This window comes from Salmo trutta, chromosome 31, assembly GCF_901001165.1.
Source record: "Salmo trutta chromosome 31, fSalTru1.1, whole genome shotgun sequence".
NCBI classification, from domain to species: Eukaryota; Metazoa; Chordata; class Actinopteri; order Salmoniformes; family Salmonidae; genus Salmo; species Salmo trutta.
In genome coordinates this window covers 1,629,621-1,750,043 of record NC_042987.1, presented here as the reverse complement: position 1 = coordinate 1,750,043, position 120,423 = coordinate 1,629,621, and the positions used below count along the sequence as shown (strand labels likewise).

The following is a 120,423-nucleotide window of genomic DNA, read 5'->3' as shown; positions in this document are numbered from 1 at the left end:
GTTCCTCTGTCCAGTGTCTGTGTTCTTTTGCCCATCTTAATCTTTTCTTTTTATTGGCCAGTCTGAGATATGGCTTTTTCTTTGCAACTCTGCCTAGAAGGCCAGCATCCCGGAGTCGCCTCTTCACTGTTGACATTGAGACTGGTGTTTTGTGGGTACTATTTAATGAAGCTTCCAGTTGAGGACTTGTGGGGCGTCTGTTTCTCAAACTAGACAGTTTCAGTCAGTTTGAACGGTAGTGTAGATTTATGATTGGACTGTTTCTCAAACTAGACACTCTAATGTACTTGTCCTCTTGCTCAGTTGTGCACCGGGGCCTTCCACTCCTCTTTCTATTCTGGTTAGAGACAGTTTGCGCTGTTCTGTGAAGTGAGTAGTAAACAGCGTTGTTCGAGATCTTCAGTTTCTTGGCAATTTCTCGCATGGAATAGCCTTAATTTCTCAGAACAAAAATAAACTGATGAGTTTCAGAAGAAAGTTCTTTGTTTCTGGCCATTTTGAACCTGTAATCGAACCCACAAATGTTGATGCTCCAGATACTCAACTAGTCTAAAGGCGGCCAGTTTTATTGCTTCTTTGATCAGAACAACAGTTTTCAGCTGTGCCAACATAATTGCAAAAGGGTTTTCTAATGATCAATTAGACTTTTAAAATTATAAACTTGGATTAGCTAACACCACGTGCAATTGGAACACAGGAGTGATGGTTGCTGATAATGGGCCTCTGTACACCTATATAGATATTTCATTAAAATAAAATCAGCCGTTTCCAGCTACAATAGTAATTTACAACACATACAATGTCTACACAGTATTTCTGATAATGTTACGTTATTTTAAATGGACAAAAAATTAGCCTTTCTTTGAAATATAAGGACATTTCTAAGTGACCCCAAACTTTTGAACGGTAGTGTATCTAGAAGTAAAGGAGCCGATAGAAATAGAGCTGCCATTTTGGTTTTTGCTACAAATAGTTGCGGTAGAGCCGTGTGGTACATCTAGGTGATAGACAGTTTAGGACCCGGGAAAGGCTAACATTAGAAACTATCATCACATAAGTACCATATAATATGGAGATCATCGTTGTGTCCCAAATGGCCCCCTATATCAGTGTTTCCCAATCCTGGTCCTCCAGTACCTCCAACAGTACACATTTTTTTGTAACCCTGGACAAGCACACCTGATTCAACTAGTGAACTAATCATCAAGCCCTCAAAGAGCTGAACGAGGTGTGTTTATCCAGGGCTACAACAAAAATGTGTACTGTCAGGGGTACTCAAGGACCAGGGTTGAGAAAAAATGCTCAATATAGTGCACTACTTTGACCAGAGCCCTACGGACCATGGGGTCAAATCCTTCTCAAATGAGTGCTCGCTGTTACAAATGGGGAGAAATGTACCATGCAAAATAAAGTACACTCCAGTTCCCCAATTCATGGGGAAACTACCAAAGAACTAACTTGTACTATGAAGACATTACAAAAAGACAAGGGGTTTTATTCCTTGATGTGGTAAATACTTTTGAGGACACCCTCTGTCTGGTACTGTATACATGGAAGTATAACACAGTAATATATGTAATGTATTCAGTGAAAACAAACATGAATTCATCCGTTTCCCCAGAAGAGATGCATTTGCACTCATAACTGGCACAACTAAAACAAAGCAAAGGGAGTGACAGCAACAATCACCCAAAATCTCAGATTCAAACAGACTTTCCTTACTTCATTCCACGAACAGAAGCATACATTTCCATTGCTCTTATAACTTTGGCCTGGCAGGGTTTACACACAATGGCCTCTCATTATGAAATGTAAGTAGTGCCTGTGAATGGCAAATATGGGGTTGTGGAGCACACAGGGGAAAAATACTAGAAACCAGACTACTGGCACTTGGGCTTTATGTTTTTATTGGAATTGGGCTGAGAGCTCTTTTTGTGGCATCATCTCAAGAGCAGAAAGACTAAATATCATTCATAGGTACATTATAAGTCCTCACTTGTGTGATACTTCCACTACCCTAAAAGAGGTAGAATTGCAGACCCAGAGTTAGGCCTACTGTAGGTGAGATTGACTTTATTACTGCAATATGGTTTACCAAATAAGCTTTTTTGTGGGTTTCATGAGTCTGTGCTCAAGGCTTAATGAGACAGTGACTGAGGATCCAAAATGGCACCCTTTTCCCTTTATAGTGCACTGCTTTTTACAAAAGGCCCATAGAGTGCCATTTTGGATGCATACAGTATGTATAAGGAGTTTAAAGCTGTATGAAGACACATGGCCCTGGTATTCTTGTGTTAGTTCAGTTTCCTTTCAAAGCTCCACAAAAGGACAATCTCCACGGACAGAGTGCTTAGTTGTTCTGTATGTTACTTACTGACCATAACTACACAACTCTACTGCTGCCGACTACCCTGACCCTCTTATCCCTTTCAAGCTCCAACTAAGGATACATTCTAAATGGCACCCTATTTCCTAGAGCCATAGGGTTCTGTTCAACAGTGGTGCACAATACAGGGATTACGCTTGCCATTTTGGACACACTCAAACTTAGTGAAACCCACTTCCTCAGATCCTAATACTGTAATAGTTTATTAAATAATGACAGCAGGGTTTGCATGCCAGCTATAATAATACATTTTATTTGGCGGATGGCTTTCAGGGTACTCAAGGACATTTAAGAGGCTCAAAGTAATTTGTTAAACAGTATATGATAATTATATTAGTCTTTACAACACAGCTGCATTGATCCCACTGGGATGAGAATGTAAACACTTGTTAAATGTATCCCTGTTGCCCCTCGATACTAACTCTATTCATGGTAATGATAGGGAAAGGACTGAACTGTTTGTGTAGTTCACTAAACTGTTTTAAAATCAAGATTCAAAGAAATGAATGCATGCATGAACTAGGTTTCATTGATGTTGATCTCTCAGTTAAAGGGAGAAATCTTACATAAAAAGGAGGGTCTGAGGCATAAATATGATGTACATAAAATCAGATAGATACTAAAGATTACTATTATATCAAAATGTGCATGTGCATACTGGGAATTCTGCAGACCCCTCTGACCATCTAGTCATCAGAATTCATTGATCCTCTCCTCTGCCATATTCTGTCCTCTCCCTGGCCATGACCCCTGTTGCCTAGGAAACAGCAGGGACCTCACCATGCAAGGCAACAGGCCTGAGCTCTTTAGTGCCATCTTGTGGACAAGATGGATTTCATCCTAGGGACTGGTAAAGTGGCAACTAATGGAATACAGTATGATCCCTATTTGTATCTCTTGTGACAACACCCATAGGGGGAAATAGAATTCACTCAAGCAAATGTATCTGACCTCACTTTTTCCAGAAATTAAAATGCTACAATACGCATGCATTGTCCTATTCAGGACATTGTGGAATTGGTAAATAACTTGTCTTAGAAGACATTACTTTAGTTATAAAAGCAACCATAGCAATTAGGTACTGTTATAACACCTTTATTAATTTGAGCTTAAGAATATACACAAATTTAAATACAACTCCAAAAAGAAAAGAAATAAACAACCCCAATCCCTCAATGCTCAGAGTACCACGATTTTTTCGTTCAAGGCGATCTGTGCTTGAGTCAGATTCGATAGATAGGTCACCATCAACAGGTCCTGCAAACAGTAAAAGGTATACACTTACACAAACATCATGAGGACAAGGGACAAATACAGTATGTACAAGAGCTGTTCAACTGAATCAATTCTACAGCTCAGGGGCTGTACGTACCGAGTGTCTCAGAGTCGGAGTGCTGATTTAAGAACAGCTCCACACAGTCCATGTAATCGTATTCATTCATTGTGATCTAAAAGCCTAAACTGATGCTAAATCAGCACTCCTACTCAGAGACACTTGATAAATACAGGCCCAAATCCAAAGGAGGCATACTCACGTTGATGTTGGAGTTGAGCATGGTCTCAAAGTCCTCTGCTGTGATTTTAGGAACCTTGTTGACTAGATCCATCAGGTAACGTCCAACACTGTTATCTGCAGTCTGTTTACCAGACTGAAACAGCCACAGAGAGAAAAGTATTTAAGAAAACTAAGCTATGTAATCGTCGCTGTAAACACTACCCAGAGCTGTCTATAAAATATCATGCAGCTGGCATCTACACACAGATCACTCCAATAGCAATGCAAACAGAGACTACTGACAGAACCCAAGCACTACGGCCCTAGTCAAAAGTAATGCACTACATAGGGAATAGGGTGCCATGTGGCATCCCCATTTATAGGCTCTGTGTATGTTCTCACCAACACGTCCTCTATGTAGGTCAGTACCGTGGCCAGCATGTCCTGAACCCGGCCAGCAGCCCCGCCAACCTGGCAAAGGTCAGAGGTCAGCCCATTGGTGGTGTTCGGAGCATCTCTCGTCCTCTCGAGAAGGTCAACTGGAATATAAAGAAGACCATTATTTACCATTTATCAAGGAGTGTTACATTTTCCCCCAATGTAACATATGACATAACAAATAAACAATGTCCAAGAAAAGGCACAAATTGGGACATAGAACAGTTAAATGGATAGAAAACATGGCAAAGAGAGAATATTCTTACTGCCTATCCTCTCGGTGTCGTAATACTTGTATTTCACACTCAGAGGGGTGAACATCACACCGACTGTCTTTCCCAGCACACCCATCTGGGCACTGTCAGAGGAAACAACGTAACGGAATAATAATGATTAATTTAATGTATAAAGCAGGGATTCTCTAACTTTTTGGGGCCAGGGACCCCCTTTGTGAAAGCAAATTCATCAGGAACCCCCTCAATCAGAACAACTCAAGTGATGTAAAAAATATCACAAAGGAGTTTTACTAAGACTTTGTGCACTGCATTTTCTTCAAACTAATTTCCTGCAATTCTACACATTTTGGCATGGGCAGAGATGTTTTGTTGTTGCAGCTTTAAAATTAATATTCAGCAATTTTACACATTTTGCCATGAGGACAAGAGAAAACATTGCCGTTTTAAAGCTTAAATGGGGGAATCTATTTTCACCTCAATAATTAATATATAATTAGTGGAGTACTGTGGATACCAATATCCTAGTGAGCCTCCCAGGCCCATGTTGCCCAGGGTTAAGAGCATAAAGTATTACATACAGTATGTTAAGAACTTATTGTATTTCATTACACCCTCTACATTTATTCCAGAGATCCTTGGCCAAAATGTGTTATATATGTCGTGGACCTCGTGCGGACCCATGAGAACTCCTGTTATAGAATACTTTTAATCGCGTAAAGAATCTCAAAGCGATAAAAAAGTAAACTAATGAAACAGCAAATGCAAACGTAGCAAACAAAAAACAAAGAGGGCAGGACAGAGTTTAAAACATTCTTTGCGTCAACAATAGCTTTTCATTGGACAAACAAGTAATGAGACTGAAGTGTGACTGGCTGAAGTGAAAGGTTGTGAGGGAAGTCACTGACCTGAGGTAGGCGCGGATGTTCATCTTGCCACTCTGCAGGGCGGTGTCCATGGTCAGGTGAATGGGGTTTGTGGCCTCTCGGCTGTAATACTCATGGATCAGCACAGAGTGTTCCGTAATCTCAAAGCCAGTGGCATACCTGATGAAGGAGAATGGTTTCACTTTAGGGCAGAGTTCTAACTCCAGCATAGGCTTTTGGACACAACACCACATTTTCTTTTAGGGAATGTACCTATTCCATTTGATTGAATACATTACATTGGGTGATTAATTGTTAGTACTGGAATGAGACAAAAGCTTTACTGGATGGGAGTAGGAAAACATCGGCCTACTCACCATCCGACGATGACCTCGCTGGGTGACACCCTCTTATGAAGCTCATACATGTTCTTGGCAAACTCCATGTCAACAGCAACCTGTCACCATCACAAAGACTACAGTGGCACTTCTAGTTTCACATATACCAACTTTACTCATTTCTCCGTTACAGAGATCGATAGATAGCATCAGTTTCTACTCACCTCATCTTCAGACTCATTGTGGGGGACAGAGAAACAGTTGGTGACCTCAACAGAGTGCTTGTCAATGGTACCTTAGGAACACAAGAATGCAACACGTTATCACACTATTGTGTTTATGGGGACAAATAAGTTCAACTACCTCATGTAACCTATATTACTAACTAGCTAGCAACGTTTCAACTAAAAACCATTCGTAGCCTAGAGAAGCTAAAACGTTAGAATACTTGGTAAAAATCAGAGCTTTGGTAGCTAGTTAAGTAGCTATGATTGTCAAGATGTGAGATTGACAGGCACCCAACGAAGTGACGCTAGCTAGCAACTAGCTAGCGAGACATACCGCTGTAGCTAGCAATTAGCTAGCAATTAGCTAGCGAGACATACCGCTGTAGCTAGCAATTAGCTAGCGAGACATACCGCTGTAGCTAGCAATTAGCTAGCGAGACATACCGCTGTAGCTAGCAACTAGCTAGCGAGACATACCGCTGTAGCTAGCAATTAGCTAGCGAGACATACCGCTGTAGCTAGCAATTAGCTAGCGAGACATACCGCTGTAGCTAGCAACTAGCTAGCGAGACATACCGCTGTAGCTAGCAACTAGCTAGCGAGACATACCGCTGTAGCTAGCAATTAGCTAGCGAGACATACCGCTGTAGCTAGCAACTAGTTAGCGAGACATACCGCTGTAGCTAGCAACTAGTTAGCGAGACATACCGCTGTAGCTAGCAATTAGCTAGCGAGACATACCGCTGTAGCTAGCAATTAGCTAGCGAGACATGCCGGATTCACTGCGCTTCGAATACATTTTCTGTACAGCTACGTTTCGGAGTAAATTTAAAGTACCAAGCAAGGTTCCGATCACACGACTCGCTCCCTCATTTCTCCGTTCGTATGAGTCACCGATGGAGGCGAGAACAACAGGGTGAATTTTCACCACTGGTCCGTACACAGACATCTTGAGAAATAAAATAAAATATTACGCTTACGGTAGTTTTATATGCAAGTATTGAAAGGCGCGTCACCTGCTGCATTGGAGTTCGCATTGCACACAGAGGCGACGCTATATTAAAAAACACTTATAATAAAAGTAGTAGACTATAATACATGTGATTAAGAATTAAATGCATCGGAAGACCAATTAATGTAGACAAATATTATCGATTCGTTTATTTTATATGATGTTAGGCAATGTGGCTCTCCAGGAGAAAAACATAGTTTGTTTCACATTAAATTGATATCAATTCATTCATTTCCAAAACGTCACCCTCCACTACTGCAAGCCTATTGAAGAATAGTGGCGGTGATGACGACGGCATCCCCCTCGACCGTCACGTCCATGATCTAACACCTGCACAGCTTTAAGTGATTCATACAACTCTATCGGACGCGGATCGGTGGTGCTGCTTGCACTGTCTGTACCCAATGATCTGTACAGACGAACTGCCACCATCTTAAACTCTTTGAAAACAAAGTAGGAAAATACAATAATATGCTATTTGTCAATACTAAAGGGCTTTTTCTATAATTAGCCCGCTTCCCATTGAGGATAACATCTAAAAAAAAAAACAGTCGTTTGGTTGGGGTTGCCTTTGTTTCCTGGTGAGAGAGGAGAGACTGAACTGATGCTTCGTCGAACACCCACCCGATCATCAGAGCTGATGGTAAACATAAAAAATGGGTAGGATTGAACCTAAACGGACGATCTCCGAGGCTCACTATTGGACCATCGACTCATCTATCTGTAAGGTCCTTATAAATAAAGCGATGGGATAAAATATATTAGGATAACCTTGAAAGTAGCGCTTTAGGCATCCATTTTAACATGAAACACGATGATTATTCATATTAGAATGAAATTTGCCTGATTGCTGTTTTGTGTTCTTATAGCTATGTATTACATAATACATTAAAAGTGGCATTGTACATTTTCTGAGTAAGAATAGCCTTATTCCGTGAAAATATTTCTGTAATTCATTGTGTCCCATAACAGACAGACAGACAGACATCTATGACACACACACACACACACACACACGCACACTCCCCTCCCCCATTATATTATTACCTATTCCATAAATATAGATGATTAGACTAAAAGTAATGGGATGGGTTGAGTAGATAACGTTCAGTCAAGGACAGACATCCCAGTATGCAAAATGACGTTGAAAATACGTATTTTCCAGACATTGAAGTTAGCTCATTTTAGGTTCTAAACGGAAGGTGAAAATACGCATTTTCCGGATGTTGAAAATACGTATTTTCTGGATGTTGAAATCAGGTTCATTTTTGGTTCAGAAGGAAAGTTGAAAAGACGTAATTTACAGACATTGAAAATACTTATTTTTTGGTTATTGATTCTATGGCCAAATTTCAACTGCACACACATTCTCAATGAAGTGAACATTATAGCCCAATAAGAATGTTTAAATCCATGACGAAAGAGGAGCCAATTGAAGATTGTAACATAAAATATGAGTTATTGCTCCCATTTGTTACATGCACTCACATGCACTTATGTTAGCTTATTCAAAAACTTTAAAACTTGCCACGATTGTGTTCAAAGGAGTCTGACCTAATGAATAAACCAACAGACCACGGACTAACAACATTCTGAGTAACGGTTAACACAAAAATATTGCTATGACTGTGATATGTTGTTAGTTCAATGCACTGACTGTAAGTCGCTCTGGAGTGTCTGCTGAATGACCAAAATGTCAACGTGAAAACAGAAAAAAATCTGTCCTAATCATAAACATCTAGTGTTTCACAAGTTTGAACAGCACAGTACAGTACGGCACAGTTCAGTACAGTAGAGCAAAGTGTGGTACAGGAAAGTAGAGTTTTATCCAGTGTAGTTGAGTACAGTACAGCAGTACAGTAGAGTTTAATTCAGTACAGTACAGTAGAGTTTAATTCAGTACAGTATAGTACAGTACAGTTTAGTTCAGTAGAATACATTCGACTAAAGTAGTGTACAATACAGCACATTATACCGTACTATACTCTACTATGTTCTACTGTATTGAGCACAGTAGAGTAGACGTCTATGATTGGTTTATATTTTGTCCGGTCCGGATCAAAAAATCCACGTCCATGGACTTTGAACCGCACAAAAAATAAATCATTTTTAAAAAGACGGACGGTCTAACAGGATCAAAAAAAGATGCCCAAAAGACATCGGCATTGGTCGGCATGGGTTGGATATTGAGGACAATTTAGTGAGGGACATATTCTGCTCCCCAAATGGCACCCTAGTTACTATAGTGTGCACTACTTTTTACCCTGGCTCATAGGGAATAGGGTGCCATTTGGGATACAGTTAATCAGTACAGTGAAGGACAACCGTTCTGCTCAACACTCGCCCTACAGTCCCTTTAGAAAATATTTGTTGAAGGCAGAGCACTTTAAATAACCCACTCTTCTATGATCTCACAATAATGATTTGAATCAATTTCCCCATCCTTGTTTTGTTTCCCAGGACCTTGATGGACAGAACCCGATTAAACAGTCAATAACCATCGGACAGAGTCTGCCATAGGAATAAATCGAGGGCCCAGGAACACGAACACACACACACACCATCATTCCTGATGGCGCTTGAGAACTCTGTTTTCACATTGAGGCCAGAGTCCCTCTCTCTTCCCGTGGTGGAGAAAGGGAAGGTGCTGGTGGAAGAGGCTACCGAGGTGATGGTGTCCACCGGAGTGTTTCATGTGTCCGAGGAACTGGGCCATGAGGTTACGACAGATACCGCCCAGCCCTCCGCTAACAGATCGTGGAAGTCCAAGCTGGCAGAGAGGCAGGCAAATGCAGCATCTGATGAGTATGTTAAGAAGCTGCCCCGGGTGATGGAGAAGGAGAGGGGCAGATTTGGCTGGGGTGAGTAGTAGTGCTGTTAACTTTAATTGTGTTCCAAATGGCACCCTATTGGCATCCCATAGGGCTCTGGTCATAAGTAGTACACTGTATAGGGAGTAAGGTGCCATTTGGTACACACACTTTCTCTACCAGGACTGTTCTTATTTTCTGGCCTGAGAGATTGTTGGTGCCACGAGAGTGAATCTAAAAGGAGAGGTTACTAAGCAACCGTCTGACAGTGTTCTGTGACCAATGTAAGAGATAAAAGGTTTTGAATGATTTACACTGACAGACAGTCTGTGTCCCAAATGGCACCCTATTCTCTACATAGTGCCCTGGTCAAAAGTAGTGCACTATATAGGGAATACGGTGCCACAGTAGTCTGCAGATAGGGGGTTATTGACTATGCACTCTACTATTTTCTCTCCCTCCCCCCTCCACACTCACGCATTGCATATTGGCCAAACATGTGTACTTTCTCCCTCCCTCTTCTCCTTCCACAGTTTCACCTCCTCCTCCAGCATCTCTTCCTCCTACTCCTGTGCAAAATGGCTGTTCCTTTGGTTTCTCCCTCAGTGATTTGGATATTCTCACAACAACCCCTCTGTCTTCCAATTACTAAGTCCCTTTAGTTCTACTGTCGATATGTCAATGTAGTCTCTCTCTCTCTCTCTCTCTCTCTCTCTCTCTCTCTCTCTCTCTCTCTCTCTCTCTCTCTCTCTCTTTCTCTCTCTAGCTAAGAGACGTAAGAGGCAGCGCTATGTGGAGAAGAATGGCAGATGTAATGTGTCGCATGGCAACATGAGGGAGACATACCGTTATTTGACAGATATCTTCACCACCCTGGTGGACCTCAACTGGCGCTGCTCTCTCTTTGTCTTCGTTATGGCCTACGCCATCACTTGGCTCTTCTTTGGAGCCATCTGGTACCTGATAGCTTACCTCAGGTGAGAGAGACAGAAAGCAGGCCAGGACAGCACTCACACAGAGCATGCCAGGGGACACTTGGGATGCATCCCAAATGACACCCCTATTCCCTATTATCCGCTCAGTCCCATGCACTTTTTGGGATGGGTCCCAAATGGCACCCTATTCTCTATGCACCCTATTCCCCTATGGGTCCTGGTCAAAAGTAGTGCACTAGGGAGGAGGGTGCCATTTCAGACACATCCATGATATCACTGTCTGAGAGAATCACTCTACATCAGGGGTCCCCAATTACATTCAGCTGTGGGCTGATTTGTCTTTGAGCGGATGGTCTGGAGCCCGGAACATAGTTATAAATCATTTGTACACTGCAAATTGACCGCAAGAATCCCAAACAGATATAGTATTTGACAAAAACAGTATAATTTCAAAACTTGATTACATTGGGATATAATCACATACTGTATGCATTTAGGCGTACAGTTTTTATGTCCAACAATGAAAATTATGAAAAATAATAAATACATTTTGCTCTGAAAACTTGGGGGCCAAATAAAATCACTGCCTATTGGGGAACCCTGCTCTAGATGATGCAATTTATTCTCTGTAAAGCAAGTGGAAGTATATTAGTCAATGGATAGTTTTTTCACATCCTACATTTTTATCGCCTCTTTGCTTCTCTCCCTCTCTCCCCTTCACTCTCCCTCCTGCCTCCCACCCAGAGGGGATCTAGATCATCTGGAGGATGAGACATGGACACCGTGCGTCAACAATGTGAACGGATTCATCTCGGCCTTCCTCTTCTCCATCGAGACAGAGACCACCATCGGTTACGGCTACCGTGTCATCACTGACCAGTGTCCAGTGGGAACCATGCTGCTCCTGCTCCAGGCCATACTGGGATCTATGGTCAACGCCTTCATGGTGAGACTCATGGACTGCATCTCAGATGGCACCCTATTCCCAATATAGTGCTCTACGTTTGACCAGAGCCCTATATAGTACAATTATTTTGACTAGAGCCCTATGTAGTGCACTACTTTTGACCAGATCCCTGTATAGCAGTGGTTATTCATGGATGTCAAGGGAAGCCAGGCTTCCCCTCAAAACATTTGAAGAAAAAAAGAAACAATTATTTATGTATCGTTTCTCTTTGTTTCATGATTTTCCTTCAATTCACAAGAGGCTAAAGCATTTGAGCGAGCGAAACAGCGCCCCTCTGTCTCTGTATTTGTAGCCCATCTATTTGAAGCTGTCTGGTCAAAAAGAGTAGAACATTGTTGCTGCCCATTTTTTAATTTCACCTTTATTTAACCAGGAAGGCCAGTTGAGAACAACTTCTCATTTACAACTGCCACCTGGCCAAGATAAAGCAAAGCAGTGCGACAAAAACAACAACACAGAGTTACACATAAACAAACGTACAGTCAATAACACAATAGAAAAATCTATGTACAGTGTGTGCAAATGTAGAAGAATAGGGAGGTAAAGCAATAAATAGGCCATAGAGGCGAAATAATTACAATTTAGCATTAACACTGGAGTGATAGATGTGCAGATAAGGATGTGCAAGTAGGCTTTACCTAGCATAGACTTATAGATGACCTGGAGCCAGTGGGTTTGGCGACGAATATGTAGTGAGGACCAGCCAACGAGAGCATACAGGTCGCAGTGGTGGGTAGTATATGGGGCTTTGATGACAAAACGGATGGCACTGTGATAGACTACATCCAGTTTGCTGAGTAGAGTGTTGGAGGCTATTTTGTAAATTACATCGCCGACGTCAAGGATTGGTAGGATAGTCAGTTTTACGAGGGTATGTTTGGCAGCATGAGTGAAGGAGGCTTTGTTGCAAAATAGGAAGCCGATGCTAGATTTAATTTTGGATTGGAGATGGTTAATGTGAGTCTGGAAGGAGAGTTTACAGTCTAACCAGACACCTAGGTATTTGTAGTTGTCCACATATTCTAAGTCAGAACCGTCCAGAGTAGTGATGCTAGTCGAGCGGGAGGGTGCGGGCAGCAATCGGTTGAAAAGCATGCACTTTGTTCTGCTTGCATTTAAAAGCTGTTGGAGGCCTCGGAAGGAGTGTTGTATGGCATTGAAGCTCGTTTGGAGGTTTGTTAGCACAGTGTCCAAAGAGGGGCCAGATGTATACAGAATGATGTCGTCTGCGTAGAGGTGGATCAGAGAATCACCAGCAGCAAGAGCAACATCATTGATATATACAGAGAAAAGAGTCGGCCCGAGAATTTAACCCTGTGGCACCCCCATAGAGACTGCTAGAGGTCCGTACAACAGGCCCTCCAATTTGATACACTGAACTCTATCTGAGAAGTAGTTGGTGAACCAGGCGAGGCAGTCATTTGAGAAGCCAAGGCTATTGAGTCAGCCGATTAGAATGCGGTGATTGACAGAGTCGAAAGCCTTGGCCAGGTAGATGAAGACGGCTGCACAGTACTGTCTTTTATCGATGGCGGTTATGATATCGTTTAGGACCTTGAGCGTGGCTGAGGTGCACCCATGACCAGCTCGGAAACCAGATTGCATAGTGTAGAAGGTATGGTGGGATTCGAAATGGTCGGTTAAAAAAAATTAAATAATAGCCAATCAGAGTTGAGCTAAACTGAGTGAGCTCAACTGTGAATTGTCCTGGCACAAAAAAAGTGTCAAGGGAAGCCAGTTTGGATTTGGCTTCACACCAGTCACATCAAAAGCAAAATGTCATTGACAGAAACACTTGAATTGTTGCATCTCGTTGTGTTGCTGTCCTCTGGTGGCTAGCTAGCTAGCTAACATTGTCCCTTTACTAAATTAGCCATGTATGGAGATAGGGATTTGGACTTGTGGCGTTTTACTTAATTCTCTGTAACGACTGTCGTCGCAATGAAACCAAGGTGCAGCGGAGGATGTGTATTCATATTCAAGATTTTAATAAACCGAAAATAGAACACTATACAAATAAACAAAAAAACGACAGCCGACAGTTCTGTCAGGTACTCACAACAAAACAGAAAGCAATCACCCACAAACCCCAAAAGAAAAACATGCTGCCTATGTATGACTCCCAATCAGCAACAACTAACTACAGCTGTTCCTGATTGAGAGCCACACACGGCCAAACCAAAGAAACAAACCAACATAGAAAAATAAACATAGAATGCCCACCCATGTAACACCCTGGCCTAACCAAAATAGAGAACTAAAAACCCCTCTCTACAGTACCCCCCCCCCCCCCAAAGGTGCGGACTCCGGCCGCAAAACCTGACACTAAAGGGGAGGGTCCGGGTGGGCCTTCCTACGGAGGCGGCTCTGGTGCGGGCTGTGGACCCCGCTCCACCCTCGGCTTAGCCCACTTAGGTGGTGCCCCTGGCTGCGACGGAGGACTGGCGGGCGACTCTGGCTGCGCCCGGCTGGCGGGCGACCCTGGCTGCGCCCGGCTGGCGGGCGACCCTGGCTGCGCCCGGCTGGCGGGCGACCCTGGCTGCGCCCGGATGGCGGGCGACCCTGGCTGCGCCCGGATGGCGGGCGACCCTGGCTGCGCCCGGATGGCGGGCGACTCTGGCGGCTCCGGACTGGCGGGCGGCTCTGGCCCAGGATTCACCGGGCTGGGGAGACATGCAGGATGCCTGGCTCTGGGCGCAGGCACAGGACTCACCAGGCTGGGGAGACCCACAGGAGGCCTGGTCCGAGGAGGAGGCACAGGATGTACCAGGATGGGGAGACCCACTGGAGGCCTGGTCCTGGGAGGAGGCACAGGATAGACCAGGTTGGAGAGACCCCCTGGAGGCCTGGTCCTGGCAGGAGGCACAGGATAGACCAGGCTGGAGAGACCCACTGGAGGCCTGGTCCGAGGAGGAGGCATAGGATAAACCGGGCTGTGGGGGAGCACTGGAGTTCTGGTACCAAGGCTTGCCACCCATACTCCAGGCAGAATGCCCACTTTTGCCCGGCACGGGCGGAGCGCAGGCATAGGCCGAACTGAGCCATCCCAGCGCCCCAGAGACACAGTGCGCAGCGCCGGATAGCCTGGACCGAGACAGCGCACCGGAGACCTGGCTCGATGCCCACTCTCGCATGGCACTTGCGGGGGGCTGGCATGTAGCGCTCCGGGCTATCAACGCGTACTGGGGACACCGTGCGCTTTACCGCATAACACGGTGCCTGACCAGTACTGCGCTGCCTCCTGTAAGCACGGGGAGTTGGCCCAGAATTAGATCCTGGCACTGCCACACTCCCCGTGTGCCCCCCCCCCAAAAAAAAATTGGGGGGGCTGCCTCTCGTGTCTGTTGCGCTCCCTTGCCTCATACCAGCGCCTCTCCGCTCTCGCTGCCTCGATCTCCCACTGCGGGCGGCGATACTCCCCAGCTTGAGCCCATGGTCCTTTACCGTCCAGTATCTCCTCCCATGTCCACGAGTCCATACTGCCCCTCTCCTGGTGCTTCTCCTTCCTCCGCTGCTTGGTCCGTTTTTTGGTGGGTGATTCTGTAACGACTGTCGTCGCAATGAGACCAAGGTGCAGCGGAGGATGTGTATTCATATTCAAGATTTTAATAAACCGAAAATAGAACACTATACAAATAAACAAAAAAACGACAGCCGACAGTTCTGTCAGGTACTCGCAACGAAACAAAAAGCAATCACCCACAAACCCCAAACGAAAAACAGGCTGCCTATGTATGACTCCCAATCAGCAACAACGAACTAGAGCTGTTCCTGATTGAGAGCCACACACGGCCAAACCAAAGAAACAAACCAACATAGAAAAATAAACATAGAACGCCCACCCATGTAACACCCTGGCCTAACCAAAATAGAGAACTAAAAAACCCTCTCTATGGCCAGGGCGTTTCATTCTCCGTACTGGCCAATGATTATAACGTTGATTCTGATCCAACCATAAATTCATACATTCTACCCCTGGCCTGAGAGGATGGAAATTCAGTATGTAGCTAGACGTAGAAGGCTAATGTTAGCTAGCTGGCTCATCGTTGCCCATGAAAGGAATCTAGGCTAGCGAGCAAGCATGTAGCCTAGGACAACTAAAACTAAAACCGTGTACTGTATGACAGAGTCATAGACCGTTTCATCAACATGAAAGAGAGGAGGAGGGCATTGGCATTTCTCTACAAGTAGAGTGAGTCAACGTGTTTTTCTACTTGCACGAACACACACACACACACAGAAATCAGAAACATGGACAGCCACATCATATTTAGCTTACGTTAATTAGAGTAAATTGTTTTTGGTATCTTTTAGTTGTCAATGTATTAGACTAAGTAAAGGTGATTTGATGATGTTGACATGTTGAAGTTGAAATGGTGCTGGAATAATGGATGCAGCTCCTGTTTTTTTTGCGACTTGTGGGAATTCTCTATGGTTCTAAATCAATAGTTGTTTAGCAGTCCAAAAATGTCAGAAACATTAACTTGCTTGACCATGCTGTAGGTCATGTAACTGTCTGTTACTGTACATGCAATATGCTTTGTGGACTTCACCTTACAGAGGTTGCTATCCGGTTTTGTGATGAAACAAAGGTGTGGTTGAATTTATTCTGCCACTGTGTCTTCTTATTGTCTTAGCCTTAGGCCTATATATCACAGTTGTAAGGCATATGAACTAACAGGTTATAGAGCAAACAATGCAATTATCACAACACGTAGGTTGTGTGTTGAGGGGCGTGTACTAAACTAACATATGGAACTGTTTTAAGATGGTTATCCCATGGATCATTTAGCTATTTGATGTTATATTTTATCAAAATGATTTCATAAAATATTGAACTTTGCCTTTACTACTATAGCCCATAGATACGCATTGAATAACACATTCATAAATGGCCAAAAAGACAGTCAAAGTATAATAAGGAATAAGGTTTTGAAATGTCTGTCTGATATCTAGGAGATATTAGCAAGCTCAGGAAATATTTAAGCTTTTTTGGACACATATTTAATACTTAACCACATTTTCAGGATATCTCATTGTCTGACAAACACCGCTGTAGCTAGGCCACCTTCCACTGCAGATGCAGAAGGCTGACATAGGCAGATGCTGTGGATTGAGACGCAGCCCATGCAAAAAACCTGATACAGTATCTCTAGCTTATATTGACGGATTTTGAAGCATTTTTCTGTTATGTTACTTAGATTGACTCACATGTGCATTAATAGACTCTTAAGGTTGAATTTCAAATCATTTCTGGGTAACAATTAAGTACCTTACTGTGATTGTTTTAAATCAAAATGCTCAAAAAGAAACTAAAATAGCTTCTTAGCAAAGATACATTTCTCAAGCAAGAATGTTGCTAGCACTGTCTGGGAGTGGTCTTATTGGGGAGGGAAAAAATGAAAACTAGCTGTTCTTTTTTATTGGTCTATTAACTAATTTACCGCCTGGTGATGTCACCAGGCAGACCAAAACTCCATCCCACCAAAACAGGCTGACATTTCAGTCTGTCTTTTCAAACACCTGTTTTACAGAAAGAGCATTATCATAATGTTTACAATTTCATAGTATTATTCCAAACTCATAGTCAGTGGTGTAGTGGAGGGTATACGCAGGTATATACCGTAGATCCACTTTTTTGTGGGCATTACGTATACTAATTTCTTAATCCCCACAATGCATATCCAAGTAGTGGTAGTGGAGGTATATGCGGCATCAACGAATAAGGCTGATGGAACAGATCACAATGTTTTGCTTAAAATGTTGATAAATGATTATTTCTTCACATTTTAAGCACAGCAATGTGCACACGGAGGTAGGCCTTTGCGCAAATGTTCCAAAATGCAATCTGCAGGAAAATGCGCGCTTTCATGGACAGAGATGGGAATATCATTAAAAATGTAGAAAGAGCGGAGATCTAAAGATGCAACAACTATCATGGGCTGCTAATCTGACAAGGATAATGCCTTTGGATGCTAGACAAGGAAAGAAAGTTGATTTGAAAACCAATAGAACAAGAGCACATATGAGGAAATATTTATAAAATAATTGCTTCCACGTTTCTATGGTTGAATTTTGGCTATACGCTACTTTGTAACAAGAAGTAAGACATGCCTCATAATATGAGGTAAAACACCCAGGTTTCAAACAATTAAGGAACAGGAGAAATATAGCAATGCTAATGATAAGCCTAACCATCTTCTGGTAAATGGAAAGGCTTTTCCAAAAACCTCAATTAAATGTTAAAGGGAAACTTGAAATGTTAACTTCTTATGTGAAAATGGCGCATTTCTATGTTTTGTAGTAAAAAAAGATAGAGGACAATAAGTGTTTTCAATGAGATCATCAACCAATTAGTAGATAATTAGGAGGCAATTAGTAGGCAATGCCTACTCATAATTGGTTAAAATCACACGACTCACACCGATGATGTCATTGGAAACACATCTTTATCTTTTTTATTACAAAACATAGAAACGCGCAATTTTCACATACAGTACATTATGTTGATGTTGGGGTGGTGCTGGCAGAATCATATTGTGATTATTTGCAGCAAACTCCATCTCATGTGCGCTACAGAAACACAGCAAACCAAACAACAGTGCTACGTGCCTGCACAGTTGAATTAAATGGTAGGCCTAACTACAATCAAAAATGTACATTTCTTAGATTTTTCCCAGACATCAAAAGTGTGATGATGTGATTTAAGCATTGTTGTGGACAAAGTACATCCAATTTAGCTGTTTTTCTATTTTAAAAAAGTGTGACTTTGAGAGCGAAAACCTTAAAAAATTTGAAAACCTGTGAATATCTGACTCAGTTGACAGCCTTTATTTCAATAGTAGGCCGTTATTGGCCTACAAAACTGGTGGAGGCTGTTGAGGGGAGGATGGCTCATAATAGTGGCTGGAACGGAGCAAATGGAATGGCATCAAACACATGGAAACCATGTGTTTGACGTATTTGATACCATTCCACTTATTCTGCTCCAGCCATTCCTCCCCAATTAAGGTGCCACCAACCTCCTGTTGCCTACTTGCACAGTATTGCCTGGGTTGGCCTGACTGTGAAAGACCAATATGGGATTTATCATTTTAGATAATTCAGAGTGTATGTCACTATTTGTCATTTTTTTTATTTTTCACACAGGGCACCTTTCCTTCACTGGGCTGGCCGTTTGGGGTTTTTGGGGCACAATTTGAGAAGAATACCCACTTCTCCAGGCACCACTGCACCACTGCTCATAGTGTGGAAATATACACTGAGTGAACAGAACAGTAGAAACACCTTCCTAATATTGAGTTGCACACCCTTTTGCCCTCAGAACAGCCTCAATTCGTTGAGGCATGGACTACAAGCGGTCGAAGGCGTTCCACAGGGATGCTGGCCCATTTTGACTCCAATGCTTCCCACAGTTGTGTTAAGTTGGCTGGATGTCTTTTGGGTGGTGGATCATTCTTGATACACACGGGAAACTGTTGAGCATGAAAAACACAGCAGCATTGCAGTTCTTTACGAACTCAAACCGGTGCACCTGGCACCTACAGCCATACCCCGTTCAAAAGCACTTAAATATTTTGTCTTGCCCATTCACCTTCTGAATGGCACACTATACAATCCATGTCTCAGTTGTCTCGAGGCTTAAAAATCCTTCTTTAACCTGTCTCCTCCCCTTCATCTACACTGATTGAAGAGGATTTAACCAGTGACATCAATAAGGGATCATAGCTTTCACCTGGTCCGTCTATATCATGGAAAGAGCAGGTGCTCCTAATGTTTTGTACACTCAGTGTATATAAAACACAGGAAATCACTTTTTGACTGCACTGGGCTTTTAAGTAATCTTTTTCTTCATCTTTTGATCAGGTGGGCTGTATGTTTGTGAAGATCTCTCAGCCCAATAAGCGTGCGGAGACCCTGGTTTTTTCTAAGAATGCTGTGATCTCTCTGAGAGATGACAAACTGTGTCTGATGTTCCGGGTGGGGGACCTGCGCAGCTCCCACATTGTAGGGGCCAACATGAGGGCCAAACTCATCAAGTCTAAACAGACTCAGGAAGGTGAGGCTAACATACCATCCATCGCCATACAAGGTTTGCATCCCAAATGGCACCCTATTCCTTATATAGTGCACTACTTTTGGTCAAAAGTAGTGCACTGTATGGAGAATAGGGTACCATTTGGGATGCAATTATAACTTTTCACATAATCTATTTCTGTATATTATGGAAGCATTCAGAATGTATTCAGACCCCTTTACTTTTTCCATTTTGATACGTTACAGCCTTATTCTAAAATTGATTAAATGATATATTTTTCTCATCATTCTACACACAATACCCCATAATGACAAAGCAAAAACAGTTTTTTAGAAATATGAACATTTATTGAAATGAAAAAAAATTAAATACCTTATTTAAGTAAGTATTCAAACCCTTTGCTATAAGACTCAAAATTGAGCTCAGGTGCATCCTGTTTCCTTTGATCATCCTTGAGATGTTTCTACGATTTGATTGGAGTCCACCTGTGGTCAATTCAGTTGATTGGACATGATTTGGAAAGGCACACACCTGTCTATATAAGGTCCCACAGTTGACAATGCATATCAGCGCAAAAACCAAGGCATGAGGTCAAAGGAATTGTCCGTAGAGCTCCGAGACAGGATTGTGTCGAGGCACAGATCTGGGGAAGGGTACGAAAACATTTCTGCAGCATTGAAGGTCCCCAAGAACACAGTGGCCTCCATCATTCTTAAATGGAAGAAGTTTGGAACCACAAAGACTCTTCCTAGAGCTGGCTGCCCGGCCAAACTGAGCAATCTGGGGTGAAGGGCCTTTGTCAAGGATGTGACCAAGAACCAGATGGTCACTCTGACAGAGCTCCAGAGTTCCTCTGTGGAGATGGGAGAACCTTCCAGAAGGACAACCATCACTGCAGCACTCCACCAATCAGGCCTTTATGGTAGAGTGGCCAGGCGGAAGCCACTCCTCATTACAAGTCACATGACAGCCCGCCTGGAGTTTCCCAAAAGGCACCTAAAGGACTCACAGACCATGAGAAACAAGATTATCTGGTCTGATGAAACCAAGATTTAACTCTTTGCCAAGCGTCACATCTGCCAAGCGTCACATCTGGAGGAAACCTGGCACCATGAAGCATGGTGGTGGCAGCATCATTCTGTGGGGATGTTTTTCAGCGGCAGGGACTTGGAAACTGGTCAGGATCGAGGGAAAGATGATCAGAGAAAAGTAAAGAGAGATCCTTGATGAAAATCTGTTCCAGAGCGCTCAGGACCTCAGACTGGGGCGAAGGTTAACCTTCCAACAGGACATCGACCCTAAGCACACAGCCAAGACAACGCAGGAGTGGCTTCGGGATAAGACAGAGGAAATCTGCAGAGAAGAATGGGAGAAACTCCCCAAATACAGGTGTGCCAAGCTTGTAGCGTCATACTCAAGAATGCTCGAGGCTGTAATCGCTGCCAAAGGTGCTTCAACAAATGATTGAGTAAAGGGTTTGAATACTTATGTGAATGTGATATTTACATAAGTATTAGCAAAATTAGCAAAATGTTATGAAGTTTTTACAATCCTGTCTCGGCGCTCCACTGGGAATTCCTTCGACCTCATGACTTGGTTTTTGCTTTGACATGCACTGTCAACTTTGGGACCTTATGTAGTGTTTTCTTTGTTTTCAACCTCGTGTTGCGTTTCGGGGTCACGACTAGTCGTAAACCTTGGCTGCAGCATGTTTTATACCCCAGCGTAGGAAGGGCATCTTTATGACACACTCTCTGGGTTACCTGGGGCGTAGCTAGTTACGATGCAAGGTATTATACATTGCTATGATCTCGTTTTGACAACTAAAATCACAGTCTTATCGTCACCAAAACATTCTCTTTCATCTGGATATTTTCTACATATCATAAAGTATGTAAACATCACATACACATTATGAAAACTCTTCAAGTTAGCGTGTTTTCATTATAAGGTTTTCATTTAACTTTTAATAACATAACAACATCAACTTTCATTTTCATATTCCATCTATCATTGTTACCACCATTTTGGCTGATGAAATATAATGTCCCAAACTCCATTTATTGCATGTTACAGTTCTGAGGTAGATTCTCCATAAGGCCCAAACAGACATTCCAGTCCCAAACACTAAAGGACAAAGGATTCGTCTGCTGCCTTAAGATTTACAATGGGCGTGGGGTATCATAAACCCCCCACCCCCCATCAATCCCTCTATACCTCTCAGAGATATCTCTGTAGAACCGTGATCCACTGTAACCTGATCCTCACAGGCCAGTCATGACAGTCCCCCTCTGGTGGGTTGAACTTGGAAGGATCCTGCATTTTGCAACCCACCATAAGAATGACCATTGGATGTCCTGGTTTGTGGATCATTGTAGCAGTCCCCCCCTGGTGGTTTAACCTGGTAGGATTTCTGCAAGCTGCAGACCACCACCAGAATGGACAGGGGAGGTCCGGCTGTGGCTCTGCATTCCGCCCTGTCGCCCGGTTGTCCCGGCTAGTGGATCTAGGCAGTAACTTAGGCAGACGTTAATAACGCACAACACTCAGGCAATACATCATTACATCTCTGACCCAAATGTGGGCGTTGGGGCACTAACTGGTGGTTGTATGGGGAACTTGTTTATGGCTCTATCACTTCCTAAGTGTCAAAGGAAATGAAACAAAAATGAATAAAAACATAAACAAAAGATATACAAAAGACATACAAAATATAGCTACCACACCTTAACCATCTAATTTGGACTAAAGGTCTAAAGGACTAAAGGTCTTGGCTAAATGACTATCATGGCATTGTCTCTAATGTCATATCTAGGGGGATCCTACTTGAAGGTAGGTAGTTAAGGCACTTGGAAAAAATGGCACCCTGAATGACAAATCTTACATTGGGGACATTACGGTGCTGTCCTAGCAAATTCGGGAGAGGAGGCTGGGGATGCTGTGGATGGACGCCCTGATGGGGTTTCAGGATCTATTGCCAACTTTCGAAAATCGGGATCGCTTCCGTCCCACGGGTGATCCTAGTATAAGACCTCATTAGGTCTTCCATTGCACATGTGCACCTGTTGACGTAGTAGGTGCACACACCAAGGGAAATAAGACCAAGGATCATGGTAACAGTCAGGATACTGTCCGGCACCGTCCAAGAGCGGGTGACAGACCAATCATTTGGCTTGTAGTCAGTCGGATCAACTAATAGTGCCTCATCCGGTATGCTAAGACCAACAGTCATTGGTCCCTCATACTGGATTTGGTTTTGAATGGCTCGTGGTAACTCAAGGGAACACTTAGCAAAAGCATCAGGCATTTCAATATCTGTGTCTATCCTGTCGTCGGGAAGTTGGTATGGAGCAAGGTCGGCTATGTGGATAATCGCCCCCTCTGGTACCTTAACAAAAACAGTCTGGTTGGGGAGGTTCAGTTGGGTGGTTGAGTCATGGCATTTGTAAGTCATAGTGGCGGACGCGAACAGGGTGTTAACCAACCATCGATTCCCTACAACCTCTACTTGTGTGGTAGTGACCCCATCCCTTGCTGCTAGTTTGGCTCTACAGCATTCTTCGCTCTGTGTTATCCCTGACGAACGGTTTGCTAGGACAGAGGTAGTGGACGTCTTTGGTTAGAGTACACATTAACAGGTTAGGGGTGAGATAGAGATGGCAATTTTCACATGGGTACTGTTGCGCCAAAATCCTACATTTAGAACCGTTTTCAATCTATAGATATTCTCCAGTTCAACATCCGGCAGCGTCAGTAAAAATCCCACATCATTACGATCAACATCAATGTGTATTGGGATCGCCGACCCCAGATTATAGGCCAAATGTCACTGTAATGGCCTTATCGTGGTTGTGGTAGCTGAGGTCAATATGTCGTGCACTATTGAGAGGGGCAGTAGATATGAGGGGATTCTATTCATGGCCAAATGGTCCATAGAAGAGCTAACTTCATGGAGAAAATCCTCCAATAAGAATCAAACCAATTTAACATGGGCATAGTCGTGGTTCATGACCTCTACTAGCTTCCCTACCGACAGCAGGGTTTTGTTCAGGAGAGTGGTGTGTGTGTTTACCACCAGAATAGTGTCCTGGAGAGACTTCCCCACATGTTGCAATGCTTTCATCTGTTGCTGGATAAGTAGCATCTCCCTAACATTTCTCTTGACTGTTGCTAGACTGACTGTGTTGACGGCAGTGGTACCTAGAGCAAATAGTGACCCTACTGCTGCACCTATCATGAGTCGTGCCCAGACAAATTGCCTGGGCTCTGCTAGTTCTGACTGGGTGACTGAACTTTTGGAGTTGGGCCAACATATGGGCAGTGTCTAGCTGGGCATGCTTATCTGCCTGGGTGGTCCAGTCAGCCCAGGGCCAACTCAAATACGCTGCAGGTGGAATGTGTTGGCGGTACACGTTCTTCGCATCTAGGTGGACGTGTGTGTACTCTGCAGTTGGTTATAAAAAGTCCTGGATCATCACGGAGAACGATTCTTGTAGGGGGTCCGCTCCTGATTACATCTGCTGGGTTGGTTTTGACCAGGGCGCAGAGCGTCAGGATCAGTCAAAGGAACTCCATCCTACAGAGACGCAAAATCAGAGATATTGTTTGATTATTTCAGTTATTTGCTTTTGTAAACAAATGTTTTCACACAACAAATTTAGCTGATTTTACTATTTTGAACAGCACAGCGCAGGACAATATCAACAGTGACAACGAACGTATATCTTGTAGCTGGGAAGAGAAGAAAATATGTTAGGTGCAACATACTGATCTCCAGGACGGGATCAGCTTAGGATACTTAAGAATTTTCTTAGTATCTCTGACTTGCTAGGTATCTGTCTATTCAGTGCGGTCTATTCGGTGTTTTGATGTTGCTGACTGCTTGGATTCTGTTAGACTGTGGCAGGATGCCCTCAGCACCCACCAGAAGCCCAACGTAGTTTACCTTGGTCCTGCACCATTGTCCTTTCATGATGGCCAACTTAGCCCCTGCCATCCCGAGTTGGGTAAGAACATGGTCCATCTCGTTGAGGTGATGTGACCAAGTCCCACTTCTCATGAGAACGTTGTCCACATAGATTATCATCCCCCTGGAGGCTGCGTCTGGCATAGCCTTGTGCAGGAAGATGTTACACTCTGAGGGGGAGTTCGCATATGGGCAACGGGCAACGATTGAATGTGAAGAGCTTGTTCGAGAAAGACAAAGCGAGGGTCGACTGTCATGGTCCAGAAACCATTCGCCACATAGACGGTGGAGTACTTGGCGTTTGCCACCTTTGCAACTCTTGGTCGAGCTGTATCATTGGCCAACAAGACAATGGAACCAGCTTGTTGAGTTGTCTGTAGTCAATGGTAAGACGCCATATACTTGTTGGTTTCAAAATGGGCCACACGGGAGCGCTGTTGCATTCCTTGATTATCCATTTAGCTAATAGGGAGTCGATAATCTCTTGTACCGCTGCGTACGCTGCAAGCAGAATTTTGTATTGTTTAACAAACGTAGGAGCTGCTCCGGGCGGCGTAGAAATAAGCACCACATGAATAGCCGTAACACCGCAGTCCAGTGAGTCAGTCGACCAGATCTCATTGTGTTTGTTAAACAATTCCCTCAACTGATGTCGTTCAGTGTCATTGATAAGTGCGTTAGCATCCGACAGTAGCTGTAGTACCTGTGCACGGAAACCAGGATATGGTTTGGCGACCTCGTACAGGTCTCTATCAGGGGTGGTGACGGCATGTAAATGGTGAGGGAATCATCGGCTGTTACCTCACATGCAGGTGGAGATGCGGTATCGTCCTCCGTGATGATGGAGTATATCAACACCTCTTTGTCAGAATCGACATCGAGCCTAAACGTCGATGTGTCGTCAAGTGGCAATATGGAAGTTATTGCGATTGCTTTTGCCAGACAAGTAAAAAGCGTTCCTCCCTCGCCACATAGGTCAAGGGAGGACAGAAGAGGCCCAATCACGGGAACAAGTTCAAAATCACGGAAGGAGTACTCAATCTATGTTCCTAGCTGATTGTGCTGAGGAATGGAAATATCCGCTTGAGTTAGATTCTGTACCAAGAGGTAAGTGGATCTAGTGTTTCGTTCTAAACAGCGGGTTACCATTGATAGTTAGCCCCAATTCGAATAGGGTTGGAAGAACACAGTGGTGCCTTCCATCCGGTAGCCGGGCGCCAGGTTCAGTCTTACAGAAACCTCTGTGGTTCTTGCAGGAATCACCAATGGCGGACTCAGTTATCACCTTGCAAGCTTCAGGAATAGTCGGCCCGGATGCCATTCACACCGGGTCGAAAGACAAAGACCAAATAACTTGGTGTATGGCATCGAGTTTAACACCCAATCTTACCAAAATGTCCATTCCCACATAGACTGTATGTGGGAGGTTCGCAAAAACCAGTAGGTAGTGAGATACTTCCTTGGTTCCAATGCAGAGTGAAAGCGCACACACTCCTATAGAGGTAAGTGTCAACCAGGTTGTCAGTATGGCATCCTCAGCCATAGTGCCGTTTGGCACACGCCACCAATCAGAGGAGGGCGGTATGTGTCGGCTGGTGAATCACCCAAGCCACACAGGAAAACCTCATGTTCGGCTAATTTCCGAGTTGAACTTGTCACCTTGTCATTTGCAACCAATGGCGGACTCATGACCAGGTTCACCGGGGTTACGGCAGCTGATGACGTCGAACTCACGTCGTTGCACAATGTATGGCATGTAGCCTTTGAAGAATGCGGTTTAGTCAACGGAGTTGGCATAGTTATTTGTGACCAGACTTGGTTGGTTTTCCAATCCATCAATTAAATCTATCCCAATCAGCATCCGTTTGGTGTCAATGCTAGTCACGTACACAGGGTGGATCAGTGACACACTGTTGAAGTTCAGTTTAAGTAGGAGACGATTGGTTAGAGGCGAGGTAGCTTGAGTGAAACCTCAGTTTCGTGTCGCAACGTTCCGTTTTCAACCAACATTTTTCTGGGTCCACAGCCCTTTTGAGTTCATCCAGAAAAGTTTCAGATATGAGAGACATAGTCGAACCCAATTTTTATCAGAGCATCACAGGTCAAACAGTTCTCTAAGACTGCTTTAAGGTATGGCCTGTTCGAGTTGGTTTTTCTCATCATATCCCCAACAAAGTGGAGTGGGTTAGAAGAACAGGGCAGTTGGTTATCTGTGTCGCTTTTCAAGACAGATAACCAACCTTTGTGACCCAGTGGGTCCTCTATCGGAATGGGAGAGGAATCATCTATTTGCAACGCTGCTAACCTTGTGCGTCTCCACATCTGTATCAAAGTCTGTAGACAAAACCTGCCGGCTTGTGTTTAGATTGAGCGGTCCCTGGACAGGGATTTGAGTGAAGGCGGGGGTAATGGGAATGTTAACGTCCTCGTGAATGGTGTGAATTTCGGCGGACTCGTTCTCCAGCAATTTTACGCCTAGTCATGGTGACTTATCTTTGTCCTCTTTCTCAAATTTCTTCCGCTGTAGTACATCTCTTATCAGAGCTTCTATAATGTTTCGGTTAACGTTTAGATCGTTGTTGAACACTTTGTTGCCCTTGTTATGCTTGTTACCCTTGTGTCCTGACCCTTGTGAGGGCCAGGTCGATCTCTACGGGCCTGTTTGGTTTGGGACGTTCTTCATAGCTATTGTTACTGCGGTGGTTATCGGTGTGGTGGTTACTTGGTAGCCACCCCCCTTGTGTGTCATCTTTTAACGCACCTGTCCCTAATGCCGCGCTTTCCAATTGGAGTGATTGTTCCCACCCAAGCTCGAAAACCGAGCTGTCCGAGCTCTTAGCCCAGTTTGCTTTCGAAGACTTCAAAAGCTGTGCTCGCAAGCTCTCGAAGTGCCGAGATTGGCAAACCAACGTGGGCAGTAGGGCCCAAGTAGTTAAGGAAGTTGGGATACATGTTCGACAGAAACATTTGTTTGAATGGCAATAGCTCTTCCATTCCTGTTTCAGTGAGCATGCCAAAGTAAGCTGAACGAAGCCTATGATATTAGGCTTGTGGGTGTTCATTCTAAGCTTGTTTGGCATTGTTAGCCAATGAGCTGTCGTGTTTGCGAGTCGCAGAACCAGTGAATTATAATTTCAAAGCCGTGGCAAGTTTAACGTAGTCTTTTTGAACGTGTTGTTGTTGTAGACTGATGAACCTTGTTACGTGTCTGTTGGACGTTCACTTCAACAGTTAAAGCCTGTCGGTATTTGTAGCATTAGGGTAGCCATCCAAGGCGTCCTCTATGTCTTCTAAGAACGTCAGTGTCGGCTTTCCTGGAAAGATGCAGAACTTTCTGATGATTTTGTCAAGGTGATCCCCGCCAAGTGCGCAGGGAGCATCTGCACCCTCCTGTGGGGAATTGTGGGCCGAAAGGCCAAGAGGAAAAGCCAAGCTTTGGTTTTGTAGGCAAGGACGCGCCATGTTACTCTGGGCCGAATGGCCAAGAGGAAAAGACTGAGGGACCTCCTGTCGTCTACATTCCTTTGTTCCCTGAGATCTGGAGGTGAGCTAGGTTGATCGGTTGGGTAGACCTGCGATAGCGCGTGACTGTTCTAGAGTTCTTCCAGATGGTACCTAAGTGTGTTATTCTGCTGCACCGCAGAGTCCACCTGGGAGCCTAGGGTATTTATTTTAGACACGTGAGTGTCGCACTTGCTCAAGGACGGCCTCATACTTACAGTTGAAGTCGAAAGTTTACATACACCTTAGCCAAATATATTTAAACTCAGTTTCTCACAATTCCTGACATTTAATCCTAGTACAAATTCCCTGTCTTAGGTCAGTTAGGATCCCCACTTTATTTTAAGAATGTGAAGTGTCAGAATAATAGTAGAGAGAATGATTTATTTCAGCTTTTATTTCTTTCATCACCTTCCCAGTGGGTCAGAAGTTTACATACACTCAAATATTATTTGATAGCATTTCTTTTAAATTGTTTAACTTGGGTCAAACGTTTTGGGTAGCTTCCACAAGCTTCCCACAATAAGTTGGGTGAATTTTGGCCCGTTCCTCCTGACAGAGCTGGTGTATCTGAGTCAGGTTTGTAGGCCTCAATTTCTCTAGCTTTTCCGCTTATGGCATCGAAATCTAACATTTTCAGCCCCTCGGTATAGTTAGGATTTGTATCGCTGCTGAGGTCAGCGATCAATCTTTCCATGGCTGAGGGTTCGCTTATTAGCGGGAGAATGGAGGGCAACCCATCTGATAGCTTGCTCATTGTTATGATTATCAGTTATTTCAATTTATGTAAAGTTTGGGTTTTGAGTTGGAAGCTGCAAACACGATTTAAATCAGTTTATAAACGTTCATCAATACTGGATCAGTAATGTGAGAGTTGGGCTAATAATGAACTTGCAAAAGCAAATTTGATTGATTAATCAATTTGAATGATAAATCAAACTTGTCTAGGCTATTTGGGAATTCAACTTTAATTAACCTGAAAGCGTTGCTTTATCTAAGTTAATGTAGAAAGTGTAAAATGATATCATACAGTGTAACCTGAATTATTTAAACAATTACTGGCGATTCTTCACCACCAGAGGTCTTTTATAGCACAAACTGAATTGTAATGCATGTATTTATGTGTTGAAGGTCTCCGTTGGGTGTATCTGATGGTCTGGTCTTTCGTCTTCAGGTGTAAGTCTCTGATTGTCCACAAGATGTCACAATGTCCTTTCTCTTATTTGTCTGTTTCCTTGCACTCGTTCTGTGAGAGTGGGCTTCTTAGGATGCTAATCAGCTGTGCCGACGCTCCCAGCTTGGGTAGGAGGGCCTTGTAGACAACCGATGATGTGAAGAGAATAACTGGTTGATCCTTCTTGAAATCATCTTCTTAGATACAGTAGCTACTCCACCATAAATTTGATTGTTCAGATATTTTTTTTGTCTTGAACCTTGTGTTGCGTTTCGGGGTCACGACTAGTCGTAAACCTCAGCAGCATCACGTGGTAAACTTAGCCTGATATGTAAATTCTTAACTCACATGTTTTATACCCCAGGGTAGGAAGGGCGTTCCCGTCTTTATGACACGCTCTCTGGGTTCCCTGGGGCGTAGCTAGTTACGAGTCAAGGTATTATAAATTGCTATGATCTCATTTAGACAACTAAAATTACAGTCTTATCGTAACCAAAACATTATCTTTCATCTGGATATTTTCTACACAACAAACTATGTAAACATCACATACACATTATGAAAACTCTTCAAGTTAGAATGTTTTCATTAAAATGTCTTGATTTAACTTTTAATAACATAACAAAATCGACATTCATTTTCATATTCCATCTATCATTGTTACCACCATTTTGGCTGATGAAATATAACGTCCCAAAGTCCATTTATTGCATGTTACATTTCTGAGGTAGATTCTCCATAAGGCCCAAACAGACATTCCAGTCCCAAACACTAAAGGACAAAGGATTCGTCTGCTGCTTTAAGATTTACAATAGGTGTGGGGTATCATAACCCCCCCATCAATCCCTCTATACCTCTCCCCTCTGCAGGAGGGAGAGATATCTCTGTAGAACCGTGATCCACTTTGTCATTATGGGGTATTTTATGTAGATTGCTGAGGATTTTTTTAAATGTAATCCATTTTAGAATAAGGCTGTAACGTAACAAAATGTGAAAAAAGTCAAGGGGTATGAATACGTTCTGAAGGCACTGATATATACTACCGCATTTATGAACTTTAAATCCTTATTAATCATTAGTTGTAATAGAGAAATGAGGGGTGCTAAAACCATTAACCTCTGGTGTAGCCCCTCAGCTATCTGTAGGAGGAAAGTATATGGTGGGGGCAATTAAGCTTGGAATGTACTGAGTGTAGGGAAAGCGATCACATGTGGCAGGCATTGATAAGGGGAGTGAGCCATGGATTAGTGAGATTAGGTCAATTCACGTTAAGGGAGAAATAACAGTTTATGGCCCGTATCACTTAGTGTCCTGCCCTGCAGTAAAGATAAAATGTTTGTTCAGATGTGTAGGAGGAGACAGCCTAGGAGAAAGGGTTAAATATCACTGCTTGTGTGAAAAGGTTTTTGTCTATTGCAGCTGTATTGATCCTCTGGGAAGAATAAACTTGGTTTAAGCTTTCATAGTGTCCGTCGAGTTTTTACTCTGAGAATTAGAATCTAACAGTGAAGACATCAAAACTATGAAATAGCACAGATGGAATCATATAGTAACCAAAAAAGTGTTAAATCAAAAAACATTTTGAGATTCTTCAAATAGTCACCCTTTGCCTTGATGACAGCTTTGCAAACTCTTGGCATTCTCTCAACCAGCTTCATGAGGAATGCGTTTTCAACAGTCTTGAAGGAGTTCCCACATACGCTGAGCACTTGTTGGCTGCTTTTCCTTCACTCTGCGGTCCAACACATCCCAAACTATCTCAATTTGGTGATTGTGGAGGCCAGGTCATCTGATGCAGCACTCCATCACTTTCCTTCTTGGTAAAAGCCTGGAGGTGTGTTTTGGGTCATTGTCATGTTGAAAAACAAATTACAGTCCCACTAAGCGCAAACCAGATGGGATGGTGTATCGCTGCAGAATTCTGTGGTAGCTATGCTGTTTAAGTGTGCCTTGAAATTCTAAATAAATCACCAGCAAAGCACACCCACACCATCACATCTCTTCCTCTTTGCATCACGATGGGAAGCATGCATGCGAAGATAATTCGTTCACCTACTCTGCGTCTCACAAAAACATGGTGGTTGGAACCAAAAATCTCAAATTTGGACTCATCAGACCAAAGGACAGACTTCCACCGGTCTAATGTCCTTTGCTCGTGTTTCCTGGTCCAAGCAAGTCTCTTCTTCTTATTGGTGTCCTTTAGTAGTGGTAACTTTGCAGAAAATTTACCATGAAGGCCTGATTCACGCAGTCTCCTCTGAACAGTTGATGTTGAGATGTGTCTGTTACTTGGGCTGCAATCTGAGGTGCAGTTAACTCTAATGAACTTATCCTCTGCAGCAGAAGTAACTCTTGGTCTTCCTTTCCTGTGGCGGTCCTCATGAGAGCCAGTTTCATCATAGCGGTTGATGGTTTTTGCAACTGCACTTGAAGAAACTTTAAATGTTCTTGACATTTTCCGCATTGACTGACCTCCATGTCTTAAGGTAATGATGGTCTGTAATTTCTCTTTGCTTATTTGAGCTGTTCTTGCCATAATATGGACTTGGTATTTTACCAAATAGGGCTATCTTCTGTATACCACCCCTTCCTTGTCACAACACAACTGATTGGCTCAAATGCATCAAGAAGGAAAGAAATTCCACAAATTAACTTTTAACAAGGCACACCTGTTAACTGAAATGCATTCCAGGTGACTACCTCATGATTGAGCTGGTTGAGAGAATGCCAAGAGTGTGCAAAGCTATCATCAAGGCAAAGGGTGGCTACTTTGAAGAATCTAATATATATTTTGATTTGTTTAACACTTTTTTGCTTTGTACATGATTCCATTTGTGTTATTTCATAGTTTTGATGTCTTCACTATTTTTCTACAATGTAGAAAATAGTCCAATTTAATAAAAACCCTTGAATGAGTAGTTGTGTCCAAACTTTTTACTGGTACACTATACGCTCACTAAGGGCATATTTCCTGTCCACAGATTAATCCTAGTCCTGGACTGAAAACCTAGCCCTGAAGGTCTTATAAATCACTTCTCACCTGCTCTCTCGTGCTCTCCCTCTCCTCATCTCGCCCTGCCTCTCCATCGCTCTCCCTCCCCTTCACCCCCTCTCCATCTCACCCCCTTTCGCCCTCTTCCTCCTCTCCAGGTGAGTTTATCCCTCTGGACCAGACAGACATCAGTGTCGGTTTTGAGACAGGGGACGACCGCCTGTTCCTGGTGTCTCCACTGGTCATCTCCCACGAGATTGACCACCGCTCGCCCTTCTGGGACATGTCTCAAGGCCAGCTGGAGAAGGACGACTTCGAAATGGTCGTCATCCTGGAGGGAATGGTGGAGGCCACAGGTTAGTCCATGGCTGCGTCTCAAATGTCACCCTATTCAATATATAGTGCACAACTTTTGACCAGGGCCCAAAGGCAATAGGGCCATCATACTGGAAAGAATGGTGGAGGCCATTGGTTAGTCAATATCCTGAATCCCAAATGGCAAACTATTAAAAAACAAGTGTAAAAACCGCACACTAGAAAAGACAGGCAACCGACTTTACTTCATTTATTTTTCATTTGCAGTGAAGCAACGGACAACACATTTCGTGTACAGTTTCTTCAAGTTCACATACGCACAACTTATTTATTAACAGTTTGTATACTATTTGAACTATGCCTCTGCCTGTTCTCATGATCTGTTATGAGACTGTTGTATAGTGTGGTGCGCACACAGAGATCCTGCACACACACACATACACACACACAGTGAATTATATGATACCTATGGGTGCACCATGCTTTGAAAGTTGAAGTGACTTCACCGCTCACTGACAAAATATTTGCTTAGTCATCATGGTAGCTGAAGGTGAGCTGCCAGGGAAGGTTAATACAGTATGTGTTCTCACTATGGGTGTGTGTGTGTGTGTGTGTGTGTGTGTGTGTGTGTGTGTGTGTTGGCACCCCCAGGTATGACGTGCCAGGCGCGGAGCTCTTACCTGGCAGATGAGGTCCAATGGGGTCACAGGTTCAGCCCTATGATGTCACTGGCCGAAGGGTTCTTTGACATCGACTATGGCTCCTTCCATCAAACCTTTGAGGTAAGAACACACAAACACGCAACACTCCAGAAAGAGGAAAGGCTGAAAGCAGCAAGGGCCGCGGTGTGTTGGGGCTCCCGAGTGGTGCAGCGGTCTAAAGCACTGCATCTCAGTGCACGAGGCGTCACTACAGTCCCAGATTCGTATCCAGGCTGAATCACATCTGGACGTGATTGGGAGTCCCATAGGGCGGTGCACAATTGGCCCAGCGTCGTCCGAGTTTGGCCGGGATAGGCCATCATTGTTAATAAGAATTTGTTCTTAACTGACTTGCCTAGTTAAATAAAGGTTAAATAAATGAATTTAAAAAAGTGTTAGCAATCACATGCTGGATGTCGCCGAGCGGTGGCGATTCAACATGTAGAAATAAACAGCTGCTTTTAATCATGTACCTGGCTATGTGCATCACTACCACTAGAACAAAACAACACAGTTTAACCGTTTGCCCCTCTGGTGTGTTTCCTCATTTTTACTCTTGTCATGTCACAAATGATTTTACCCTGATTTTGAAAGTCTTCTTTCAAGTTGTGTCTGATAACTGCAGCTAATACCTATTTTTCCCTTAGGTGGACACTCCCTCCTGCTCAGCGCACGAACTCTCATTGGCTGCGGCCCGATTGGAGGCTCATCTGTATTGGTCGATCTCCAGTAAACTGGATGAAGAGAAATGGGAGGGATCTTCTCTGACCAACCAATCAGGAAAGCAGCTAGACAATGGGAAAGGAGGGGTCGTTGGTCCCACATTTATTGTCGGAGAGATCACTAGAATACAAGAGCAGTCAGGACCAGGAGAGTTGAATGGTTGTGTCACCACCGACCAGTCAGAATCAGAGGCCTAAAGTAGATCTGGTAGAGTTCCAAAATGGCACCCTATCCCCTATACAGTGCACTACTTTTGACCAAAGCCCTGTACTATATAGGGAATAGGCTGCCATTTGGGACATACTTTCAATCAATGTCATGACAGGAGGACCCACAACTACAGTACTATAAATTACTTTTAGCTATTGTATAGTATACAGCCATAGAACATTTGTTCCCAAGGGAGAGATGGGTGGTTTAAAAAGGCTCATTGCTACTTCATTGCTTTGTTTAATAACACTGACTAGAAATGACAAATTATATCAATTACATTTTGTCTTTATGATATTTAATTCTTACCATGAGTGTCTGTGCTATACTAGAATTATATTCTATCTTCTATTGTTATTGCTCTAATCACTTCTGCCAACATACATGATATTAATTAATACACTGTTATTTCAAAGAATGAAGTATTGACAATTCTTAGTCATGAAAGAGGATGTTCAGCCAGGTAAGATACTGAAATGTTCAGAGACATAGAAAGAGCAGCTTGTTTTGGAACATTCTGGAACGTTCAGAGACAGAAAGAGAAGCATGTCATGTGTTGGCTGAATGGGAGAGTCAATGTTTAAAAAGGAAAGATGTATTACAGATAATGGGATAGAGTGTGATCGAAGAGGATATAAAGGAATAGATTGAAATGGTATCTCTAAATCTGTATCTAAAAAACAAAACAAGGATTGTTTTAAAATATATATAGAACTGTACATTAAGAATGGATGACATTAAAACAACCTCCATTTTGTGACTCATTTAGAAATAAAATCATTTCTGTGTTCACATCACAAGTACTGTAGCTTATCACTGACCCCATCCCAATAGGGTGAGTAATGGAAGTATTCATCCGACAAGCTTTGAGATAAAACCAAGCATTTGCTCTCTTGGGAATGTTTCAGTGCACTTTCACATAGAATGTAAGTAGTACAATAAAATATCTTCTTTCGATAGCCTCATAGGATTTAAGCACAACAATGTCCTGCTCAGCTCAGCCCAACCTCCTGCTTCTGCTGCTGTGTACATATGTGAGCGTTTTTAATATTGACAAATTCATTCTATAAGAATTAATAAACTATATTCCACACCAACTTTCTTCATCTTTGCCCCTCACTTTTATCAATGTGGTCTTTATTGTACTTTTTCACTGTTAATCCTTTGGGGTATACTGGTTCACTGAACAATTTGACTTCTGTCAATCCATTTGTCCAACAATTTGTTTTGTGTGAGACAATCTGGGTTAGAGTCTATTGGCAATACTTGACAAATCAGAAGTTGCCAGTTCACTCAATGTGGCACAGCATCTGTGAGAAGAGACTAGTGTACCAGTTCACCAATCCCTAGGATGAAATCCCTATCTTGTCCTCACGATGGAACTGAAGAGCTCAGGCCTGTTTGCTGGTACAGTGAGGGGTCCCGCTGTTTCCTAGGCAACAGGGTCATGCTCAGGGAGATGGTCATCACTAGTTACCACAGCCACAAAGTCAGAATTATGGCAAAACACCACCTATTTGTACAATTTATATTCTTAAAATATGATTTCAAAACTAACTTTAACCACACTGCTAACCTTATGACTAACCTTAAATTAAGTCCAAAAAGTTCATTTTTGTTTTAATACATTTTTATGATATAGCCAATTTTGACATTGTGGCTGTAGTAGCAAGTGACAACCCAGTGAGAGAGAAGAACATGGGAGAGGATGAATTCTGAGGACCAGAGAGTCAAATTAATTCTGAGGACCAGAGAGTCAAAGAGAGGAGAGGTGTGCTGAATTCCCAAGAATTCTTAAGCACTCCTGTATATCTGAAAATAAGTTTAACAAATATGGTATTTGCTTCACCTCGCGGATTTCACCTATCCTGTCATTTCAGATCTAAGTATGAGTGCCAGTTTGACATGGTCTGTTGTTGTTTTACTCAAATAATTAGAACGTAATAGTATCGTTCTATGGTTCTCGCCACTCCCACTAGTCTAAAAGGAGATGACGTCGTCACGGTCTCCATGGCATCGAAAAAAGCTGAGCAACCGTCTCCCAGGAAACAGCAGTACGACCAACACATTCCCCGTTTTTGGGACTGGCACATAATTTTTATTTATTTCACCTTTATTTAACCAGGTAGGCAAGTTGAGAACAAGCTCTCATTTACAACTGTGACCTGGCCAAGATAAAGCAAAGCAGTTCGACACATATAACAACACAGAGTTACACATGGAGTAAAACAAACATACAGTCAATAATACAGTAGAAAAAGAAGTATATATACAATGTGAGCAAATGAGGTGAGATAAGGGAGGTAAAGGCAATACATAGGCCATGGTGGCGAAGTAAATTCAATATAGCAATTAAAACACTGGAATGGTAGATTTGACAGTAGATGAGTGTGCAAAGTAGAAATACTGGGGTGAAAAGGAGCAAAATAAATAAATACAGTAGGGGAGAGGTAGTTGTTTGGGCTATTTATAGATGGGCTATGTACAGGTGCAGTGATCTGTGAGCTGCTCTGACAGCTGGTGCTTAAAGCTAGTGAGGGAGATAAGTGTTTCCAGTTTCAGAGATTTTTGTAGTTCGTTCCAGTCATTGGCAGCAGAGAACTGGAAGGAGAGGCGGCCAAAGGAGGAATTGGCTTTTGGGTTGACAAGTGAGATATACCTGCTGGAAAGCGTGCTACGGGTGGGTGCAGCTATGGTGACCAGCGAGCAGAGATAAGGCGGGACTTTACCTAGCAGGGTCTTGTAGATGACCTGGAGCCAGTGGGTTTGGCGATGAGTATGAAGCGAGGGCCAGCCAACGAGAGCATACAGGTCACAGTGGTAGGTAGTATATGGGGCTTTGGTGAAAAAACGAATGGCACTGTAATAGACTGCATCCAATTTGTTGAGTAGGGTGTTGAAGGCTATTTTGTAAATGACATCGCCAAAGTCGAGGATCGGTAAGATGGTCAGTTTTACGAGGGTATGTTTGGCAGCATGAGTGAAGGATGCTTTGTTGCGAAATAGGAAACCAATTCTAGATTTAACTTTGGATTGGAGATGTTTTATGTGAGTCTGGAAGGAGAGTTTACAGTCTAACCAGACACCTAGGTATTTATAGTTGTCCATATATTTAAGGTCAGAACCGTCCAGAGTAGTGATGCTGGATGGGCGGGCAGGTGCAGGCAGCGATTGATTGAAGAGCATGCATTTAGTTTTACTTGTATTTAAGAGCAGTTGGAGGCCACGGAAGGAGACTTGTATGGCACTGAAGCTCATCTGGAGGGTTGTTAACACGGTGTCCAAAGAGGGGCCAGAAGTATACAGAATGGTGTCGTCTGCATAGAGGTGGATCAGAGACTCACCAGCAGCAAGAGCGACATCATTGATATATACAGAGAAGAGAGTCGGCCCAAGAATTTAACCCTGTGGCACCGCCATAGAGACTGCCAGAGGCCTGGGCAACAGGCCCTCAGATTTGACACACTGAACTCTGTCGGAGAAGTAGTTGGTGAACCAGTCGAGGCAATCATTTGAGAAACCAAGGCTGTTGAGTCTGCCGATGAGGATGTGGTGATTGACAGAGTCGAAAGCCTTGGCCAGGTACTGTTTCTTATTGATGGCGGTTAAGATATCGTTTAGGACCTTGAGCGTGGCTGAGGTGCACCCATGACCAGCTCTGAAACCAGATTGCATAGCGGAGAAGGTACGATGGGATTCGAAATGGTCGGTGTTCTGTTTGCTAACTTGGCTTTCGAAGACCTTAGAAAGGCAATAGATATAGGTCTGTAGCAGTAGATATAGGTCTGTAGCAGTTTGGGTCAAGAGTGTCCCCCCTTTTGAAGAGGGGGATGACCGCAGCTGCTTTCCAATCTTTGGGAATCTCAGACGACACGAAAAAGAGGTTGAACAGGTAAGTAATAGGGGTTGCAACAATTTCGGCAGATAATTTTAGAAAGGGTCCAGATTGTCTAGCCAGGCTGATTTGTGGGGGTCCAGATTTTGCAGCTCTTTCAGAACATCAGCTGACTGGATTTGGGAGAAGGAGAAATTGGGAAGGCTTGTGCGAGTTGCTGTGGGGGGTGCAGTGCTGTTGACCGGGGTAGGGGTGGCCAGGTGGAAAGCATGGCCAGCCGTAGTAAAATGCTTATTGAAATTCTCAATTATAGGGGGTTTATCGGTGGTGACAGAGTTTCCTATCCTCAGTGCAGTGGGCAGCTGGGAGGAGGTGCTCTTATTCTCCATGGATTTTACAATGTCCCAGAACTTTTTTGAGTTTGTGTTGCAGGAAGCAAATTTCTGCTTGAAAAAGCTAGCCTTGGGCTTTTCTAACTGCCTGTGTATATTGGTTTCTAACTTCCCTAAAAAGTTGCATTTCACGGGGGCTGTTCAATGCTAATGCAGAACGCCACAGGATGTTTTTGTGTTGGTTAAGGGCAGTCAGGTCTGGAGAGAACCAAGGGCTATATCTGTTCCTGGTTCTAAATTTCTTGAATGGGGCATGCTTATTTAAGATGGTGAGGAAGGCATTTAAAAAAAATAACCAGGCATCCTCTACTGACGGGATGAGGTCGATATCCTTCCAGGATACCCGGGCCAGGTCAATTAGAAAGGCCTGCTCGCTGAAGTGTTTCAGGGAGCGTTTGATAGTGATGAGTGGAGGTCGTTTGACCGCAGACCCATTACGGATGCAGGCAATGAGGCAGTGATTGCTGAGATCTTGGTTGAAAACAGCAAAGGTGTATTTTGAGGGCAAGTTGGTTAGGATGATATCTATGAGGGTGCCCCTGTTTACGGCATTGGGGTTGTACCTGGTAGGTTCATTGATAATTTGTGTGAGATTGAGGGCATCAAGCTTAGATTGTAGGATGGCCGGGGTGTTAAGTATGTCACAGTTTAGGTCACCTAGCAGCACGAGCTCTGAAGATAGATGGGGGGCAATCAGTTCACATATGGTATCCAGAGCACAGCTGGGGGCAGAAGGTGGTCTATAGCAGGCGGCAATGGTGAGAGACTTGTTTTTAGAGAGGTGGATTTTTAAAAGTAGAAGTTCAAATTGTTTGGGTGCAGACCTAGATAGTAGGACAGAACTCTGCAGGCTATCTCTGCAGTAGATTGCAACACCGCCCCCTTTGGCTGTTCTATCTTGTCTGAAAATGTTGTAGTTAGGGATGGAGATTTCAGAGTTATTGGTGGTCTTCCTAAGCCAGGATTCAGACACGGCTAAGACATCCGGGTTGCCAGAGTGTGCTAAAGCAGTGAATAAAACAAACTTAGGGAGGAGGCTTCTAATGTTAACATGCATGAAACCAAGGCTTTTACGATTACAGAAGTCATCAAAACAAAGAGCCTGGGGAATAGGAGTGGAGCTAGGCACTGTAGGGCCTGGATTCACCTCTACATCGCCAGAGGAACAGAGGAGGAGTAGGATAAGGGTAGGGCTAAAATCCATGAGAATTGGACGTAAAAGGAGCAGGTTTCTGGGGGCGATAAAATAGATTCAAGGTAAAGTGTACAGAAAAAGGTATGGTAGGATGTGAATACAATGGAGGTAAACCTAGGCATTGAGTGATGATGAAAGAGATATTGTCTCTAGAAACATAATTGAAACCAGGTGATGTCATCGCATGTGTGGGTGGTGGAACTGAAGGGTTGGATAAGGTATAATGAGCAGGGCTAGAGGCTCTACAGTGAAATAAGCCAATAAACACTAACCAGAACAGCAATGGACAAGGCATATTGACATTAACGAGAGGCATGCTTAGCCGAGTGATCGTAAGGGTCCAGTGAGTAGTGAGGTTGGTTGGGATCACGGCGATTCAGACAGCTAGCCGAGCCATGGGTAGCAAGCTAGCAGAAGATGGAGGTCTGTTTTTAGCCACCCCGTGCGTTTCCGTCGGTAGATTAGTGGGTTCCGTGTGGTAGAGGGGACCAATCCAATTGTCAAAATAGTTATAGTTATAGTGGCCCAAGAAGATTGTTCGATAGACCTGTTCAGATAGCAGCCGATATGCTCAAGACAGCTAACAATTAGCGGGCCGCAGTTAGCAGATGGGCGTTCAGGTTACGTCGCGATTGAGGGGCCAGTTGAATAACTCCCTCGGGCAGATAACGTCGGAATTCCAGTCGTGAAGGCCCGGTGGGTCTCCGCATCGGCAGTAAAACGGGTCCGGATAGGTGATTGTAACCCAGGAGTGGCTGATGGAACTCTTCAGCTGGCTAGCTCAGGGATAATTGGTGTTTGCTCCGGAATCGACGTTAGCCAATAGTCACTCGGATAGCAGCTAGTTATCTGCAAGATCCAGGTGTAAATGTCCAGAGCTTGCGGTAGAAATTCGGGGATATGGAGAGAAAATAGGTCTGGTATGCTCTGGTCTGAGTCGCGTTGTACAAAACTGGCGATAGCTTTACGAGGTGAATAATACTTTTGAAATAAATAAAAAAATATATACATAACAGATCAGCACCACATTTGGTGAGGCGGGTTGCAGGAGAGTGTTTTGAAGTTGAGTATCTAGAAAAAATATACAAAAAGATATGCGAAGAAAAAGAAAAAAGACAAAATACATACACACGGGACAAGACGAGGACAAAGGACGTCTGACTGCGACGCCATCTTGGAAACCTTGAAGAAGCTATAGAAATAGAATATAAACGCAATAGAATCATTGTTTCAAATCAATTTATAACATTTTTGACATGCGTTTTCTGGATTTTTTTGTTGTTATTCTGTCTCTCATTGTTCAAATAAACCTACCATTAAAAGTGTAGACAGATAATTTCTTTGTCAGTGGGCAAACGTACAAAATCAGCAGGGGATCAAATACTTTTTTCCCTCACTGTACATGTGATATTAGTAATGTACTAGAGAGGTTAACCTCTCTAGGGGAGGTGGGACAAAATCGTCCCACACTATTCAACAGCCAGTGAAAAATCAGAGCGCCAAATTTAAAACCACAAAATGTCATAATTCAAAGTTTTCAAACATAGGACTATTTTACACCATTTTATAGATACACTTCTCCTGAATCGAACCACGTTGTCCGATTTCCGAAAGGCTTTACAGCGAAAGCAAAACATTAGATTATGTTAGGAGAGTACATAGACACAAATAATCACACAGCCATTTTCCAAGCAAGCATACATGTCACATAAACCCAACCCACAGCTAAATGCAGCACTAACCTTTGATGATCTTCATCAGATGACACTCCTAGGACATTATGTTATACAATACATGAATGTTTTGTTCAATCAAGTTCATATTTATATCAAAAAACAGCTTTTTACATTAGCATGTGATGTTCAGAACCAGCATACCCACCGCAAACTTCCGGTGAATTTACTAAATTACTCATGATAAACGTTGACAAAATACATAACAATTATTTTAAGAATTATAGATACAGAACTCCTTTATGCAATCGCTGTGTCAGATTTTAAAATAGCTTTTCGGCGAAAGCACATTTTGCAATATTCTGAGTACATAGCTCGGCCATCACGGCTAGCTATTTTGACATCCGCCAACTTCGGGGTCACCTAAACTCAGAATTACTATTAGAAAAATTGGATTACCTTTGCTGTTCTTCGTCAGAATGCACTCCCAGGACTTCTACTTCAACAACAAATGTTGTTTTGGTTCCAAATAATCCATAGTTATATACAAATACCTCCGTTTTGTTCGTGCGTTCAGGTCACTATCCGAAGGGTAACGCGCGAGCGCATTTCGTGACAAAAAAAATTAAAATATTCCATTACCGTACTTAGAAGCATGTCAAACGCTGTTTAAAATCAATTTTTATGCTATTTTTCTCGTAAAATAGAGATAATATTCCAACCAGGCAACGTTGTATTCATTCAAAGACTGAAAAGAAAAAATGGAGAAGTCTCGTGAACGCGCATCTCCAGTCTCACTGTCCCCAAGCTGACCACTTACAAACTCTGCTCCTATACTTTGCCCAGAGACAGCAGACACCCCATTCCACTTTCTGGCGGCTTTAGAGAGCCATTGGAAGCCTTAGAAAGTGTCACGTTACAGCACAGATGCTGTAATTTCGATAGAGATGCAACAGAAGGACAACAAATTGTCAGACAGGGCACTTCCTGCATGGAATCTTCTCAGGTTTTGGCCTGCCATATGAGTTCTGTTATACTCACAGACACCATTCAAACAGTTTTAGAAACTTTAGAGTGTTTCCTATCCAAATCTACTAATTATATGCATATTCTAGTTTCTGGGCAGGAGTAGTAACCACATTAAATCGGGAACGTTTTTTATCCGGCCGTGAAAATACTGCCCCCATCCCAAAGAAGTTAAAGTGGAATTATTTAGAGTGCATCGTATAAGCGACTAGTGATCCATTTATTAAAGTGACCAGTGATTGGGTCTCAATGTAGGCAGCAGCCTCTCTGAGTTAGTGGTTGCTGTTTAGCAGTCTGATGGCCTATCACTGATTTCAGCCAGTGTATGACTGGATTGACGGCATTGTTTGAATGAAATGTTGGCATATTGGCAGTTAATTTGAAACATTTATGGAATGGCTGGCCTATGGGCCCTGGTCAAATGTAGTGCACTGTATAGAGAATAAGGTGCCATTTGAGACAGAGACAAGTTTGCAGTCATCAACAAAAATAAAACAACATTCAAGACAAGACAGTTACTCCCACGTCTCACTGATCATTGTGTTTGTTGTTGGCTTGCTTGTGTACACTTTCTGTGTGTGTGTGGCAAAGGGTGGCTACTTTGAAAAATCTGAAATATATTTTGATTTGTTTAACACTTTTTTGGTTACTACATGTGTTATTTCATAGTTTTGATGTCTTTAGTGCAGGGAAACTTACATCCATTTTACCTCATTTCTACCAGCATGTTAAATGTGCAACCAGTGGGGAAAAAACTCTAGACCACCTTTATTCCACACACAGAGATGCGTACAAAGCTCTCCCTCGCCCTCCATTTGGCAAATCTGACCATAATTCTATCCTCATGATTCCTGCTTACAAGCAAAACTAAAGCAGGAAGCACCAGTGACTTGGTCAATAAAAAAAGTGTTCAGATGAAGAAGATGCTAAGCTACAGGACTGTTTTGCTTGCACAGACTGGAATATGTTCCGGGATTCTTTGGATGGCATTGAGGAGTACACCACATCAGTTACTGGCTTCATCAATAAGAGCATCGTTGACGTCGTCCCCACAGTGACCGTGCGTACAGTTGAAGTCGGAAGTTTACATACACTTAAGTTGGAGTCATTAAATCTAGTTTTTCAACCACTCCATACATTTCTTGTTAACAAACTATAGTTTTGGCTAGTCGGTTAGGACATCTACTTTGTGCATGTGTAGTAGAGTGATGTTGTTCCCCTAGATTATGCACCAAGTTGCACACAAGGACAGTTCAAGTAGGCCAGGTCAAGAGGGGATGTTAATAAGTTAATAACAATAATTCAATGTGTTTTCTTTATTTAATTACAGCTGCATAGTTCATGTTATTTTTCGGTGTACAAACATTTTTTTGATATCTATATTGTAAATACACCTAATTGTAAAGGTTTTGTATATTTTGGTTTGGTCCATCGCGGGTTATCTGTACTTACATACCCTCTCATTGTTCTCTTTTGCCTGACCTTCAACTAGCAAGGTATGTTGTCCTTGGCGCCGTAATTTGTCAATATAAAACTGTGGTAAAGTTACATAAAGTGCTGTTACGCAACTATAGGTTTTGTTACAATGTGGACAATTATAAAGATTTATCTTAACAACTTTCACCGAGCTCGCTAATTAGGGTACCTATTGTAACTCGGGAGTATTTGGGACCGTGTTTGAGTGAGTTTCTATGTGCTCCCGCAGGTGCCCGAGAGCTGTGACTGCACCGAGGGCTAACATATTGTGTGTTGTCTCTTCGTGTGCAGGTATGTCTTTTATTTTGTCAGAATTATGTTGTATATCATTTTACTTGTATTGTATAGTGTGCTGTTGGGCACTGAACATGTGCATGCAGTTCCCGCTCTCTTTTGCCTGACCTTCAACTAGCAAGGTGCCCGAGAGCTGTGACTGCACTGAGGGCTAACATATTGTGTGTTGTCTCTTCGTGTGCAGGTCGAATAAACCATCAGAATTCCAGTTGTGGCAGTGTCCTAAGTAAAAGTACACAACGCAGAACTAACCACGCTACACATGATACAAGTAATTTTTCCAACAATTGTTAACAGATAGATTATTTCACTTAATTCACAGTATCACAATTCAAGTGGGTCAGAAGTTTACATACACTAAGTTGACTGTGCCTTTAAACAGCTTGGAAAATTCCAGAAAATGATGTCATGCTTTAGAAGCTTCTGATAGGCTAATTGACATCATTTGAGTCAATTGGAGGTGTACCTGTGGGTGTATTTCAAGGCCTACCTTCAAACTCAGTGCCTCTTTGCTTGATATCATGGGAAAATCAAAAGATATCAGCCCCAAAAATTGTAGACCTCCAAAAGTCTGGTTCATCCTTGGGAGCAACTTCCAAATGCCTGAAGGTACCACGTTCATCTGTATTAACAATAGTACGCAAGTATAAACACCATGGGACCACGCAGCCGTCATACCGCTCAAGAAGGAGACGCTGTCTCCTAGAGATGAACGCACTTTGTTGCGAAAAGTGCAAATCAATACCAGAACAACAGCAAAGGACCTTGTGAAGATGCTGGAGGAAACAGGTACAAAAGTATCTACCGTAATTTCCGGACTATTAAGCCGCACCCACTGAATTTTTAGAAAATTATTATTTTGAACATAAATTAGCCGCACATGTCTATAAGCCGCAGGTGCCTACCGGTACATTGAAACAAATGAACTTTACACAGCCTTTAACGAAACACGGCTTGTAACAAAAAAATAGGCTTTAACGAAGCACGGCTTGTAACAAAAATAAATAGGCTTTAACGAAGCACGGCTTGTAACAAAAATAAATAGGCTTTAACGAAACACAGCTTGTAACAAAAATAAATAGGCTTTAACGAAACACGGCTTGTAACAAAAATAAATAGGCTTTAACGAAACACGGCTTGTAACAAAAATAAATAGGCTTTAACGAAACACGGCTTGTAACAAAAAATAAAAAATTTGCAGTAAACAGTAGCCTACCAAGAAAGTCATTGGTCACCATCTTCCTTCTCCTGTGCACTGAAACCACTGAAGTTATCTCCTTCGGAGTTGAATAGCCTCAGAATTGCTTCATCCGATATTGGATCGTTTTCATTGTCGCTCTCGTCACTTTCATCCAGAGGAAAATCCCCCGCTGAGCCCTCTTCAACATGCAGCAGTCCAGCCTTTCGAAACCCGTTGATGATAGTGGATTTTTTGACAATGCTCCACGCTGTCAGGACCCACTGGCAGACTTGACCATAAGTTGCTCTTCGCATGCGGCCCGTTTTAGTGAAGGATTTCTCCCCACTTGTCATCCAAGCCTCCCGCTGAACACGGAGCGCCACCTTAAATGCACGATTTACACTGATGTCGAGTGGCTGCAAATACTTTGTTGTAACCCCAGGAATCAGGGTGACAAAATGACTACCGTAATCAGAATGATGGGAAGTTTGAGAGCGCTCAATTTAATCTAAACAGTAAACAAAAAAGATGTTTGACCTTAACCCGTTCGGCAACTTCATTGGTCTAATGAAAGCTTCATGCCGCCAACAAACTGAGCACGTCACAGAATGTGTTTTTTTTGGAGAAAAAAAATTGAAAGTGGGAAAAATCCATATATTAGCCGCGTCATTGTTTAAGCCGCGACGTTCAAAGCATGGGAAAAAAGTTGCGGCTTATAGTCCGGAAATTACGGTATATCCACAGCAAAACGAGTCTGATATGGACATAACCTGAAAGGCCGCTCAGCAAGGAAGAAGCCACTGCTCCAAAACCGCCATAAAAAAAGCCAGACTACGGTTTGCAACTGCACATGGGGACAAATATCGTACTTTTGGGGAAATGTCCTCTGGTCTGATGAAACAAAAAGAGAACTGTTTGGCCATAATAATCATCATTATGTTTGGAGGAAAAAGGGGGAGGCTTGCAAGCCGAAGAACACCATCCCAACCGTTAAGCACGGGGTGGCAGCATCATGTTGTGGGGTGCTTTGCTGCAGGAGGGACTGGTGCGCTTCAAAAAATAGATGGCATCATGAGGACGGAAAATTATGTGGATATATTGAAGCAATATCTCAAGACATCAGTCAGGAAGTTAAAGCTTGGTTGCAAATGGGTCTTCATAATGGACAATGACCCCAAGCATACTTCCAAAATTGTGTCAAAATGGCTTAAGGACAACAAAGTCAAGGTATTGGAGTGGCCATCACAAAGCCCTGACCTCAATCCTATCAAAAATTTGTGGGCAGAACAGAAAAAGCGTGTGTGAGCAAGGAGGCCTACAAACCTGACTAGAGTTACACCAGCTCTGTCAGGAGGAATGGAGGACTAAGATTGAATCGTACTATACCGGCTCCGATGCTTGTTGGATGTGGCAGGGCTTGCAAACTATTACAGACTATAAAGGGAAGCACAGCCGCGAGCTGCCCAGTGACACGAGCCTACCAGATGAGCTAAATGACTTCAATGCTCACTTCGAGGAAAGTAACACTGAAACATGCATGAAAGCATCAGCTGTTACGGACGACTGTGTGATCACGCTCTCTGTAGCCGACGTGAGTAAGACCTTTAAACAGGTCAACATTCTCAAGGCTGCAGGGCCAGATGGATTACCAGGACATGTACTCCGAGCATGCGCTGACCAACTGGCAAGTGTCTACACTGGCATTTCAACCTATCCCTGACTGAGTCTGTAATACCAACATGTTTGCTTGCCTACGGAGCTGTGAGGGGAACGGCACCTCCGTACCTTCAGGCTCTGATCAGGCCCTACACCCAAACAAGGGCACTGCGTTCATCCACCTCTGGCCTGCTCGCCTCCCTACCTCTGAGGAAGCACAGTTCCCGCTCAGCCCAGTCAAAACTGTTCGCTGCTCTGGCACCCCAATGGTGGAACAAGCTCCCTCACGACGCCAGGACAGCGGAGTCAATCACCACCTTCCGGAGACACCTGAAACCCCACCTCTTTAAGGAATACCTGGGATAGGATAAAGTAATCCTTCTAACCCCCCCCCCAAATATTTAGATGCACTATTGTAAAGTGGTTGTTCCACTGGATATCATAAGGTGAATGCACCAATTTGTAAGTCGCTCTGGATAAGAGCGTCTGCTAAATGACTTAAATGTAAATGTTTCAAGCAGACCACCATAGTCCCTGTGCCCAGGAACACTAAGTTAACCTGCCTAAATGACTACCAACCCGTAGCACTCACGTCTGTAGCCATGAAGTGCTTTGAAAGGCTGGTCATGGCTCACATCAACACCATTATCCCAGAAACCCACTCCAATTTGCATTCTGCCCGAAAAGATCCACAGATGATGCAATCGCTATTGCACTCAACACTGCCCTTTCACACCTGAGCAAAAGGAACACCTTTGTGAGAATGCTAGTCATTGACTACAGCTCAGCGTTCAACACCATAGTGCCCTCAAAGCTCATCATTTAGCTAAGGACCCTGGGACCAAACACCTCCCTCTGCAACTGGATCCTGGACTTCCTGATGGGCCGCCCCCAGGTGGTAAGTGTAGGTAACAACACATCCGCCACACTGATCCTCAACACAGGGGCCCCTCAGGGGTGCATGCTCAGTCCCCTCCTGTACTCCCTGTTCACTCATGACTGCATGGCCAGGCATGACTCCAACACCATAATCAATTTTGCCGATGACACAACAGTGCTAGGCCTGATCACAGACAACGATGAGACAGCCTCTATGGAGGAGGTCAGAGACCTGGCCGTGTGGTGCCAGGACAACAACCTCTCCCTCAACGTGATCAAGACAAAGGAGATGATTGTAGACTCCAGGAAAAGGAGGACCGAGCACGCCCCCATTCTCATCGATGGGGCTGAAGTGGAGCAGGTTGAGAGCTTCAAGCTCCTTGATGTCCACATCACCAACAAACTATCATGGTCGAAACACACAAAGACAGTCGTGAAGAGGGCAGGACAAAACTGTTGAGCTGAACTATTCCCGCTCAGGAGACTGAAAAGATTTGGCATGGGTCCTCAGATCCTCAAGAGGTTGTACAGCTGCACCATCGAAAGCATCCTGACTCGTTGCATCACTGCCTGGTATGGCAACTGCTCGGCCTCCGACCGCAAGTTACTACAGAGGGTAGTGCGTGCAGCCCAGTACATCACTAGGGCCAAGCATCCTGCCATCCAGGACCTCTATACCAGGCGATGTCAGAGGAAGGCCCTAAATAATTTCAAAGATTCCAGCCACCCTAGTCATAGACTCTTCTCTCTGCTACCGAACGGCAAGCGGTACCGGAGTGCCAAGTCTAGGTCCAAGAGGCTTCTAAACAGCTTCTACCACCAAGCCATAAGACTCCTGAACAGCTAATCAAAGGGCTACCCAGACCCCTCTTTTATGCTTCTGTTACTTTCTGTTTATTATCAATGCATAGTCACTTTAACTCTACCTAAATGTAACTATTTCCCCAATTACTTCGACTAACCGGTGCCCCACACATTGATTCTGTACCGGTACCCCCTGTATATAGCCTCACTATTGTTATTTTACTGCTGCTGTTTAATTATTTGTCACTTTTATTTTCTATTTAACACTTATTTTTCTTAAAACTGCATTGTTGGTTAAGGGCTTGTAAGTAAGCATTTCACTGTAAGGTCCACACCTGTTGTATTCAGTGCATGTGACAAATAACATTTGATTTGATTCACTATTATTCTACAAATGTAGAAAATAGTAAAAATAAAGAAAAACCCTCGAATGAGTAGATGTGTCCAAACTTTTGACTGGTACTGTATATTCACTTTTCCCCCATCCTCAGGTGAAAATCCAACTGCCAGACACCAAAGCAACAGATATAGTCCTGGATGGATGTGTAGGAGAAAGTCCTTGGTCTGCGAACACCATACTTCTAAGTTGCTTGCCTGTCATCCTTCTGCAAAGAGTTCCAGGATATCAATCCACAGCCAGAAACCAGTTTGCCACGATTTGCTGACCTCTTCTCATGCTCCATTTTTCTTCATAAGGAGAGAAGTGTTTTATCTCTATCTAAAACATCTGTCATCTCATCCATGACTGAAAATACCCGATTTTCCTCTCCCTTTGTCCAGATGAGCATCGGTGGTCCAAGGTGCAGGCTTCAAACCTGTAGCTGCTTAGCGGCAGAGTGGTTCAATTCCACTTTTCGGGCGTAAATTCTAAGCGCTCAAATGTATAGACTTTGATCCCCTTATAATATTCATAGGAATTCACTAATAAATGTTCTACGCTAAAACAACAAAAACATTTGTAATAGTGCTCTTGGAAATAAATAGCTACTCTTGTTGAAACTACGCGTCTGCTCTTGTTGTTTCGTTTGAAAGTTTTGGTCTCCCGAGTGGCGCAGCGGTCTAAGGCACTGTATCTCAGACCCTGGTTCCAGGCGGTGTCACAACTGGCCGTTATTGGGAGTCCCATTGGACGGCGCACAATTGGCCCAGCGTGGTCCGGGTTAGGGTTTGGCGGGGTTAGCCGTCATTGTAAATAACAATTTGTTCTTTACCGACTTGCCTGGTTAAATAAAAATACGAAATGTTCTGTCTGTCTGACTGTCTGTTTGACACAAACACACAATTTCTCTGTCTCACTCTCTTTTCCCCTCCCAACTCATTAAATCCTTACTTCTCTCTTGACAGTAAACTGGGACTACACCTTCCGCACCCAGTACACAGTCAGGAGGGAAAAGCCCAGTTCTACAGTGAATGACAGGGGCTGGTTAGGGTGCAATGAATGACAGAGCAAGTTAGGGTGAAATAACCAATATTATACAAAGTGCACTACCACACTTTTTCTGCATTTCCAACAAAGGACTCTGCGCCTGTGCTTGGCCTAAATATGCAGGCTTTTGTTACCAATGCATGTTACAGGCTTGAGTTGAGAGGAGTAGGTAGGAATGTACACAGGTGAGGGCGGAGCTTCCATCTTCTGTTATGAAGCAGAAAAGATGGGTATTGTCATTACTGCCACTATGGATTAGAGTTCCATGGTTTTCATTATAAAGTCTTGACTCTGTTCATGGAATATATTTGGTCTGTTACATGGAATATTGTTTGCATTTCAAGAAATACAATTATTCAACCTGTGTTACACTCGTATTTGTGGTTTGTTCTCATTGTGCTACATTTACCAACACCCTCTTTGCTATAGCTTACCATTCTTGTTTGTTATTATTCAATATTGTTTTATTATAAGGTAGTTGTGGCCGTGGGCTGTGTTGATCAATTATTATGAGGGAGTACATGGTCCGACAGAGTCGCAGTAGCAACTCATGATCATGTGACGCATACGTTACTTTCCCGGCACAATCCCAGACGCAACGACTCCATATCATCGCTTTACACAGTCCTACCACCTCCACGCCTTGCTTTCGGTATGGCGGACGGCGAGAGGTCCCCGCTACTGGCAGATCTCGGAGATGGTGGTCTTGGGGGTGGTAACGGCGGAGTGTCACCTGGCTCGGCTCCTTATGGTTTACCAAATAAGCCACAAAGTGAGTATACATGCCATGGATGTTCTCCAACCTAGCCAAGGCAGTCGACTGGTTAGCTAGCTGACAACTCATCGGTTCCTATGATTTCCAGATAGCCAAGAGCACAAGTTGCTGTCTAGCTAGGAACATGAACAACGCGTATTTGGTAAAACATAGTAACGACGATGTTGTGTCTGCACTGATTATCTGGGGAATATATTGTGGTTGCTAGCCAGCTAGCGGTTGATGCAAGCATGCCGGTTAGTTAACTTAGTTGGCTGGAAATATTTCTCTATAACCGTAAGGCATTTTATGCATTTATCGTTTAGGCATCATAGTTAAACGGATGTAACTAACAAAACGGAAACACTATGTTGAGTTGTGTGCATGGAGCTAGCTAGCTAGTTGTCTGCTGCAAGATTTCTAACTAGCAAGCCTCGCTATAATCAATTTCTCAATACATAAGATGCAAGTTGCCATATCCTGATGATCCACGTGTTATGATATTGCAAGTTATGTTATAGTGGCCTACAGAAGAAAAAAAAAATGTTAGTGTAATATTTGTATCACCATTTGAAGATATACCGCCAGTATGTTCACGCTAACTAGCTAGTGTGCTAATCTCGTTTGAGGCGTGTACCGAAGCACCTGATTTGATTGGCACCGCTTTAGGCCATTCAATAAGCTTATAATTACTGCAAGATAATACGTCGGCCAATTACTGTTTTCTGGGGAGGGGCTGCTGTATCTACGGAAATATCAGAACAGTGGCATGAGTTGCTGTAACACAGGTGTTTGTTCACATCATAATACCTTAGATTCTTGTGTTTTTGAAATATTACAGTGGTAATTGCATATTTCCGCGATAATAGTATTACACACACACACACACACACACACACAGATAAGCCCCTGCAGTCCTTTTATAAAGCTCCTTTTTTGTTGGAACTCAATACTCAAATCTCATTCTTGTTAATCCTCATTTAAAAGGTAAAAAAACTGAATAGTACTTTCCGTGTAACCCTTTCATGGTTCAGTGCACTACTTACTCTATCTGTATTATTCTGTCAGTCAATCTGCAAATCCGTGTCGCTAAAACGCCAGATATATTGCAATAAAAACTCAATGTTATCAAAAACAAAAGGGCTGATAAAAAAAATCTATAAAAAATAACTAAATATGTATAGGAGCTCTGTGCTTAGGCTGCTACTAGGCTGCCATGGCAACTATCAGCGAAATCGGGGCTTTATTGAAGAATGTTTTACTTGCGATGACTAATATGTGGTTGTCTTTCCTACCTTAGTTGAATGAACTGATTGTAAATCACTCTGAACAAGAGTGTCTGCTAAATGACCAAAACATTAATGTTCACACCACCCCAAACCCTGTCTGCATTTCAGGCTTTCCTCCCTTCCCCAGCCCCACCCAGCCATCGGTGCTTATGGGGGAGGACCCTCCTCCGTACTCCCCCCTCACCTCCCCAGAGAGTGGCAGCGCACCAGGCATCAGCTGTAGAGTGTGTCAGAGCCTCATCAGTGTGGAGGGGAAGATCCACCAGCATGTGGTCAAGTGTGGGGTCTGCAACGAGGCTACAGTGGGTGACACATATCTATCTGTAGTGTCATCACATCTATAGTCATACAAGTTGTATACAGTGGGCAGGCTGGGTGGGTGACCTACCACATAAACCTGCACGTCAGGGTTAATTCCATTTCACTTCAGGAAGTAATCTGACATTGGAATTTCCCTCATTGCTTCTCCATGAGAACTTGGATGTGGAATTTCAGTTTACTTCCTGAATTGACCCTAGGTTTAAGATAAAAGGTTAGGCTAGTTATAATTCCATGTGGAAGCTTTTTGAAATAAACAGATTTATTTGAAATGGAATTGAACTTGTTCACCATTCTGTGTCCTTCTCCTTTTGTCTCTGTCTCCCTCTGTAGCCCATCAAGAATGCGCCAGCAGGGAAGAAGTATGTCCGCTGCCCCTGTAACTGTCTGCTCATCTGCAAAGTCACCTCCCAGAGGATCGCCTGTCCCCGGCCCTACTGGTAAGAGGGAGGGAAGAGGGTTGAGTGAGAAGGAGTGTGTGAAAGAGACTGGATGCATCCCAATTGGCACCATATTTACTATTTAGTGCACTACTTTTGACCAGATGGGCCCTGGTTATAGTGCACTATATAGAGAATTAAGTAATACACTATAGGGAAATAGGCTGCCATTTAGGATGTAGCCACATAATCAAAGAGGGAGGGAGATAGACAACAACGGTTAAATGAGAAATGATTCCCTCCCTTCATAAAACATTACATGGCAGCAACAGTATCTCAGGGCATATCTATCTATACACACACACACACACACACACACATACAGTTGAAGTCGGAAGTTTACATGAACCTTAACCAAATACATTTACTCCGTTTTTCACAATTCTTGACGTTTAATCATAGTAAATATTCCCAGTCTTAGGTCAGTTAGGATCACCACTTTATTTTAAAAATGTGAAATGTCAGAATAATAGTAGAGAATGATTTATTTCAGCTTTTATTTCTTTCATCACAATCCCAGTGGGTCAGAAGTTTACATACAGTCAATTAGTATTTGGTAGCATTGCCTTTAAATTGTTTAACTTGGGTCAAACGTTACGGGTAGCCTTACACAATAAGTTGGGTGAATTTTGGCCCATTCCTCCTGACAGAGCTGGTGTAACTGAGTCAGGTTTGTAGGCCTCCTTGCTCGCACACACTTTTTCATTTCTGCCCACAAATGTTCTATGGTATTGAGGTCAGGGCTTGCGATGGAAATTCCAATACCTTGACTTTGTTGTCCTTAAGCCATTTTGCCACAACTTTGGAAGTATGCTTGGGGTCATTGTCCATTTTGAAGACCCATTTGTGACCAAGCTTTAACTTCCTGACTGATGTCTTGAGATGTTGCTTCAATATATCCACATAATTTTCCGTCCTCATGATGCCATCTATTTTGTGAAGTGCACCAGTCCCTCCTGCAGCAAAGCACCCCCACAACATGATGCTGCCACCCCCGTGCTTCACGGTTGGGATGGTGTTCTTCGGCTTGCAAGCCTCCCCCTTTTTCCTCCAAACATAATGATGATTATTATGGCCAAACAGTTCTATTTTTGTTTCATCAGACCAGAGGACATTTCTCCAAGAAGTAGAATCTTTGTCCCCATGTGCAGTTGCAAACCATAGTCTGGCTTTTTTATGGCGGTTTTGGAGCAGTGACTTCTTCGTTACTGAGCGGCCTTTCAGGTTTTGTCGATTTATAGGACTTGTGTTACTGTGGATATAGATACTTTTGTACCTGTTTCCTCCAGCATCTTCTCAAGGTCCTTTGCTGTTTTTCTGGGATTGATTTGCACTTTTAACACCAAAGTACGTTCATCTCTAGGAGACAGAACGCCTCTCCTTCCTGATCGGTATGATGGCAGCGTGGTCCCATGGTGTTTATACTTGCGTACTATTGTTTGTACAGATGAATGTGGTACCTTCAGGCGTTTGGAAATTGCTCTCACGGATGAGCCAGACTTGTGGAGGTCTACCATTTTTTTCCCCTGACATCTTGGCTGATTTCTTTTGATTTTCCCATGATGTCAAGCAAAGAGGCACTGAGTTTGAAGGTAGGCCTTGAAATACATCCACAGGTACACCTCCAATTGACTCAAATGATATCAATTAGCCTATCAGAAGCTTCTAAAGCCATGACATCATTTTCTGGAATTTTCCAAGCTGTTTAAAAGGCACAGTCAACTTAATGTATGTAAACTTCTGACCCACTGGAATTGTGATACAGTGAATAAGTGAAATAATCTGTCTGTAAACAATTGTTGAAAGAATGACTTGTGTCATGCACAAAATAGATGTCCTAACCGTTTTAATGACTCCAACCTAAGTGTATGTAAACTTCGACTTCAACTGTACAAGTAATGATTACTGTGAACTAGGACTATGTAGGACATTAATTACAACAGGTCCCCCAATGTGTATTTCTGTGTAACTACGTTGTCAAGATATATAACTTTCAAACTACAGAAATACTACCTGTGTGATGCATTTTTTTTAATGCTACGTTTTGCGTCATATGAGGCTCGTACCGGCTGTATTTAGAATTTTTTTGGTGAATTTGATTGCTGACATGCAAAACATTTTGGGACTATATCAATAATGGACTTTTATGAAACAAATACCAAAAGATAGTTTCTGGGTGGAGTTTTCCTTTAAGGGCTGCATTAGGCTTACCCAGTGCATAGAAAAGTTAGGTGACTTGTATGGAACTTATGCTCGGTAGCATTTAAACCTAGCTAAGAATACTGACTTGTAGACTGAACAGTGAGTTATGTGGTTGCTGTTTTGCCATCCTTGCACTGATTCTGCTGATAGCAGCTATTTCGAATAAGGGTCTACTTGTGATGTGAGGTTTTCCCTTCTAAACATGAATGCACTGACTGTGACTCAGGAAAAGAGCGTCTGCGAAAATGTAAACATTTTAGTTGACAGGTATGGTTACGCTCTGTTGCATTTTAAATCTAGGAATACTGACTTGTAGACTGATCAGTGAGCTATGTGGTCGTGTTCCCCCAGTAAGAGGATAATAAACCTGGGTCCGGTCCACCCTGGTCCAGCCAGCCCTGACCCCCAGCCGGCCGGAGCTCGGGTCTCCTGTGGACACTGCAGCAACACTTTCTTGGTACGACCCTTCCCTCACCTCTCTCACAGCCATCATATACAGTAGGCTGCATCCCAAATATCACCTTATTCCCACCAAAAAGGCACCAGGGCCCAAATGTTTGATATTGTCTATAGGTAAATGAGGTGTGTGTGTGTGTGGTTAAGATCTGGAAACATTGTCCAGTGTCCAAAGGCTTATTGGGTTATTAGGTAATCAAATAAGTGTAAAATCTTTCCAGATTCCAGTTAAAATAAGAAAGGGTTGCACATATAACCCTATTAATCAACAAAACAAAAATACAAGTTCTCCAAGAATCAATCATTTAGTGTTATGCACACGAGTGCAACGTAATCTGATTAGTATTATTTACTCTTACATGAACAACAAATACACCGGCCAGTTTATTTGCCTCCAGGACAGCCTGAATTCTTCAGGCATGGATTCTACAAGTCTGAAACATTCCACAGGGATGTTGGTCCAAGCTGCCGAGATGGCATCGCGCAGTTTCTCCTGTACCTTTGACACCAGGCAGGATGGTACCATGGACTGCTGGTCTTACACCAAATCCTGACTCTGCCATCAGCATGACTCAACAGGATCCGGGATTCCTCGGACAAGGCAATGTTTTTCCACTCCTTGATTGTCCAGTGTTGGTGATCGCGTGCCAACTGGAGCCGTTTCTTGTTTTTAGCTGATAGGAGTGGAACCCAGAGTGGTCGTCTGCGGCAGTAGTCTGTCTGTGACAAAGATCAACGAGTTGTGCGGAGTTGTGCGTTCCGAGATGCCGTTCTGCACACCACTGTTGTACTGCATCATTATTTGTCTGTTTGTGGCCCGCCTGTTGGCTTACTCGATTCTTGCCGTTCTCCTTCGACCTCGTCAACGAGCTGCTTTCGCCCACAGAACTGCCGCTGACTGGATGTTTGTTTGTCTCACAATTCTCGGGAACCCATAGACACTGTCGTGAGTGAAAAGCCCAGGAGGGCGGCAGTCTCTGAGATAGTGGATTCGGCGTGCCTGGCACCCCGACGATCATATCACGCTCAAAGTTTTTCCCATTCTAACATTCAATTGGATGTCTGTCTGCCTGCTTTATATGGCAAGCCACGGCCATGTGACTCACTGTCTGTGGGAGCGATCCTTTTTCGTGAACAGGGTGGTGTACCTAATAAACTGGCTAGTGAGTGTCTGTACAATTAATTAAAACAAACTATTACCACATTTAAAACCACAGACAAGTTAATGTTATGGTTAGATTGAGTGTGTTTGAATATGCAGGTAGTGTGTGTGTGTGTGTTCTCTTCACTGACTGTTTCCTCTCACCCTGACAGCATCCAAAATGGTACCCTACTCCCTATTTAGTGCACTACTTTTGAGTAGAACCCATATGGCTCTGGTCAAAAGTAGTGCACTATTTAGGCAATAAGGTGCCATTTGGGACATGTACTCTATCATATTGACATAAGTGTCTTGTAATGTGTGTTTCAGTGGACAGAGTTTACTGACAGGACACTCGCCAGGTGCCCACACTGCAAGAAAGTGTGAGTTTCTATCTGTCCACACAGTACCCAGTCAATACAGAGGAGTCCATTTAAAAGGGATTATACAATATGCTAAAAATTAGGGTTCTCCAGTGGTGGCTGGTGGCACGTTCTATCGGAGGACATGCTCATAGTTCTGGCTGGATGACTGTAGCATTAGGCATCAGGATAAGCTCCTTACTGACTTGTGTGCAACCTCTCAAGTCTGAGCTGTTACTCTTACACAACCTTTTATTAGTATGACTTGCTTCAGCAACTAACAATTTAAACCTATGAAGTTCCTTTGGACAGCCGAAGCAAGTCGGACAATTTTTCTCCAGGAAAATTACCCTTTCTATTTAATGTTTACAGTCCATTTTTCCCTCTCTTTTGTCACACCCTTCGACATGCAGCTCCTCTATTGGTCAGAGGTACCCTCGAAGGCGGAGCTTGTGGTGTTTTCTACTATGCTTGCTTTTCAGCATCTCCACTGCTGGACTGGTGGTGAGTACACCCTCCATACTGTCCACTCTACATTACTTGACAAACCCATATCGTAGATGTATCAAACACTGCCATGTCCACCGCCTAAGCCCCTTCATGAGGCAGGAAAAACCTTGTTAAGTGTTCTCTCTCTCTCTGTTCTGTGTCTGTAGGACCCATTTCACCACTAAACACATTGCAAAAAATAATAATGTTACATGCTCTCTCCTTTTTCTTTCTCTCTCTCTCTGTAGGCTGGTACGTGGGTGAAGGCCCAGGACTATGGTGGTATCTATGCCTCGTGGGCCGTGCTGATCCTGCTGGTACTCCTTACCCTGGGCCGGGCTCTGTACTGGGCCTGCATGCGTGTTAGTGAGCCCCTACAGAACTTCACATAGCCACACACACGTGTAGGTTGAAGTTGCCCCTAGATGCTGATCTTGGGTCAGTTTTGCATTTCCCCCTCTAAATGGCTATGGTTAAGATTGGGGGACGGGAAGCTGATCTCGTAGATGTGCACCTAGGGGAAACTTCACCCCAAAGCCACACAAACAGGGGAGAGGAGATCCGCAGGAGCAGGGGGGAGCTTTTAAAATAATATTTATTTAAACTGGAAATTAAAACAAAGTTTTCCTCCTCCTTCCCTTTAGTGTGTTCAATGTGTTTCCAAACTTGATGATGAAGAACATTTACTTACTCCCGAAGGAGCAGTAGCGTGACTGCTACATTACTAGTTCAATTAGTTTTAACATGTTCAACTACGGTCCCTTCCCTGTTTTTAATCGTCACTCAGGCCGTATCATGGCATGGCTCAGTGGAAGAAAGTCTTAAATTATGACACGACCCTCGGAAAAGACGGTTACTTCGCAACACTGATTTCATGTTCTGTTTTTGGGCATTTTACATGATTTATTTGTTTTGGTAAACCCTTGAAGCATTTTAGAAAGGCAAATGAAGCTAAAATGAGGCCAGTGCAAGGTGAACGCCACGCAAGTTACCCTCCCTTGCCCGTCATGGTGCATAATCTGTGGGGCTGTCGGTCTTTGATCCAAAGTAGCTTGGAAGCCTTAAAAGCAGTTTTATTTAACTAGGCAAGTCGGTTAAGAACAAATTCTTATTTACAGTGACGGCCTACCCCGGATGACGTTGGGCCAATTGTGCGCCGCCCTATGGGACTACCAATCGCGGCCGGATGTGATACAGCCTGGATTCGAACCAAGGACTGTAGTGGTGCCTCTTGCACTGAGATGCAGTGCCTTAGACGCTGCGCCACTTGGGAGCCCAGTTAGAGGGAGAGCTTGAGATGAGGCTGTTCAATCTGACTGGACACACACAGCCCTTCTCTCTCTTACACATTCAGGTAATAGCTTAGATGTAAGCTGTCAGTGTAACCCATAGATGTACACTGTACTATAGAGCCTCAAAATGATGAAAGCCCTCAGTGGTGCTGCCCATGTTAAACAGGCTTTGGGCCTAGTGTGCCCACTACCCAGCTATGGTCGATTTACAGTACGTCTTTGCCTGGCCACCCATCTAACGTTTCTTCTCCACAATGAGTCGAGATTAGCTTTCCTCCCTGACCCTTTGAAAACGTGTCAACATTTTAACTGTTCTGATTGGTCCCAGAAACCGATGAGTTGGGCCTGATATGAATCACGTCATTTTGACATCCGCACAAATGACTAGGATGGCAGGTTCAGACTGATGTATGGAGCGATCCATAGAGCAGCGGAATTAAATTGGGGTTGAGTCGTCAGACAAAATCTACCCTCCATGATCAAAATGAGTCCTTGATGACAGAGGCAGGCTGTGGTTGTTGTAGACCCTGTGCCTCGGAGAGGCTGTCCTTCAGGTTGGGCGTGCGTCCCAAATGGCACCCTATTCCCAATATAGAGCACTCCCTTTTCTCCAGAGCCCGTATATGGCTCTGGGCAAAAGTAGTGCACTAAATAGGGAGTAGGGTACCAGTTGGGATGCTGTCAGGGTGAGAGGAAACAGTCAGTGAAGAGAATACACTACCTGCATATTCAAACAGTCAAACTAACCCCATAACACTAACTTGTCTGCTTCTGATTAAGGTAGTTTATATATTTTTTTATTACATGTTAGTTTCTGTTTTAATTAATTGTACATATGTTGTTCATGTGAGTAATTATTACTAAGCAGATATTCTGTTGAACTCGTGCATAACACTACATGACTGATTCTTGGAGAACTGTTTTGTTGATTTTAATAGGGTTATTTTTGCAACCCTTTTTAATGGAATCTGGAACGTTGTTACACTGATTTGATGACCTACTAACCCATTAAGCCTCTGGACTATGTGTCAATCTTAAATCGCACACAAACCTCATTTACATAGACAAACATTTAACCACAAACCACATCTTCCACATTTAATTGCATAATTTTACACACACACACACACACAGCTCTTTGAGATGGTTACCCTGCTTGACAGAACTGTTACAGTAGCAGTGAGTTATTTTAAAATGTTATTTATTATAATGATCATGTTTTAATCATGATATTTATGTACAATATTGATCATGTTAATGATACCAATGATCAAGAACCTGACCGATGCACTCTTCAGAGTTTGTTTACACACAATAAAGACGTATGAAAATATCAGAATGCTTTTTAGGCTGTTGTGTATTTTTGTTATTGCTTTTAAGACCGTTTTACAATAATCAAAACCAAACATAAGACAAAACAACTACTTAGTGGTGAGTAGTCCAGATACTCGGACACTTTCACAGGTTGTTAGTGTTATTTCACAAAATTAGTCACATTTACATTACATCATTTAAGTCATTTAGCAGACGCTCTTATCCAGAGCGACTTACAAGTTGGTGCATTCACCTTATGATATCCAGTGGAACAACCACTTTACAATAGTGCATCTAAATCTTTTAAAGGGGGGGGGGTTAGAAGGATTACTTTATCCTATCCCAGGTATTCCTTAAAGAGGTGGGGTTTCAGGTGTCTCCGGAAGTCCTGGCGTCGTGAGGGAGCTTGTTCCACCATTGGGGTGCCAGAGCAGCGAACAGTTTTGACTGGGCTGAGCGGGAACTGTGCTTCCTCAGAGGTAGGGAGGCGAGCAGGCCAGAGGTGGATGAACGCAGTGCCCTTGTTTGGGTGTAGGGCCTGATCAGAGCCAGAGTAGTTCATTTAAGCAATAGGGCCTGGGGGGTGTGGTATATGGTGAATATACCACGGCTAAGGGCTGTTCTTAGGCACGACACAACGCGATTACAAACTGGTTACCAACGTAATTAGAGTAAAAAAATAAATGTTCTGATATACCATGGCTGTCAGCCAATCAGAATTCAGGGCTTGAACCACCCAGTTTATAAACATGCAAAATCTATGAGCAGAATTATTGTTTTACCTCAATTAGCCACAAAATCCCTAGTTTGAAAGCAACTTTTTCTGGAAGCAGTGCTGCACCAATTCTCCTACATTTTCCCCCATGTGGGCCAGCCCCCGAGCAATTCGAGTTCAACCAATGAGCTTCAGCCCCTCGCCATATGAGTGACAGCTAGCATGACGCACACACAGCAGAGAGAGAGAGCAATGACGTGGTGCGCAATTTTCAGGGACCACTTTTGGCTCGTGAGTGCTGCTTTCAAAACTACTGGCTAAAAAGTATAAACAAGAATCAGAGAATCCCTTTAAATTAAGTGCCCTTTACAATAGACAATATTGAGAATTCAATAAATCAGATTTCTTTTGTTGCATGAAAAAGCTTGCTTGTTAAAGTGCAAAAATTCAGCATTTTGACATGTCCCTCCGTCAACCCTGTGTCACTTCTAGGAAGATTTTAACCCACTTAATCCCAAAATATCCAAGTTTCACCATCATTGTAAAGCCCTGGTTATTTTGTTGCTTTGACAAAGTGATTTCTGAAGATTAAATAAATCAATGTGATTAGTGATTTATGTCTGTAACTCTAACGTCAACCCTGTTCCGTGAACCAAACAATTTTTTTAATATGGTGAAACTATTCCTTTTAAAATATTATTTTCAAAACAAACATTGAAAATCTAATAGTAAAATCAGGTGAGCTGGTTCTACTCTTTTGGGCATTTTGTGGTGGAAAACTGAGCAGGTCGAGCATAACGTCAACCACAGGAGGTTGGTGGCACCTTAAATTGGGGAGAACGGGCTTGTGGTAATGACTGGAGTGGAATCAGTAGAATGGTATCAAATATATCAGACATGTTTTCCAGGCGTTTCATCCCATTCCATTTGCTCCGTTCCGACCATTATTATGAGCTGTTCTCCCTTCAGCAGCCTCCACTGTCGTCAACCCCGTTACCCACAGATAGGCTAGAAATGTTAAATTAAAATGTTTTGTGGAGCTTACATTTCCACTCTGTTGCACACAACCTTGGTTCCAATCACACTGTCACAACGGGATATATGGCTGATTTAAGAAGAAATGGTCAACCCTGCTACTTTATTTGGCACTTACTATAGTTATTTTTACTTTAATTATTTAATATTTAATTCGACCTCTTGAGATGTGGAAAATGTGGTTTATGAACATGAGCTCCTGAGTGGCGCAGCGGTCTAAGGCACTGCATTTCACTACACTACAGACCCTGGTTTGATTCCAGGCAGTACCACAACCGGCCGTAATTGGGAGTCCCATAGGGCGATGCACAATTGGCCCAGCTTTGTCTGGGTTTGGCCGGGGTAGGCTTTCATTGTAAATAAGAATTTGTTTTTAACTGACTTGCCTGGTTAAATAAAAAATAAAAACATGCGTTTTATGACAATGTTAAAATTAGGTGAAATTTTTTAACAAAGTTACACTTCTCAAAAGGCACCAAATTGGAGGAACGACCCAGTTACATTCTATCCAAATGAAAAGTTTTGAGCAGTTCCATTATGCCTTGTGATGTACACCAGTGAACCAAAGGTGAACACATTTTTTATGACCTCACACACAGTCACACACCTAACCTAGCTCCTTTTGGGCTCTTCTTGAGTTTCATGCGGATATATTTTTTCCCCCGACAAAGAGATGGAAGGATTAGGAACATTGAGAAACCTTTCAAAAACCACAAGCTCCCTGGAGAGAGAGGGGGAGAGGGAGGGGTGAGAGAAGAGTCAGCAGGAAAAAAGACAGACAAGTGTTTTTGGGGGAAAAAGGTGTGCATCCCAAATGGCAACCTATACCCTATGTAGTGCACTACTTTTGACCAGGGCCTTATGGGGCCTGCACTATACAGGGAATAAGGTGCCATTTGGGACACATTCAAAGAAAGAGGGAGGAAAAGACTATTGGTCCTGTAACCTTCTGGGTTTAAGTGGCTTTAGCTCAGAGGGCATTAGCAAAAATAAGAGTGGGGCGGTAATCTGGGTCCTGTTCAACACACACGTGTTTGTCACAAATGGCAACCTATTCCCTATATAGCACACTAGTTTTGACCAGGTCTCTTGTCAAAGTAGTGCACTGCATAGGGAACACAGTACCATTTGGGATAAAGCCACAAACTTACACTTTCCGTTCTCACATACACACATGATGAGAACTGATGTTCCCACTAAACTCATTGCCATGACTGAATACTAGGCCCTGAAAAAACACTAAAACCTTCATCCCTCTTACTCCTAACAGGATTTGACCCTAAGACCTGCAGCATGACCCTCATCCCACACAATACCATCATCCTGTCTCCCATACAGGCTGCAGCATCCCAAATGGCATCCTATACCCTTTGTAGTGGGCCACTTTTGACCAGGTCCCATAGAAAATAGGTTGCCATTTGGGACGCGGCCACACTTTCCTCTCTCATACATACTATGGGATCATCAACCTGTATCATAAACAGTTCTCTCACCATATCCCTTCACTCTTACTCACAAAGCTATCTCTGTCAGTGAAAGGAAAAAAAGAGGAGAGGGGGGGAAAAAGGAAGAGAAATTGGGTGAGGAAAGGATTTAAATGGACGGCTTGAAGGGAGAGAGAGGAGGAGAGGACGGAGCCATGAAAAGTCGCGGAAAGAGATTGAACAGAGGCTAAGCTAAGTAGCAGATTAAGCTTCTGGGTCGTCAGCTGTAAAACAAACAGTAGTCCTTTTAGAAGAAGGTAATCCTTATTTAGCCGCCCCCATCCCATTCATGCACATACATACAAAACACTATGATAAGTTTAGTCACAGTGGACATATTCAGCATCTGAACTGGCCCCCTATTCCTTTATAGTGCACTACTTTTGACCAGGCCCCATAAGGCTCTGGTCAAAAAAGTGCACTATGTAGGGAATAGGGGGCCATTTGGAATGCATACAGTACATACTATTGAAAGAGAAGAAGAAGCTCAGAGCAAGTTGTTGTAAAACCAAATTCCTGTGTGCCAGTTGGGTTTTCAATGAACATTGCAATGTTGACGACTGACTGGTCCAATAGCATGCGGAGTCAGAGGGGAAAAAACAAGGAATTTTACACCAAACTGAAACATATTTTTGACACCCCCAATAACGACTTCAATGCCTCTTGCATCTGTAACTGTGTGTGATCTATGTCCACCGTAGGCTGTGTCACCAGTGTATCCCTTTGGGCTGCCACGGGCTCTGTATGTGTGTGTGGGTGCATGCATGCGTGTGTGTCTGGTTTCAGACGATCCACCCGCATGTGACCCGGAGTCCCAAGACTGCTAAAAGCACAACATTCAACTCAATTAGCAGCATGCATAATTGATGTCTGTCTGGAAGAGTATTTGTATTTACACTGGAATTAAAAGCCTCCGGTGTCAGCTATCGTATCTGAGGGGACAGAGGGCGGGAAGGATGCACTGATTCTACACCTTTTTCAAACCATTGCTATATTGAGAATAAAGTGCTCTTCAGCAACCATTGCTGCATTAGAAGTGTTATTGTAAATCTTATTTTTTTGTATTTTTTAACACTTGAAAAGAGCAGAGGCCCGGACACAGTATGCGTCTAATCACAATTTGACGACGTTACGATCCATAGTCAAGTACAATGAAACACTCATGCATACTGTGATTGAGATAGCCAGTATCAGAGCCCATCTCCCCCTAACTTTACTTATATACTTATACGGGCTGCTTTGTTGATCCTTGATCAAAGACACTATTCGTAGGTGAAAACAGGCTGCGTCCTAAATGGAATCCTATTCCCTATACAGTGTACTACCTTCGACCAGAGCCCATATGGATTGCTTTGACGTTCCGACTCTTATGTTGTTAGATACTGTAGGACCAACGGGACATTTAAACTCTGGTGTAATATTATCATTATATTGTCTATTGTTGTATATTATGATTTGTTATATTATATATATTAATAGTGTGTTATATTGTAGCATTGTAATGATGTATTGATGATGATTGTTTTCTGCCCAGGGACTACAGATGAAAATGAGCGATCTAGCTAGATCTGGTGCAATGGCATGTTGTACATGGTCCCTGACAAATAAACAAATAAATACATACGTACATTTTGACATCATTTTGAATGTCACCACACTGGCAATCATAGCGATCGCTTTAGTTTAACTCTAGATCATGGGATGGTAGGAAAGAAGAACAGTGGAAGGCGTGGAGAGAGAGGAAGGAGGAGGGTAGGATAGAAAGGTAGATGGGATGGGGGTATAAGCTTGATTCTGACAGACTGCTGTCCCTCAATCTGTCCAGACTTCGTCAAGGGGACTAACAGACAAACTGCTCTTCTCTGCTCATCTGGAGAAGCATCAGCCTACATTTCTGCAACACTGGCCACAGAGGTAACTATAGCACCTTCACTCTTATATCACATTTCCTCCTCTGCTTCTGTTTGTACCTTTTTTAACCACTCCAAACAATAAGAAGTTCACTCAAGGGAAAAATGAAGTTATTCTATCCTGTTCCTGTAATTGGAGGAATCGTATATTTTTTTTTAATACTAAAAACATCCTCAGTTCAGCTGTGTGCTGTGATGGGCGATTCTGCTTTCATGCTGCAATTGTTTGTTGGTTCTTATAACTGTACTGTATATCTATTTGCTAAGAAGTTGTAATGAAACTCCAAATTACATGAACATGTCTGCTTTCCTTTCTAAATGTGAGCATTTTACAAACAAACTAATTACATTTTAAGAGACAGTATGTTTTATTTGTCCCATGATTAAATGCACGTTTTAGTCTAGTTTGGTGGAATGGCATTTTGGAGGCCATCAACAATGATGATACAATCATATTACTTCAGTGTGAAGATGAATCAGCTGCTTAGGATGACATTGGATTTCTATAATAACATCTTAACATAAATATTTGACATTTATAGAAAAAAAATCTTTACACATTTGAAGTCGCTAATATTATTATTGACTGCATTTCTGCTGTGACTGTTACTGTCATTTGTTATCCACTTCATAAAGAAAGATGAAAGAAAGTGATTTATACCAATTATCAATACCTTATTGTGGTAATGAAGATAATCAAACAACTTTACAGATATTCTTGAATATATGACTTCATTGTGATAGTGATGATGATGATGATGATTATGGCGATGAAGATGACGATGATGATATTTTACAGATGCAGTGCAACTGTCACGCCTCTATAGGATCCCTTCCCTCACCATATTGGAGCAGAAGTAAGGGTCCCACTTTATATTGTGTCCCTAAAACATTTCAGTATTTGCATAGTAAGTAATTACATAATTTAGGCACTGGGCAGGTACGGTGTGTGTGCACATTTTACAATGCATTTGCTGTCATTGCAAATTGAGGTTTGCGTGGTCTACGTAGGTGTCTGCGTCTATGCATTTCTCTCTGTAAGCGAATCTCAATCGTATTTCCTTGATTTGCTCGCATCCTCTCTCCTCTCGTCCTTCTCAAAACTAATTGGAGACGAAGGTCCGAAGGAAAGGACCTCTGACCTTCTACTTCAGTACGGTTGAGAAGTAGGTGAGGGGAGAGGATGCAAGGAATGGAAGAAAAACAAACTGATAAAGATCCTGTGTGTTTAATCTAAGGATTCCTCCTGTCTCTTCCTGTTAGCAGTGTTATTCCCTGATTGGGCATACAAGCCTGCGTGGTCGCCTGGCTCCAGACAGGTGCAGCTGTGGCACTTCCTGTTGGAACTCCTTGGGCGGGGTGAGGGCGGGGCGATCGGATGGGGGGGGGAGTGGGGGGAGTTTGTCATCAGAGACCCTGAGAGGCTGGCGAGGCTGTGGGGAGAAAGGAAAGGCAAACCCCACATGAACTATGACAAGCTGAGCAGAGCACTGAGGTGAGGTGACATAACACACTTACATGGTGATGATGAGGATGTTTTACAGATGTAACTGTAATTCCACACACAAGTCACACACGCACCCACACACACACACAGACTCTTACGCTAAGCTCACATACAGTAGCCTCGTTCAACCATTGGTGAAGTGACACTAAATGAGAGCGCACCAGTCAGGATGGTGGATCAGGCTACACGTCACAGGAGGTTGGTGGCACCTTAATTGGGGAGGAAGGGCTCGTGGTAATGGCTGGAGCGGAATGGTATCAAATACATGGTTTGATGCCGTTCCACTCGCTCCGTTCCAGACATTATTATGAGCCGTCCTCCCTTCAGCAGCCTCCACTGTTACACATACAGTGTCAGTACTACTGTTGCTCCTTCTTTGTTACCAACAGGTACTACTACAATAAGAGGATTCTTCATAAGACCAAAGGGAAGAGATTCACCTACAAGTTTAACTTCAGTAAACTGATCCTGGTTAACTACCCAGGGTACCCACCTTGCCACCAGGTCATTATATCCCCTGTTTATCAAGGTGTATGTCCCAAATAGCACCCGGTTCCCTATAAAGAGCTATGGGCAAAAGTAGTGCACTATACAGGGAATAGGGTTCCATTTGGGACGTAGACAAATTACACATATCCTACCATCTCACAATCGTACTAACCACATATAAGGATGTAATGTTATGAAAACACCTTCTCACTATCTCCATACCATCCTTGTCCCTCCCAGCTGGTACAGAGTGCTCCTCTTCCGTTCCCCCTCCCTTCCCCTGAGGGTGGGGTGACTGGAGCCCCACTGTGTGGAGGAGGGAGAGGTGTCATGATGGACAGAGGTAAGAACCCAACCCTCCCTCCCATAAAACCTCATGACAACACACTCCACCATATTGATGATTGATCATATCATTCCGCTTCAATTTATTTGACGTTACTCAGTGCTCATTTCGGGCTCCAAGATTTCAGGGGCTGTATGTATCAACCTCCTCAGATTAGGAGTGCTGTTTTGCCTTTCAGATTACAATGAATAAGATTATATGGACAAGAGGGAACTGATCCTAGATCAGCACTCCTACTCTGAGATGCTTAATACATACAGCCCAAACATACAGCCCCTTGTCCTCAAGATATTTGTGACATCTTTTGATGTAAATCAATGTGTATGTGACTGACTGTCTGTGTGTAAATCTGTCTGTTTCTTTTGATTGACAGCCCTCCAGTGTGTCACACACCCTCTCCTGCTTCCGTACTGCCTCCAGAAGCCCATCCCATTCCCACAGTCCCACTATCTTCAGGGACACTTACCCTTCCTCTCTGTGCCCCCTCCTCCTGGGAGCTCTAACCCGAGTGAACTCTCAGCAGTCCTTCCACCTTCCACCAGTGCTGCTTTACACCTCCACCCCAATGGCTGGCCAACCAAGAATGGCTCAGAGTGGGGTTTGAACATTATGAACAGAACCACCACCCTCCCTGTGGGACTGGGAGCGAAAGAGAGTGGGAGCAAAACAGGAGAGAGAAATGTGGGAAATGTTGATGGAGAGTAGAGTCAGAGGAGGAGAAATGCAGGGGAGATCATTTCCTCTTGACATTAGAATAGGTCTTTGTAGTTTTTTGTTGGAAAGGCTGTTATTGAAATTACAATTTTATAATAGTATTGTTCCTATTGAGGTTGTTTTATAATATGTTTGTGTAACAAAGCACTTCATGTATAGAGCAGATAAATTGCAACTGTATGATATGTATGATGAATTGCATGAACAGTGCACTTACTTTCTCAACAATCTTCAGAGATGTAGTTATGTATTATCAAATATTTCACTTGTCAAATTGTTGTCCTGTACTTTATGAATATAAAATTAAACTATTTGGTCTACCTAAAGACTAACAAAACATCCCCATAATCACCAGTATCGTACTGTAGAGATACGACTCCACTCCACTCCAGCTGGAGACAGTATCGTAGTGTAGCGATACGACTCCACTCCACTCCAGCTGGAGACGGTATCGTAGTGTAGCGATACGACTCCACTCCACTCCAGCTGGAGACGGTATCGTAGTGTAGCGATACGACTCCACTCCACTCCAGCTGGAGACGGTATCGTAGTGTAGCGATACGACTCCACTCCACTCCAGCTGGAGACGGTATCGTAGTGTAGCGATACGACTCCACTCCAGCTGGAGACGGTATCGTAGTGTAGCGATACGACTCCACTCCACTCCAGCTGGAGACGGTATCGTAGTGTAGCGATACGACTCCACTCCACTCCAGCTGGAGACAGTATCGTAGTGTAGCGATACGACTCAACTCCAGCTGGAGACAGTATCGTAGTGTAGTGATACGACTCCACTCCACTCCAGCTGGAGACGGTATCGTAGTGTAGCGATACGACTCCACTCCACTCCAGCTGGAGACGGTATCGTAGTGTAGCGATACGAATCCACTCCACTCCAGCTGGAGACGGTATCGTAGTGTAGCGATACGACTCCACTCCAGCTGGAGACAGTATCGTAGTGTAGCGATACGACTCCACTCCACTCCAGCTGGAGACGGTATCGTAGTGTAGCGATACGACTCCACTCCACTCCAGCTGGAGACGGTATCGTAGTGTAGCGATACGACTCCACTCCACTCCAGCTGAAGACGGTATCGTAGTGTAGCGATACGACTCCACTCCACTCCAGCTGGAGACGGTATCGTAGTGTAGCGATACGACTCCACTCCACTCCAGCTGGAGACAGTATCGTAGTGTAGCGATACGACTCCACTCCACTCCAGCTGGAGACGGTATCGTAGTGTAGCGATACGACTCCACTCCAGCTGGAGACGGTATCGTAGTGTAGCGATACGACTCCACTCCACTCCAGCTGGAGACATTATCGTAGTGTAGCAATACGACTCCACTCCAGCTGGAGACGGTATCGTAGTGTAGCGATACGACTCCACCCCAGCTGGAGACGGTATCGTAGTGTAGCGATACGACTCCACTCCAGCTGGAGACGGTATCGTAGTGTAGTGATACGACTCCACTCCACTCCAGCTGGAGACGGTATCGTAGTGTAGCGATACGACTCCACTCCACTCCAGCTGGAGACTGTATCGTAGTGTAGCGATACGACTCCACTCCACTCCAGCTGGAGACGGTATCGTAGTGTAGCGATACGACTCCACTCCAGCTGGAGACAGTATCGTAGTGTAGCGATACGACTCCACTCCAGCTGGAGACGGTATCGTAGTGTAGCGATACGACTCCACTCCACTCCAGCTGGAGACGGTATCGTAGTGTAGCGATACGACTCCAATCCACTCCAGCTGGAGACAGTATCGTAGTGTAGCGATACGACTCCACTCCACTCCAGCTGGAGACGGTATCGTAGTGTAGCGATACGACTCCACTCCACTCCAGCTGGAGACGGTATCGTAGTGTAGCGATACGACTCCACTCCACTCCAGCTGGAGACGGTATCGTAGTGTAGCGATACGACTCCACTCCAGCTGGAGACGGTATCGTAGTGTAGCGATACGACTCCACTCCACTCCAGCTGGAGACGGTATCGTAGTGTAGCGATACGACTCCACTCCACTCCAGCTGGAGACATTATCGTAGTGTAGCGATACGACTCCACTCCAGCTGGAGACGGTATCGTAGTGTAGCGATACGACTCCACTCCAGCTGGAGACGGTATCGTAGTGTAGCGATACGACTCCACTCCAGCTGGAGACAGTATCGTAGTGTAGCGATACGACTCCACTCCACTCCAGCTGGAGACGGTATCGTAGTGTAGCGATACGACTCCACTCCACTCCAGCTGGAGACGGTATCGTAGTGTAGCGATACGACTCCACTCCACTCCAGCTGGAGACAGTATCGTAGTGTAGCGATACGACTCCACTCCACTCCAGCTGGAGACGGTATCGTAGTGTAGCGATACGACTCCACTCCAGCTGGAGACGGTATCGTAGTGTAGCGATACGACTCCACTCCACTCCAGCTGGAGACGGTATCGTAGTGTAGCGATACGACTCCACTCCAGCTGGAGACAGTATCGTAGTGTAGCGATACGACTCCACTCCACTCCAGCTGGAGACAGTATCGTAGTGTAGCGATACGACTCCACTCCAGCTGGAGACAGTATCATAGTGTAGCGACTCCACTCCACTCCAGCTGGAGACGGTATCGTAGTGTAGCGATACGACTCCACTCCACTCCAGCTGGAGACAGTATCGTAGTGTAGCGATACGACTCCACTCCAGCTGGAGACGGTATCGTATTGTAGCGATACGACTCCACTCCACTCCAGCTGGAGACGGTATCGTAGTGTAGCGATACGACTCCACTCCAGCTGGAGACGGTATCGTAGTGTAGCGATACGACTCCACTCCAGCTGGAGACAGTATCGTAGTGTAGCGATACGACTCCACTCCACTCCAGCTGGAGACATTATCGTAGTGTAGCGATACGACTCCACTCCAGCTGGAGACGGTATCGTAGTGTAGCGATACGACTCCACTCCAGCTGGAGACGGTATCGTAGTGTAGCGATACGACTCCACTCCAGCTGGAGACAGTATCGTAGTGTAGCGATACGACTCCACTCCACTCCAGCTGGAGACGGTATCGTAGTGTAGCGATACGACTCCACTCCACTCCAGCTGGAGACGGTATCGTAGTGTAGCGATACGACTCCACTCCACTCCAGCTGGAGACGGTATCGTAGTGTAGCGATACGACTCCACTCCACTCCAGCTGGAGACGGTATCGTAGTGTAGCGATACGACTCCACTCCACTCCAGCTGGAGACGGTATCGTAGTGTAGCGATACGACTCCACTCCAGCTGGAGACGGTATCGTAGTGTAGCGATACGACTCCACACCACTCCAGCTGGAGACGGTATCGTAGTGTAGCGATACGACTCCACTCCAGCTGGAGACAGTATCGTAGTGTAGCGATACGACTCCACTCCACTCCAGCTGGAGACAGTATCGTAGTGTAGCGATACGACTCCACTCCAGCTGGAGACAGTATCATAGTGTAGCGATACGACTCCACTCCAGCTGGAGACGGTATCGTAGTGTAGGGATACGACTCCACTCCACTCCAGCTGGAGACGGTATCGTAGTGTAGCGATACGACTCCACTCCAGCTGGAGACGGTATCGTAGTGTAGCGATACGACTCCACTCCAGCTGGAGACGGTATCGTAGTGTAGCGATACGACTCCACTCCAGCTGGAGACGGTATCGTAGTGTAGCGATACGACTCCACTCCAGCTGGAGACGGTATCGTAGTGTAGCGATACGACTCCACTCCACTCCAGCTGGAGACGGTATCGTAGTGTAGCGATACGACTCCACTCCACTCCAGCTGGAGACGGTATCGTAGTGTAGCGATACGACTCCACTCCAGCTGGAGACGGTATCGTAGTGTAGCGATACGACTCCACTCCAGCTGGAGACGGTATCGTATTGTAGCGATACGACTCCACTCCACTCCAGCTGGAGACGGTATCGTAGTGTAGCGATACGACTCCACTCCAGCTGGAGACGGTATCGTAGTGTAGCGATACGACTCCACTCCAGCTGGAGACAGTATCGTAGTGTAGCGATACGACTCCACTCCAGCTGGAGACGGTATCGTAGTGTAGCGATACGACTCGACTCCAGCTGGAGACAGTATCATAGTGTAGCGATACGACTCCACTCCAGCTGGAGACGGTATCGTAGTGTAGCGATACGATTCCACTCCAGCTGGAGACAGTACCATAGTGTAGCGATACGACTCCACTCCACTCCAGCTGGAGACGGTACCATAGTGTAGCGATACGACTCCACTCCAGCTGGAGACAGTATCGTAGTGTAGCGATACGACTCCACTCCACTCCAGCTGGAGACAGTATCGTAGTGTAGCGATACGACTCCACTCCAGCTGGAGACGGTATCGTAGTGTAGCGATACGACTCCACTCCAGCTGGAGACGGTATCGTAGTGTAGCGATACGACTCCACTCCAGCTGGAGACGGTATCGTAGTGTAGCGATACGACTCCACTCCAGCTGGAGACAGTATCGTAGTGTAGCGATACGACTCCACTCCACTCCAGCTGGAGACGGTATCGTAGTGTAGCGATACGACTCCACTCCAGCTGGAGACAGTATCGTAGTGTAGCGATACGACTCCACTCCACTCCAGCTGGAGACGGTATCGTAGTGTAGCGATACGACTCCACTCCAGCTGGAGACGGTATCGTAGTGTAGCGATATGACTCCACTCCAGCTGGAGACGGTATCGTAGTGTAGCGATACGACTCCACTCCAGCTGGAGACAGTGTCGTAGTGTAGCGATACGACTCCACTCCACTCCAGCTGGAGACGGTATCGTAGTGTAGCGATACGACTCCACTCCAGCTGGAGACGGTATCGTAGTGTAGCGATACGACTCCACTCCACTCCAGCTGGAGACGGTATCGTAGTGTAGCGATACGACTCCACTCCAGCTGGAGACAGTATCGTAGTGTAGCGATACGACTCCACTCCAGCTGGAGACGGTATCGTAGTGTAGCGATACGACTCCACTCCACTCCAGCTGGAGACGGTATCGTAGTGTAGCGATACGACTCCAATCCACTCCAGCTGGAGACAGTATCGTAGTGTAGCGATACGACTCCACTCCACTCCAGCTGGAGACGGTATCGTAGTGTAGCGATACGACTCCACTCCACTCCAGCTGGAGACGGTATCGTAGTGTAGCGATACGACTCCACTCCACTCCAGCTGGAGACGGTATCGTAGTGTAGCGATACGACTCCACTCCAGCTGGAGACGGTATCGTAGTGTAGCGATACGACTCCACTCCACTCCAGCTGGAGACGGTATCGTAGTGTAGCGATACGACTCCACTCCACTCCAGCTGGAGACATTATCGTAGTGTAGCGATACGACTCCACTCCAGCTGGAGACGGTATCGTAGTGTAGCGATACGACTCCACTCCAGCTGGAGACGGTATCGTAGTGTAGCGATACGACTCCACTCCAGCTGGAGACAGTATCGTAGTGTAGCGATACGACTCCACTCCACTCCAGCTGGAGACGGTATCGTAGTGTAGCGATACGACTCCACTCCACTCCAGCTGGAGACGGTATCGTAGTGTAGCGATACGACTCCACTCCACTCCAGCTGGAGACAGTATCGTAGTGTAGCGATACGACTCCACTCCACTCCAGCTGGAGACGGTATCGTAGTGTAGCGATACGACTCCACTCCAGCTGGAGACGGTATCGTAGTGTAGCGATACGACTCCACTCCACTCCAGCTGGAGACGGTATCGTAGTGTAGCGATACGACTCCACTCCAGCTGGAGACAGTATCGTAGTGTAGCGATACGACTCCACTCCACTCCAGCTGGAGACAGTATCGTAGTGTAGCGATACGACTCCACTCCAGCTGGAGACAGTATCATAGTGTAGCGACTCCACTCCACTCCAGCTGGAGACGGTATCGTAGTGTAGCGATACGACTCCACTCCACTCCAGCTGGAGACAGTATCGTAGTGTAGCGATACGACTCCACTCCAGCTGGAGACGGTATCGTATTGTAGCGATACGACTCCACTCCACTCCAGCTGGAGACGGTATCGTAGTGTAGCGATACGACTCCACTCCAGCTGGAGACGGTATCGTAGTGTAGCGATACGACTCCACTCCAGCTGGAGACAGTATCGTAGTGTAGCGATACGACTCCACTCCACTCCAGCTGGAGACATTATCGTAGTGTAGCGATACGACTCCACTCCAGCTGGAGACGGTATCGTAGTGTAGCGATACGACTCCACTCCAGCTGGAGACGGTATCGTAGTGTAGCGATACGACTCCACTCCAGCTGGAGACAGTATCGTAGTGTAGCGATACGACTCCACTCCACTCCAGCTGGAGACGGTATCGTAGTGTAGCGATACGACTCCACTCCACTCCAGCTGGAGACGGTATCGTAGTGTAGCGATACGACTCCACTCCACTCCAGCTGGAGACGGTATCGTAGTGTAGCGATACGACTCCACTCCACTCCAGCTGGAGACGGTATCGTAGTGTAGCGATACGACTCCACTCCACTCCAGCTGGAGACGGTATCGTAGTGTAGCGATACGACTCCACTCCAGCTGGAGACGGTATCGTAGTGTAGCGATACGACTCCACACCACTCCAGCTGGAGACGGTATCGTAGTGTAGCGATACGACTCCACTCCAGCTGGAGACAGTATCGTAGTGTAGCGATACGACTCCACTCCACTCCAGCTGGAGACAGTATCGTAGTGTAGCGATACGACTCCACTCCAGCTGGAGACAGTATCATAGTGTAGCGATACGACTCCACTCCAGCTGGAGACGGTATCGTAGTGTAGGGATACGACTCCACTCCACTCCAGCTGGAGACGGTATCGTAGTGTAGCGATACGACTCCACTCCAGCTGGAGACGGTATCGTAGTGTAGCGATACGACTCCACTCCAGCTGGAGACGGTATCGTAGTGTAGCGATACGACTCCACTCCAGCTGGAGACGGTATCGTAGTGTAGCGATACGACTCCACTCCAGCTGGAGACGGTATCGTAGTGTAGCGATACGACTCCACTCCACTCCAGCTGGAGACGGTATCGTAGTGTAGCGATACGACTCCACTCCACTCCAGCTGGAGACGGTATCGTAGTGTAGCGATACGACTCCACTCCAGCTGGAGACGGTATCGTATTGTAGCGATACGACTCCACTCCACTCCAGCTGGAGACGGTATCGTAGTGTAGCGATACGACTCCACTCCAGCTGGAGACGGTATCGTAGTGTAGCGATACGACTCCACTCCAGCTGGAGACAGTATCGTAGTGTAGCGATACGACTCCACTCCAGCTGGAGACGGTATCGTAGTGTAGCGATACGACTCGACTCCAGCTGGAGACAGTATCATAGTGTAGCGATACGACTCCACTCCAGCTGGAGACGGTATCGTAGTGTAGCGATACGATTCCACTCCAGCTGGAGACAGTACCATAGTGTAGCGATACGACTCCACTCCACTCCAGCTGGAGACGGTACCATAGTGTAGCGATACGACTCCACTCCAGCTGGAGACAGTATCGTAGTGTAGCGATACGACTCCACTCCACTCCAGCTGGAGACAGTATCGTAGTGTAGCGATACGACTCCACTCCAGCTGGAGACGGTATCGTAGTGTAGCGATACGACTCCACTCCAGCTGGAGACGGTATCGTAGTGTAGCGATACGACTCCACTCCAGCTGGAGACGGTATCGTAGTGTAGCGATACGACTCCACTCCAGCTGGAGACAGTATCGTAGTGTAGCGATACGACTCCACTCCACTCCAGCTGGAGACGGTATCGTAGTGTAGCGATACGACTCCACTCCAGCTGGAGACAGTATCGTAGTGTAGCGATACGACTCCACTCCACTCCAGCTGGAGACGGTATCGTAGTGTAGCGATACGACTCCACTCCAGCTGGAGACGGTATCGTAGTGTAGCGATATGACTCCACTCCAGCTGGAGACGGTATCGTAGTGTAGCGATACGACTCCACTCCAGCTGGAGACAGTGTCGTAGTGTAGCGATACGACTCCACTCCACTCCAGCTGGAGACGGTATCGTAGTGTAGCGATACGACTCCACTCCAGCTGGAGACGGTATCGTAGTGTAGCGATACGACTCCACTCCACTCCAGCTGGAGACGGTATCGTAGTGTAGCGATACGACTCCACTCCAGCTGGAGACAGTATCGTAGTGTAGCGATAAGACTCCACTCCACTCCAGCTGGAGACAGTATCATAGTGTAGCGATACGACTCCACTCCAGCTGGAGACGGTATCGTAGTGTAGCGATACGACTCCACTCCACTCCAGCTGGAGACGGTATCGTATTGTAGCGATACGACTCCACTCCACTCCAGCTGGAGACAGTATCGTAGTGTAGCGATACGACTCCACTCCACTCCAGCTGGAGACGGTATCGTAGTGTAGCGATACGACTCCACTCCAGCTGGAGACGGTATCGTAGTGTAGCGATACGACTCCACTCCACTCCAGCTGGAGACGGTATCGTAGTGTAGCGATACGACTCCACTCCAGCTGGAGACAGTATCGTAGTGTAGCGATACGACTCCACTCCACTCCAGCTGGAGACAGTATCGTAGTGTAGCGATACGACTCCACTCCAGCTGGAGACGGTATCGTAGTGTAGCGATACGACTCCACTCCAGCTGGAGACGGTATCGTAGTGTAGCGATACGACTCCACTCCAGCTGGAGACAGTATCGTAGTGTAGCGATACGACTCCACTCCACTCCAGCTGGAGACGGTATCGTAGTGTAGCGATACGACTCCACTCCACTCCAGCTGGAGACGGTATCGTAGTGTAGCGATACGACTCCACTCCACTCCAGCTGGAGACAGTATCGTAGTGTAGCGATACGACTCCACTCCACTCCAGCTGGAGACGGTATCGTAGTGTAGCGATACGACTCCACTCCAGCTGGAGACGGTATCGTAGTGTAGCGATACGACTCCACTCCACTCCAGCTGGAGACAGTATCGTAGTGTAGCGACACCACTCCACTCCAGCTGGAGACAGTATCGTAGTGTAGCGATACGACTCCACTCCACTCCAGCTGGAGACGGTATCGTAGTGTAGCGATACGACTCCACTCCAGCTGGAGACAGTATCGTAGTGTAGCGATACGACTCCACTCCACTCCAGCTGGAGACGGTATCGTAGTGTAGCGATACGACTCCACTCCAGCTGGAGACGGTATCGTAGTGTAGCGATATGACTCCACTCCAGCTGGAGACGGTATCGTAGTGTAGCGATACGACTCCACTCCAGCTGGAGACGGTATCGTAGTGTAGCGATACGACTCCACTCCACTCCAGCTGGAGACGGTATCGTAGTGTAGCGATACGACTCCACTCCAGCTGGAGACAGTATCGTAGTGTAGCGATACGACTCCACTCCACTCCAGCTGGAGACAGTATCGTAGTGTAGCGATACGACTCCACTCCAGCTGGAGACAGTATCATAGTGTAGCGACTCCACTCCACTCCAGCTGGAGACGGTATCGTAGTGTAGCGATACGACTCCACTCCACTCCAGCTGGAGACAGTATCGTAGTGTAGCGATACGACTCCACTCCAGCTGGAGACGGTATCGTATTGTAGCGATACGACTCCACTCCACTCCAGCTGGAGACGGTATCGTAGTGTAGCGATACGACTCCACTCCAGCTGGAGACGGTATCGTAGTGTAGCGATACGACTCCACTCCACTCCAGCTGGAGACATTATCGTAGTGTAGCGATACGACTCCACTCCAGCTGGAGACGGTATCGTAGTGTAGCGATACGACTCCACTCCAGCTGGAGACGGTATCGTAGTGTAGCGATACGACTCCACTCCAGCTGGAGACAGTATCGTAGTGTAGCGATACGACTCCACTCCACTCCAGCTGGAGACGGTATCGTAGTGTAGCGATACGACTCCACTCCACTCCAGCTGGAGACGGTATCGTAGTGTAGCGATACGACTCCACTCCACTCCAGCTGGAGACGGTATCGTAGTGTAGCGATACGACTCCACTCCACTCCAGCTGGAGACGGTATCGTAGTGTAGCGATACGACTCCACTCCACTCCAGCTGGAGACGGTATCGTAGTGTAGCGATACGACTCCACTCCAGCTGGAGACGGTATCGTAGTGTAGCGATACGACTCCACACCACTCCAGCTGGAGACGGTATCGTAGTGTAGCGATACGACTCCACTCCAGCTGGAGACAGTATCGTAGTGTAGCGATACGACTCCACTCCACTCCAGCTGGAGACAGTATCGTAGTGTAGCGATACGACTCCACTCCAGCTGGAGACAGTATCATAGTGTAGCGATACGACTCCACTCCAGCTGGAGACGGTATCGTAGTGTAGGGATACGACTCCACTCCACTCCAGCTGGAGACGGTATCGTAGTGTAGCGATACGACTCCACTCCAGCTGGAGACAGTATCGTAGTGTAGCGATACGACTCCACTCCAGCTGGAGACGGTATCGTAGTGTAGCGATACGACTCCACTCCAGCTGGAGACGGTATCGTAGTGTAGCGATACGACTCCACTCCAGCTGGAGACGGTATCGTAGTGTAGCGATACGACTCCACTCCACTCCAGCTGGAGACGGTATCGTAGTGTAGCGATACGACTCCACTCCACTCCAGCTGGAGACGGTATCGTAGTGTAGCGATACGACTCCACTCCAGCTGGAGACGGTATCGTAGTGTAGCGATACGACTCCACTCCAGCTGGAGACAGTATCGTAGTGTAGCGATACGACTCCACTCCAGCTGGAGACGGTATCGTAGTGTAGCGATACGACTCCACTCCACTCCAGCTGGAGACGGTATCGTAGTGTAGCGATACGACTCCACTCCACTCCAGCTGGAGACGGTATCGTAGTGTAGCGATACGACTCCACTCCAGCTGGAGACGGTATCGTATTGTAGCGATACGACTCCACTCCACTCCAGCTGGAGACGGTATCGTAGTGTAGCGATACGACTCCACTCCAGCTGGAGACGGTATCGTAGTGTAGCGATACGACTCCACTCCAGCTGGAGACAGTATCGTAGTGTAGCGATACGACTCCACTCCAGCTGGAGACGGTATCGTAGTGTAGCGATACGACTCGACTCCAGCTGGAGACAGTATCATAGTGTAGCGATACGACTCCACTCCAGCTGGAGACGGTATCGTAGTGTAGCGATACGATTCCACTCCAGCTGGAGACAGTACCATAGTGTAGCGATACGACTCCACTCCACTCCAGCTGGAGACGGTACCATAGTGTAGCGATACGACTCCACTCCAGCTGGAGACAGTATCGTAGTGTAGCGATACGACTCCACTCCACTCCAGCTGGAGACAGTATCGTAGTGTAGCGATACGACTCCACTCCAGCTGGAGACGGTATCGTAGTGTAGCGATACGACTCCACTCCAGCTGGAGACGGTATCGTAGTGTAGCGATACGACTCCACTCCAGCTGGAGACGGTATCGTAGTGTAGCGATACGACTCCACTCCAGCTGGAGACAGTATCGTAGTGTAGCGATACGACTCCACTCCACTCCAGCTGGAGACGGTATCGTAGTGTAGCGATACGACTCCACTCCAGCTGGAGACAGTATCGTAGTGTAGCGATACGACTCCACTCCACTCCAGCTGGAGACGGTATCGTAGCGTAGCGATACGACTCCACTCCAGCTGGAGACGGTATCGTAGTGTAGCGATATGACTCCACTCCAGCTGGAGACGGTATCGTAGTGTAGCGATACGACTCCACTCCAGCTGGAGACAGTGTCGTAGTGTAGCGATACGACTCCACTCCACTCCAGCTGGAGACGGTATCGTAGTGTAGCGATACGACTCCACTCCAGCTGGAGACGGTATCGTAGTGTAGCGATACGACTCCACTCCACTCCAGCTGGAGACGGTATCGTAGTGTAGCGATACGACTCCACTCCAGCTGGAGACGGTATCGTAGTGTAGCGATACGACTCCACTCCAGCTGGAGACAGTATCGTAGTGTAGCGATACGACTCCACTCCAGCTGGAGACGGTATCGTAGTGTAGCGATACGACTCGACTCCAGCTGGAGACAGTATCATAGTGTAGCGATACGACTCCACTCCAGCTGGAGACGGTATCGTAGTGTAGCGATACGATTCCACTCCAGCTGGAGACAGTACCATAGTGTAGCGATACGACTCCACTCCACTCCAGCTGGAGACGGTACCATAGTGTAGCGATACGACTCCACTCCAGCTGGAGACAGTATCGTAGTGTAGCGATACGACTCCACTCCACTCCAGCTGGAGACAGTATCGTAGTGTAGCGATACGACTCCACTCCAGCTGGAGACGGTATCGTAGTGTAGCGATACGACTCCACTCCAGCTGGAGACGGTATCGTAGTGTAGCGATACGACTCCACTCCAGCTGGAGACGGTATCGTAGTGTAGCGATACGACTCCACTCCAGCTGGAGACAGTATCGTAGTGTAGCGATACGACTCCACTCCACTCCAGCTGGAGACGGTATCGTAGTGTAGCGATACGACTCCACTCCAGCTGGAGACAGTATCGTAGTGTAGCGATACGACTCCACTCCACTCCAGCTGGAGACGGTATCGTAGTGTAGCGATACGACTCCACTCCAGCTGGAGACGGTATCGTAGTGTAGCGATATGACTCCACTCCAGCTGGAGACGGTATCGTAGTGTAGCGATACGACTCCACTCCAGCTGGAGACAGTGTCGTAGTGTAGCGATACGACTCCACTCCACTCCAGCTGGAGACGGTATCGTAGTGTAGCGATACGACTCCACTCCAGCTGGAGACGGTATCGTAGTGTAGCGATACGACTCCACTCCACTCCAGCTGGAGACGGTATCGTAGTGTAGCGATACGACTCCACTCCAGCTGGAGACAGTATCGTAGTGTAGCGATAAGACTCCACTCCACTCCAGCTGGAGACAGTATCATAGTGTAGCGATACGACTCCACTCCAGCTGGAGACGGTATCGTAGTGTAGCGATACGACTCCACTCCACTCCAGCTGGAGACAGTATCGTAGTGTAGCGATACGACTCCACTCCACTCCAGCTGGAGACGGTATCGTAGTGTAGCGATACGACTCCACTCCAGCTGGAGACGGTATCGTAGTGTAGCGATACGACTCCACTCCACTCCAGCTGGAGACGGTATCGTAGTGTAGCGATACGACTCCACTCCAGCTGGAGACAGTATCGTAGTGTAGCGATACGACTCCACTCCACTCCAGCTGGAGACAGTATCGTAGTGTAGCGATACGACTCCACTCCAGCTGGAGACGGTATCGTAGTGTAGCGATACGACTCCACTCCAGCTGGAGACGGTATCGTAGTGTAGCGATACGACTCCACTCCAGCTGGAGACGGTATCGTAGTGTAGCGATACGACTCCACTCCAGCTGGAGACGGTATCATAGTGTAGCGATACGACTCGACTCCAGCTGGAGACAGTATCATAGTGTAGCGATACGACTCCACTCCAGCTGGAGACGGTATCGTAGTGTAGCGATACGACTCCACTCCAGCTGGAGACAGTATCGTAGTGTAGCGATACGACTCCACTCCACTCCAGCTGGAGACAGTATCGTAGTGTAGCGATACGACTCCACTCCAGCTGGAGACGGTATCGTAGTGTAGCGATACGACTCCACTCCAGCTGGAGACGGTATCGTAGTGTAGCGATACGACTCCACTCCAGCTGGAGACAGTATCGTAGTGTAGCGATACGACTCCACTCCAGCTGGAGACAGTATCGTAGTGTAGCGATACGACTCCACTCCACTCCAGCTGGAGATGGTATCGTAGTGTAGCGATACGACTCCACTCCAGCTGGAGACAGTATCGTAGTGTAGCGATACGACTCCACTCCACTCCAGCTGGAGACGGTATCGTAGTGTAGCGATACGACTCCACTCCACTCCAGCTGGAGACGGTATCGTAGTGTAGCGATACGACTCCACTCCAGCTGGAGACGGTATCGTAGTGTAGCGATACGACTCCACTCCAGCTGGAGACGGTATCGTAGTGTAGCGATACGACTCCACTCCAGCTGGAGACAGTATCGTAGTGTAGCGATACGACTCCACTCCACTCTAGCTGGAGACGGTATCGTAGTGTAGCGATACGACTCCACTCCAGCTGGAGACGGTATCGTAGTGTAGCGATACGACTCCACTCCAGCTGGAGACAGTATCGTAGTGTAGCGATACGACTCCACTCCACTCCAGCTGGAGACGGTATCGTAGTGTAGCGATACGACTCCACTCCAGCTGGAGACAGTATCGTAGTGTAGCGATACGACTCCACTCCACTCCAGCTGGAGACAGTATCATAGTGTAGCGATACGACTCCACTCCAGCTGGAGACAGTATCGTAGTGTAGCGATACGACTCCACTCCACTCCAGCTGGAGACGGTATCGTATTGTAGCGATACGACTCCACTCCACTCCAGCTGGAGACAGTATCGTAGTGTAGCGATACGACTCCACTCCACTCCAGCTGGAGACGGTATCGTAGTGTAGCGATACGACTCCACTCCAGCTGGAGACGGTATCGTAGTGTAGCGATACGACTCCACTCCACTCCAGCTGGAGACGGTATCGTAGTGTAGCGATACGACTCCACTCCAGCTGGAGACAGTATCGTAGCGTAGCGATACGACTCCACTCCACTCCAGCTGGAGACAGTATCGTAGTGTAGCGATACGACTCCACTCCAGCTGGAGACAGTATCGTAGTGTAGCGATACGACTCCACTCCAGCTGGAGACGGTATCGTAGTGTAGCGATACGACTCCACTCCACTCCAGCTGGAGACGGTATCGTAGTGTAGCGATACGACTCCACTCCATTGGAGACGGTATTGTAGTGTAGCGATACGACTCCACTCCAGCTGGAGACGGTATCGTAGTGTAGCGATACGACTCCACTCCAGCTGGAGACAGTATCGTAGTGTAGCGATACGACTCCACTCCAGCTGGAGACGGTATCGTACTGTAGCGATACGACTCCACTCCACTCCAGCTGGAGACGGTATCGTAGTGTAGCGATACGACTCCACTCCACTCCAGCTGGAGACAGTATCGCAGTGTAGCGATACGACTCCACTCCAGCTGGAGACGGTATCGTATTGTAGCGATACGACTCCACTCCACTCCAGCTGGAGACGGTATCGTAGTGTAGCGATACGACTCCACTCCAGCTGGAGACGGTATCGTAGTGTAGCGATACGACTCCACTCCAGCTGGAGACGGTATCGTAGTGTAGCGATACGACTCCACTCCAGCTGGAGACAGTATCGTAGTGTAGCGATACGACTCCACTCCAGCTGGAGACGGTATCGTAGTGTAGCGATACGACTCGACTCCAGCTGGAGACAGTATCATAGTGTAGCGATACGACTCCACTCCAGCTTGAGACGGTATCGTAGTGTAGCGATACGACTCCACTCCAGCTGGAGACAGTACCATAGTGTAGCGATACGACTCCACTCCACTCCAGCTGGAGACGGTACCATAGTGTAGCGATACGACTCCACTCCAGCTGGAGACAGTATCGTAGTGTAGCGATACGACTCCACTCCACTCCAGCTGGAGACAGTATCGTAGTGTAGCGATACGACTCCACTCCAGCTGGAGACGGTATCGTAGTGTAGCGATACGACTCCACTCCAGCTGGAGACGGTATCGTAGTGTAGCGATACGACTCCACTCCAGCTGGAGACGGTATCGTAGTGTAGCGATACGACTCCACTCCAGCTGGAGACAGTATCGTAGTGTAGCGATACGACTCCACTCCACTCCAGCTGGAGACGGTATCGTAGTGTAGCGATACGACTCCACTCCAGCTGGAGACAGTATCGTAGTGTAGCGATACGACTCCACTCCACTCCAGCTGGAGACGGTATCGTAGTGTAGCGATACGACTCCACTCCAGCTGGAGACGGTATCGTAGTGTAGCGATACGACTCCACTCCAGCTGGAGACGGTATCGTAGTGTAGCGATACGACTCCACTCCAGCTGGAGACAGTATCGTAGTGTAGCGATACGACTCCACTCCACTCCAGCTGGAGACGGTATCGTAGTGTAGCGATACGACTCCACTCCAGCTGGAGACGGTATCGTAGTGTAGCGATACGACTCCACTCCAGCTGGAGACGGTATTGTAGTGTAGCGATACGACTCCACTCCACTCCAGCTGGAGACGGTATCGTAGTGTAGCGATACGACTCCACTCCAGCTGGAGACAGTATCGTAGTGTAGCGATACGACTCCACTCCACTCCACTCCAGCTGGAGACGGTATCGTAGTGTAGCGATACGACTCCACTCCAGCTGGAGACAGTATCGTAGTGTAGCGATACGACTCCACTCCACTCCAGCTGGAGACGGTATCGTAGTGTAGCGATACGACTCCACTCCACTCCAGCTGGAGACGGTATCGTAGTGTAGCGATACGACTCCACTCCAGCTGGAGACGGTATCGTAGTGTAGCGATACGACTCCACTCCAGCTGGAGACGGTATCGTAGTGTAGCGATACGACTCCACTCCAGCTGGAGACAGTATCGTAGTGTAGCGATACGACTCCACTCCACTCCAGCTGGAGACGGTATCGTAGTGTAGCGATACGACTCCACTCCAGCTGGAGACGGTATCGTAGTGTAGCGATACGACTCCACTCCAGCTGGAGACGGTATTGTAGTGTAGCGATACGACTCCACTCCACTCCAGCTGGAGACGGTATCGTAGTGTAGCGATACGACTCCACTCCAGCTGGAGACAGTATCGTAGTGTAGCGATACGACTCCACTCCACTCCAGCTGGAGACAGTATCATAGTGTAGCGATACGACTCCACTCCAGCTGGAGACGGTATCGTAGTGTAGCGATACGACTCCACTCCAGCTGGAGACAGTATCGTAGTGTAGCGATACGACTCCACTCCACTCCAGCTGGAGACGGTATCGTAGTGTAGCGATACGACTCCACTCCACTCCAGCTGGAGACGGTATCGTATTGTAGCGATACGACTCCACTCCACTCCAGCTGGAGACAGTATCGTAGTGTAGCGATACGACTCCACTCCAGCTGGAGACAGTATCGTAGTGTAGCGATACGACTCCACTCCAGCTGGAGACAGTATCGTAGTGTAGCGATACGACTCCACTCCACTCCAGCTGGAGACGGTATCGTAGTGTAGCGATACGACTCCACTCCACTCCAGCTGGAGACGGTATCGTAGTGTAGCGATACGACTCCACTCCACTCCAGCTGGAGACGGTATCGTAGTGTAGCGATACGACTCCACTCCACTCCAGGTGGAGACAGTATCGTAGTGTAGCGATACGACTCCACTCCACTCCAGTGGAGTCGTATCGCTACACTACGATACCGTCTCCAGCTGGAGTGGAGTGGAGTCGTATCGCTACACTACGATACTGTCTCCAGCTGGAGTGGAGTCAGTCTCTTCGACTTTATCAAAGTAACTTCAAGCGCACTTGAATGTTGTGCTCATGCACAGGTCAATGTGACAAAGCCTTTTACAAAAATGGGACCAACAACACAGGTGAACTCAGATTAACAAACAAAAACTCATATCTCAAGGAGGAATGACCTATCAACATGACATTTTCAGAGGTTATACAATAAACGATATCGACCTACTCGCGGTAAATATGATCGCTTCAACAATTCCGCATGCAAACTGTTCTAAAGAATCTGAGCTGTTTAACGCGTTAGCGACCTAGTGATATGCGTTTTTGAGTCATGTAGATGAAACCTTGCTTACCTTATCACTCAGGCAATTTTTTATTTTAGCTTTCTCCACAAAACTCATTCCAGACGTCAGTGAACTTCGAGTTGGTACTCAAATCGTTTATGATTGGACAAGAAAACACCACCTGAAATGGACGAAGCGTCAAACCGTTCTGGTCCCACTGATTTGTGGGAGCTCCCCGATAGAGAAATGATCGCAGACATTAACATACCTTATTCACAACCTATTAAGGAAGATATTTATGCACATATTTCAATTCAGTTGATCAAAATAGCATGAATTATAATGTGAGCACCATTATCAAACAGTAGAATTCTCGCTCAACATTCCAGGTTGTCACTAGACCTAACACCCTAATACTGACTCAAAATTCAAGTTGACACCTACCTAAATAGAAATCTAGCTAGCTATGACTCTGTATACCTTTGCCTTTTTTACAGTCCATATTTATGTTTCTGACTTCTCTTCCATTTGCTCTTGCCCTAAAGCTTTCTTCCAGCCCAAAACTGGCAAAGTAAAGCAAAGAGTGAAGGAGAAACTGGAGTGTTTTAAAGCTAGAATCCTTAGTTTCTACATACATTTTTGGACTTATACATTTAATGATGTACAGTACGAGTACACATTTATTTGAGATTATTCAAAGTAGCCACCCTTTGCCTTGATGACAGCTTTGCACACTCTTTGCATTCTCTCAACCAGCTTCATAAGGAATGCATTTCCTAAAGTCTTGAAGGAGTTCCCACATTTGCTGGGCTCTTATTGGCTGCTTTTCCTTCACTCTGCAGTCCAACTCATCCCAAACCATCTCAGTTGGGTTGAGGTCGTTTGATTGGGGAGAGGTCATCTGATGCAGAACTCAATCACTCTCCTTGGTCAAATAGCCCTTACACAGCCTGGAGGTGTGTTTTGGTTCATTGTCTTGTTGAAAAACAAATAATTGTCCCACTAAGCTTAAACCAGATGGGATGGGATATTGCTGCAGAATGTTGCGGCAGCCATGCTAGTTAAGTGTGCCTCGAATTCTAAATAAATCACTGACAGTGTCACCAGCAAAGCACTCCCACACCATCACTCCTTCTCCATGCTTCACGGTGGGAATTACACGTGGAGATTATCCGTTCACCTACTCTGCATCTCAAAGACACGGTGGTTGGAACCAAAAGTCTCACATTTGGACTCATTAGACCAAAGGACAGATTTCCACCAGTCTAATGTCCATTGCTCGTGTTTCTTGGCCCAAGCAAGTCTCTTCTTCTTATTGGTGTCCTTTAGTAGTGGTTTCTTTGCAGCAGTTTGACCATGAAGGCCTGATTCACGCAGACTCCTTTGAACAATTGATGTTGAGATGTGTCTGTTACTTGAACTCTGAAGCATTTATTTGGGCTCGTAACTCAAATGACCTTATCCTCTGCAGCAGAGGTAACTCTGGGTCTTCCTTTCCTGTGGCGGTCCTCATGAGAGCCAGTTTCATCATAGAGCTTGATGGTTTTTGCGACTGAAGAAACTTTCAAGGTTCTTGACATTTTCCACATTGACTGACCTTCATGCCTTAAAGTAATGATGGACTGCCATTTCTCTTTGCTTATTTTAGCTGTTGTTGCCATAATATGGACTTGGTCTTTTACCAAATAGAGCTATCTTCTGTTTACCACCCCTACCTTGTCACAACAACTGATTGGCTCAAACGCATTAAGAAGGAAAGCATTTCCACAAATTAACAAGGCACACCTGTTAATTTAAATGCATTCAAAAATCAAAAGTAACAGACAGTATCTGGTGTGGCCACCAGCTGCATTACTGCAGTGCATCTCCTCCTCATGGACTGCACCAAATTTGCCAGTTATTGCTGTGAGATGTTACCCCACTGTTCCACCAAGGCACCTGCAAGTTCCTGGACATTTCTGGGGGGAATGGCCATAGCCCTCACACTCCAATCCAACAGGTCCCAGATGTGCTCAATGGGATTGAGAACCGGGCTTTTCGCTGGTTATGGCAGAACACTGACATTCTTGTCTTGCAGGAAATCACGCACAGAATGAACAGTATGGCTGGTGGCATTGTCATGCTGGAGGGTCATGTCAGGATGAGCCTGCAGGAGGGATACCACATGAGGGAGGAGGATGTCTTCCCTGTAACGCACAGCGTTGAGATTGCCTGCAATGACAAGCGCAGTCCGATGATGCTGTGACACCGCCCCAGACCATGACAGACCATCCACATCGATCCCGCTCCAGAGTACAGGCCTCGGTGTAACGCTCATTCATTTGACGATAAACGCGAATCCGACCATCAGCCCTGGTGAGACAAAACCTCGACTCGTCAGTGAAGAGCACTTTTTGCCAGTCTTGTCTGGTCCAGCGATGGTGGGTTTGTGCCCATAGGTGACGTCGTTGCCGGTGATGTCTGCCTTACAACAGGCCTACAAGCTCTCAGTCCAGCCTCTCTCAGCCTATTGCGGACAGTCTGAGCACTGATGGAGGGATTGTGCGTTCCTGGTGTAACTCGGGCAGTTGTTGTTGCCATTCTGTACCTGTCCCGCAGGTGTGATGTTCGGATGTACCAATCCTGTGCAGGTGTTGTTACACGTGGTCTGCCACTGCGAGGACGATCAGCTGTCCGTCCTGTCTCCCTGTAGTGCTGTCTTAGGCAATCTCACAGTACGGACATTGCAATTTATTGCCCTGGCCACATCTGCAGTCCTCATGCCTCCTTGCAGCATGCCTAAGGCACGTTCACACAGATAAGCAGGGTCCCTGGGCATCTTTCTTTTCGTGTTTTTCAGAGTCAGTAGAAAGGCCTCTTTAGTGTCCTAAGTTTTCATAACTGTGACCTTAATTGCCTACCGTCTGTAAGCTGTTTGTGTCTTAACGACCGTTCCACAGGTGCATGTTCATTAATTGTTTATGGTTGAACAAGCATGGGAAAGAGCGTTTAAACGCTTTACAATGAAGATCTGAAGTTATTTGGATTTTTACTAATTATCTTTGAAAGACAGGGTCCTGAAAAAGGGCCGTTTCTTTTTTTGCTGAGTTTACCTAAACAGACTGGGTGACCACTTTGTTTCAACTGCAGATTCTAGCTTTAAGGCCAGGGGTGACGATGGCAGGTTTGTCACCGGGTTTAACTATCTATACAGGAAACTGGTAACCTGCTTTTGAAGGTGGTGGTAGAGTACTTTTCTGCGTCTCAAATGGCACATATTGCAGTACTTTTGACCAGAACTCTATGCGTCCTGGTCAAAAGTACTGCACTACAAAAAGGAATAGGGTTCCACTTGGGACCTAGCCGTTGCTTGGATGACAAAGCAATTAGCTGTGGCGAAAGCAAACAGACTGGTCTGGGATGATATGATAATTTGTTGCAGTGTCTGTCTACATATTTTTTTTCATCCTTGTGTCATGATGTGGCCCTTTTTGGGTATAGCTAGTGTATAAAATGAATGAGTAAAGATGAAACTATTTGTGAAATGTAAGGTGATAAACATTTAATGAAGGAGAATTGTATTCCCTTTAAAGTTTAACCAAGTCATTGGCTCGCCCCTGTGAGCACAGACATGATCTGGCGTAATGGAACAGCCCTTTTCTACTGTTACGAATAAAACCCCCTCCTGAGGAAATCCTCTTCAAACCACAAAAACCTCAGTGGTTGCAATGGTTGTTGAATTCCTAACCATACCACGTGGAGCATTGGCTACACGGGTGGAAATGGTTCAACTCTGAGACTATCGATCCCGACAGAATAAGAGCAAATCTTAAACCTGCATATTTAGTTCAAATAAATTCATGTTAGCAGGCAATATTAACTAGGGAAATTGTGTCACTTCTCTTGCGTTCATTGCGCGCAGAGTCAGGGTATATGCAACAGTTTGGGCCGCCTGGCTCGTTGCAAACTAATTTGCCAGAATTTTACATAATTATGACATAACATTGAAGGTTGTGCAATGTTACAGAAATATTTAGACTTATGGATGCCACCCGTTGGATAAATACGGAACGGTTCCGTATTTCACTGAAAGAATAAACGTTTTGTTTTCGAAATGATAGTTTCCGGATTTGACCATATTAATGACCCAAGGCTCGTATTTCTGTGTGATATTATAATTAAGTCTATGATTTGATAGCGCAGTCTGACTGAGTAGTGGTAGGCAGCAGCAGGCTCGTAAGCATTCATTCGAACAGCACTTTCCTGCATTTGCCAGCAGCTCTTTGCTGTGCTTCAAGCATTGCGCTGTTTATGACTTCAAGCCTATCAACTCCCGAGATTAACCTGGCAATACTAAAGTACCTATTAGAACATCCAATAGTCAAAGGTATTAGAACATCCAATAGTCAAAGGTATATGAAATACAAATGGTATAGAGAGAAATAGTCCTATAATAACTACAACCTAAAACTTCTTACCTGGGAATATTGAAGACTCATGTTAAAAGGAACCACCAGCTTTCATATGTTCTGAGCAAGGAACTTAAAGGTTAGCTTTTTTACATGGCACATATTGCACTTTTACTTTCTTCTCCAACACTTTGTTTGTGCATTATTTAAACCAAATTGAGCATGTTTCATTATTTATTTGAGACTAAATTGATTTTATTGATGTATGTTTATTGATTTATATTAAGTTAATAAAATAAGTGTTCATTCGGTATTGTTGAAATTGTCATTATTAAAAATATATATTATATTAAATATTTATATTTTTTTTAATCGGCATCGTCTTTTTTTTGGTCCTCCAGTAATCTGTATCGGTGTTAAAACCATAATCAGTCGACCTCTACCGACAACCGCCGAAACAGCTATTCTATGAGAACATTTCGGAATGGTACTCTGAAGTATCCATTTTAACCACGAAAGACTTGATCTTCAAGGAAGCAGAGCGCGAGAGAGACTCGTATGAACTCTCCAACAGACAGACGGACGATTCCAACAGAGATCACGACGACTCACTGAGCGTAAATATATATTGATTGCAGTTATTCCCGAATGAGTGAGCATTCATTTGGAAAGGATTAGCATTTCAATTAATATAATTATCAACTGTGTAGTGATTCCTTTTGTTTGTCTTTCCCGCTGTTCTCAGTCCACAACCACTTCACTTTGTCCACCAAGCCGTCATATCGGCTTAGCCCACTAGGGAACCTCCCCTATCATTTCTTTTTAACCATATCTACTGTTTGTTTGTTAATGCATTTCTGTGATTATTTAGTTAGTAAATAAATGATTAAGACAATTGGTGTATGGATGATTCATAGTAAAGGCTGTGTTCGTGCAGATAAACAACCATTTACGACGTTTGGAATGAGACTAACATGAGATAAAGAGTAATTCATTAATTAGACTAATTGATCAGATATTCAATTATCTGAAGAGTTATATTAGGAAAATTATAACTTTAATCTGAAGATTTTCCTTGGTGCCCTGACTTCCTAATTAATTACATTTGCATGATTAGTTTAATCACCTAATAATAATTACAGAAGAGTGATTTGACAAACAAGTCTTCACATTTAATGATGCCAAAGACACGACACTTGCTAGACCTGTCAAAAGTCCTCTCAAAGTGCAGAATGGAGTCCACAACGAGCCTGATTCGCAAGTAAAAAAGTTCAGTAAACGCAGTCGTCAGATCCTGGACAGTGAAGAGGCTCCAGTCGGGAAAGAACAGGCAGTCAAACAGCAACAAGAGGACAGGGCTGTCCTACCCAAGAAGGAAAAGGTAGCTACTACATTTCCCACCACATTTCCTTCTCTATGTAAACCATCTCTAATAAGGAGATTATTTGCACACCCTGCACTGGGCCTGTATTCACAAAGCGCCTCATAGTAGCATCCGGTCCCCCCTGCCATGTAATCTTATTCATTAGAATCTAAAAGGCAGAACGGGTTCTAGATCAGCACTCCTACTTTGAGACCCTTGATACATATGGCCCCTGGTCTATGCAATTAAAGACGAGGCAAAGTGTGTGTGCACGTATATAGATCTGAGTAAGAACTTTTGTCTTTCCCCCACAGGATGAAGTATTCAAGGCAGTCCCCACCACCTTGTACCCTGCTGCTGCTGCTGCTGTCACTCCTATTTTCACCTCCGGATGAAAAGCGTGCCCAAAGTAAACTGCCTGCTACTCAGGCCCAGAAGCTAGGATATGCATATAATTAGTAGACTTGGATAGAAAACTCCAAAGTTTCTAAAACTGTTAAAATAATGTCTAACAGAACTGAAATGGCAGGCGAAAACCTGAGGAAAATCCATCCAGGAAGTGCCATTATTTTGAAATGGCTGTTTTTCCAATGAAAGCCTATCCACCATTTAAAGGGATAGGACCCAGATTCCATTCCCTATGGCTTCCACTAGTTGTGAACAGTTTTCTGACATTGTATCAGGCTTTTATTCTGAAAAATGAGGGTGAATGACAACTTTGAGTCAGTGGATAGTGGGATGTCCCCAGAGCTGTTTCCTGCGCGCGACCGAGAGCGCACTTTTCCTGTGTTTCTTTTATATTGACGACGCTATTGTCCGGTTGAAATATTATTGATTATTTAGGCTAAAAACAACCTGAGGATTGATTATAAACATCGTTTGACATGTTTCTACGAACTTTACGGATACTAATTGGAATTTTTGTCTGTCTCTTGTGACCGCATTTGAGCCATTGGATTACTGAACAAAACGCGCCAACAAAATTGAGGTTTTTGGATATAAAGAGGGACTTTGTCCAACAAAACGAACATTTATGGTGTAATTGGGAGTCTTGTGAGTGCAACCATACGAAGATCAAAGGTAAGTGATTAATTTATTGCTATTGCTGACTTTCGTGACTAATCTACTTGGCTGGTAACTGTATGTAATGTTTTGTGTGTTGAGCGCTGTCCTCAGATAATCGCATAGTTTGCTTTCGCCGTAAAGCCTTTTTGAAATCTGACACGGCGGCTGGATTAACAACAAGTTAAGCTTTATTTTGATGTATTACACTTGTGATTTCATGAAAGTTAAATATTTATAGTAATTTAATTTGTGTTTGGTGCTCTGCAATTTCACCGAATGTTGGCCAGGTGGGATGCTACCGTCCCACACCCCCTAGAGAGGTCTTTTTTTCTGCGGTCCTTGTTCCTCCTTCACCTCTTCCTCACTGCCACTCCTGCTGTCCAGCTTTGTGTTTTGTGTTTTTTTCAAACAACATTTTGAAGATGCAAGCTGCATTAGATAACATAGCTATGTTATCTAATGCAGCTTGCATCTTCAAAATGTTGTTTGAAAAATGAAAAACACTCACATCTGGTCTTACTCATTGCAGGTGTGTGGGAATTATTACTAAAAGTAAAGAGAAGCTTGAACAGAAGTTGTTTGAAAAAGGAATTAGGCTCCATAATTGCACACGTGCTCAGTAGTAATGTATCTCTATTTTTCAGTGTCATCTCTGTAGCAAGGAAGCAGTTCCCAAAGAGAAAGCTGGACAGCAGGAGTGGCAGTGAGGAAGAGGTGAAGGAGGAACAAGGACCGCAGAAAAAAAGAGCAAGGGTTGACAAAACACAGGAAGGTTTATTTTCCTCCATTACAAGTGTGTTGCTTCCTACCCCTTGTATTGCATCACTCTATTTCTTTCTTTTTCCTTAGAGAATCAAGAGGAAGCGATGGAGGTGGGAGGAGAGGTAAAAAGTGTGGATACACCTAAGGTAGCACCGAAAACAACAGAGCAGAAAGAGACTAGTGAAGAGAAGACTAAAGACGAAGAGAAGGAGAAAGAAATTGATGTGAAAGAGACCACGACCGAGAAGGTGGAGGATGATGGAAAGAAGTTGGGGGAAAAAGCCATAAAACTCAAAAGATGGCAGTAAAGGATGACAAAGAAAAGCAGAAAAGTCCTAAAAATTAAAAGGCAGTAAAGGAGCAGAAAGAAACTGAAGACAAAGTGTCAAAGCCCCCAATCCAAGAAAGCCCCTATCAGCAATTTCTTTGGTGAGATTTTTCCCCACACACTTACTTCCTCCCTAGCACTGAAACAACCTATATGAATGAGTTTGCTCTCTGCAAGTTTGCCAAATGACATCCTATTCCCTATATGGTGCACTACTTTTGACCAGAACCGTATAGGCCCTAAACAAATTTAGTGCATTGCATAGGGTGCCATTCGGGCCTCAACCTAACTTTGCTATGGGAAGTTTAGAAGAAATCTGAAGTGGTGTAAGAGGCTTATAAGCTGCAGAGATGGCAGTGGAACAAGTAAATGGAACATGCTTTGTACTTCTCTGTTATCTAGCTCCCAGGAAAGCAGCTGTGAAGATGGAGAAAAGCGTGGAAGACAAAAAGGAGAAAAAGCGTGGAAGACAAAAAGGAGAAAAAGCGTGGAAGACAAAAAAAAGTGTGGAAGACAAAAAGGAGAAGAGCGAGGAATACAAAAAGGAGAGGAGCGAGGGAGAGAGAAAGCTGCGTGCGGAGAAGGAAAGGGAAAAGGTGGCTAGTATCACTGAGGACGTTAAAGACAAGAAAGGGTAAGAGGGATACAACTGCCGATAATGCATATGTATTTACTTTACACCAGTGGTCACCAACCGATCTCCATTGTTTTGTACTTTTTACCTGTTTTTCCTCCTCAATTGTATGATATCCAATAGGTAGTTAGTCTTGTCCCATCGCTGCGACGGTCGAGAGCCATGCGTCCTCCGAAAAACTACCCTGCCAAGCCGCATTGCTTCTTGACACACTGCTCCCTTAACCCGGAAACCAGCTGCACCAATGTGTCTGAGGAAACACCGTTCAGCTGGGCTATACCATTTTGTGATGCAAAACATGGGCTAGGCTACATGATGCATGTGACTGATTTGAAAAAGTTGCACAAAAAAAAGGCATGTGCTGTGCATCATTCACAAGTGATAATATTCTCACCATTCAGACTATTCTCAATTTAAGCTTGTCTTGTTATTGGCAGTAAAAAGAAAAGACGTCATCAGTATGCACTTGAATAGCAAAGTACGCTTTTCATGCCAGCTAGGCAGGCTACTCTAGTTGTAAAGATAAGAAAAGTGCTTAATCTATGGAAAGTTGAGAAATAAATATAATAGTCCTAGCCTATAGAAAGCTAATGGATCCTCTATTAAAAAGAGGCCATCAACTCTTTTCTCATGCAATTGCCTAGCCTATAGAAATGTTGTGCAACATAAACACTTTATTCCATGCATCAACCAGTTATGAGGAGCTGGCTGTCGCTGCCAAACAGGTGATCCTATTCCACTCAAACTCGGATTACCAGGGCACTCATGAAGTGTAATTTCATTTGTATTGATGTCTGAGTGATTTAGAAGGACAATAGAGTGCTGAGTACCGGCCATTAGCGACTGGCTGTTAGCAAGTTTGGTAGACTACTAACGACCATCAGAGAGAGACATTAGAGCACAGTTTTGGAGAAGCCTAGATACCGTGACTCAATGGTCATGTGGAATTTCACTGAGGTCATGACTCCTGACTGCTGTTGTGGTGGTAATTTACATTTACTTTTAAGTCATTTAGCAGACGCTCTTATCCAGAGCGACTTACAAATTGGTGCATTCACCTTATGATACAGTTAAGTGATAGTACAGAGGAGAAAAATCCCAAGGATTTTATAGTACAAATAACTCATCCAAAGGACTTTGTCTTTTCAAACAAATCAAATTTTATTTGTCACATGCGCCGAATACAACAGGTGTAGGTAGAGCTTACAGTGAAATGCTTACTTACAAGCCCTTAACCAAAAATGCAGTTTGAAGAAGATATCTCCCCCCAAAAATAATAGGAGATCAAATTAAATGATTAGAGAGCAGCAGTAAATAACAATAGTGGGGCTATATACTGGGGGCACCGGTGTCAAGGTAATTGAGGTAATATGTACATGTAGGTAGAGTTATTAAAGTGAGTAGCAGCAGCGTTCCAGATGGGGGTGGGGGTGGGGGGGGGCAGCAATGAAAATAATCTGGGTAGCCATTTGATTAGCTGTTCAGGAGTCTTATGGCTTGAGGGTAGAAGCAATTTAGGAGCCTATGGGACCTGGCCTTGGCACTCTGGTACCGCTTGCCGAGCGAGAGAGAACAGTCTATGACTAGGGTGGCTGGAGTCTTAGACCATTTTTAGGGCCTTCCTCTGACACTGCCTGGTATAGAGGTCCTGGATGGCAGGAAGCTTGGCCCCAGTGATATACTGGGCTGTACGCACTACCCTCTGTAATGCCTTGCCGTCGGAGACCCGAGAAGTTGCCATACCAGGCAGTGATGCAACCTGTCAGGATGCTCTCGATGGTGCAACTGTAAAACCTTTTGAGGATCTGAGGACCCATGCCAAATATTTTCAGTCTGAGGGGGGGAATAGGTTTTGTCGTGCCCTCTTCACGACTGTCTTGGTGTGCTTGGACCATGTTAGTTTGTTGGTGATGTGGACGCCAAGGAACTTGAAGCTCTCAACCTGCTCCACTACAGCCCTGTCGATGAGAATGGGGCATGCTCGGTCCTTCTTTTCCTGTAGTCCACAATCATCTCCTTTGTCTTGATCACGTTGAGGGAGAGGTTGTTGTCCTTGCACCACATGGTCAGATCTCTGACCACCTCCCTATAAGCTGTCTCATCATTGTCGGTGATGAGGCCTACCACTGTTGTCATCAGCAAACTTAATGATGGTGTTGGAGTCGTGCCTGGCCGTGCAGTCATGAGTGAACAGGGAATACAGGAGGGGACTAAGCACGCACCCGAGGGGCCCCGGTGTTGAGGATCAGCGTGGCGGTTGTGTTGTTACCTACCCAGTTGCAGAGGGAGGTGTTTAGTCCCAGGGTCCTTAGCTTAGTGATGAGCTTTTAGGGCACTATGGTGTGGAACGCTGAGCTGTAGTCAATGAATAGCATTCACACATAAGTGTTCCTTTTGTCCAGGTGTGAAAGGGCAGTGTGGAGTGCAATAGAGATTGCATCATCTGTGGATCTGTTGGTGCGGTATGCAAATTGGAGTGGGTCTAGGGATTCTGGGATAACAGTGTTGATGTAAGCCATGACCAGCCTTTCAAAGCATTGCATGGCTACAGATGAGTGCTACGGGTTGGTAGTCATTTAGGCAGGTTACCTTAGTGTTCTTGGGCACAGGGACTATGGTGGTCTGCATAAAAAATGTTGGTATTACAGATGCCAACAGGGGTAGGTTGAAAATGCCAGTGAAAACACTTGCTAGTTGGGTCAGCGCATGCTCAGAGTGCACGTCCTGGTAATCCGTCTGGCCTTGTGAATGTTGACCTGTTTAAAGATCTTACTCACATCGGCCAAGGAGAGCGTGATCACACAGTCGTCCGGAACAGCTGATGCTCTCATGCATGTTTCAGTGTTACTTTCCTCGAAGCGAGCATAGTAGTTATTTAGCTCATCTGGTAGGCACGTGTCACTGTGCAGCTCTCGGCTGTGCTTCCCTTTGTAGTCTGTAATAGTTTGCAGGCCCTGCCACATCCGACAAGCGTCGGAGCCGGTGTCGTATGATTTGATCTTAGTCCTGTATTGACACTTTGACTGTTTGATGGTTCGTCGGAGGGCATAGCAGGATTTCTTATAAGCTTCCGGGTTAGAGTCCCGCTCCTTGAAAGCACAACTCTACCCTTTAGCTCAGTGTGAATGCTGCCTGTAATCCATGGCTTCTGGTTGGGGTATGTACATACAGTCACTGTGGGAACGACATCCTCTATGCACTTATTGATAAAGCCAGTGACTGATGTGGTGTACTCCTCCATACCATCTTAAGAATCCCTGAACATATTCCAGTCTGTGCTAGCAAAACAGTCTTGTAGTTTAGCATCTGCTTCATCTGACCACTTTTTTTATAGACCGAGTATCTGGCACTTCCTGCTTTTAATTTTTGCTTGTAAGCAGGAATCAAGAGGATAGAATTATGGTCAGATTTGCCAAATGGAGAGCTTTGTACATGTCTCTGTGTGGAGTAAAGGTGGTCTAGAATTTTTTTCTCCATCTGGTTGCACATTTAACATGCTGATAGAAATGAGGTAAAACTGATTTAAGTTTCCCTGCATTAAAGTCCCCGGCCACAATGAGCGCCACCTCTGGATGTTTGTTTATGGCGATATACAGCTAATTTAGTGCGGTTTTAGTGCCAGCATTGGTCTGTGGTGGTATGTAGACAGCTACGAAAAATACAGATAAACTCTAGGTAGATAGTGTGGTCTACAGCTTATCATGAGATAATCTACCTCAGGTGAGCAAAACCTTGAGACTTCCTTAGATATCATGCACCAGCTGTTGTTTACATAAATGCATAGGCCCCCGCTCCGTGTCTTAGCAGAGGCTGCTGTTCTATCCTGCCGATAGTGTATAACCCGCCAGCTGTATGTTCTTAATGTTGTCGTTTAGACACGACTTGGTGAAACATAAGATATTACAGTTATTAATGTCCCGTTGGTAGGATAAACGTGCTTTCAGTTCGTCCCATTTATTTTCCAGCGATTGAACGTTAGCTAGCTGGACGGAAGGCAAGGGCAGATTAGCCACTCGTCGCCTGATCCTCACAAGGCACCCTGATCTCTTTCCGCAGAATCTCAGTTTCCCTTTCCAGCGAATCACGGGGATAATTCAGTCGCTTAATTAGATTAACTAGCAAGTTAAATTTAAGGGTCACATTATTGCAGAATTCTGTGTTTTTTAACGCAGGAGAAAAATAACGTTTTTTGTAAAAACAAATAAATGCTTCTTATTGTAATTTTTGCTTGGCATCAGACTAATTTCGTGCTTCAGTTGCACTTCACTCAAATGAGAATTCGCAAATGGGTATTCAATCAGCAGACAGCGCTCTAACTGATTTGTAGCTACTTTTCTCCGGTACTGTTCTCGGTGTAGCCTGCCTACTTTTCTCTCGTAATACGCAAGTGTAACTTTAAGCAAAACATTAGGAAATGGAGCTGGCTACATTATTTCTATGATAAACGTTAGACATATGCATTGTTTTTGCAAAAAAATACATTTTTCATTGTAAGCTCATTTACTTTTGTGGCTGCCAGCCAAATAACGTTAGCATTGCACTTATTTAATCATCGGATGTAAATGAAGCTATTTTCTGTCGAGGAAAACTAGAGTTGCATGTCCCTGATCACTCTATTGAAGCAAGAACTTGACTTTTAGTGTAAAACGCGACCCCTGTCAATACACAGCTGCACTGACCTGCTCCCCTTGTGCCATTTACAAACAAACGCATGACTAGCTCAACTGTTCTGGTGAACTACGGTAAGCTTCATAATGTGACAGGTGAAATGAACTCCATCTGCTTTGTCTCCTAAAGTATTGCACAAGTTGACTGCGGGTATTTACTTAAAGTAGCTACAAATATTAAAATGTATTAAAACTTTAAAGAAATGGTTTCAACGGTATTGACAAATCATCCCGTGGCTATTTCCAAATACGCGGATATACGGTGTTTACCGTCCATGCCTATAACTTCCATCGTCAGCTAAGTAAAATACATGAGCCTAAAGTCGACAAATAAAAACGGTAGAAAATGTCCTGACGAAAATGCAGGTTCTTTCAATCGCGTTCATCTCTTTACGGATTTGAGCTAGTGAAGTGCAAGATTGATTTGACACAATCAACTGGGTCCCACCCAAAGCTGTGACATTGTATCAACTAACCCATTCCGGGCCAGCAGTTTCCTGCATGACAGCTGTTTTTGCGCAAGGGAAAAGTGTTCAGGTATTTTATGTTTCCACTGGATATATAGGATCATTAGATCATAATATTTTGCTCTTTCACACCGAGGCTTGGTGATTATCGAGGCCAGGAGAGTGTTGGAAAGATTTTTTCAAATACTGTGAGGAACTATTACTGTCATTCACAATGGATGAAAAAATAAGACTTTGTTGACTTACTGTGTGAGGTGAAGAAAAAAATACTGAGAAGCTCAGCTCATTAGTGGTGGTGCTTAAAGAAAATCAGACAATCCCAGCAGCGTTGCCGTTTTTGACACTCAAACCAATGCTCCTGACAGCTACTACCATACCTGGTTCAAAGGCACTTAAATCTTGTCTTGCCCATTCACCCACCGAATGGCACACAATCCATGTCTCAAGGCATAAAAAAATCATTTGAACTGTCTCATCCCCTTCATCTACACTGATTTGAAGTGGATGATTTAACAGGTGACGTCAGTAAGGGATCATAGCTTTCACCTGGATTCACCTAGTCAGTCTGTCATGGAAAGAGCAAGTGTTCCTAATGTTTTGTATACTTAATAAAAAAAAAATGGTACTGGGCTACCTTCAGACTAGTCCTGTGAGGCTTGTCCTAGAGCAAAACACCATTCCATTGAGGGGTCATATTAGTGTGTAGTCCAAACCGTACAGGCGTTTTCGTGAGAAGACCGACTATTGGGTTCTCTCATGGTCTGACAAACACTGCTGTAGCTCGGCTATCTTCCACCGCAGATGTGGAAGGCCACTATTGGCGGATGCGGTGGATTGAGATGCATCCCATGCAAAATACCAGATATTTCTATATTAAACACACATTTTGAAGGGGATTTTTTTATTATGCTAATTAGATTTCCCCGGGGCATTGGACATCGACTGTCGGGGGTTAAGAAGCAGTGCGGCATGGCAGGTCATGTTTCGGAGGACAAATGTCTCGACCTTCGCCTCTCTGGAGCCCATTGGGGAGTTGTAGCGATGAGACAAGGTCGTAAAATACCATTGCATCCGTCCGTCTGAGCCCAAACTAGGGATGAGAAGTTATCCAGAAAAATACTCACCAGAAATACTTGTTGTAACAGAATCAGTTCAATCATGGCGAAAATCAAGAATTGTTTTTTGGTATTTTTGTTTCATGATATCCAATTGGTAGACAAGGGGGTATCCCCCTCTTTGGGGATAGGGGTATCCCCCTGTTGGGGATACCCCTTCCCGTTCGGATCCCGATTACGGGATTGCTAGACAAGATACAACGTGCGAAATTCAAAACAGAATAAATCGAATAATTTTAATTTCTCAAACAATCAACTATCTTACACCCTTTGAAAGATAAACATCTCCTTAATCTAACCACGTTCTCCGATTTCAAAAAGGCTTTACAGCGAAAGCATAAAGTTAGATTATGTTAGGACAGTACATTGAAAATAGCTGTGTGTAATGTTTTGTCAATGCAAAGACAGGCGTCACCAAAAGCAGAAAGCCAGCTAAAATGATGCACTAACCTTTGACAAACTTCATCAGATGACACTCCTAGGACATTATGTTAGACAATACATGCATTTTTTGTTCCATCAAGTTCATATCTATATCCAAAAACAGCATTTTACAGTGGCGGTGAAATTCAGAAAATATTTTCCCTCAAATGCTGCCGGTGAATCAGCGCTACAATTTACAAAATTACTATTAGAAAACATTGGTAAATTATAATATTGTCATTCAAAGAATTATAGATTAACATCTCGTGAATGGAACCGCATTGCCAGATTTCAAAATAACTTTACTGGGAAATCACACTTTGCAATAAACGGGGTGCTATGCTAAGAAAAATAGGCTAGGCGATACATGTTAGCACCATCTTGGAACCATCTAAAATCAAATATACTATTGTAAATATTCACTTACCTTTGATTATCTTCATCAGAAGGCACTTCCAGGAATCCCAGGTCCACAACAAATGTAGTTTTGTTCGAAAAAGTTAATTTATGTCCCAATAGCTCCTTCTTGTTAGCGCGTTCTGTAGGCTACTCAAAATGTACCGAAGCCCGCGGGACTGTCGCCACGAAAGAGCAAAAAATAAATATTTACCTTCGTTCAAACATGTCAAACGTTGTATAGCAGTCTTTAGGGCCTTTTTCAATCAGAACTTCAATAATATTTGAGGCGGACGATTGCATTGTATTATAAAACGTTTCGGAAAGAAAGGGTCCCCACACGCATGCGCGTCATAGTAGACATGGCCATCCGCCTATGACCAACTTTCCAGGCTTCTTGTTCGGTCAGTTTTTACAGGAGAACACTCAAACCACTTTGTAAAGACTGTTGACATCTAGTGGAAGCCTTAGGAAGTGCTAAATGAATCCTAACTCATGGTGTGTTACATAGGCAAAGTTTGAAGGTGATTCCACAAATCAGATTTCCACTTTCCTGCTTGGAATCTTCTCAGGTTTTGGCTTGCCATATGAGTTCTGTTATACTCACAGACACCATTCAAACAGTTTTAGAAACTTTAGTGTTTTCTATCCATATCTACTAATTATATGCATATTCTAGTTACTGGGCAGGAGTAGTAACCTGATTAAATTGGGTACGTTTTTTATCCGGCCGTGCAAATACTGCCCCCTATCCCCAACAGGTTTTAAACATTTGCACCGGATACCGATCTGTAGCAGTGAACCGTGCCATCTCTAGTATGTGTATGCATGGGCGGTGTAGCGTATTTGTATTTTACGATATACCGGTATTAATGACCGGTTAGGGTTTTTACTTTATGGTTTTTGAATGTTTGTTTTGTTAAATGTGATACGCCATGTGTAACATCCATTTTTATAGTTTACTTCGCTACTTCAGACATCTCCCTCAGCATGCCGCTTTCCATACAGACCTAGCCCCGCCCCCTGTCACTCAAGGAGCGCACGTGTTGTTCCTCGACCACGTGACACTTGCGTTCAGTCTGCATGGCCAATGCAGCCGATGCAACAATGTTGGTGACAATTCTGCTGTTTTGCTGTTCATTTAGCTTCTTAGTATAAAACCAATAGAGCTGAATAATTACACTATTAATTTGTTTCTTACATCTGCAAACAGCTAGTTTATATTTTCTTAGCAAGTTGGGCCTAAATCTGGTTAGCTGCTAATTGTTAGCCACTAACGCTAATCGCTAGCTAGCTAATAAATGTGCTGAGTCAGAGCAAACATAATTAGCTATACAGCCTGATAATAGCAGTGATTGTGTAGACTTAACTCAGCATGTTATTTGTGCAACAGTATCTTCTAAATCAGAGGAATACGCAAAGCAAGAATATGTTGGCTACATGAAGTAGCTAAGAGAGAACGTTCAATTTTGCCAAAGATTACAGGGTCCCCTAGGAAACACTTGTCAACACTTCGCTTCCTACCCTGTCGCAATAACTCTTCCCAGGCATTTTCATTCGTTGTCATGTCAAACACTTCAAAATGCCTACTATTATACTCTATATAATGATGATTATGTAATGGTGATTATATAATGATTATGCTAATTCTATTTCCATGATTCCAACTGTTCACCCAAATGTTTTTCTCTAAATTGCAAGTCAAATCGCAATTGCAACATTTGGTTAAAAATAAGGCCTAGATAGTTTTTTCCCCCCAATTTCGTGGTATCCAATTGGTAGTTAGTCTTGTCTCATCACTGCAACTTCCGTACGGACTCAGGAGATGCAAAGGTCGAGAGCCGTGCGTCCTCCGGAACAACCCAACCAAGCCCCCTGCTTCTTGACACAATGCCCACTTAACCCGGAAGCTAGCCTCACCAATGTGTCGGAGGAAACAACGTGCACTTGGCGATCGTGTCAGCGTCCGGCCCGCCACAGGAGTTGCTAGTGCACGATGGGACAAGGACATCCCTGCCGGCCAAACCCTCCCCTAACCCGGACGACGCTGGGCCAATTGTGCGCTGCGCCATGGGTCTCTCAGTCGCGGCTGACTGCTACAGAGCCTGGACTCGAACCCAGTATCTCTGCGCCACTCGGGAGGCCCTAAGGCCTAGATTATTTGTCCGTTTCGTCCAGCCTACGTGAGTGTGGAAATTAACTCAAATGAGTACAGGAAATGCAGAAATTGATGAAATGTATTTTTGGTTGAATTGAACAGTATAAAACAGTCAGAATGAAGAAAGACCCATTTGAAATCACTTGTATGTGTTGTCACCCAAGGGTCACACACTACTCATGAAGCAAATGTAGAATACCAGCAATTTGTTTTTCTCCAAATACCATGATATGATATTTTGGCCATATCTCCAAGCCCTATATGCATGTTCTTTTCTCAGGCTGCTTCCCTAATGGCAACCTATTCCCTATAAAGTGCACTACTTTTTACCTGAATAGTGTGCATCTAGTGTGCATCTCAAATGGCATCCCTGTATAGTCCACTACTTTTGACTTGGGCCCTGGTCAGAAGTAGTGCACTATATACAGTGCCTTCAGAAAGTATTCATACCCCTTATTCCAAATGTTGTTGTTACAGCCTGAATTTGAAATTTATTCAGATTTTATGCTCACCCGTCAACACACAATACCCCATAATGACAAAGTGAAAATGTTTTATAAATGTTTGCAAATGAAATATAGAAATATCATTTACATAAGTATTCACACCCCTTTGCTATGGCACTCCAAATTCAGCTCAGGTGCATCCAATTTCCTTTGATCATCCTTGATGTCACTACAACTTGATTGGAGTCATCCTGTGTCCAATTCAGTTGTTTGGACATGATTTGGAAAGACACACACCTGTCTATATAAGATTCCACAGTTGTCAGAGCAGAAACTATACCATGCAGTCCAAGAAACTGTCCATAGATCTCTGAGATAGTACTGTGATGAGGCATATATCTGGGGAAGGATATAAAACAATGTATTATAGCGTTGAAAGTTTCCAAGAGCACAGTGGTCTCCATCATTGGGAAATTGAAAAAATATGGAACTACCCAGACTCTGCCTCGAGCTGGCCGTCCTACCGAACTGATCAACCGGGCAAGAAGAAACTTGGTCAGGGAGATGACCAAGAACCCAATGACCACTCTGACAGAACTACGGTGTTCCTTTGGCTGTGATGGGAGAACCTGCCAGACAGAAGCTACTCTTGAGAAAATGGCACATGCTGGCACGCCCAGAGTTTGTAAAAAGGCATGTGAAACACTATTTTAACCATTTTGCCTAAGTGCAAAGCTCTGTCTGGAGAAAACCAGGCACATCACCTATCTAACACCATCCTTACCGTGAAGCATGGTGGTGGCAGCGTCATGCTGTGGGGACGCTTTTCACCGGCAGGGACTGGGAGAATGGTAAGGCTAGAGGGGAAAAATGAATGGAGCCAAATACAGTCAAATCCTTGATGAGAACCTGCTTCAGAGTGCAAACGACCTTAGACAGGGGTAAAGATTTATTGTTCCAACAGGACAATGACCTCAAAAAATACAGCCAAAGCAATGCTAGAATGGCTTCAGAACAAGAATGTGAAAGACTTCGGGTGGCCCGGCCAAAGCAAGATTGAAAGACTTGAAGATTGCTGTAAGCCGCTCCCCATCTAACTTAAGAGTGTGAAGAACCCGAAGCGGCGGATCGAACAGTGAGACAGACAGGATGTTCTGGTGCTCACCTCTCTTAGAGGCTTTTATTTACAATATTAAGAGGTGCAGGACGAATTAGCCAATACACTTTGTGCAGAAAATAATAAGCAGGACATTGACAAAGACTTTAATAAATCAAAGATATTCAAGGTATAAACCATTTCCAGCAACAACTCCATGTCTATAACAAATATAAGGTATGGCTGTACTCTAGCCAACCTGTTACCTGCCCAGCCTGTTCTCCCCCAGGCAAAGGCCAACTGAGCACCTAAGTACTCTTTCCAAGAACTCCCTTCCGCTAGGAATGTTCTATCATGATATCCCCAAAACACAGTTCTACCATAGATGCATACAGTAATTTGCCATGGACATATAACATCATAAACAACATTTTTACATAAACACACACTGCCATAACTTCTTTAAGTCACACAATTCACATTCATGATGTAATTCACCCTCGGGATAATTCATCACTTTTGTTAATCCCATCAACCAATGAAATGTTATTCGAAGACGCAGAATAATTTGTGTCACCGGCACAGAGCTTCAAACAACACATCAGGTAGGTTATATTTTATGATTATTCTCTACCAACACTTAGACCGTCATTCGAATAATATATTTACTTTGCTAGAGCATGTACGTTTTAAATGGGCAGCTTTATACACGGTAGAACATTGGTAACAAGTTACATAGATGTGCACGCCAGTTACTAAAACAAACACTTAACTATGGCACCTTATGTAATAGTATTGTTGGCAAACGGAATGCTCAACTCTAACCAACTCTTGTTTTCAGGTTTCTTGGTTATACCTTGAAGAGATACAATAGTCTTTCTCTTACCAATTTGTTTCATTGTCTATAAGTCATGGAACTGCGCTCCATGACACAGAGTTTAAGAAAATCTGCAAGGAAGAATGGGAGAAAATCCACAAATCCAGATGTGCAAAACTGATACAGGCATACCCAAGACGACTGACTACAAAGATGTAGTCGCCGCAAAAGGTGCTTTTGCAAAGTATTGACTCAGGTGTGAAGACTTATGAGAGATTTCTGTATTTCATTTTCAATACATTTGCAAAATTTCAAAAAACGTGTTTTTCAATTTTTCATTTTCGGGTGTTGTGTGTAGCTGGGTAAGCAACAAAAAGAAAGATTTAATCCATTTTGAATTTAGGCTGTAACACAACAAAATGTGGAATAAGTCAAGAGGTATGAATACTTTCTGAAGGTGGGTGACATTTGGGACATAAGCCCTAGTCCTGTGGTAGTTCGTTGCTCCTTTTCTCTCTATCCTCTTTCCTTTCGTATCCTCTCCTTTCCCACGCTCCCTCTGAATCTCTTGGCCCTTTCTCTCGCTCTCTCTGCAGACCATGAATAAGAAGATTGACATCATCAAAGGTCTCTATGTAGCCTGCCGCTTCTCTGAGGCCAGATACATTGTCAGGTAATCTGCCTTCACTTTACTACTGGTCAACCTGAGCATGTCTCCCAAATGGCTCACTACCTTTTGACCAGAGCCCTATTGGCCAGAAGCAGTATACTACAAAGGGAATAGGGTGCCTTTTGGGATGTACTTAACACCTGTCGGTCTGCACTCATTGAGTACTGGCCTTTTGTTAAAATGTTCATGTCATACATTTTTGGTTCCAAGCATCTTTTAAATTATTTTTTTTTAAAATTGGTTTAGATGAGGATTTAGTGGAGCATGTTTTCTTCCTTCACTAGTCAATCTGAACCTTGTATTACACCTGTCTGTCCATTCACAAGCAGCTGGTCGTCACAGTAACAGATTAAGATGGTACCTAATTTTTTTTTTACCAGCTAATACATACACTAAAAAGGACACCGTCAAAGCAGCACAACATCAATGTATGTTAAAAACAAAGTCTGATTTCAGATTTTCATGTCTGTGTTGGTTGGTTGGTTGGTTGGTTGGTTGGTTGATTGACAGGTCTCTGGCAGGGAAGCTGAGGATAGGCTTGGCTGAGCAGAGTGTACTGGCTGCCCTGAGTCAGGCTGTGTGCCTGACTCCTCCAGGACAAGGTGAGCCAGCTAACGTTTTTTCAACGCTCACACTGCGTGACCACCACAACATCATCACAATGTTTACACAACATTTCCTCCAACTGTATCACCTTTTCACAATGTTACTTCAAAATTATAATGATTTCACAACATTATCACAATGTTTTTGTCACATTTTCATAATACTACCACAACATTACCCCTCAACATTTCCCCAACATTGTTACAATATAACCCATACATATGATAACAATGTCTTCTTTTATTGTGACTCAGACATTGGTTCATGTGCAATTCTAGGCTTCCCTCCAGTGGTGATCGATGCAGGGAAAGGAATGAGTGCAGGAAAACAGAAAACCTGCCTAGAGGAGAAGAGCCTTGTCCTTAAACAGACCTACTGGTACTGTACACCTCTAAACCCACTGTATATACTCACTCACAGCACATTCCCTAAGTACCACCTGACCTACACCCAGATTTGTGTCCCAAATAAACACCCGTTTTCCTATGTATATCAGTGGTTCTCTTTTTTTGGTTACTGTACAAACCAAGTGCGTTTTGCTCTGCCTGGAGTACTAGTGCCCCTGGTTGAGAACCACTGCACAATAGTGCACTACTTTAGACCGGGGCCCTATAGTGTACCATTTTGGGACACACTGATTCACTCTATTGACTGACTCTTACTGGTGATGTTTTCTTGTTTGTCCACTCCAGTGAGATGCCCAACTATGATGTCATCATCCCAGTACTGATGGAGGGCATAGATGAACTGCCCAACCACTGCAAACTCACCCCGGGTACAGTACTGTGTGTGTGTGTGTGTGTTGATTTATGACACCCTCCTCTCCCCCACCTCAGGTGTGCCATTGAGGCCCATGCCTGCTCACCCCACCAAAGGTGTAGGAGAGGTGATGAAGAGGTTCGACAAAGCCGCCCTTCAACTGCGAGTACAAGTATGATGGAGAAAGAGCACAGGTGTCTGTTTTCTTACTGTGTGTGTGTGTGTGTGTGTGTGTGTGTGTATATGTCAACTGTGTGCCCCTGTTAGAAAACAGACATGATGCTGTTGGGCTGTGTTAGCCCCTCCCAGTGAAGGCATTGGAGAGAGCAGTGTAACTTCTCATTCTCTATTTATCCTTCCTCAATTTCTCCTAACCTCTCTACTCACCTTCTCGAAGCACATTTGAGCAGAAGATCTGTCTTCCTCCGCTAGAACCTTCTTCTCCAATGCGTTTTGAGGAGGAGGCCGAGAAGAGCGAGGCCAGAAGTCCGAAAAATACAATGGAAATTCACTTGAGATTCACCCAGTGTGACACCTCCTATTCTTTGTGCTTTTAAACTGCAGTGTGACTCCTGAAATGGCCAGCAGATGGAACTCTAAGATGCTGACATCTGGAGCTTCTGTCATACAGTTGAGCTCTGTCAATTCGTCTTTCTGTGATTCCTAGCATTCTATCTCCTCAAATTCTTCTCAACCATATTGGAGTAGAAGAGCCAAGGCCCCTCCCCTCTGACCTTCTTCTCCAGTGGGTTTTGAGAAGGGAGAGAGGATGCGAGGAAAAATCAATTGAGGAAAAGCCTTGGACACTGCCTGTCTCTCTACTCTCCAGATATGATAGGAAACTCACTCACTGTTATTGGTTGAATGATAACTATTGATTATTGTATTTGTGCAGATCCATATTCTGGAGAATGGGGAAGTGCGTATTTTCAGTCGCAACCAGGAAGACAATACGACCAAATATCCCGATATCATCTCTTGTTTTCCCATGGTAAAAGTAACCCTCTCAACACTAGCACACCCCGTATGCATCCCAAATGGCACCCTATTCCCATTATAAGGCTCTGGTCAAAAGTAGTGCACTATATAGGGAATAGGATGCCTTTTGGGATACACACTCAGCCAGCATCTTAGCCCCTTCATGGTCATAAGCTCACCTCATGAATAATACCTCTCTTTCTCTCCTCTTTCTCTCTTTTGCTCCCCTCTTTCTGTCTCCCACTCGCTCCATATTTCTCTCTCCCTCCCCTCTGCCTTCCCCTCCCCCATTTCTCTCTCACACCTCTCCCTCCCTCCCTCAGGTAAAGGAGTCTGTGGTGTCCTGTGTGCTTGACTCTGAGGCTGTGGCTTGGAACAGAGAAAAGAAACAGATCCAGCCATTCCAGGTGCTCACTACACGGAAGAGAAAGGCGAGAGGCAAGAGAAATAAGGGGGGGAACATACTCAGTATCCATGGTTTTGGTTTCTGTAATTATTTTCAGAACAGCTGGATGGGTGATTAGCCCAGGCAGCTGTGTTCACAAGTTGTCTGCAGTGGTGGTGGATCATTTTCCTACCATGCTCTCTATGTTCATCAGGTGGACTGCTTTGTTTGATCCCTCGTCCTCAAGCTGTCAGGTTAGACCTGCCTGGAGTTACCTCTGAGGTGGCCGTTGAGGTACACAAGTCCCCTGACTGCAACAATATCCTGAGTGAAGGGGCCAAAAAATCTAGGTTTTGAATGCTCTTTTTAGTGTGTAGGTAGGTATGTGTATGGTCATGTTTAGTTAGGTTGCTGTGAAATTACTTGTTTTATTTTTTTACAGGGCGTGGATGCAGCTGATATCAAGGTCCAAGTGTGTGTGTGTGTATGCCTTTGACCTGCTGTATCTCAACGGAGAAGTGAGTTGGGATGATGATTAAGTAAGCATTTCACTGTAAGGTCTACATACCTGTTGTATTTGGTGCGCGTGACAAATAAACTTTGATTTGATGGGAGTTATGGAGTCTGTTAGATATTTATTAAGTAAACCTTGTTCCATTCAGAACAGCCTATCCTTTTTCTGTAGCATGAGGCAGCTTATTGTTCAAGTTTTAGTCTAGTCTTATTCATTTTGACTGAAATATCATTAAGTCTTAGTCAAGCACATTAAATGGCCTTATTAACCTTTAGTAAACACATCACTGACTTCCATGTGCACAAGCATGCATGGTCTTGTCCTACATTTTTATGTGCTTGATTCTCTTCTCAACAGCCAAATTGCCAGAAGAACGCATTCATCTGCAGCAGGTAAAAAGTCACACCCCTTGTCAGGGCTCCAGACTAACATTTCCCATAACTTTTTCAGTTGGTGGCACCAGCCCATGATTCGCACCAATTGTTTTCCACAGCGTCACGCAATAGAAAAACGTGTAATTGCCTTATGAAGTCATTCACAGTGCTTTAGACTGTAATAGACTACTGAGATGGTAGGCTTCTCGAGAAATAAGTTGTTTCATTGAACATGTCTAAGCAGGAATGCATGATTCAAGATATGTTGATGTGCTACCTAATCCAGTGACTGTCATTAATTGTGGGTTGACAATAGAGTATTGTTTTTATTTTACTATTAAAATAGGGCTCCAGAATTTTCTGAATTTTGTTGCTCAATAGAGAGTAATTTGCCTTAATCGTTATGTGCACTAATATCATAGGCTAATTTATTTTGGGGTTAATTCACCACAGGAAGTAAACTCAAAACACATTAGCTAGATTGCTAACCCTAAATATAATACCCACTGCTAGTGTCTCATGTGGCTCACTTGGTAGAGCATGGCACTTGCAACACCAGGGTTGTGGGTTCGATTCCCACGGGGAACCGTATGAAAATGTAAGCACTCTGGACAGTAAATGTAATGTCCTAAATGTTGTAGCTCGCGACCCTCGCTTCGCATCTTAAAGAATAATCAAATGTCTTGGTTGTAAAATAGTTGCTTTTGAGCTGAATATTAAGAGATAACAAATATAAATTATACCCACAGAAAGCTGAGAACAACAGTAGTTGCTTCCAAAGATATGTATTTCCCAAATTGGATTTTTAAATGTTACACAATCAGAAGCTTTTTTCTCTCTCCCATAGCGCACATCAAGTGGCTCGTTCATCACAGCAGCGGGCCCCAGCGAAACATGCCCAGGGGCTGGGCAGACAATTTCATTACTGGAATCATGAGGATAATGCACTTTACTGTTTGACCAAATCATGGTTTTTAGCAGCCAAAAATTAGGACATTTTTTAAACTTTTGAGTGAGGTCACCATGTAATGAATTTTCAGCTTCCACTGATGCGACCAATAAAAAATGTAACTCGCACAGCCAAGTCAAAGGGTCACAAAATGTGACTAAATGGCCGCAGTCTAGAGCACTACCTCTGGACATATTGTAGATGTATTGTAATCAAAGTTAAGCCTTACAATTCTACTAATGTCATGCATGTTTTTGATTGGACCAAACAAATGACACTAAAAAGCTCTCAATCTCTCCAAAAACTCTTGTCCAGTCCATTTACTAGTCAGATTTTAGTCACACAGATAATTTAATCTAGTCTTGTTTTTGTAAACCAAAATGAGAAATCCTTTTCATTTAGTTATTTTTTCCCCTGGATTTATTTAGTCCTCTTGTCAATTGTCACTGACTCAAATCATATTGTATTGTTTACATACACATGCTTAGCAGATGTTATTGTGAGTGTAGCGAAATGCTTGTGCTTCTAGTTCAGACAGTGCAGCAATATCTAACAAGTAATCTAACAATTCCACAACAACAACCTAGTACACACAAATCTAAGTAAAGGAATAAGAATATATAAATATATGAATGAGCAATGACAGAGCGGCATAGGCAAGATGCAATAGGTGGTATAAAATACAGTATAAAGATATGAGATGAGTAATGCAAGATATGTAAACATTATTAAAGTGGCATTATTAAAGTGACTAGTGATCCATTTATTAAAGTGTCCAATGATTTCAAGTCTGTACATAGGCAGCAGCCTCTCTGAGTTAGTGATGTCTCTTGAGATACAAGCTGTTTTTCAGTCTCTCGGTCCCAGCTTTGATGCACCTGTACTGACCTTGCCTTCTGGATGGTGGCAGGGTGAACAGGCAGTGGCTCGGGTGGTTGTTGTCCATGATGATCTTTTTGCCTTCCTGTGACACCGGGTGCTGTAGGTGTCCTGGAGGGCAGGTAGTTCGCCCCTGGTGATGCACCTCCCTCTGGAGAGCCTTGCATTTGTGGGTGGTGCAGTTGCCGTACCAGGCAGTGACACAGCCCAACAGGATGCTCTCAATTGTGCATCTGTAAAAGTTTGAGGGTTTTAGGTGACAATCCAAATTTCTTCAGACTCCTGAGGTTGAAGAGGCACTGTTGTGCCTTCACCACACTATCTGTGTGGGTGGACCATTTCAGTTTGTCCATGATGTGTACGCAGAGGAACTTAACTTTCCACCTTCTCCACTGCTGTCCCGTTGATGTGGATACGGGGGTGCTCCCTCTGATGTTTCCTGAAGTCCACAATCATCTCCTTTTGTTGACATTGAGTGAGAGGTTGTTTTCCTGACACCACACTCCGAGTGCCATCACCTCCTCCCTGTAGGCTGTCTCGTTGTTGTTGGTAATCAGGCCTGTTGTGTCGTCTGCAAACTTGATGATTGAGTTGGAGGCGTGCATGGACATGCAGTCATGGGTGAACAGGGAGTACAGGAGGGGGCTGAGCATGCACCCTTGTGGGGCCCCAGTGTTGAGGATCAGCGGGGTGGAGATGTTTCCTACCTTCACCACCTGGGGATGGCCCATCAGGAAGTCCAGGACCCAATTGCACAGGGCGGGGTTGAGGCCCAGGGTCTCAACCTTAATGATGAGCTTGGAGGGTACTATGGTGTTGAATGCTGAGCTATAGTCAATTAACAGCATTCTTACATCGGTTATCCTGTTGTCCAGATGGGATAGGGCAGTGTGCAGTGTGATGGCGATTGCATCATCTGTGGACCTATTGGGGCATTAAGCAAATTGAAGTGGGTCTAGGGTGACCTGTAAGGTAGAGGTGATATGATCCTTGACTAGTCTCTCAAAGCACTTCATGATGACAGAAGTGAGTTCTACGGGGCGATAGTCATTTAGTTCAGTTACTTTTGCGTTCTTGGATACAGAACAATGGTGGCCATCTTGAAGCATGTGTGGACAGCAGACTGGGCTAGGGAGAGATTGAATATGTGCGTAAACACACCAGCCAGCTGGTCTGCGCATGCTCTGAGGACGCGGCTAGGGATGCTGTCTGGGCCGGCATCCTTTCGATGGTTAACACGTTTAAATGTCTTACTCACGTCGGCCACGGAGAAGGAGAGCCCACAGTCCCTGGTAGTGGGCTGCATTGGTGGCACTGTATTATCCTGAAAGTGGGCAAAGAAGGTGTTTAGTTTGTCTGGAAGCAAGACGTCAGTGTCCGTGACATGGCTGTTTTTTGTTTCTTTTTGTAGTCTGTGATTGTCTGTAGACCCTGCCACATACGTCTCGTGTCTGAGCCGTTGAATTGCGACTCCACTTTGTCTCTATACTGACATTTTGCTTGTTTGATTCCCTTCCCTATGGAATAACTACACTGTTTGTATTCGGCCATATTCCCAGTCACCTTTCCATGGTTAAATGCAGTGGTTCTCGCGTTCAGTTTTGTGCGAATGCCGCCATCTATCCACGGTTTCTGGTTAGGGTAGGTTTTAATAGTCACAGTGAGTACATCTCTTATACACTTCCTTATAAACTCACTCACCGAATCAGCATATATGTCGATATTATTCTCTGAGGCTACCCAGAACATGTCCCAGTCCGCGTGATCAAAACAATCTTGAAGCGTGGATTCCGATTGGTCAGACCAACGTTGAATAGTCCTTAGCACGGGTACTTCCTGTTTGAGTGTCTGCCTATAGGAAGAGAGGAGCAAAATGGAGTCATGGTCAGATTTGCCGAAAGGAGGGCGGGGGAGGGCTGAAGTTAGAGTAGCAGTGATCCAGTGTTTTTCCAGGGCAGGTGCTACAGTCAATATGCTGATAGAATTTAGGTAGCCTTGTTTTCAAATTTGCTTTGTTAAAATCCCCAGCGATAATAAATGCAGCCTCAGGATATATGGTTTCCACTTTGTATGAAGTCCAGTGAAGTTCCATGAGGGCCGTCGTGGTATCGGCTTGAGGGGGGATATACACGGCTGTGACAATAAACACATAGGTGTTTGACTAATATTTTCGCCACTTTTCGTTGATGAAATTAACACTGAGGTACACCCCCTGGACAGGATGCTAGCGTAATATATTAGACATTGAATCATTAGACATTGATTGTAATGTTTGCAATTTCAGTGGTGTGTGTGTCTCAGTCTCTGGTAAAGCGGCCCCTGTCCCATCGCAGGGCCCTTCTGAAGGAGAGCTTCGAGGAGAAGGAGGGAGAGTTTGTGTTCGCCCGCCCTATTGACTCAGACAACACAGACACCATCGTTGAGTTCCTGGAGCAGTCTGTTCGAGGTGTGTGTGTCAGTGTGGGATCGGTCTATTTACTGTGTGTGTGTGTGTGTGTGTGTGTGTGTGTGTGTGTGTGTGTGTGTGTGTGTGTGTGTGTGTGACTGTCTGTGTGTGTGTGGGAGGGAGGGAGAGAGACAGGAGCCAACCATGTGTTTGTGGGAGGTCAACCCTGTCTTCTGCGATCTCCTTCTCTCCTGAAGTTGTTTATTAATGAATGTCTTAGGCTGTGTCCCAAATGACACCCTATTCCCTATGGTCCCTGGTCGTAAGTATTGCACTATATAGGGAAGGGGGTGCCATTTGGGATGCATTCTTAATTGTATGTCCTCCTGTGGTGTGATTTTTGGTTGAATCCTCAGACGCCAAGTGCTCTCACAACTGACTCAAGGTACACACATGCACGCACACATACACAAACCACACATGCATATACACACGCACGCACACGTATGTACCAGGGGTTCTTAAACCTTTTTGACCCACGATCCCATTTTGATATCTGAAAAATCTCAGATCCCAACCATGTGGGAAAAAGAATGTATGTGATTAACAGCCAAAGTTAACTTTTATTTGGGGCTATGGCAGTCAATTGGAAAACATTCTAACAGTATTTTTTATTTGTCTTCTCAACTCCCCATCACATACTTCTGATGTGGGGCTATGAGTCATTTGCAAATGAGTCTGAAATAATGTATCTTATCTCACCACAACTAATGAGATGGGTGTGCTTGATGCAGGTCGCGTTGGCGCTTCTCAAAGTCAGTGGGCGTGGTCTACAGTGCGCACCTCATCTCTGGTTTTAATGCAGACCGGCGTGTGGTTTGATGTAGTTTACAATCGAAGTTACTTGTATATCTCCGAGTTCTGTGCTCAGCTCTTTTGCCGACAGTTGCTCTCGGGTTATCATACAACGCATTCATATGGCGGAGGCAGACACATTCATAACTAGAAAGCAGAGACCTGACCTCCGTCCCGTGATAGATGGAGCCACATCTGTGCAAAAGCCAGCCATTTGATCCCATATGGAATCTGTTAGCCACGCAGAATACTGAACATCCCCTGTGCCGTTTCATGCTCGAGAATCGTGAGACAGAACATTGTGTCCTCGTGAATAGCATCCCCCGACATCTATAGTAAACAAGGCAATTCATAGGCATCTCGGCTCTCAACACTAACGTCCGTTTGGAGTTTGGGTCGTTCAGTCAGTTTCTTCTTCATTGCTAGCAATAGCATGAATGATTTGTTTGACAGTGTTGTCTGGCACAGGTATTGATGTGAGTTTCTGTGACTCTGCCTCCCCACACATTGTTTTCGCCGTATCTATTGCGGCCGGTAATTTTGAAGTCTGCAATAGTGTGTGGTTTCATAGCGTAGCTGGCTTAGCCATTTACTGTGGGAATGATTCAAGTTCAACGGTCAAGTGTGGCCTTTTCTCAGGATCAATGTTGAATTTGATCTTTTAGATTTTAATAATTTTCATTTAGATTTTTAAGATGAACCACATTACAATGATTTTGAGATACAAAGATGATATTATATATTTTTTGTATGTTGTTGGGGTGGGGGGTTTTGAAATTCTCCCGCGACCCCAGGGACCTACGGAGGCTTCCTGCTCGCCCGCTACGATGAGGACAATGAAGAGTTCCAGTCAGTCTGCAAGGTCTGTCTGTGTGTGTGTGTGTCAGGGGTGTCTTTGTGCGTCTGCGTATGTCTGTGTGTGTACCTCCTTGCCTAGGAGGTGACTTTTTGTCTTTCTCTGTCTCGGTTGGTTTGTCTCTCTGAAAGGTGACACAGCGCCTCAGTCCAAATAGGATAAAGGCATTTTGCACAGGGAATTCTTTCACAATTCTTTGTTATTCTGCTCTGCTAAATGTCTCATCTGGCTTACAACAGGGGAATATATTTTTCCGTTTATTTTGTCTTTGCAGATTGGGACAGGTTTCAAGGATGAAGATTTGGAGGTACAGTACAGAGACGTTTGTGTTCAATGCTCGTTTGATGCGAAGCGCAGAGTTTCTTGAAGCGAATCTGCCAAAAGTCTTTAGACCCAATTAACTATGAAGGCATTGTCTTTTCCAGGAGCACATTTTGCCCAAGCCCCACCCCTATCATCGTGTGGACCGATCAACAGAGCCCGATGTGTGGCTTGATGCCGTGCAAGTATGGGAAGTGCAGTGTGCCGACCTATCGCTGTCGCCGATCTACAAGGCTGGCATGGGATTGTTTAGTAGAACTCGTCCTTGTACAATGGCTCATCAGTACAAATAATATTTGGATTTCAAGCCAGTTTAAAGTAATTTGGAAGTTAATAATTTGATTCAATGCAATTTTATCTTTGAGGGCCGACCAGTGAAGCAACCACAACAGAATCTTTAACTCAATAATCCCCTCTGCAAATCTAAAATGTTTAGGTCTCAGGATGTTGCGAAATATCTCCGGAACATTTTCACATTTTTTATGTCTCAAATTTCTCATGAGGATCATGCCACTTTTTGTTTCCCCTTAAAAACTATATTATTTAAGAGATCTACCATGAAGCGACCATGTTACCCATAGCTTAAAAACACACTCGTATAGGCCTAAGTAGCAGTCTGAGTAGCAGTGCTGTCCAAAAATCTTATTCACCACTTCTACTCCAAAGCTCTTTGTGGATATGGATCCTAATCTGTGCTTTGCATTAGTACTCAACAAAGCTGTGATATCATGGTACTATGTTAGATTAAATAAAGAGTTGCCATCCTCGAATCAATAGTTCTTCAACCTCCAGTCTTTTGGTTCAGGGTTTAAAAGGCATATTAACTGTGAAAGGAAAACCCACAATAGTCTTCCGTTTTAATGTCTTTAGCGGCAGCAAAAGTCAGACAAGTTTAGGTGAAAAGATGATTCATAGCTTTTCTTTAGCCCTCTCTGGTCTTCTCCCAGTGTGACCCAGAGAAGAGCTTCAACCGCTTGCTCAGGTTAGGGTAAGGGCTAGGGTTAGCGGATAGTTGTTTGAAGTGTTGACAATCTACAAACCATCTATTTGGAATTATACAAATACTGTTACTGGCGATTAATGTCTGTTCTCCTCTCTCCCAGTGTGACCTAGAGAAGGGCATCTCTCTTCGGTTCCCACGCTTCCTGAGGATCCGAGATGATAAAAAGCCAGAGGACGCAACTTCAGGAAGACAGGTAGTTGAAGACACTGCTGTGACAGTGTATCTCGTAGTTCAGAATTTCTCTGGTTGCGTCCCAAATGTATTTCTATGTAGGGTGTCCAATCAAAAACGCGTATTTTGACAAATGGGTCAACTCAATGGTCCAAACCTCATGCCCCTATCATAATCCATTCAAAAGTTATTGGAGTTTTTACCCTTGTAGGATGGCCAAAATTAGGGTGACTAAATCAATGGAGGCCAAATATTTTTCCAAAAAAATAAGGACAATTGCACAGCATCGCATCAGCTAGGCTGGATGCTACTTGACAGGCTCATTTTCCCGTTGAACTCGCCATCTTTCTTCTCAAATCCGCAGGACTTAAAACAATGTAGAGGTAAGATGTATATCCATTTTAAGACATGACATGTAGTACTTTCATATTTTGGTATACCCTTTTCATATTAATGTGAAATTCCTGTTCTTTTTGAAGATTTCTCACAAAAACAAGTATCTGTGAAATGTCAACAGAGCACTGAGTATACCGCAAACTTTTTTAAAAAGCCTTTTACGTTTAAATTCAGCTCGTGTCATGCTAATTTAGCTTTTTGCGACCCGAGGAAACAACTTTGAAGACGAGAACCACAAAATGTGAAATCCTCAAGTTGCTGCATGCTCTTTCAACAGAGCTTTGTGATTATTATCAGATGTGTTAGGTTACAAATTCTGCCTTTTTGGATATACTGTTAACGAAATGTTAGAGAAAGACCCCACTAATGATTCAGAACATTTATAATCATATTTGTCTTGGTAAAATGTATTTTATAACACAAGGAAGTGAAATCTCATCACCAAAGCGCTTTTTCACCCTTTAGACACCCTTTTCTATAGAAGAAACCTACCTTCAGAGACAGAGGGTGCATCCATATTGCAGGCAAAAGTAGTGCATTAAATAGGGAATAGGGTGCCAGTTTTCTTTCATATAAATACATCATTCTAGATCTATGCTTCCCCCTCTGTGTTTCAGCTTCTCCCAAATATATACACACAGTACATTTTATTCCACCAAATTTGGTATTCTGTGTTTATCCCCCTGTAATTTGATATAAATTGGCCCTCGTACCATCATGGCCACCTTATCCTCAGCTTCCAATTGGCTCATTCATCTCCCCCCCCCCCTCACTTATTTCTTTGTTCTGTCCCATTTCAGATTGCTGATTTGTATAGGGAGCAGCAGGTTGTTCAGAATCAGGGAGACAAAGCTGACCTTGAGGACTATTACTGACCTCATCAACGGACCGGCCAGTCGCCAATGACTCGGGTGAAATATAAATTTGTACATATATACATTTTGTTTAATGGTAAACATGAACAAGGCTCTGCGCAGCACTGTCTAGATCCAGGTGCTGGTTTAGGCTCTACCAGTGTCAGGATAATCAACATTTTGTGTGTGTTGGTGTATACTTAACAGTATAAATAAAGGATGTGTTCCACACTTTTCAATGACTCAAATAAATCACAGTAATGACAATGTGAATAAAGGCTTTGCTAATTTTATAATATCAAACATATTGGGTATTGATTTTATCCTGTACTAAGCTTCATTTTATCAATTGATAGTGTTGGTTTCCTGGACACAGATTAAGCATAGTCCTGGACTAAAAAACACTTTTCTGCTTTTTAATCCAGTTCTAAATTTCATCTGTGTTCAGGAAACCGTCCGATACAATATAAAGAACACCAAGACATTGAAGACTTGCATCTTTGAGAGTCACTTGTAATGCATATCTCAGTAACACTACCTGAAACCTGCAGGTATGCTTTAAAACTTGTTCTAAGCATGTATGAGCCGTTATCCTTTGTCTTAAGGTTTATCATTCATGCAGTGAGTGAAATGGAGATCCCTTTGTTGGTGTCCTATGAGCCACCTGGTGCAATAAGGATGAGGAGTTGAGAAGAGTTGAATAACACTTGCATAATCCTAGCAGTACGCAGAGATTTGAATACTGTTGAGAAGTAAACAAAGCTCTAACGTTCCCCTAAGTACCTCTCATTCTTACAGCTTCAGTCCAGTATGAGGCGCATCCCAAATGGCAGCCTATTTCTGTCATAGTGCACTACTTTTGACCAGGGCCAGGGTAGTGCACTAATATAGTGAATAGGGGGCCATTTAGGATGCCCCCTACCAACGTGTGGATATCAGAATGTAAAGATAAATGTCCTTCTGTTTTTCCCCATTACACTATTGAAGGCAAGGTTAACTCTTAACATTGCTGCTCACCAGTGGTGTAAAGTCCTTAAGTAAAAATACTTTAAAGTACACTACTTAAGTTTTTTTTTAAATCTTTACTATTAATATTTTTGACTACTTTTACTTCA

General features: G+C 44.5%; 5 protein-coding genes across 12 annotated transcripts; 4 read left to right on the top strand and 1 right to left on the bottom strand.

Annotated features, from left to right (window-relative positions):
• Positions 1-3,465: 3,465 nt before the first annotated feature.
• On the bottom strand, positions 3,466-6,962 carry LOC115169318 (eukaryotic translation initiation factor 3 subunit F-like). Of its 2 annotated transcripts, none has more exons than XM_029724821.1 (8): positions 6,821-6,962; positions 5,981-6,051; positions 5,796-5,875; positions 5,461-5,598; positions 4,586-4,677; positions 4,311-4,420; positions 3,922-4,035; positions 3,466-3,643 (listed from the first exon to the last, which is right to left on the bottom strand). In XM_029724821.1, the coding sequence occupies exons 1-8, from the start codon at positions 6,930-6,932 to the stop codon at positions 3,566-3,568; spliced, it is 795 nt and encodes a 264-aa protein (XP_029580681.1). In that variant the 5' UTR covers positions 6,933-6,962; the 3' UTR covers positions 3,466-3,565. The 2 variants fall into 2 exon arrangements, with proteins under 2 accessions (XP_029580681.1, XP_029580680.1); XM_029724820.1 differs by having other exon boundaries at positions 4,284-4,420; positions 6,821-6,959.
• A 303-nt stretch (positions 6,963-7,265) lies between these two features.
• LOC115169317 (G protein-activated inward rectifier potassium channel 3-like) lies at positions 7,266-35,424 on the top strand. Of its 4 annotated transcripts, none has more exons than XM_029724818.1 (8): positions 7,266-7,448; positions 9,456-9,856; positions 10,572-10,782; positions 11,485-11,686; positions 19,574-19,766; positions 32,537-32,734; positions 33,345-33,475; positions 34,042-35,424. In XM_029724818.1, the coding sequence occupies exons 2-8, from the start codon at positions 9,568-9,570 to the stop codon at positions 34,312-34,314; spliced, it is 1,497 nt and encodes a 498-aa protein (XP_029580678.1). In that variant the 5' UTR covers positions 7,266-7,448; positions 9,456-9,567; the 3' UTR covers positions 34,315-35,424. The 4 variants fall into 4 exon arrangements, with proteins under 4 accessions (XP_029580678.1, XP_029580676.1, XP_029580675.1 ...); XM_029724816.1 differs by having other exon boundaries at positions 7,266-7,638; XM_029724815.1 differs by having other exon boundaries at positions 7,266-7,718.
• A 15,325-nt stretch (positions 35,425-50,749) lies between these two features.
• pip4p1a (phosphatidylinositol-4,5-bisphosphate 4-phosphatase 1a) lies at positions 50,750-60,245 on the top strand. The gene is made up of 7 exons (XM_029724814.1): positions 50,750-50,935; positions 52,315-52,508; positions 52,858-52,964; positions 55,518-55,623; positions 57,094-57,146; positions 57,539-57,629; positions 57,863-60,245. Exons 1-7 carry the CDS (start codon positions 50,818-50,820, stop codon positions 58,004-58,006), a joined length of 813 nt encoding a protein of 270 aa, XP_029580674.1. The 5' UTR covers positions 50,750-50,817; the 3' UTR covers positions 58,007-60,245.
• A 5,061-nt stretch (positions 60,246-65,306) lies between these two features.
• Positions 65,307-94,113, top strand: LOC115169151 (ETS translocation variant 3-like protein). Its single transcript, XM_029724655.1, has 6 exons — positions 65,307-65,368; positions 66,164-66,221; positions 66,631-66,859; positions 67,261-67,375; positions 67,601-67,703; positions 93,893-94,113. Exons 2-6 carry the CDS (start codon positions 66,164-66,166, stop codon positions 94,111-94,113), a joined length of 726 nt encoding a protein of 241 aa, XP_029580515.1. The 5' UTR covers positions 65,307-65,368.
• Positions 94,114-107,914: 13,801 nt separating this feature from the next.
• LOC115169314 (DNA ligase 1) lies at positions 107,915-119,890 on the top strand. 4 transcript variants are annotated; one of them, XM_029724811.1, is made up of 14 exons: positions 107,915-108,006; positions 108,321-108,403; positions 109,283-109,378; positions 109,689-109,803; positions 109,965-110,100; positions 110,193-110,268; positions 110,622-110,656; positions 114,800-114,912; positions 116,502-116,569; positions 116,838-116,870; positions 116,989-117,132; positions 117,988-118,080; positions 119,255-119,365; positions 119,734-119,890. In XM_029724811.1, exons 2-13 carry the CDS (start codon positions 108,371-108,373, stop codon positions 119,327-119,329), a joined length of 1,017 nt encoding a protein of 338 aa, XP_029580671.1. In that variant the 5' UTR covers positions 107,915-108,006; positions 108,321-108,370; the 3' UTR covers positions 119,330-119,365; positions 119,734-119,890. The 4 variants fall into 4 exon arrangements, with proteins under 4 accessions (XP_029580671.1, XP_029580670.1, XP_029580672.1 ...); XM_029724810.1 differs by lacking the exon at positions 119,734-119,890 and having other exon boundaries at positions 119,255-119,611; XM_029724812.1 differs by lacking the exons at positions 119,255-119,365; positions 119,734-119,890 and having other exon boundaries at positions 116,467-116,569; positions 117,988-118,074.
• Positions 119,891-120,423: the final 533 nt, after the last annotated feature.

Excerpts from the sequence above, each read along its gene's own strand:
- LOC115169318 (XM_029724820.1), bottom strand. The coding sequence starts at position 6,932 with ATGTCTGTGTACGGACCAGTGGTGAAAATTCACCCTGTTGTTCTCGCC. Across the intron at positions 5,876-5,980 it reads ACAATGAGTCTGAAGATGAG|GTTGCTGTTGACATGGAGTT; the intron begins GTGAGTAGAAAC and ends TGATGGTGACAG. Across the intron at positions 4,036-4,283 it reads CCTACATAGAGGACGTGTTG|TCTGGTAAACAGACTGCAGA; the intron begins GTGAGAACATAC and ends TGGCTGTTTCAG.
- LOC115169314 (XM_029724811.1), top strand. The coding sequence starts at position 108,371 with ATGAACTGCCCAACCACTGCAAACTCACCCCGG. Across the intron at positions 109,379-109,688 it reads TCATCTCTTGTTTTCCCATG|GTAAAGGAGTCTGTGGTGTC; the intron begins GTAAAAGTAACC and ends TCCCTCCCTCAG. Across the intron at positions 116,570-116,837 it reads AGTTCCAGTCAGTCTGCAAG|ATTGGGACAGGTTTCAAGGA; the intron begins GTCTGTCTGTGT and ends TTGTCTTTGCAG.
- pip4p1a (XM_029724814.1), top strand. The coding sequence starts at position 50,818 with ATGGCGGACGGCGAGAGGTCCCCGCTACTGGCAGATCTCGGAGATGGT. Across the intron at positions 50,936-52,314 it reads TTTACCAAATAAGCCACAAA|GCTTTCCTCCCTTCCCCAGC; the intron begins GTGAGTATACAT and ends TCTGCATTTCAG. Across the intron at positions 55,624-57,093 it reads ACTGCAGCAACACTTTCTTG|TGGACAGAGTTTACTGACAG; the intron begins GTACGACCCTTC and ends TGTGTGTTTCAG.
- LOC115169151 (XM_029724655.1), top strand. The coding sequence starts at position 66,164 with ATGCAGTGCAACTGTCACGCCTCTATAGGATCCCTTCCCTCACCATAT. Across the intron at positions 67,376-67,600 it reads GGTACCCACCTTGCCACCAG|CTGGTACAGAGTGCTCCTCT; the intron begins GTCATTATATCC and ends TGTCCCTCCCAG. Across the intron at positions 67,704-93,892 it reads AGGTGTCATGATGGACAGAG|AGAATCAAGAGGAAGCGATG; the intron begins GTAAGAACCCAA and ends CTTTTTCCTTAG.
- LOC115169317 (XM_029724818.1), top strand. The coding sequence starts at position 9,568 with ATGGCGCTTGAGAACTCTGTTTTCACATTGAGGCCAGAGTCCCTCTCT. Across the intron at positions 10,783-11,484 it reads TACCTGATAGCTTACCTCAG|AGGGGATCTAGATCATCTGG; the intron begins GTGAGAGAGACA and ends CCTCCCACCCAG. Across the intron at positions 32,735-33,344 it reads GGGAATGGTGGAGGCCACAG|GTATGACGTGCCAGGCGCGG; the intron begins GTTAGTCCATGG and ends TGGCACCCCCAG.